Source organism: Dipteris shenzhenensis, chromosome 24 (assembly GCF_047967505.1).
Source record: "Dipteris shenzhenensis isolate YYH24624 ecotype China chromosome 24, Dip_SZ_1.0, whole genome shotgun sequence".
NCBI lineage: Eukaryota > Viridiplantae > Streptophyta > Polypodiopsida > Gleicheniales > Dipteridaceae > Dipteris > Dipteris shenzhenensis.
In genome coordinates this window covers 15,365,485-15,509,663 of record NC_141619.1, presented here as the reverse complement: position 1 = coordinate 15,509,663, position 144,179 = coordinate 15,365,485, and the positions used below count along the sequence as shown (strand labels likewise).

The 144,179-nt window shown below is 42.9% G+C and overlaps 3 protein-coding genes across 4 annotated transcripts in view; 2 read left to right on the top strand and 1 right to left on the bottom strand.

Annotated features, from left to right (window-relative positions):
• Positions 1–20,185: 20,185 nt before the first annotated feature.
• LOC147886270 (very-long-chain aldehyde decarbonylase GL1-5-like) lies at positions 20,186–23,407 on the bottom strand. Its single transcript, XM_087395076.1, has 11 exons — positions 23,348–23,407; positions 22,919–23,142; positions 22,578–22,813; positions 22,223–22,442; positions 21,937–22,058; positions 21,557–21,813; positions 21,245–21,352; positions 20,947–21,147; positions 20,731–20,841; positions 20,460–20,633; positions 20,186–20,347 (listed from the first exon to the last, which is right to left on the bottom strand). Exons 1-11 carry the CDS (start codon positions 23,405–23,407, stop codon positions 20,186–20,188), a joined length of 1,875 nt encoding a protein of 624 aa, XP_087251202.1.
• Positions 23,408–39,509: 16,102 nt separating this feature from the next.
• LOC147886269 (Transducin/WD40 repeat-like superfamily protein) lies at positions 39,510–106,101 on the top strand. 2 transcript variants are annotated; one of them, XM_087395612.1, is made up of 15 exons: positions 39,510–39,552; positions 39,651–39,811; positions 46,913–46,992; positions 71,206–71,394; positions 72,173–72,303; positions 72,430–72,636; positions 72,948–73,126; positions 86,032–86,132; positions 86,256–86,450; positions 86,570–86,652; positions 87,102–87,159; positions 97,119–97,239; positions 104,927–105,037; positions 105,117–105,239; positions 105,479–106,101. In XM_087395612.1, exons 2-15 carry the CDS (start codon positions 39,802–39,804, stop codon positions 105,502–105,504), a joined length of 1,614 nt encoding a protein of 537 aa, XP_087251738.1. In that variant the 5' UTR covers positions 39,510–39,552; positions 39,651–39,801; the 3' UTR covers positions 105,505–106,101. The 2 variants fall into 2 exon arrangements, with proteins under 2 accessions (XP_087251738.1, XP_087251739.1); XM_087395613.1 differs by lacking the exon at positions 39,510–39,552 and having other exon boundaries at positions 39,643–39,811.
• A 35,117-nt stretch (positions 106,102–141,218) lies between these two features.
• The window catches only part of LOC147886268 (uncharacterized), a 9,930-nt gene continuing 6,969 nt past the window's right edge, over positions 141,219–144,179 (top strand). Inside the window, exons 1-4 of the mRNA XM_087395554.1 lie at positions 141,219–141,439; positions 141,832–141,909; positions 142,006–142,122; positions 142,313–142,347. Coding sequence (XP_087251680.1) covers positions 141,369–141,439; positions 141,832–141,909; positions 142,006–142,122; positions 142,313–142,347 — 301 coding nt within the window. The 5' untranslated portion in view covers positions 141,219–141,368. The remainder of the gene's footprint in view (positions 141,440–141,831; positions 141,910–142,005; positions 142,123–142,312; positions 142,348–144,179) is intronic.

Below are 144,179 nucleotides of genomic sequence, written 5' to 3'. Positions count from 1 at the left end.
CTGAAGATCGTTGAAGATCGAGAGAAAATTAGGAGATGGTGAGAATGGGGCGACAGTGGTCGAGATTATGGTGGAGGATGGTTGGGAGGGCGTTAGGAGGAAGGGAAGCGGTGAGGTCGAGGTAGAAGATAAGGTTTTGTGCATAGAGGGCATTGAGCTGCATTTATAGGGTTTGGGGGAGAGTGTGTGGGACAAGGGTATAGGTATGTAGTTGTGCTGAGACCTCCCGATACATCTGAAACTCTTGTTGCTCGTGGTCTTCTAGCATGGATTCCTCTAGGCGGCCAGAGGTACGTAGGCACTCCTTGTCTTCCTACATAAAAATAGTTAGTGCCCATTCTTGGGCCAAGAGATCCTGGAGGTTCTACTCTTTTTTATCATATCCCTCTTGGATTTTGGCTTGATGCGCCTCGACTTACACTCTTGTTCGTCTATGGTGTGGAGGTAGGATTCTGCCTTGTTTACCTGGTCCATGAGGGTTTGGACTAGGGATTCACTGTAGCGAGCTTGTGTTTGAGCTTTGACTCCCGCTCCTCGGCCTTGTTGTGATACTCCTCTGCTCGGTCGAGGGTTTTTTACGATGTAGCTTGGACGGCAACCATCAATGTGTGGCTATCATGCATGGAGAGTTGCACCTAAAGGAGAGTAGAGGAGAGCTGAGAGGCTTGTTCTTGCCATCTCTGTAGAATGGTGCATGCCATCTGTGGGAGTTGGGCCATCGCATTGAATAGTTACAGCTCCATCTGATCGGCGTGGAAGAGCTATTTGGTGGACATGTTGATGTACCCACTCATTGACTGATACTATGGTGCACTGCAAAACCTTAGGGCTTTGGTGAGGCTTGCCCATGGGGACGAGGAGGAGACGGTGATGAAGGAGGTGGTCCCCTATGACAAAACATGTGTGCCTCAGGATCTATGAAGCACTCTAAGGTGGATGAAACCTATGTGGAAACATGATGAAGAGAGTGCTCATGACATGTCCCTCAAGTCAATTAGGTTCCAAGATAGATTAGCTTGGACTCATAAAGAGATTCTTGAGATAGTGCAAAGTGCTAGATTAATATTACTTCAAATGATCCTCCCTTTTATAGGTGAGGGTACTTACATCCATTTGCTTGCTCTGTGGGATATCTCCTCCATGCCATGTGGCAGCTTTCCCTTTACTCATACCTTTGCTCTACAAGTGCTCATGGCACCATATCTCTCAACACCTCCCCTTGGTGCCATGATCCTTTGGCTACTGCAAGGTGGTCAGATGTGAGTTACATTCCATCACCTCCCCTTAGTGCTTGCATTGCTACTTAAGGTGGTCAAGTGTGGCTTTTACATGTCAATACCTCCCCTGGGTGCTTTCATAGCTACTCTCAGGTGGTCAGGTTTGATTACAAACATATAGGCAAGGTTGGCAAGGTTTTGGTTTTCAATACATTCCATTAATGTCACCTTTTGGCTCATGGCTTGATGATGACTCGTTTGCTTCTTTGCTTGGTGTAGCTACTTGCATGATGCTTTGTTCTACCATGTGCCTTAATGCTTTATGTGTGGATGCCATGCTTTCTGCTATGGTCATCTCATGCACTTGTGCTTTTGGCATGCTTTCTGCATTCATGCGTTGCTTTTTCATTTGTTGCAAAGGTCTTACCAATTGATTTCTTTCAATATTGGTAGTATCTAATTGCATACATTGATTCTAACATGACAGGCGCGTGGAGCTCGAAAAGACGATCACTTTTCCTTTTTGGAGCGTGTCCAAATTCTTCTTGGATTGCAAGTTATGGCTTGTCGAAGATTCTGTGAAGAAGAGAGCCTTTGATGATGTGGCACATGGATTCACATGCTGAATTCCATACTGTGCTTAACAACAGGCTATGTGCTTAGAAGGCACTGCTGACTATATGCTGATGTGGCTTAACTAACCCTCACTCTAACTTAACCATGGCATATTGGGTTGACCTGACTGGGGTTAGTTTGACCAACCTTATCTGCCACATGGCCAAAAGATGACCTAGCCTCTGAACCACGGGTTAACCTCACCTAACCTTGGTTAGATGCTATGTGCCACGTGTCTCTTTTGTGAACCTTAGAGAAGAATCAGCTCCGCATTAACGAAGCTCTAATACCATGACAATACATGTGTGCCTCAGGATCTATGAAGCACTCTAAGGTGGATGAAACCTGTGTGGAAACATGATGAAGAGAGTGCTCATGACATGTACCTCAAGTCAATTAGGTTCCAAGATAGATTAGCTTGGACTCATAAAGAGATTCTTGAGATAGTGCAAAGTGCTAGATTGATATTACTTCAAATGATCCTCCCTTTTATAGGTGAGGGTACTTACATCCATTTGCTTGCTCACATGTGGGATATCTCCTCCATGCCATGTGGCAGCTTTCCCTTTACTCATACTTTTGCTCTACAAGTGCTCATGGCACCATATCTCTCAACACCCTAAGGGTGGGCAGTGGCTAAAGCCGAGAATCGGGGCACAGAGGGGGTGGCCTGAACATCTTGAGCTCTTGGGTGGAGGCCAATGTGCACCATCTCATCCCCTGGGAGATCGTCGACATGGATGGGGTCCTAATGGGGAATGGCCTTCCCCTTGGAGCAGGGGATTCGATGTTGTCTGCATAAGAATTCTTGATCCCCGTATTAGGCGAGCAACTGTCTGCAGACTGGTGGTTGAGTAGGGTTGCTCGCCAGAGTGGTGCTGGGCTCGGTTCTTAATCACTTTGGGGCCGCCACTGTCTCCTCTTCATTGGCTGGTAGTGGTCCTATGGCAGCTTTGTTGGCCAACTCGTGGCCAATTGGTGGTTATTGCTATAGCATATGATAAAGAATTGGCATGTACAGTATGGGGTTGCCAAGGGCCTCGCTGTGTGTCTTGAGGTCCTCTCGCATGTGATTACAAAAATAATCCACCCAGTTGGTGACCTGGGGGGCTGCTAGTCTTGCCAATATGCTGGGCATGATAGATTGGTGGTGGTGATCCATATGTTTGCCAAAGGTGGCTCGTACCACATCCACGTTGAGATGGTAGAAGGGGGGAGTGCGTGTCGCATTGCGCAAGATGCCAACATTTGTGTTGGAGTTGTAGGCCTGGAGGAATTCTCCCAGTAGCCTCATGTCTAGGTGACAGGGGAGGCGGTCCACCACCACGGATCCAACATCTATTACTGCGAGAGATGCGTGAACCTCTAGCTCTTTGAGCGCTTGATATGCCGCTGCACTATGGTAATGGAGGGTGTAGTTGTGGCCCTCGTATATGTAGTGGGAGTGGATGGCACATCCATTGAGCTATTGGAGCCATGCCTCTCCAAGCGGTGAGTGCATTTGAGATCACACAATTTTGTGTTCCCCTTGTGTGGGGGCAGGGGTGCGCTTCCTTGATGATCTGGAGGGAGTAGTGCCCATTGATGTAGGCACATCTTGAGTGGCTTGCTGGGTTAAAATTTGTTCCTCCACTTGTAGGTCTTCAGCTAGGAAGTCAGAGGAAATACGGATGGTCCTTGAAGGCTTGCTTTGCGATTCGGAGGGATCGGTGGCTTGCAGAATGGCGGGGTGGAGGCCGATCTCCGTTTTGAACTCAAAGAACTCATTTTCTAGATCCATGAGGAATAAGGAGGGCAATTGACTAATAAGCGAATTGGTGGAAGAGGAGGAGCTTGAGGACATTAACTAGGGGTTGAACTACTGGCTGGAAGAGGGCATAGAGCTTGGGAAATTCTGGCAAAATTTTGGCAGAGTATGGCAATGACCCGGGGGGATAGGGGGTCTTTTTATAGATTTTGGTATCCTTATGGCTGGGGAAATAGAATAAAACGATGAGGTGTGGGGATAGAAGCTATGACAACATGCAGGGGGATGGGAGATAAGGCCATCGTCAGTGGGTTAACGACAATAAGGTGACAGTTGGTGGGTTAAAAGCTAGGGCGATGAGCCTTGGGGTTGGGAGAAAGGCAACGACCAGTGGGATAGTAGTATGGCAACGGCTAGCAGGATAGCAATATGGCAACAGCTAGCAGATAACAGTATGGCAACAGCAGGCGAGATAGAAGCAGTTACCAGAATTTGAGAGAGGAGAAAAGCGAAGAAAAGAAAGAAGGAAGAGGGGGAAAAGGAGAGGGGGTGTGGAAAGGGGAGAATAGGAGGAGAGAGAGCAGGGGGGGGGAGAACGGAGAATAAAGGAAGGAAGAGGAGAAAGGGAAATTAGGAAAAAGGAAAAAAGGAAAAAACAACGAAGGGGGTGGTTGTGGATGTGATGTGTACGCACTAGGTGTCATGTGGACTTGTGAGGTCAGCGTGCGAGAATGCAAATAATGTATAAGGGGCGTACTGACCATAATCACCTACTGCTAACTGTGAATGTGGGTGGGTAAAGGGGCATGGTGGTGACTTGTGAGATGCTGGTGCATGGTGGTGATATGCCTACCATATAGACTCACCTAGACCTAGACTTGATGCTCATGTGGGATGTAGTGGAGATGAATGTCATGTGGCCGCATAGCGCATTATCAACCAAGTAGAGCATGTGTCGAGCTTGTGCATCATTCTGGTTGCCAGAGGTGTATTGGCACGACGGTGATGATCCTTTTGAGGGACGCTCTTCCATCATGGGATAAGTGGGTTCTTGTGTGACTAAAACTGGTGTGGAAACAGGTTCTTGTGGTATTGTACCCCTGATATAGAAGATAGTTTGTGTTTGGGTAGCACCGCGGGTGCTGATGTGAGTGGGACATTTTCTGATGGCTCGCCCTTAGTCTTGGAGGAAGGTTCTTGTGTAGCTCCCCCCATTCTAGGGGTCGGTACTTGTGTTATTTCCTTGTTAGCTTGGGCGATCTTCTCGTTGAGTTGTACAATTCGTGGTATTAGGGCATACTCGGGACTTGGAGGTTTGTCCGTCACGGTAGGTTCAATAGTAGGTTCTTGTGGTACTGTATCCAAGGTTGACACAAATAGGGAGTCATAAGAAATGACAACAAAATCATGAAAACAACAACACAAGTCCTTTTTTAGAAAAAAAACAAAAAAGTACCTTTTTCCAAACTATGGAGACAAAACACACAATTTAATGTCAAATATCTTTTAAAAATAGCTACTTTTATGGAAAAAAAATTACTTACATCTTACTCTAAAACCTAGAAACGTCCAATATTATGAATTGGAAAGAGTGTTCTAACCTATAATTTGGAAAACATGACAAATTACAAAGGAGAAGTAACTATTCTAGTCAACTGGGAAAGTCCTTGGACCTTTTTCTTTAATATATCAATTATTTTTTAGTGCTTAATTGTTCAAAATTTTTATAACTCAAAACCATCCACAAGAATTTCTATAGCTTGCAATTTAAAATTTCTACACATTAGTGAAGTCCACTTTTATTTTATTTTTTTCCTTTTTAAGCATATTTTTAAATCAACTTTCTCTTGAGCACTTTTGTTAAAAGAGTTTTATACCAATTACTTCCATAGAAGTAACAACATTGCCTTCAAGTATAAGTTTTGTACCAATATATGTTTTCAAGCTCCATGTTGTATGTAATGAGCTATCCATAAACCTATAGGAATGGATTTTCTTTTAAAAAATATTTCTTTTTATACAGTGTTTGTTGGCTCTTTCCTATGACTTTCGTAGGAAGAGCAGGGTTTTCTCAGTATGCAAGGTTCCGAGGCTTTTTGTTACCTACAAATATATCGGGGTTGTCGGTTGTAGTATATGTGTAGCTTAGGACCTTGAGTCGTGTTCCAGTGAGAGACGTAGGCTTAAGTGTGGTAAGCAAACAAAGTGCATGCATGTGTAAAAGGAACGTGTATCATCATGACTGAGGTAATGAAGGCTTTCGCCTTCATTGGGGGTTGCAGGGTTTAGGAGGAGTTTAAGGGTTAGAAGGAGGTTCCAGGGTTAGAAGGAGGTTCCAAGGTTTAGAAGGAGTTTCCAGGGTTAGAAGGAGGTTCCAGGGCTAGAAGGAGTTCCAAGGTTTAGAAGGAGGTTCCAAGGTTTAGGGTAGAGTACATGGTGGAGAACTCGTCTCCCGCGTAGATCATGGAGTTTAAGGGTTGAGGAACAAAGGGTTTAGGGGGAGCATAGGAGTGGGAGAGGAAGAAGGTGTAAGAGCATGGGGGAAAGAAGAGAGAGCAGGGAGGAGGAGGAGGAGGAGGAGGAGGGAGGAGGAGAGAGGAGGAGAGAGGAGGAGAGGGAGAGGATGGGTTGCAAGGTTGGAGGAGAGGGAAGGAGGAGTTGCAAGGTTAGGACATGCTTTTGGACGTGGAGTGCAAGGAAGCATGGACACTTGAGACAATTGCTTGGAATACCTTGAGTCGTGTTCCAGTGAGAGACGTAGGCTTAAGTGTGGTAAGCAAACAAAGTGCATGCATGTGTAAAAGGAACGTGTATCATCATGACTGAGGTAATGAAGGCTTTCGCCTTCATTGGGGGTTGCAGGGTTTAGGAGGAGTTTAAGGGTTAGAAGGAGGTTCCAGGGTTAGAAGGAGGTTCCAAGGTTTAGAAGGAGTTTCTAGATGAAGGAGGTTCCAAGGTTTAGGGTAGAGTACATGGTGGAGAACTCGTCTCCCGCATAGATCATGGAGTTTAAGGGTTGAGGAACAAAGGGTTTAGGGGGAGCATAGGAGTGGGAGAGGAAGAAGGTGTAAGAGCATGGGGGAAAGAAGAGAGAGCAGGGAGGAGGAGGAGGAGGAGGAGGAGGGAGGAGGAGAGAGGAGGAGGAGGAGAGAGGAGGAGAGGGAAGGATGGATTGCAAGGTTGGAGGAGAGGGAAGGAGGAGTTGCAAGGTTAGGACATGCTTTTGGACGTGGATTGCAAGGAAGCATGGACACTTGAGACAATTGCTTGGAATACCAAAGTAGAACTCAACACAATGCCCCAAAGAGTGTGGGCTTCATTCCATTATGGGGTATTTATACAAGTTGGAGAGCTTCTCTCTCTACATGTAGGAAGTGTAACACATTCTCTCTCTACATGTAGAACTTGCATTTAGGACTCACATGTAGAATTTGCATGTACAAGTCGTATGTAGGAGTTGCATGTAGAACTTGCATGTACAAGTCACATGTAGGAGTTGCATGTAGAAGTCGTATGTAGAACTTGCATGTAGAACTTGTATGTAGAACTTGGATGTACAAGTCGCATGTAGGAGTTGCATGTAGAAGTCATATGTAGAACTTGCATGTAGAACTCACATGTAGAACTCGCATGTACAACTCTCATGTAGGATTTGCATGTAGAAGTCGTATGTAGAACTTGCATGTACAACTCGCATGTACAACTCGCATGTACAACTCGCATGTAGGAGTTGCATGTAGGAGTTGTATGTAGAGGTCGTATGTAGAACTTGCATGTAGAACATGCAAGTTGGATTTCTAAGAGGGATTATTTCTAGCCTTATGTAAGTACAAGCGGAGCTTTGCCGCTACTCTATACACACATTCTGTTCTACCTAAGTCCATGTTGGCATAGAGACAACAGTGTTAAATCAAATTCTTGAATTTAAGAATATTTTAATATTAGCATCTTACTATATCTTACTATATATTAAGGAGGGTGAACTTCACGAGAGGCTGACACATGGCTACCAATCCATCGTGGCAGGTATGTGGAGGTTTGGGAAGAGTAGGATGGAGGCTCGGAGGATCTTTGGAGGATGCACGGGTGGAGTAAATGGATTGCATGGTGGGACAGTTGCAAATGTGCCACATGGCAGTGCTTGGCTACTCAATGCTGGGAGGGGGCGGGGGAGCAGACGAGTGATAGCCTCGTAGCATTAGATTCACAGGTAGGGGAGGCCATGTTGTAATACTGAAAAGAAAGAGTAGAGTGGACACAAACTCAGAATACTTGCTTATAGAATGAAGAAGAAAGAGGTCCTTAAGTAGGCACCTCATACAAGGTCACTGACATCACTGATGACCTCAAAGCTCCTCAATCATCTCCTCAATCTGCTCCTAGATTCACTCAATCATCCTATGTGGCTTTTCCACCACCTAACTGTGCTTGTGGGCACCTAACTGTGCCTCTAGCACTCACACATAGAAACATAAGGTGTGCCTGAGGCATACACCTTGAGATATCCCAACAAACCCCCCCTCAAGGAGATGCCTCAAGCTATGTCAAGGATACATCTAGTCTCATAGTTTCTCATGCCATCTCATGGTGGTCAAGGATAAATCTATGGCTAGGTTCTCATGCTAGCAAGGGTTTCCTTGGGTGTAAGGTAAACAGAAAGGGATACAAACAGACCTTCCAATGGTTATCTCTCCTACATGTACATGCACACAATGTCTGTAGGAGGTACCATGGAACAAACATACACATGGCCTACATCATAAGGTGACCAGAGGTGTTCACAAAACACAACACACAATAATTTATTTTCATTCATTTTGGAGGACTATCCAGGCTGAGTACCTTGACATAAAAAGAGTGATCTGGAGCATACATAGAGATAATTTAAAATGCATAATCTTCAAAGGATGCCTCATCTTGTGGAGGCTCATTAACTGTAAGTAGATTTGCATTTTCTGTCTTTGCTTTGGCTCTGCAGAACTTCTCACTATGGTTGTTTTTGCCACAGTGCTTACATGGATTAACTTTGAAGCAGTCCTTTGAAAGGTGATTTGTCTTTCCACAGTGATTGCAAGGAGAGTACTTGCCCTTCTGGAATTTCATAACATAAGCAGTGTCATTGCCTTTCCTTAACTCCATGTGTCTTTCTTCTTCTTGGAGAGCTGAGATAATGCCTTCAAGGTTTGGATTGGGAAGATTCTTCAAAGTGCTTACAATGTGATCAAAGCTTTCAGGCATACTCTTAAGTAGTACTGCCATAGCATCATCAGGGGTGATAGGAGAGTTGATAGAAGCTAACTGAGTCATAAGACTCCGCATATAGTTGACATGGGCAGCTAAAGTAGTATCACTTGCCATCTTTAATTCAAAGAAAGAGATTTTAAGTGATAGTTTAGAAATATGAGAGCTTGCACCAAAAATCAAATCTAGCTTCTGCCATGCTTCCGATGGAGACTCCAAGTCAGATATATGATGTATGTAATCATCACCCAAAGCTAAAGCAATTATACCATATGCTTTTTCTTCTCTTGCTGGATCCCTTGCTGGTCGTGTCGGAGCTGAAGATTCCCCAGCATTTGAGGCCGTAGAAGAAGCGGTAGGAGTAGATTTGACAAGTCCCCATAAGTTCTCCCGCATTAATGCAAATTTTACCTTCATTTGCCATGTATGGAACCCCTTTCCATTGAACTTCTCAAGATTATATATGGTAGCCATGAGAGGGTCTAACCCAGATATTGGGCAGTGTCTATCTCTCTTACAAGGCAAAAATAACTGAAAGACTTCCAAAATATGAGCACTTAATGTAGCAAATAGTAGTGACTAGATTTCAAACAATGATGCTTCTTCTTACATGCTTCATAGAAGTGGATGAAATAAACATTTTCCAATCAAAACCAGGTCTAGCAAGTCAAAACAAAACTGAATCCACACTTGTACTGAAGTTATTGAAAGCTTCAAAAAACCAGAAATGCTAGAGTAGCATTTTATGTAGCATCATCTTCAAAAACTTGTCCAAAACTGTCAAAACTGAAAAGCTGAACTTGGAGGGCTTGTAGCTCACTCTTCAAAGCAAGGAAAAGAGGGCTTTCTGAAGCAAAAGAAAGCTCATATACCAGAGAAGGTCCAGCACAGAGGTTGGACGAAATGGTGCGCACTTTTGCCCGGGAGAGTTGCTACAGGCTGAAACTGAGTTTTGACGATTTCTCCCTCGTTACTGAACCAAATGACCTGAAAAATGGCTCAAAATCTTCGTCTTGAGGTCGCCCATCTACTCCTAAGAGGGCTCAGGCAATGGCAGAGTATGCAGGGAGTATTGAGCAACAGAAGAAATTCGCTGTTTGAAGAATGGCAGCCACCACAGACGTTTTTTCTTCAATTGCTTGTAGGTAGAAGTTCGCCCATACTAGAGGAGTTTCCAGCTCAGAGGGTTTGGGCAATGGCTGTTTGTAGATGGAGAACCAAGCTCTCAAAGATTTTGGGAAGAAAGAGGAAAATGGAGAAGAAGAAGATGAAGAAGAAGATGATGATGTGGCAGAAATGGGCTCAAGGGGGATCAAAGGGCTCTGATACCATGTTGTAATACTGAAAAGAAAGAGTAGAGTGGACACAAACTCAGAATACTTGCTTATAGAATGAAGAAGAAAGAGGTCCTTAAGTAGGCACCTCATACAAGGTCACTGACATCACTGATGACCTCAAAGCTCCTCAATCATCTCCTCAATCTGCTCCTAGATTCACTCAATCATCCTATGTGGCTTTTCCACCACCTAACTGTGCTTGTGGGCACCTAACTGTGCCTCTAGCACTCACACATAGAAACATAAGGTGTGCCTGAGGCATACACCTTGAGATATCCCAACAGGCCATCACATGGGACCATCCATGGAGGCGATGCAGTCAAGTGGAGTTTCGGGTTAGCCACATGGTGCAACGAGGGCAAGTGCAAGTTGGCGAGGAGTAGGGACCATTCCCATCGCACGGCGGCGTGTGTGGACTGACTGCACAATGATGAGGTAGAGCTACAGGCATAGAGGGGCGCCACACGACGAATTGCACAGCCTTGTGTCTGTAGTAGATGATGACATGGGCACACATAGATGTAACAACACCCAAAGGAGTAAAGGCTCTGTTGGCCTCCGGCTTAAGCTCCAACTCCAATCATGTGTCAACATGCTGACCCGCTACTGACATGCTGCCACGATGCTGACCCATTGAGACACTACTGCCACCCTACTCTATGTGTGTGTGTGTGTGTGTGTGTGTGTGAGAGAGAGAGAGAGAGAGGAGAGAGATTATATTATATATTGTAAAATATATCATATAGTAATTGAAGTCTCGATGTCACTGGTAGAGGTGAGTTTCTTCTATGCTAGCCTTTCCTTTATGAATGTATATAGGTCTACTTCGAAACGTCGATACCCATGCTGATACAAGAAGGAAAAAGGTCAAGAAGTGATGCCATTGATCATGATGATTGAGGGAGGGAACAGTCCTACCAGCAATGATGCCATTGATCATGACGATGAGGTCTTGAGGAGAGGGTGAGGACAGGAATCATGGGACGGGTTAGGCTCAATGTCACACTCTATGATGAAGGAAGGACATGAGGCCTGAGATTGGCCCAGAGTTATTGTTGTTGCTCCTCCAAAGGAAGGAGAGAATAGACCTACCAACAATGATGCCATTGATCCTTATGACAAGATATCATGGGGAGGAGAGGCGAGTAATTGAGAGAGGGGGGTCAGTAGGCTCAGGGTTAGTGGGTAGAGGGAGGAGATGAGGACTGAGATTGCCTCAATTTTGTTACTATTATTGCTCCTCTTGCTACTGTAGGTGGATGCTTCATTATGATACTATTTCTCGTGCCTCTTCCAGCTATTGCTATGGGAATTAGGAAAAAAGGGAGCTCATTTTGGGGCCATGAGAGAAATTCATGATTTCTTCATTTTTCTTTCCTCTAAAACAATAAAATATGACATAACCCCACTGATATACGGTGCAGAATTTGGTCTTTTTGACATCACTGGTGCATCCGGAGTGGGCCAAAACCCTCCGAAAGGCTTTTGAAACGCCAAAAATGAGCCCTCCGAGGCCCGAAAAAGGCCATAAAGGCCCGGAATCTAACTTATACAACCTCTCAAATCGCTTTCATTTGTACAGGTTGGATTTCGGGCCTTTTTGGCCTTTTTCGGGCCTCCGAGGGCTCGTTTTCAGCATTTCAAAAGCCTTTCTGAGGGTTTTGGCTACTCCAGACGCGCCAGTGATGTCAAAAATACCAAATTTTACATCGTACATCAGATATGATAAAGTCGCTCAAGTGTCCTCATTGAATGCAAAATCAATCGCATTTCTTTTGTTTTCCTTTTTCTAAAATTTTCAACGTTACGTTGGCCCTCCTTTGATTGATGGAGGGTTATTTTCTTTCTTGGCTATAAGGCCCTAAAGCGAGCTCCCTTTTTTCTTAATGGGATGGAGCTATGGAAATGTAGTGGGAGCGATGGAGATTGTGGTTGCAAATGAAGAGGGAGATGGGAATTGAGAAGGTCCAAATGAAGAAGAAAGAGGGAGCTATGGCAATGGTGACACTGGAAAGGCGAGGAAGGAAAATAAGAAGAAAAGGGAGCTATGGCAATGCAAAAGCTTGCAATGAAAGAGACGACCCCTTATCACCATTATGAAAGAATTCAGAAATGATGAGGGTGAATAGGTAAAGACACTCCTAAAATGAACTAGGCTACGTATCCACATTGAAAGTTTCTCTAACTAGATTTTTTAAGAGAAGTCGATTTGGATGCATGAACATCAAAGATTTAGGGGGTTGCAAATATATAGAAAGAGCAATGGTGGATTCTCCTATTTCAGTGAAAAATAAATAGAAAAAGAGTAGGAGGGAAGTATATGATATAAACATAAGTACATGGGTAGAAAGTATGCAATGCACAATTAGATCATAGTAGTGTGTAGGCCACAAAAGGATAAGTCTAACATACAGTTGTCACATACAGATCACAAATGGATAAGGATGACATAAAGTTGTTGACACATGTAAGCATGTGCATGCATATATGTGCAAGCACACACATGTACATACATAAATACATGTACACACAAATAGACACACATGTGCACATTGGTATCACTTGCACACTGAAATTACACATGCACATGCTCAAGTGTCTGTATACATGTCAGGCACACATGTGTATGTGTGTGCATATTTGTGCACATGAGGAGGTGTTTTTATCTACGTATGCATACACATGTGAGGGTGTGTCTATAGGTATATGTTGATTCTCTAAGAATGTGTGAGTGTGTCTCTATGTGTGTGCATTTGCATTTATGTGGGTGAGTAAACACCCAAGATCTCCACAAGATACACACACATGTACATATACATGTGTATATACACATACAAAAGCATAGATCACATGCACATGTAGATAAAGATTCACACACTCAAACATGCCCAAAGAAAATGCAAAGAATAAACACACATACATGTGCATGTTTGTAGACACACCATGACCTGTGTGCACACATAGGCAAACACACACATATGCATGTGTATACACTTAGGAATTCAAATTTACATGAGCATATGTATACACTTGAGCATGTATACACGTGTGATATGTAAGTGTATATGTGTGTGTGTACACACATATACATATATGCACTAAGTTGCATTAATTTGCTCAAATTTTTTTCTCAATTCGAAAAAACGTGAAAAATCGCTAATTTCCCGACTTAAAACGAATCCAATGATTTTTTCTAATTTATTCGTACGAACAACTTATTCGTACAAATACATTAAGTAATGCTTTTTAAATCACATATTGGGCCATTGAATAGATAATGAAAAACCACACACTTTCCCTTTTTAGAGCTCCTCAATCCGAGCTACGGATCTCAAGTTACGGCCATGGGGATCTCCTTGGACATAACATGTGAACTACAACTTGGATCAAGGAACTGCAAAAGGAAAAAGTGTAACTTTTTATGATTTATTCAATGAAGTTATTTTACTTTAACAAAATATTTGAATTTATATTAATATATTTTATATTATAATTACAATGGTATTTATTAAATAGTAATATATTTACTAAGGCATTTACTATAGACTTATACAAATGATGCACTACCAAGTTATTGACATTAATGGTTTATAACTGTATTTCATAGAATTTATTCATTAAAATTTAATTTACATAAGAATAAAATTTACTTTACTCACATAAGAAATAACTTCATTTCACAAAATTCATTCATGTAAACTTTTCACATAAGAAATAAACTAGTGTTTGTTCACATAAGAGAATTACAATTACAACCCAAACAATTTGCTTATATATTTTTTCACAAAAGAAAGAACACAAACAATCACATTTCACACAAATAACTTAAACTAATATAAATAAATACACAATTTACAATTTACACAAGAGATGAAGATCTCAAAGAAGAGATCCTAAGAACTCTAACAAATAAAAACACAAAAATAATTTACTCAAGAGGTTCTAAGAAATTCAACAAACAAAAACACAAAAGCAATTTACATAAGAGATCTTAAGAAATAAAAAACAAGAGATCCTAAGGACTCTAACAAACAAAAGAACAAAAACAATTTACACAAGAGATCCTAAGAACTCTAATAAACAAAAACATAAAAACAATATACACGAGAGATCTTAAGAACTCAAAAAAGAGCATTTAGATACGAGATTTGTAAATAAAAGCTAAACTTTTATTCCATGAAATTAAAGGCACCCTAGGATCCCAACCTTTAGACCTAGTGGAGTGGGTCTCTAACCCATTATAGACGGCTCATGCTACTTACTTATTACTCTTACAGCTTCTTTAAGGAAGGGTTGTCATGTGGCACTCAAATGGGAGTCCTCTTCTTAGCAAAGGAGAGCTCCATGTGGTCGTAGGAGGTGGAGTGGAGGGAGTGCTATTGTGGTGCCATGTGTTATAGAGAAGGAGCTCTGGTTGCCCACGTCGGAGTCGGCCCAAGAGTGATCAGAGACCCATCTTTGATCTTTTCAAGCCACTAGTTACTGCTAAAGTGGGGTTGAGTGCAGAGAATAGCTTCTTGTACTTGATGTTCACGGCATTCCTGGGTGGGCAGCAGCAGGAGTGGTGGAATAACTTGTGATGTTACCCGGTCGCCACCACGGTTGGGTCCCTGTACCTGGGCTTTCTTCTGAGGTTCAAGATCCAAAGTGTTGAAGGTGGCTGGGGCCTTAGACTCACCTTCATTTAGAAATTCCTTTCCCTTGGCAGGTGGTGGTACTGTGACAACAAAAAATGATATTTTCTTTTGAAACTTGTGGGAGGATTTGTGGGACCCGCAAGGTGACAAAAGCTAGCCATGGAGACAAAGAACCAAGAAGCATGACAGAGAAATTGGTGGCAGGAGACGGCTCTTTGCGGTGGCGGCTACTCTCATTGCGACTTGTCAATCTTTTGATGTCGACTACTTTATTTCATGTAATCATTAATGTGGGTTTGGCACTAATTAGAATAATTAGTGAAAATGATTGCAAATGTGATTATGAGTGGAGTGCATCACTGTAAATACCACAGGTATGAATTATAAATACCTTGGTATAGGGATAGAATGGTTTGAGAGATATATTATATGCTTTGTGATTGGGAAAATAGAAATGAGTCATGTATTTTGAGTGGGCCAGATGACTGCATGGCCTCCATAATGTACTAAAATAATATAGAGAGCAGATGCCAAGCACATGGAGGGCATGTGGAGGAGTGTGGAAGACTGTAAAGTCAAGAGGAATCCTTCTAGAATTCCAAGGTGGTATATGGAGGATGTTGACATATGGAAAAGAGAGGGTCCCTATGGGCTCCAAGGGGAAAGACTCTTGACTTTCTCAAATTTTAAAGAGTCATGAGGATCTTGTGATGGGACACTTGTCAAAATGTGGCCAAAAGGACATTTGATGGTGACCCATGTCCTTATGTCACCAGGGGGTGAAGAAATTTACTGGTTAAAAATGTAACAAGGTGAAGGAGGGTGAGAATTGCTCTATAAAAGAGACCTCTCTCCTCCCTCTCCCAGCATTTGGTTCTTCCCTTCGTAGTTATGCCATGACTTGTATCTAGCTTTGCCTATCTTTTCTCTTCTCCCTAGAGCATTAGGCTCTCACTTTGTACCCCTCTTCTTGCTTTTGATGTTTTGAATAAAGTTCATGCTTCCTTTTCCTCATCCTTCTTCCATCTCCTCTCTCCTCACTCTAAAGCTTAGTGTACCCACATGAGTGAGTCATTTCTAGATCTGTGTTAAGGGTATTCTCTACTCCCCTGGGTGACCTCAATTTGCCATGCATCTGGGAAGCTACTTCTCTGTTGAAGGAGATCGTTGCCCTTTCCATAACTGCAGTCGGGTATGGACAGTTTTGATAGTCTTCCATAAAATGGTCATAACTTTCTAGTCCGAGCTCCTTTTGAATGAAACTTATATCAGAATCTTTGTCTTTTCAAGATCTATCTACTGATGTATTTAGATATTTGTTCCATTTAGTAGAATGAAAGTTATTGTTGTCTGAGTAGTCGGGTCTGTTGTTTGGAGTAGTTTTGAGAACCTTTCGTAAAACCGTCATAACTTTCTATTCCAAGCTCCGTTTTGAATGAAACTGATATCAAAATCTTCGTCTTTTTGAGATCTATGTTTCATCCCAACCGTCCCATTCAGCCAAATCAGCCCTATCAATTCACGCCTTTCACATCAGTTCACATTGTGTTGAGTCAAAAGATGTTCTTCCAACAATGGCTCGCCCTTACTTTTGGGGCTGACCGAATAGCTCAAATCAATGCTTCCCCTCAACCTTTCTTATTTCCAATGCTAGAGTACAACCTCACCTTTGACGTCTATATCTTTGTTTTGATTTAAGAAGATAGAAAGTGAGTGTCTCTTTAAGCTTCACCTAATGCCCAAATCTCTTCTCTCTTCTTCAATTTGTGGGTTGAGACGTGACCGAAACCAAACCCCCAGTTTTGTGTCATAGTACTATGGGGGGCGCGGGATAAGGTTCACAAAGTAGAATTACTATAGTCCTTCTTCCATTCGTGAGAGATGATGTTCTGGCCTTCTAGTCAATTTGGTGATTCACGGCGTAGCACCAGGTCCTTCCCAATATCATTTTCTCTTCAGTTGCTTATGTGGGGAGAACATAAAAGCGAATCTCTGCTGCCTGACAAAAAACCATTAGTCTCAAGTCCACATATCCTAATGTACTTAAGAGTGGACCATTGATAGTCATACTGAAGCCACAGTGAGGTTTAGGGGTACCTATATCTTCTCCCATGCTTTGTGGGAGATGAATTTGTGGCTTGCTACCAAATCCACAAGTGCTTGAATGCGTAAGCTCAAACCCTACAATCGGACATTCAATCTAGTTGGTGCTACCATTAGCTCATTAGTTAGGCCTGGATGTTCAAGTGTTGCCTTAAGCAAGGCTAATTGCTTACGTTGTTTGATTTTGGCATTACGTGCCTTGGATTCTTCGATGGCCTGGCCTTTCATCCTAGCTACCTCAGCCTTGAGCTCCGTCTCCCTATGGATGGCGTGAAGGGTCATCTGGGTGAGGGGGCCATAGTATCTTTTCAATCTACTTAGGAATTCTCTTGTCAGGATCGCTATAGTTTCATTGAGGAAATGAGTTCCTGGATCTCACTAACCAGCTCTAATGGACACCCAAACAATGCTATGACTTGCTCATATAAGAACTTAGTGGTGGATCTTGCATCAGATTTTGTGGTGGCTCTCCGTTATACCCTTTTTAATGAACTAATCTGTTCGCCAAAATAATGTATCTGGCCCCTATTCCTTTAGCTGTTGGACTTACCGGTCCAGTAAAAGTTATGACCCATTTCTCAAAGGGTTGATCGGTCAATATTCCTGTTAGGGGCATCATGTCCAACTTGTGTGGGATTTTCACCTGTTGGTTGGGGTCACACCGTTTGACAAATTCAGTTGTATCTCCGAAGAGAGTCAACCACCAAAGGCCAGCTTGTAGCACCTTACATGCCATGACATCAGCGGCGGTGAAATCCCCGCCTGCAATCTCAGAGTGGGATTCTTTGAGCACATCAATATATTAGTGCTTGCACATGCACCTACGCATGATGCCATCCTTGCCCATGGTGTATAGTTGGCCTGCCATTAACTGATATGGCATTGCATCCTTGATGAGTTTGTGGGCTCTATATTTCTTGAGGGCCTTGTCCAGAGGCAATCTATTGGCTAGATAGTGGCCAATTTCGGTGGCCCACTTAAGGATTATGTCAATAAGGAATAGGGAAGCATTTGGAAGATCATCTTTGACCCTCATTGGAGCTTCTCCATTTGGGATCCTCAAGAGGTGGTCAACTAGGACCTCTAGCTTACTTTCAAAAATCACTTTAACACACTCTAAAATTTGTTCTTGTCAAGACATCCCCAAAGGTTCCATAATAGAATAGAGATGCTAGCAATCTTCCCCACTTCCCAATCAACCTTGCAACTGGTACTGTGAGAAAACTTTGTATGCATCCATGAGAAAGTGAAACCTGCATCGTTCCTAGAATCAATATTATTCCTTACAATATCCTTAACTTTTTTTGATGTTCCTTGGAATCATCTTTAGACCCCACATCATACGGTAGACCCTTTCAACCTTTTAACTTATTTCTTATTTTCTTGTTGGTTAGCCTCCTAGGCACTTGATGGAAATGGATGTCCATCATAGATTTCAACCACCGGATTCCCCTTCTTCCCCACCTTTGTCCAAGGGGTCTATCAAGATCACGACCCTCTATATGTGTATTTGTCTACATTTCAATAATAATTACAACATTAAAACACTATTACATCTATGTTCTTTGTAATTTTATGTCATGGTTTTAAGGGTTCTCTAAAATATTCCATGCTTAAACACTAATCATCATGTCTCCTAACAATGAATGATATTCATATCTAGATCTTCAAATTAAGTACTTGGTCTTTGCCTTTATTGGCAAAGAGTTTAGGAGATTGTCATACACAACATAATATAGAACATCAGATTTCTTAATACAAGGCTTCCTCTACCTAAATAATCGTCCCTTGTTTTGTCTAGATGGTAGCATATTATATTCCCTTTCCAAGTGCCAATTCTCCTTGTTACCAAATCTCCAAATACACCCCTTACCAACATCACAATGAGGCCTTCTCTCTCCCTTCTCTATAGTTCTCAAGATTGCTTCTTGAAATTAGATTCTAATAGCCTTGGAAATTGTGTATGACTTGAACATCCACCACGTATATAAAGACAATGTTCTTTATTTGAACCTGACAAGAAGAGATATATATGGTGCAACTTCAAGGACTTATATACCAAGGAGATGAGCAAAAAGTTTGAAGGCTTCTTAATTACATGCATGGCCTAATAGCATGTATGGCCTAATAGCATGTATGGCTTGAAGCAATCATCCAGGTTTATTATGGCATTTTAATGAATATTTGATGCATTAAGGGATACAAATTGATGAAGATGTGCACATTGAAAAAGAAGGAAATCATTTGCCTTGGGTTTAATTGGTCATGAATGACTGCATATTTCATCCATTATTGCCTTGGCATACAATTACTTTGAGACTAAGTACTCATACTATTCAACTAGCTTAGGAGCATTACATTCTCACCTTACTACAAAAGTTCTCCATATGTGATAGCTTGCTAAAGAACAAAGAGTCCTTTCCTAGCTAATCAATGACTTATACATACTAGATCTAACAACATTGTACATTCATATGTTAGACTCCACCTTTAAAAGTAGTTCTACAAAGGATTTTGATGCCTTGGGGGATGCACTACTAAGAATTACTATATATCATGTGCATCCAAGGGGTATTTTAAAAACCGGCCCTCAAATAAAAATTTTGCACCAATAAAACAACCCCTCTTTACTTATGAACTAATAGATTTTTTTATTAAGTTGAATTTAAAAACCTCTCTTGTTATTACTATCCAGCTAAATTTTTCCCAAAGTTAAATTAAAATACCCTTCCTTTTGAATGCAGGTGGTACACTCAACTTTATGAGGTGAATCCCCAAGCATGATGCTTAGTGACATGGACTAAACCGAAAATCTTGGGCTTGCCTAATCTGATGTCTTTGTCTTTGTCTTTATCAAGTTATTTTGGATTTGGAATATCCTCTTCAATAATTTCTCTCTAGAACTCTACACTCCAGGTACAAAGTATGGAAATTGACTTGAAGTACCATTTCTTATGCAACATGGAAAATTGGTAGTTTAGCAGGTACCAACGAGATAGAACCCTCGATATATGCTCATGTAATCCTTGTCAAGTGCTCAACATTTTCGTTGCTTGGTTTTTAACAACATTCTTATTCAAGAATGTATAGGGGGAATCTTAGAGTATTTACAGTAAGGTCACAATAATACTCTAACAAGCATAGCCTAATATCAAATATTTTTATGGCTATATTAACGATTGAGTGAGTCACTCTAGAGAGGCAATCTCTCTTTGGAGATTATTTTCTATTCTCTTAGAATTAAAGAAGAGACCTAGGGAAAAGAAGAGAATCAATAAAAGAAGAGAGCTAAGGAAAAGAAGAGAATCCATGCTTCAAGGCTGCATCCCAAGAAGCTTGCATGGAAGTGATGGAGATGTCTTGGCCTATGTCGTTATGGTGCCAGTCTTCAAGTGCATGCACAATAGCTGCAGCGTACGCAGCCCTTACCACATATCTTGGCAACACATCCTGCAACACAACCATGTCTCCCAATTAATTCATTGCAACATTATGTCGAAATGTTATTGCTCGACTCAATTTCCTTTAAATGGTTCCATGTATTTTTCCTTTCGGTTCTTACCTCACACGCATGCACGTTCTGTATGCTTTTCGGTAGCCTAAGCCCCGGTACATGCCCATACGTGCAATCTCGCCTCCATCTCTTCATTGGAAGTATCGAGCATTGATGGAAATGCGTCCCCCGTGGTGCCCAGCCTTGCTCCTTAGCACTTAGTTGCTTGCCCGCAATCCAGACCTGCAGTTAAAACGCTTAGTCGCAGTATACAACGTCCACTGCTTACCGATAGAAGAAATGTACCTATCACTAAGGCCTGTTTGAGTCTTCGTTGCACCTTGCAGCATTTCCCAGCTTCATACTTGCTCACGTGCATAATGTTTCCTTGAAATCTATCAGGCAACTTTGCTTTCATGCACTCGAACTGATCCTTTGACGGCAACAATGCCTGCATCAAGATCAATGGTTCAATGTGGTATACTCCCAAGTTCATACAAACGACCATTGGGAGCACATCATTAAGAACTCGATTGTCTGGCTCGAGAATTCGTACCAATACTTTTGTTCCGTGCATGCACAAGTAAGTTGCGACGGCACAAGCAACCCTATAATCAGCTCCTATGAAAAACACTTCTGGTGTCTTTTTAGGTACACGGTTCACAACAATTGCTGCGGCTAGAGTTTCCCCCGTAATGATTGGGGTTGCCACGCTTCTGCCATCAGAGAATGTTTTGCATACATCCAACGGGATGTCCTGAACAAATACAGGTATACCTCACATCCAGCATCAATTGGAAACCAAGTTTATGTTCTTGTGAGTGCATTTGAACATTGACACACTTCAAGTATACCTTGTTCATCAAACCAAGTGCTACGACTTTCGCACCCGCTTTCTCGGCTTTGAGGATGCAATCCTCAATCCACCCTCTTATATTTCGTTTCTCAGAACTGATTGCATACTGCAAGAGGTGGTTTGACCAGAACTTAGAGACACATTGTAATCAAGGCACAAAAGAAACGAAGAAATTCTTGAAGAATGCACGAGAATTATATCACACACTGTCACAAGTGCAGGCCGTAACAATTCGTGCCAACTTTCATACGAGAATTATATGACATAGTGTCACAAGTGCTGGCTGTAACAATTCGTGCCATCATAGTACCTGAAAGTTGTATCGAGGAATAACCCAAGTTCGGGCTTCGAAGCTACTGCCAATTTGGTGTCTATCACTAGTGAAGGGTCTCGCAAACATCCAGGTTAGAAGCATTATAGGGAGCGCGACAGGCCATAAAATCCATATGTACCACTTTTTCTTGTAAGATTGAGCAGCGAATGTCTGGATACCAAATTGCAAGTGGAACGAGGATAGCAGTTCTGTTAAATGAGTTAAGTACACACAATCTATATGGTTCTCACGGCCTGTCATATCACACAAACCGAATGAGAAAACGATTCAATTTTTAATCAATCTGCAATTGAAATTTTGACATCTTCGGCCTACTTTTACTCTATATGAGCGACACCAACTTGGGAAGTGCACACCTTCTCGAACAAATTGGTAGAGACTATCTGAATTGCGGTCTGCCGTCCCGTAAAGATAGTCATATAAAGGCATGAATAGACAGAAATTGACGTGCACGCGGCTATGGTGCAGCGAGTGGAACCTGCAAGTATATCACTGCGTGATTGGTTCAGGCAATGAATTTTGTAGGATGCTCTTTGGATGAAGCTGGTGGTAACGCATACTTACGTAAGTGTAGATCAATTAGGTACTTCCAAAGGTGGCAAAAACTTGAAAACCCAAGTAGGAATAAACTCGAAAACTTACGTAGGGCTGTAGATTATGTACTTCAAAGGTGGGAAATTTTTGAAAACCCAAGGAGGAATAAACTCGAAGTTGCAGTGCCCCCAAGCGTTCATAAAGTCGATAAACAAAATGTAGACGTGGAACAAGCCAACGGAGCCGCATCCCACGAGATATGGAGTGACTCCCGCTAGGGAAAATATCATAAGGTACAATACAACCTCCGGGAAAGGATGATTACTAGCTGCAAACGACATATACTTTAAGAACACGAAATTGCTGCGTCGTTGGCGGACTAGGCCGGTCATTGGTTGACAAAGCATTCTAGTAGATTAATTTATAGTGAGATCAAAGGGGATGCAAGAATGTGTGAACTCACACGTTATGGGCTCAGTCACGAATGAAGAATGGTGGTGGGAGTGATAACGATTGAAAAGATGATGATGATGTAGAGCTCGATGAGCCCAGTAATACACCCACTCTACCGGGCCAACGTGAAGAAGGAATGCCAGAGCGATTCCTTTCGCATTCCAAAGGGGAATGTTGGCGAACACGGAAGGAAATAGTGCATGATTGCCCCACATGAAGAGCGCAGTGAGGATGACCATGTTTTCCCTGCACACCACGAAACTTTGCTTATCAATGTTAATTTGTCTTGCCAGCTAGCAAGAGATCCGCAACTGCACATCAAATTTAGTCGAGAAGCGAGCCAACATATACCATTTAGCTTCGTGATCAACTTGCTCGAACGTGATTCCTTTGGTCTGGATTTGATATCGACGTGATATGTAAGGTAAGCGAGATGCGGTGCACCATAGCTGAAACAGAAGATACCGGAGCCCAGAGAGGAGGAGTATGTGACAGTATAAATTGTGGGAGATGGGCTCTCCATGGACGCAGCTTGCTCGAACTGCTTCAACTGCCAGCGGAAGATAGAGCATGTACTGTACACAACAGCCAACATCGTCCATAAGTGGGGAATCCAAGAACCACAAACACCCACTAGATCAATAGATTAGCGAACACCGAATATTTAACGAGGGAAACTCAATTCGAAAGCTCCATTTGGTTTCTGAACACTCTCAAAGACGTATCTGAAACGCTAGACGGACAGCACAAGATGGAACAGTTTAGAACATTACTACATACCTTGGCGTTTCCTAGGCTTTCCCATGGCCAACTGGACAGGACGCCTGGAGTAGTTGCCATCTTTAGCACAAGCAAGGCAGGAATCCAAACAATGCTGGGTGGCGACTCAGTCTGCCTACGACGTATTTATTGAACAACGCTATGACGCCTTGCACGACATGCATGAAATATGGCAAGCGCACGTCCCGACATGAAGATTCCAAGAGCCCTTTACTTCGGCCTTTTGGAAAGCTTCCGATGGTTTGTCCTTTCCTTTCTCTTTACTTTCTGAAGTGGGTTGCTAGTGTACACCCATGGTACTATATTCATTTGTGCACATATTACTTTTCTAGCTCATTTAAATCCCAAAGGTTAGGTGTAGGGGTTCATTGGGTTGTGCCCCCATTTCTTCCCCTCCACACCGTGCCAAAGATGTTAGGTGGGAGGTTGGTTGGGTTCCATGACGTGGGAGGGGAAGAAATGGGGATTCAAATGAACAATTGCATTACACTCCACAATTTTACTTTTGGTATGTTTGTTGTTTGTGTGCATTATTCTACCAAAAGACTGCACATCTCAATTGCTTTCCCTCCATTGCCAAAGGTTAGGTGACAAGCTTTAGTGGGGTGTCCTCTCCCCCCATTCACTATAGCTAGAGGTTAGGTAGAGGCTGCACTTGGTGTGTAGATTAAGAGGGAAAGAACTGGTACAACTTATACACGTATGACCTTGATACTTGTGAGGCCCTAGCTCATGTCCTCTATTCTTCTTCTATGTCTTGTTGTTTACACATTTTAGTAATTTTGTCATCGAAATATTGATATCGTCCATTTTTCAAAGGCAAATATGTAGGAGAAGATGATTCATTTTGGGAAAAGTCTATATGAGATAGTTGTAGACATTTCAACAGGCTACACTTTTGATGCTTTGCAATTTAAAGTATTCAACTATTTGGACGGTGAAATAATGGTCAGAAGACTAGGAAACAACATTGTGTGGTTTGGGTTTTTTGCTTGGATTTTTGTGCAAATTTCTAAAATAGAGATTTCAAGCCTAAGGTGCAGGGTTTTAGACTAACTAGTCCAGCTGAGTTTTGCTATCCTAAGGTTATTTTAACCTTACCTATGTTTAGGTTAAGTGGCCTCGAGCCTAAGGTTATTTTACTTAGGTAGGTTAAGTTAGGCTAAATTAGACTAAACTAGCTATGGCTAATAAATAGGTTAGGTTAGGTGAGGGTTAGTTAAGTTTTTAAGGTTAGTCAAAGGATAGGTTTTCTTTTTGTACTGAGGGGCGGTGGCATTGTGGTGGAACTAGATAGGCAACGGTAATTTTTAAAGGTCGATGATGGTGGCAGAGCTAGGTGCCATAGGTGAGGGTCGAGGGGGAGGGTATGCAGCATCAAAAGCATTTGGGGTACAGGGGCATTGTGATGAAACTAGATAGGCGACAGTAGTTTTTAAAGGTCAATGATGGTGGTAGAGCTAGGTGCCATAGGCGAGGGTCGAGGGGTGAGGGTATGCAGCATCAAAAGCATTTGGTGTATAGGGGCATGCCACTAAGAGGGCAAATAGAGTGCCACTGGGATTTGAATGGGGGTGTTTGGGCAAGAGGCATTTTTGTGGGCTAGGGAGGTATTTGATCAAGTGAGCGATGGCAATCGAGCAAGATCAAAACTAGCGAGCGAGAAAGCGAGCAAAGCAGAAATGGTTGGGCTACCAACACATAATCTCACTATATGTATGTACTCACCATTAATAAAGATTTATAGTGCTTCATCAACATTGAACATGATTATAACATGCTGATAACATAATATTGCAAGTGTACATTGGTGATAGTGTTCTATATTGTCATTAGATAAAGTTGAATAGAAATGGTTTGGCTATCAACAGCTACTATATAGTTGAAGTGCATCATTTGATAAAAACATAACCTCACTATATGTAGGTACTCATTGTTAATAAAGATTTATCTTATCACCACAATTTTGAAGATGATTATACCATAATCTTGCAAGTCTACATTAGTGATAGTATTATTTATTCACATGAGATGAACTTGCATAGAAATGGTTTGGCTACCAACCTTGGGGCACCAACTCCCTTTAGTAAGAAAACCTATCAAAATCTTGAGTATGGAATGAATTTAACAATATGCCATGAGTAGAAATTATTCAAATTAACATGATTGTGTTCTACCTAAAAGAGCTTCAAATATGTCCTTACACCTTGAAATTTGGGTAACACATGAAAAAGTTACATTAATTTGAAAGGAGATGGGTTTTCATATTTTAGTGTATTTTTTGTTTTACCCGAGTTTTACCCCCCTCATCCAAAAGACCCCCCCCCTTGGGCCTCATATATTATGAAAAATATGTACAAATCTTAAAATCTTGCATATTTTTCAAGGTATACATCTTATATTTTGTGGGAGGAAGGACATGAAATTTTCATATTTTTCCCTTGTATATTTAAAATTTATAAAGGAAATCCATGCATATTATATATGGACTTTGTCCCTCCATACCCTAGATTTTGGACGAGGGTAACTAGTAATATATTACATATTGAGTTGGCACCTCAGACTACCAACAACTAGTATATAGATGAAGTGCACCCTATTCAATAAAAACTTCAACATTAAACATGACCATAATATAATATTAAAAGTCTACCTTGGTGAAAGTGTTATATATATTTCAATCAGATGAACTTGCATAGAAAAGATTTGGTTATTTTTTGCCAATATAGATAGAGTTCTAATGTTCTGCCAAACCCCACTATTAACGGGGAGGGGAAGAGGGGAAATGAAAAGGGGGGTGGGAATAGGAGAATAGGGAAGGGGGTGGGGAGGTAAGGGGGGAAAGGGGGGCAATGGGAAGGGAACAAAAAGGGGGCAAAAAAGGAAAGGAAGGGGAAATCAAGAAGGGAAAAGGAATGGAGGAGGGGAAAATGAGGAACGAGAAGATGAGACAAAAAACGGGGGGAAGATGAAAAATGGGGAGAGGAAAAGGAAAATGGAGGGGACTAAGGGTCTCATGTCAGCCGTAACAAGAAATTCCCATGGATTGGTTATGGCATGGCAGGGAACTAGAGGGCTCGATAGTACTTACATTTGAGCAGGTCCGAGCGAACTTGGGTCTAGGGTCACACCTAGGCCTAGGCATTATCAAGGAGGTCCATAATGAAGCCCAAGAAAGGGCTTTAAAGGAAAGATGCCTTATGGCATACATGGCACCAAAATAGATTGCCAAGTTGAAAGTGTTGGGCTAGGAGAGAGGATTCTAGAGGGAGCTCAAGAAAGGAGCTGTGAAGAGAGGTACCTTATGAGAGAAGGAGCAACTCAGATTTTTGGAATCCTCCAAGGCAAGGAGGTGATCTGAATGGGAGCTCTCATAGTTGGTCACATAATAAATGGGGGAAAGGGAAGAGGGAGGCAATGGAACGTGAGGGGGGAGCATGATGGAAAATGGGGGGAAGATGCAAAATGGGCGGAGGAAAAGGGAAATGGAGGGGAGGAGGGGGGAAAGGAGAAGGGGTAGATGATGGAAAGTTAGGGGGGAGACGATGGGAAATAGGGGGATGGACCAAACATGGGGGGAAGGTAGAAAATGGGGAAGGAAAAGAAAAATGGAGGGGAGGAAGGGGGAGGCGACAAAAAAAATTGAGTGGAAGATGACAAAAAATTTGCAAATGGATGAAAAATGGAGGGAAGAAAGAAAATAAAAGGGGAAATGAAGGGGGGGAAGGGAACAAGAAGAAGTGAAAGGTGATACAAAGTGGGTGGGAAGACGAGGAAAAATGGAAAGATGATATGGAAAATGTGGGAAAGAAGGAAAAGGGGGAGGAAACTGGACAATGGAGGAGAGAGAAGGGCCAGGAGAAGAGGGAGGGTGATAGAAAGATGGGGGGAACAAAAAATGAGGGGAGGGACAAAATTGTAAGAGAGGAAAGGAGAAAGAAGATACCTTGAGTGCTTAGTGGAGGTCAAGGTGGTGTAGGGATCTAAGTGGAGAAGAGGTGGACAAAAAGATGGTGGTGGAGTAGAAATGGTGGACAAAAAAGTCAACCGTTGAAGTATATAATCATCTCAAGTATGACCACTACACACATGACTAATCAAAAATATCAAAAATAACTAGACATTCCAACGTCCATTCAAATCATATGCATACATCAACATAGTCAATTCTTCTAAATAATAGATTCAAATCATTAGGGGAGTGGGGGACAATGATAAATATGCTAATATATGTACCATTAGGGGAGTGGGGGACTTCATTAATCATAAATATGCTAATATATGCACGACATTTCCATGTTTCCTACCAATATGGTATTCCTTCTTCAAATTCCAAATAACCCTTTCAATATTCTCTAACCTTATATTCTAAGAATTCATGCAAGAAGAATGTGAACTTCTAAGCACTTTTCATCCTTGGACCATCCCCATCTGAGTTGAGGGTAGACAATTTTGATTTATTGAATACGATGCTATAAAATTACCTAGTACATGATAAATGTGTTTTAAACCTTTTTGATAAAATCATTTTTTAGTAACTAGTTTATTTTATCCCTAATACAAGTGCAGCACGCACATGATTGATGCTTGAAAACCTATGTTTTCAATGCATAGCCGTGTATAGAAATGCATCATACTTAGACCCTTGGAATTCTTTTTTTCTTCTTTTTCTAAAACCAAGGTCTAAGAGCCCAAATAAAAAGAGCATGAAATTTTGAGTATTTTTCCTTCTTGAAATACCTCAGTCTAAGCTATGGATCAAAAGTTATGATCTCATGAAGTTTGAAGATAGTTGAGTTTATGTATGTGTGAAAACCATGTAACCATAAGGTTCATGGATTACTTGGGTAGTTAGAGCTATGAGGTTATAAAACAAGGTAGTCTCAAGTTCAATTCTTGCATAAGTTTCTAAAGGCAAGGTATCCGTTTTACCACATGGTACTCTACCACATCGCTCATGACTGTGCCACATGTCTCTCACAATTGTTACGACATGTGTACTACCACATCATTGTTGATTGCATTCAACTATCATCTACATAGCTGGATGCTCAAGTGACTCTAACTAGATAGACATTCTACCAAACCTACTGTGACTAGATTGAGTTTGTATAGTTTGGGGTTCTAATGCCTAAACTTTGACTCTACATCACCTGAGTTTGGGAGTGTTACGGGATACATTTTCGATGAAGTAGATAATAGACTATTTACTAGAATGCAAACTCACTAGATCCAAGCATCTAAATCGATTGACTTGTAGCCTTGTTGGTCTAACCTACTAATAAAGCGAATACTAAAGCATAATATTATTATTGTCAATCTCTTGTCTATAGCAACTGCTAACTACTTAGCATAATAGTAATGATAAATGTCCACTATGGGGTGGTCACAGATTGGACCCCTATCGATGCGTGAATATGTCTGCACATAAAAGCCAACTCTCTATACGTAAAATTGTTTAGCTGGTTTTATGATTCTTTTTGCAATGTTTTTTGTATATCCTCCTTGACTTTAAAATTTTGTGATGCCATTCCATGTAGATGCTTTGCCTAAATGTCCTTAAGCTCCATTTCACTTCAACCCACTACACCAATGTATAACATAACCCTCAATACCTGCTAATAATTATTTTTTTGGGGAATACTTTTATTGGTCTCGAAGGATCTTGTAGCCCTCGAGATTTATACATGGTGGACATCATTGCAAACAATGATTGAGTTGTATTTCATGCTATGTGTGCAAAATGCTACAGTAAGGATGGGATGCTTGGTGAGTGGGACCAGGAACCTTTCAAGTTAAGAAGTGGGATGTGTGATGGGAAGGACCATGTTAGTATTGTGGATGGGATGGGACCATGGATAGGGTTGGCCCTCTCTTCAACAAGTGACATGTATAAAAGGCCAAGTGGTTGACTTTGGTCTTCATTGTTGGATGCACAAGATTGGAATGTAAGCTCCCTCTTCTCTTCCAAGAGTGTTTTTGGGTGCTCTCTTGTTTCCTTTGTAGTGCCTTTGTGTTTGCCACTCCATCCCCCCTCACTCCCCTCTCTCCTTCCCTTGTCCCTCTCTTCTCCCATATCCTTTTTCCCTCTTTCTCTCATGGAAACACATTGCAACAATCTGGGAGCTACTTGAGTGACACTTGTGGACGGCTTGTTCCCATTTCATTTTATCAACTCTATTATGAATTGGAGCAGAGAAAAGCATTAAAATTTTGAGCCCAAGTAGAAAAGCTTGTGATATTAATGTATCTAATTTTGTATGCTTTTTTCAATGCTAATATCAATGCTTTCTTGGATGCTAATTTCAACACTGTGGGAGCTAAAATCACAGTACCAAATTGCTTTGTTTTCATTCATCTCTCCCAACCCTCCACAATCTTCAACCAACTCCAGACCTTGCAAGCACCTCTCTACAACTTTGGAGCATCTCCAGATTTTGCAAGCACCTCTCCTTTGAATTTGTGTACCGTGTATGTTGTTTTTGTTTTGTTTTGTCAAGGCCCGAGTTGATTGTAAATAATGAAGAAAGAGAGTGGTATAAAGGGAATAGGGTTGGCCCTCTAAAAAAAAGGTGGCATGGATAAAAGATGGTTGACTTTGGTCTGCACTTGTTGGTTGCACACATTGGAATACAAGCTCTCCTTCTCCTCTATGGAGCTGTCTTTGGTTCCCTCATAGTGCCTTTCACGAATACCATGTTCTCTTCTCCTCTTCCCTTCTTCTTCTTCTCCTCCACTCTCCTCTTCCTTCTTCACTCCCCTCTTCCCTTCTTCTTCTTCTCCTCCACTCTCCTCTTCCTTCTTCACTCCCCTTTTCCCTCCCGCTTCTTCTCCTTATGGAGTCACTAGAGTGACACTAGGGGATGGCAGTTGCATGCATTTGCCTCTACCCAGAGTAGCTTGGAAGAGTACTGCATCGGTGTTCCTACAAGAACCCCACGACATTGGAGTCACTTAATTACATTAGTTGGCAATGTCATTTGATGGATAGTGGCAAGTCCATAGATCTAGGATTGTGCCTTGGAGCCAAATAGGCCGCTCTCATACACAAGGAAGACTCTAGTCTCTAGCACAAAGTAGGAGCACCACCCTTCTTCCAATCCTAAGGCACTCACAACCTTCTGTTGCTTAAAAACATAGCTTTTCTATGCCTTTCACATAAAAAATAGGTTGCTTGTTGTATTCTAAAAATTTTGACCCCCTTTCTTGCAAATGTGGGCTTAACTTCTTCTACAAAGTCATAAAGCTCAATCTTACCTTTGCAACAATTAAAAAATCTCCTAAATCTAAGTTATGGATCAAAAGTTATTGCAAAAATAGTGACTACTTATTTTTGGGAAGGTGCGACTTCTTTTTCTATCTACATGCTTTTTCCCATGCCTACACTGGCTTACCTACCACTAGATTCATAGTAAACAATCAATTCCTATCTTCATGCATATAAATATATAGTCCTAGCATGCAAAACATGCCCTAAGATATACAATATTATCAGTTCTACCTAGTTCCTATCACAAGCAATAGACCCTCCCTTCAAAAGGTGGCATATATAAAAGGCCAAATGGTTGACTTTGGTCTTCACGTGGTTGGTTGCACACATTGGAATACAAGCTCTCATTCTCCTCTATGGAGTTGTCTCTTATTCTCTCATAGTGCCTTTCAAGAATACCATGTTTCTTCTCATCTTCCCTTCTTCTTCTCCTCCCCTCACTTCTCCACTTTCCTTTCACCTCCCTCTTCTTCTCCTTATGGATTCATGATTGCAACAAGTTGAGAGTCGCTAGAGTGACACTAGTGGATGGCATTTGCATCCTTACTCTCAACCCAGAGTATCTTTGAGGAGTATTCCATCAGCATTTCTGCAAGATCCTTATGACACATGAGTCACCACCAGACTACACTTGTTTGTGTCATTGCCGAGGAGTTCCAAGTGCGATTTTGCATTGCATTTTCTTCTCTCATTACCCGCCCATTTCCCAACGCTGAGTAAGCTTAGTTGAAAAGCTATTGGTCTTTTGTGTATAGGAAGGTGTGAGTTAAAGAGAGGTGTTGAAAGTCATTTGAAGTGATTTTGAAGTGGGTTTGGTGTTTTCTAGTGTGTAAAGTTTGTAGAAAGGTAGTTTAGGTGATTGCTAATGTGTATGTGATAGCAAATCCCAACAAAAACAGTAAGAAATGATTCTAGAAGTGATTTTCAAAGTGGTTTGAAAGGGAAAAACTGTCACTGTTTGCAAAACACCCCATTTGTTCTTTAAAATTTTATATTTCTTGCTAGTTTTTTCATTGAGTAGGTAGAATAGGAAGATTATCACCCCCCACACACAAAATCCTAAACAAAAATTTCAAAATAATGCCCAAAAACCTATCAGTGAATGTGCATGCATGTGTGTCACTGCATTAAGCTTACTGCAGTGAGACAATTAATCGCTACATTATTAATGTCAATTGCAGCGTTATTAACTCAGTGACTCGCTGCATTAAATGTTGACACCACTGACAGTTCACGTACTACTTGCCATGTGTCATTAAATGAAATAATAGTTATCAGATCAAAAGTCAACTTGTAGCTTTAGGGCGAATGCAATGACATCTAAGTCACTGCTATAACCAAGTCACTACATTATTAAGTCATTGCTTTAGGGCTATCACAACATTATCAAGTCGTTGCTTTAGGGCTATCACTGCATTATCAAGTCACGGCGTTATCAAGTCATTGCATTATCAAATCACTTCTTTATTAACTCGCTACATTAGCATTAACACGGTGACCACTTAGAGATAAGTGAATTTTTAGCACATGAAAATTAGCACCCCGAGCTCCAAGAAATGACAAAATTTGCATATAAATTGCTGTGAAATAGACCCCATTTTTCAAAAAAACCGCTAGGGTGCTACCATCGCACCACCCCACCAGGACACGTAGCACACGCTACCCCTAGACCCTGCCCTATTCTACTGCAGGGAAGCCACAAGGGGCTACAACCCCTTGACCCCGTGTGAAAGCGAAATCAACTTAGAATTGGGGCCTCAATTGCACGGACCAACACATGCACTTGAGATCAAGAAGAGTCATAGGAGCTAATCTTGAGCCTGAGGATAGTGCCTCAAATACCCTCTTATTGACCTACGCACCTAGCTCTGTGTCCTTAGGGTCAACAAGCTCAAAAGTCGGTTCTTATGCCTTACATGAACCACCACAAGGTGACTTGTCTAGCTTAGAAGAGTCCATGAGCCTGGACGGAATTATGGGAGAACCCTCCAATGTTAGAGCCTCAATGGCTCCAAGCACCAACTTTAATGATCCCCACTCTCCTACCCCTTCTATACCAGCTAGCTTAAGGGAGACCTTCTCCAACATGATGGGGAAGCTTGGACTAAGTGGACCAATAGATATGCTATACCCATTTGCTAGGCAGAATAGGGTGCCGGTAGAACCTCAGGTGTCAGTCCAGCCATCGATGTTGAAAGCGATATTTAGAGAACCAAGTCCCATTGTATCTATTGGCAATTACCTACCACTATATCCATCCTTTGATGAAAGCCAGTCATATAGGGGTGAGTTTGTCCCCAGGTGTTTCAAATGCTTAAAAAAAGTGGACAAAGGAGTAATTCAAAAGATCCACAAATAAGACCCCCCACATCAAAGTCCCTTCATTTCCTACTTGGCCACAAAACATGGGAGGTATGCCATACCTAGTGACTGCCTCTTATATGCCTATGCTTGGGGTGAATGTGCCACTTCCCAGAGGACCTTCAGACTAGCCTATTAGGCCCAACCAACCCAAGTCACAATGCAAATGCCCACAGGGTTAGAATACTCAAATCCTACATTTGTACAGTCACCAAATACATGGAACCCTCCATCACGACCACCAATGTATAGATCAGGGTCACCACATCCTCAAGCTCCACCTACTCCACAAACGGTACATAACTATGAAGCACTAAGGATCCTAGTGTAAGCACTAGGAAGGGGGTCCATGCCTCCAATATTTACAAGGAGAGACCAAAATATTTCTAGAAGTGAACCTAACATGATCTCCAAGTTAATCACCAAGTTCTTAGGGGAAGGAGACACAGTCTCCCATGTTGAGAATTTTGAACAGATCTGCAAGACATTTGGTGATCTCGGGGATCTAAACGAGGTCAATGCTTTTAGCTTAAGCCTGGATGATAATGGTTAAGATCAATGCTTAAGCCTTGATGGGGTAAAACTAGACAGTGGTTTAGAGCACTGTATCTAGAGGAGAAAATTAATTGGGACATGCTGTGAAAGTCCTTCATAGTAGGATTTTCCCCCAATGGTCCCAAGTGGAGTCCCATCAACCTACTATGAGGTAAAGCAGAAATACACTAAGTCTCTATGGGATTATATTGCTAGATTTAAACATTTGAACTCCCGCTGCCAGCCTCACAAGAGGATGAGCAATGAGCGGTTACTGTCACGCTTCCTCATCAAACTACAAGATTCAAAGTTTCATGACCACCTTTTTGCTAGAATTAAACATTTGAACTTCCACTGCCAGCCTCACAAGAAGAGGAGCGTCCCACACTTCCTCATCAGACTACAAGATTCAAAGCTTCATGACCATCTTTTTACCATGAATTCCATGTCATTTGAGTTGTGCATTGCACTTAGATGACAACATGAAAGAAAAGCCCAAGGAGGGGAGACTACATCCGCCTCCTTGGACCTTTAAGGTCACTACTTCAAGTGAAGTCAAGGAGACAACTTTGGCCCACCAAGGGTTTGAATATGGAGGAATTGGCTACTAATTTATAAAATTCGTTAAGCCAAAAATTGGAGGGAGGAACGGCCAAGGAAGCCCCTAGTAATCTGAACCTATTCCCAAATTGTGTGAGTGCCCTTGCCTTTGGGCAAGGTCGACACTCTGCTACGTGCATTGTGGGGGAACCATGTTACATCCCAGTGTCGTTATCCCAAGGTCAATACCATCAAAGGCCAACTCTTACCTTACCTACACCACCAAATCCGTCCAACCAGCGACAATTAGTAATACAAGGAGCCACTCCTGGCAACCTAAGGCAATTTCAGGCTCAAATTCTCTCGTTACCCCCACTTATACTGGGACCTCAACCACCTCCATTGCGAATCACTCCTATGAACCAAGTCTTAGTTGGGGAACTACATAGTAATTAGGAAGAACTGGATCATGCCCTTAGTGTGAGTACTCATTCTCAATCTGCTAATACTGGATAATATCAATCCCCTTTCTTGCCTTGAGCCATTGCTCGAATCTTTCTTGGCAGTCATGCACCAACTGTTGTGCCCCATCTACCAAATGGCTTTTGTCTCTCAAAATGCAAGAGATATGAACACCTTGACAAGGAGACCATGGATTCAATACTGTACATGTTGAGGTCTTCATAACACTAATGAGTGCCCATACAACGAAGTGGCTAATCCACCGGTCTCATGCTCTAAATGTCAAGGACCTTATTCCTTAAAAGACTGTCCCTACAAGGACACCCTATCTGCACCATCCACAACCCCTTCAAACACAGAAGCACCATTGTGCACTGGGTGTGGAGTTGACCACCTGTATAAAGATTGTTCAATGCGGAGGCCAACAATGCCAGATACTGCATCAAAGAATGCAACTCTTAATCTTCTTAGCATTGAGAGAGGTCAAGAGTCCTCTATAACCTTAAATGTAATTACAAGGGCCTAGGCTAAGGCACTCAACAAGGATTTTTCATAAGCAGGCCAAAAGAGATAAGGCGAGTACATCCCAACCTGAGAGGTAAACAACAAGGGTGCAGTTAAGGTGGGAAAAGGTTTCGACAAGGTGATTATCCAAAAAGGGTCTAATGAGGACACTGACACTTCTCCACCTCATGCTCTTCTAGTCATACTCCCTTAGCCAATAACCAAAGTCAATCAATCACCAAAGTAAAGGGATGATACTTGCGGGAGGTTGATAATACAAAACCTACAACCCCCAAGGGGTAGGGAGAGTATCCAGACCCTGTCATCAAGAAAAAACATCTTGCCAAGGCTTAACAACTGGTGCATGACTACCAAGAAGATTCAATTAACGACTCAAGCCAAGTAAAGGGGCAGACACCATCCATATTAACTACTAGACAGCTAATAAAGCCCCCAATGTACTTGAAAGAGTGGATGATGAAGGCTCATAAGGCTCCTCAGTAGAACATTCACTCTTGAGGCATAAGATGTTTGAGGAGGACCCTACAGCATGGCACCAAACAAATGAAGAAGACAATATGTCCTTTCATGGATTTGAAGAGCCACAGTTGGTTGGCGATGAACCAATCACCCAACCTCAAGACATTGCTGGATTGGGCTCATTCCTTATCCACCAAGGTAAAGATGCCCATCGTGACACTATTATGGGGAATACCGCTCAATGGAGAGAGCTCTTGGATTGTACACTAATCTTGAGCTAGTTGAACCCCCAAATGACCCCCAACACTTTCCCAAAGTACCCATTAACGAATTGGGCTAGTACTTTGAAAGTGATGACACCAATGCAGTCTTTCCCATCTCCTACCAAGGTAACGAGTGTGACGGCAATCTTGGATGGTTGAGCTAGTGTAAGCATAGTCACTAAAAGCAGTGTTAGGCCAAGTGGGATGACCTAAGATGGATAACACAAACTGCATATTCAATTTGGCTAATAAAGAAATAGCCCAACCAGTAGGAGTTCTAAGAGACACCAAAATTAAAACCTTGTGTCTAACCCATCGAGTGTGGTTTGTTGTAATGGACTTCCCTAACCAGCTGAATAGCTATGACATCATATTGGGTGACCTTTCATGCAAATTGTAGGATTGGTCCAAGGAGCTCAAATAGATTATATTTATGTAATGATGGAGAAAGTCATGAGGGTGGAACTCCGAACTTGGAAGGCTCACCCTATGTTGGAAATCTATTCGCAGTTGAATTGACACCACCAATAGGTCAACATTGGTAAATGTATTCAATGCTTATAAGGAAGAGGAAAACAAAAGAGTGCTAACGACTCTATGTGTGCTCCTTTACTAGAGTTAGAAGACTCAATAAATTGGATACATACATTGGCCATGATAGATCTTCCAGGGATCTTCCAAGCACTAAAGCAACTCAATTTTGCACATTGACAATGATAAACCTACTGCCATTACACCTTTTTCCACCATAAGAGCGGTACTACCTACCCAAATTGCACATTGACAATGATAAATATACCGCCATTACACCTTTTTGCACCATAAGAGCAGCACTACCTACTCGAATTGAGCCTACAATTGATAATGTCATTGATACTAAGGAGATAGATATTACTCCTTCTCGACTTTGGGTAGAGCTAACATCAGTAGGTCCAACATGCCAAATACAGGCCTTGGCAAATGGTCGAGCAAGCAACAATATCATCTTCTGGGAAACATTAAAACATCTCGGCCATGTGCTCCTTTAAGTCTGTTGTTCATTATTATGGTGATTCAATGGAAGTTTGATAAAGGCATGAGAAATTTGCAATCAAGAAGGAACTACTACAAGCTCAAGGATATTATGATCGCAATGTGGATCTCTAAGTGTAATCGACACACTAGCCCAACTTCTCTTGCTTGCCTCAATACATTCAGAGATTGTTATTGAGGTTCAAACTTCAATTTTCAGGACTACAAGCCTATTTCAACTCCCATCATTTGTAAACTATCCCCTTGGGGGGCCAAAGTGTTAACCAGTCTTACCACCCTGACTGGGTAGGTGTTCTCGAACACAGCAGGTTCGATCATCAAAGCCACCCAACCCGAACACACCTCTGATAGGCCTTTAAGGTGAACTCAAGAGGGTGGCTGCTCAGGGGCCGCTCCTTATTCAATGCAGTGGCACCTTGGTCATTTGAAGTAAAGGTCCTTTAGTTTGCAGCTAAGAGAGGTCTGCAAATTCAAATAAGGAGGCAACCATGAATAGCAAGGATCCAATGAGCAGCTCGAATGGCAATGACCACCAAAAGTTGTGTAGAACACTATAAAAGAATAGCTATAGCCTCAATTAGAAGAGGCAACCAAGTAGTAGAGCTTTGACAACCAAACTATTTTGAGAGAGTTTGAGGAGCTCAAGAGGGTCTATGACTGTTTGGCCCTTCTTTCAATATGCTTTTTGTAATGGATTAAATATATGCATGAGATGGATTTTTTTTTTCATCTATGAAAGAAATCATCTTTCAAGCTAATGAGTGGGCTAAAGATCTTCATATATGTTGGGTATGACTAGTTTTAAGAGCCACCGTTTGCATTAAGAAGCTATTTTTGTATTCTTAGTGAAGAATGGATCTTCTTTCTATAAAATAAAGTCACTTTCTATGATACTTGGAAAAAAGATTTATTTTCTAAGTTTGTGTATGTGTTTTTCAATCTCCAATGGGAGATTATTTTACGTGATGTTTAATATTTCGTTGCCATGACTCGCTCTATGCATACTTTGAGATCAAGCTATTGTGTCCATCATTGACTCTCAAGGCATAGCCTTATAGAATAATCATCATAACACACAGTGCGTGTGTTTTAGAGAGCTAGGAAAAAGCACAAAGCCTAGGTAGTTCTCTACCATGAAAGTAGGTGTTGAAGCCTAGTAAGGGCTAAAAAGAATGCATAAGAAAAACTAGCAACTGAGTATGAAGAATAACGCTCAGCCCATAGCCTATGAATAGTGCCAAAGTGCATATAACTAATCACTAAAGAGTGCCTCAAAGCACAAAAGACAAGGAGGCATAGATGCAAAGATGCAAGAGCATTGAAAAGCAACAACAATAAGGCTTTGTGAACCATACCTATGTTATTCATGCAATTTCATAGGCCCAATAGACATACATGCCCGCATCAAGATCATAACCCACACAAGCTCCCTTAACAAAATCTCTCAAGTTTGCATCAAGTTCCTAGATGATTAAAAATCTCCTCATCATGACCTTACCCTCCTCAAATCCAAGAGAAGATATGTTCACCTAATCTTGGACTTGCATATGTCTTTGGTACCAAGGTGGTGGGCATCTCATGGACATTGACACTTTGATGATGATGTCGTATTATTATACTATTACGATGATTGTTTTGGACCAAGTTTTTTTTTAAAAACAATCATAATACACCTAAACTTAAAGGTAATGAAAATCTTTGTGTAGATGTGAGAAGACATGAAAATACCCCAAGGGAAAGGCTTGTCTCTTATTTTAAATTATTAGGAAGGAAGTGTGACACCTACTCACCCCCATTAACATGTATTTTTCAATATGCCCTAATGTATAAACTTGAATACTACTGTAGTGCATATAGATAGTTGGCTAAGATTGTTGGGAAGAACAATAAAAAAGGAGGCACAGAATGAAGAAGAGGATTAGGTTAGAACATTAAAGCTTAGCAACAACAAGACATCTTGAACCATACCCAAAGTTTTACAACCCCAATACCCACACATGCCTGCATCAAGCTCTGAATCATCACCAAGGCCATGGATTGCACAAGTTCCCGTGGCTAAGTCTCTGAAGTTTGCATCAAGTTACTCAATGATTTAGAATCCCCTCAACATAACCCTATTAGAGAAGGTGATATTGAATCTAAAGGAGAAGTTACATTGACCAAACCTTGCATTTGCATCTGGAGATGGATTTTACTTGCATATACCTTTGCTACCAAGGTGCCAGAAATAGAAATGATGTTATATTAAATTTCTATAATGCTGGTTATTTTGAACTTGGTATTGCTTTTGTAGTTAGGTATGCAAATTTTATTCGGATCTTGTTTGCTTAGATTGATATAAAATGCGGGGTAGTCTTGACCTATAATGGTTTTTCTCTTGGAGCAACTTACATAGAGGTATTGCAAGCAATGAGCAAGCACCATCCCAAAACCATGGATGAGGGAAGCATGGCAAAATTTGAGGAGCTCCCCGCACTCTTGCCAAGGTTGAAACTCTAGTAGGGGGATGTAACCTAGCATTGCAAAAAGAATGAAGGCTTGTGTGATTCCAGATCGTGATTAATGAGAGGCCCTGACAAGGATTTTGCAGGTTGTTCCAGCCAACCGTAAAGAAGATCCATGTTGAAGGGCCAGTCACAGAGCTGCTGGGCTAGCATTGCAGTGCGGAGGAGAAACAAGCTCGGCACGTGCCCTAAAATCGTCGACCTCTGATATGGGCATGACATGTGGCATGTCCAGAGTGACATGCATACACTGAGGTCTGGAGTGTGCCATGTCACCATGTGATGATGATGATGATCTACACGGCTCTAAAATCGTCAACCTCTGATACAGGCATGACATGTGTCATGTGCAGAGTGACATGCATACACTAGGGTCTGGGCTGGTGTGTCATGTCACCATCTGAAGTGCGTTGTGGATTCTTCTTGAAGCATTGACAAAAATTAGCTGACGAAAGGATTAGCTCACATAGCATCGAAGAGGACAGCCGATGGATCGACGCAGCGATGGCGCAAGGTGAAATAGCAACTGCACATCAATCTGTTTGTCTTCCTTGACGTGTTCTTGTCCTTCTCCTTGGGATGTGCTCCTGTGTGTGGATCATACTTTGAGACCCGTTTTGAGAAAGCTTAATTGCATGCAGTCAAAAGACCTCGTCTTCCATTCCCATGCATTCGATTGCTTTCAATGGGTTCACAAAGTAGTATGAACTGTGGGGAACTGAGAATAGTTTGGGAATTTAGGAACGGCTTTGCACTTGGGAAGTGTACGAATATTAAATACTGTGGCATTACTTTATTGATATTCCCAATGGTTTGGTTTGGGTCTACAAGTCACGGTGCCTCCTTCATGAATCCTCCTACTCCTAGGTTGGTGACAGTAAACATTCGCCTTTCCATCGTTCCACCAAGGCATATCTAGACATCTACGGCTGCACGTGTGCTAATGGGATGCTGGTTATGAATAAAAACCATTTGTGCTTTGATTACTTTCTTGGTCTAGACAGCATCGACCGAATCCTTTATTTTCCCCAGAAAAGAAAAGAATTATTGTGTCCTCCGATTTGTGCGAGGACTTTTGACTACCTCACTAGGATAGAACTCGTTGCTTTGATTGGGGAGGAGTCGTCATCGTACTGGGAACAATGCCAAACTAAATTGGAAGCTTTGACTACTATGACCCCAAGATCATAGCATGAGCTGGCATTAACGGTGGGCTTAGGTCCAAGCACTTTTTAAAGGGGTCAGTTAATACTTTAGGATTATTCCTAGTATATGGGTGTTCTTGGATTAGGGCCCGTGACAGAGTCTATATATATGAGCGGAGTGCCATAAACCTGAAAAGGTGTGATACTCAAAGGTTGTGGTAGATAGGGTTGATAACCTAAATGACCTGAATACTCACGTAACACGAGCTGAAGGTAGTCTGCAATAAGTGTGTGAACATCTCATCGAGGTAGCAGTGCGATTGTGGAGCTGACTGTAAGAATTCCTAACAGCCTTGGTAGCAAAGTAGAATGCATGATATGCCCCAAAAGCATGATCTGGTGGCCAACGTCGGGGTAGTAACCCGCTCACATGTTTATAATTGGCTCCATCAAAGATCAGGATTCTAAGGAATCAAATTACCTCACTAGATGAGGCACTTTGCTCTGAACGCTCAAATGATGATACGATAAGAATGGGCAAACTGCAATGTCGTTTCAAGAAACGTCCATTCAGTAGACTTGAGTGCTTATGTTCCATATGAACCAGCAGTGGTTATTGATGATTAAGGAGCTTGTTAGCAGAAATTTAGTTAGAAATATAAACTAGTCCCTGCTATGCGTGATGGAGTCTATGGTTTTCAATCTTATGAGTGACTATCATGAGATTGAAACTGCACTATGTTGTGTTGTTAGAGGATGAGTTTGGGCATGGTATATGAATATAAACTAGATAGGAAGTCAGATCGATAGGTGATGATAGTTGGGAAAGTATGTTAGAAATCAACCAACAGAGGGTATGCACAGCGGAAGACTGATAGAATAGCCCAGGAGCTCACATAGTGTGTGTGGGGTGTGGAATCATAAACTTTTAAACTTATGTGCTTCAAATAGATGTGCAAACTCATCAATAGACAATGATCCAGCCAGATATAGAAGCTACGAAAAGAATACATATTTCCGTCCAAAGCTATGGACACAATACAAAGAGAGAGAGATCCGAAGTCCCACTAGAGTGTGGTCCTTTGATCTTACCACCACGTACTTCTACTATCTGCCGGATATCTCTAGAACTTGAGCCCGCGTGCTCCACCTCGAGCGTATGTAGACTCTGTCCGTGATCCTTGCACCTTGCTGTCCAAGATGACAGCCAAGGGTGAAGCCTCTTCCAAGCTCTCTCTCTGCAGGTCTTGGACACCTTCTTGGGGCTTGTGAAAGCGTGTCTGGCTGGCCTTCTCGTGCTGCAATCTGCTGCCGAATTGCTGCTCCTGCTGGATACTATTATGAGGCCCAAATGCCTCTTTTTATAGGGGCAAAGCCCCTTTCAAACTGACTGACCAGCCAACCCTAAATGGGCCGACTGGCCTGGTTGGTTGCAGCCCTAACCAACCGACCAGATGGTCAGCTGGTTGGCTGCCTTCTTAGCCCTATACAAGGGCCAATGCCAGGCCCTTTGGGCTGCTGCCTGGCCCCATTACTTTGTGCAGGGCTCAGCGCTTGGTCCAGCCTTCAACCAGGCCTGGTTGGCTGGCTATAACCAGCCCAACCAGCCTGTCTACCGAGGCCAATCCTCCTGCTGTACTCCCGCCATCATTGCGCCATTTCTTAGGCATGTTGCAGGCCTGCCCACAAAGCCTCGCCAAAAAGCTCGCGTGGAGCCCATGATACCCCACCATTTTGTTCTGCTCTAGATCTGCCTCTTCCAGGCCAGATCCATGCCACGTATCTGCCACGGTCTTGATGCCATGTGTTGCAGCCACTTTGATGCATCCAGGTACGTTCATTTTTCTTTTCTGGGCAGATCTTGCCCTAGGTCTCCCTCCCCCATGCTCTCCTCATTTGGGGTCTTACAGATGGGGAGGACCTTTCCAACACCCCCTTTCACTGATACATATAGGCCTAATGGCAAGACATCGATAACGGTGCTCCATCAGCTCCCATGATGGAACTCTTTGGAACAATTCGGTGTCGATTCCAGTTCTTGGCTTTTCAACCAACCAATGGCTCCTGCTCCTCCAGGTCTGGTTTTACACAAGCAAATCATCCTGGTACACAGGTCCATCCATGGTAGGACGAGATGGCACCACCACCTTCAGTCACGTTCCTGCCTTTGAACTCGAGCAATCCAGATGCCACGATCTTCCAGTTGTCCCCTCACAATGAATGAACAACCTGGAGTCTTCCAGGCACCATGCTCTGAGGGTCTGTTTCAACCCGTCCTTCCTTTGGCAAGGTCCGCAACAAAAGAACCATCTCAAGAAATGAAATCCCAAGAATATTTCTTGATAACTTGGACCATGGACTCTCGCCGAGCTCTCAAGCAAGTACTCTTTGTCCATCACCTTCTAGCAATCTGTGTCCGAGATTTGAAGAAGCACCCACTCTTCCCCTTCTGATTCGAAGAAGGCCCATTCCTTCCAATCTTGCATTACCTGAGACATAGAAAGAGCGGATTCTCTCCACAACATGCTATAAAGGCTTAAATTAAGAATCTCAAGTACATACCAGATCATCGTACTGCCTGTGTGCTCGCTCGGAAAGCAAACCATGCACCTCATCGAGGCACATACCAATAACTAGTGAATCCTACGTCAGTTTCCACAGTTTCCGAGCCACTAAATGACTCCGGATCTTCACCTTCCAGATAGGATAGTTAGTCCCATCCAGTTTCCCGGACTCTCCAAAGTTAGGGATGGTGAAAGAAAGAACTCGACTGGGGGAGGAGGAAGGGAGAGAAGGCTGAAGAGGCTTATGAAATTGACATCTTTGCTGCTAAACCACGCAGCAAATTTGAAAAGCAAACTCAACTTCTGTAGACCAGAACTCTGTACGCACCTGACGGAACCTGCATCACGCTCCTTTTCGCAAGGGCACTGTCCTATGGTTGCGGAGTTGATTCCCAAGAGCCTCTGAATCAGGGTCGTCCTTCAGCAAGGTCCCTGTCTTCAGTCTTCCAATCTTGTGAGTCTCATAGTTGTGCTCTGATACCATGTTAGAAATCAACCAACAGAGGGTACGCACAACGGAAGACTGATAGAATAGCCCAGGAGCTCACATAGTGTGTGTGGGGTGTGGAATCACAAACTTCTTAAACTTATGTGCTTCAAATAGATGTGTAAACTCATCAATAGACGATGATCCAGCCAGATATAGAAGCTACCAAAAGAATATATATTTCTGTCCAAAGCTACGGACACAATACAACTAGAGCATGGTCCTTTGATCTTACCACCACGTACTTCTACTATCTGCCGGATATCTCTAGAACTTGAGTCCGCGTGCTCCACCTTGAGTGTATATAGACTCTCCATCCGTGATCCTTGCACCTTGCTGTCCAAGATGGCAGCCAAGGGTGAAGCCTCTTCCAAGCTCTTTGTCTGCAGGTCCTGGACACCTTCCTGGGGCTTGTGAAAGCCTGTCTCCTGCTGCAATCTGCTGCTGAATTTCTGCTCCTGCTGGATACTTTGATGAGGCCCAAATGCCTCTTTTTATAGGGGCAAAGCCCCCTTTCAAACTGACTGACAAGCCAGCCCTAAATGGACCGACTGGCCTGGTTGGTTACAGCCCTAACCAACCGACCAGATGGTCAGCTGGTTGGCTGCCTTCCCAGCCCTATATAAGGGCCAATGCCAGGCCTTTGGGCTGCTGCCTGGCCCCATTACTTTGTGCAGGGCTCAGCCTTCAACCAGGCCTGGTTGGCTGGCTATAACAAGCCCAACCAGCCTGTCTACCCAGGCCAATCTTCCTGCTGTACTCCCGCCATCATTGTGCCATTTCTTAGGCATGTTGGAGGCCATGTGCCTGCCCACAAAGCTTCCCAAACAGCTCGCCTCGTGCGCCTGTACCCCGGGATACCCCGCTATCTTGTGCTGCTCTCTAGATCTGCCTCTTCCAGCCCAAATTCATGCCACGTGTACATCGCCATCTACCATGGTCTTGACGCCATGTGTTGCAGCCACTTGATGCATCCAAGTACTTTCCTTTTTCTTTTCTGGGCAGATCTTGCCCTAGGTCTCCCTCCACCATGCTTATGGATGGGGAGGTGGCCTTTCCAACAAAGTATTGATAGCCTTCAAAAACGATTTCCTACCTCTCATTTATGAGGTTATGGGGGGAAAAAGCTACATCCCAAGCTAACTATGTTTAATTTGTATTAACCTATCTAAGGAAGCTCCTTGGGGCAGAAGGTGCCAGCAACGGGTTAGACCCTGATGAACCAAGGAAAGGGGTTAATAGGTGTTTAATAAGGGTTATGGTTAAGTAAGTGTTTGGATATGATATTGTCTAAGGACTAGGATTATGTGAGCAATCCCTCGCACTTTGTTTGGAGCGTTGATCACCATTAGCCTGGATCTCTTGGCAAGGCCCAAGGAGTTAGTTTGGGTGGAAAATACCTCTTGGGGTATGTCCTAGTGGTACAAGACGCTAGGGCTTACAGACTTACGTGAACATTAAAGTTAGACGTCACAGAACAGCATACCAAAGCTAGTTGTTTAGCGGTATTTAGTGAGGATGAGGCTCGAATGAAGATTCAACTTAGGGGTGGTCTAAGGTGACAGCCTATGGTTGGGAGAGGTGGTTAACCGAAGGCTAAGAACCTTACACATATGCATGAAGCACATCTTCTAAAATTAAAAACAGTTGTTAAAATAATATACATCTTCATAAGAGTAGAATATTTTTATGAAGTAAGAGGTCCATTGTCCCATTGGTGTGGGAATGGGGGCAAGAGAGTCTGTTATGTGGTCTGAGAAGAAGATGCCATATGGGCAGATCTGGGTGGAGAATGACATCCAGATGGCAGCCAAGTGGGCAGCACTGGACACTGGCACATCGGCTGCTGCGCAGTCCAGTGTCAGAGGTGGGCAGGAGCTTTGAAAGAGGGCTGGTACGGCAGGGCTGTTATGGTAGGTACAGCAGGCAGTATGGCAGGTACAACAGTGGGAATCTCCAGAAGTGGGCTGCAATAGCAGAGGACATGGAGGTCCTGCAGGGTCTGTAGCAGGCCACAATGTTGGCGGACTGTTCCCCAGTTGAGGGGCTGTCTGTGCACAGGCTGGGGCATTTATGGGCCCCAGATACAGGTTGGTCGGTCAGTAGCAGGTTGGCCATACAACAGCCCGCCCGGTGGGCACAGTCAACAGACTGGGTTGGTCAGTCCTTGGAAGGGCTTGGCTTTCCAGCCCTATAAAAGGCCCCATCCGGGGGCATTTCCTCAGTTTAGTTTGGAGGCAGCCGACGGGCATCACCTTGTGCATACCTACAGCCTATGAGAGCACATGTGCGCAGGAGGGCGCTGTTGAAGGAACTTGCACTATGCATGGTCACTGAAGCTCACTGAGGAGAGGAGTGCAAAAAGCAGCAGTAGGAGCTGTGCATGTGCTCATCCAGGGCAGCAGTGGGAGAGCTGTGTAAGAAGTGTTTGGCTCAGTTTTGTGCGGTATACTTTGAAATCTTTTGCACTGTTCTTGTTGTCTCTTCTCCAGAATTGGTGCCTGTGATCTCTGTTGTGGACACACAAAAGTTTGAAGGTGAGACCTCAAGAGGTTTTCGAAACCCAACTTACAGACTAGAGTAAGCCTTCAGCATGAGGCTCTTCCATCTATATCAGCACAGACTGCTTTTTGTGATGCACAATTATCACATGTCTTTATCGACCATTTTGCGCAGCTTGGAACAGGGGTATATGTAGCCTGCTGAAAAGTCTACCACTTTCTTATACAAACTTTCTTCAAATCAAATGTCTTCCCATGCATATTTGGGGCTAACATAAATATTTTGGTGGCAAAATACCCAAAAATGATGATTAACACATAACATAGAAAAGAAATATATTGCAGTGAGCTGAGGTCTCACAATTTCTAACAACATGCAAAGTTGTGGGAGCATAGATGATCCAATAGAGAGAGTTTCCAAAGAGAGAGCCACAAGCATGAGCATATTGACGGAGTAAACCAATGTTCTAGGATAGTATATTTAACTGATTGCATGTGAATAAAAGCAAAATCGTTATGTGGCCAATCAAAGAGAGTCACAAGCTTAAGCTTAGAGATGGTAAATCAATGCTTGAAACTACTACATTGTCAGTTTGACTGCATCCATATCTCTGTCCATTAATGAAAAAGAAGCCATGATTAGTCATTCGATGATGAAGAATGCATTAGTTTAATTTGATAATGTCTAGGCTGTTTTGAGAGTTTTGAAAATATCATTCCATGAATCAGTACAGTTCTATTTCGGAACATGGCTGAAAGTCTCCATTGCCCAATATTGTATTGTGTAAAGTGGGTCGTTACAGCTTAACATGATGCAGATAGGTACTGTACGGAGGTGTGCATGATGCAAATTCTTAACCTTCCATTCTTTTTTAAATTACAGGTGTAATTTTTACTGAATTGGTTTTCATACTTCAGATCTTCCTGGATATTACTTTGATGCTGAGAGAAATAGATATTTCCCAACGTCTTTTCGAAATCAGCTAAGGCTAGAGGAGGTAATTCCTTAATTCCCACATTCCAATCGTGCAAAGTTAATCTACACTTTTTGATTGTGACATAGAATAATGCTTAGTCTAGCAAGCTGTTTTAGAAAGTTCCAGGTGCTTACTCCCTGTGGTGGTCATAATTATCTTCATTCTAATAGTTGCAAAATTGTGCATTCATGGCAATTGATTGTGTTTTAATATGGATATTGAACTTCCATTCCCACAATGGAGACATGCAAAACTTGGTGATGCAATGTGAAGCCCTTTCAATTGGGAAAGAAAAGATTTGAAGCTTTACGATACAGATAGTGCTATTGGGGAGGAGGAAGTGATGTAGAAAATACCAGTATGCACCTTGTTATAGGAGAGCTGGAGAGAGGAAGAACCAATAAAAACCGGGCCACACTACTTGTCATTAAGATATAAAGGTGCATGACATCACAAATCCAAAAGAGTGGTATTTGATTAGCACAAAAAAGCATGGTATTGACAGAAAAATAAAAATGTCATATGTAAAACACACATCCAATGCCATGGTTCAGCAATGTTTCACAAGGATGAGATAAAATCTGCCCTTTTACAATAGAACATGTTGGATGTGGGGAGGAAGCTAGCATGCAGGAGAGGAGACAACAAGCTAAAAGCAATGGAGTGTACCTGCAAATGGGAAACTACGATTGTGGCCACTATATGGCCCGAACTGTGGAGGACATCTCTTGATGTCACCTAGAGAGAGAGGGCCTTGCTTGTGGCTGTACCCGCACTGTGAGTGAGGCTAGGGTAGATGAGTGAGGTCCAGTGTTGTGGGTGTGCCCGCCCCCCGAGAGGGTAGAGTAGGATAGGCTCTTTTGGAGGCCCATGTTAGGGCAGCAGGTGTTGGCTCTTGGAGATGGGCAGACTAGCCATGTGAGGGCTCACATGGGGCTGTGCTGCTGCAGCCTTTTAGACCAGAGAGGGTCGGCTCCCTAGGCTGTGAGGGGTGCCCCCTATAGAGCTGTGTGCAGCCCCTATATAGGCTGGAGTAGGGGTCGGCCAGGAGGTCCTCTGGTCGGCCCTTGAGGCAGCCTTCTAGGGCTGAGTGCCAGCCCCTTTATAGGGGGCAGAGTGGGGTCGGTTCCCCTAGGGCTGAGTCGGCCACTTACAGCAGGGGTTGGCCTTGCTAGACCAGCTGACTAGAGGAGGGTGAGGGGCTATATATAGCCCCCCCCCTCACTCCTTGGTTGTCATCTTAGTTTGGTGCCTTGTGGAGCCTTGTGGAGCAGTCTTGTGAGTCCCTTGGCTGTCCATTTCAGTAGAGGTTTTCCCCCGCTGGCTGTGGGGTTTTGGCCTGAGATCAATTGCAGTTTCTCTGATCTCTCTCTCCTTTCTTGTTTTGTGTGTGCACAGTTGTCTCTCTCTCTCTCTCTCTTTCTCTCTCTCTCTCTCTCTCTCTACCGTGACCATCTCTAGAATATCTCAGAGAGGGGATTCATCGTCAAACCCCTATATCTCGAGGACAGAAGAGTCACACATGCACTGAGGATTGCCATTGGGTAGATGCGGGCTTGATCCCATCAGCTGAGGATTGAGATAGGGAGAGCAGCACGTATACCTAGAGAGCAATGGACCTGCACGCTATGCACACAGGGAGTGGTTGAGACAGAGGAACACTTTCTTCGCACCTGCCCAGCCTACTACGAGATCCGGGGAGGATACCACTCTGTCTATCAGGATGGGAGTGGCTTTGGCCCACTATCATGATTGATCCAATTCCATGACCAGGTTGTTGAGATATGGTGCCATGAGCACATATTAGAGGCTAAGGTATGGTAAAGGAATGTATTTAAGTAGCCACCCTAGGATGTGGACTACATGATGTGAGGATGTGGATCAAGGACATAAACAAGGAGAGATTTGGATCAGAGGACCCACAAGTGTTGACTATTCTAAGGACTCTCTCTATATAAGAAGCCTATCGTGTATTGTTGATTATATACATTGCAATAGATTCAGTGTTTCCTACCTTATGTCTCTCTCATGGTGTTATGATCCTCCTTGATCCCTGACTTTTACATGGTATCAGAGCATGGTTGTATCTTTCACTGAGGGGCCATCTTTGTGAGCGATTGAGTGATCATCGTGAGTTCATTTCATTCTTTCATTCTGTGAGAGAGATTTCCCTTGAGAGAGACTTCCTTCCAATGAGAGAAATTTTTTGTGTGTGTTTTCGAGAGTTTGAGTGTTTTTTCGATTCATCGAGAGAGAGGGCCAAGTACTCTCCTAGTGCTTGTAGTGAGGCTGCTGTCTATGTGAGTGTCACGGGGGGGTGAAATTCTAAGTACTTTAATGTACTACAAGACCGTGACAACTTCGGTTTTAAAAGTCCAAGCATGGGCTTAATAAATGTGTAATTAAACGCGGCATGGTGCCTAGCACATAAGCGTAATTAATCCCTAGGCCCAAAGGCATTCCAAGGAATTAAAAGAGTGGTTGTTGGGAAATGATGATGTGGCATTTTTAATGGGCCCCCTAGAGGGCCATGTACCTTCAGTGACCCCCCCTAGAGTTCGAGGTGGCTCTAGTGCCTTCTACATGCTTCTTTGCCATTCCTGGGCCTTCCTGGGCCTTCTAAACTTCACATGTGTGGTTTTCTCTCTCATCTTCTCCCTTTGTTGAGATTTTGGACTGGTTTTTCGGCCTCCTTCAGCTAAATTCCGTTTTCCTTCATAACTCCTCACCCGTTTGGATTCCTCGACTTCCGTTTGGCCCGATGGCTTTCCCTCTGCCTCCCCTTCGTAGTGATATGCTTTTCCCTCCGTGCGTTTGGTAGTACGGGCAGAGCTGAGCACTTCTTTTGCTGGTCGAATTTGCAAAAGTGGCTTTTTCTGAACCTTTTTGCTTCTACCGCCTCGTGGGCCTCTCCTCTTGCATAGCTACAACTTTCTGTTGAATTTCGAGTGGTCCCACGTGCTGGTTGACTGGTTTTTCTCAGTTTTGGAGGACTTTCCGGCGATGAAACTTCTCCAAAACCTTCTCAATGTATTCCTCTCTGAAGCATGCTTCTTTTGAGCCCAAGAACTCCCATTTCTTCGCGACAGAAGTGCTTCTTTTCACATTTTTCAGTGGAATTCTTACTGGTCGGCTCTTGTAAATGCTCTTTCTTCATGCCGTTGCACTCCTCTTTGGTTGAGAATGCAATTGGGCATTGGCTACTATGTCCTCTTGGCGATTGAGGACTTGGTTCGAGTTTTCAAGGCTTGGTGAGTTGTGATTTTGCTGCTGCAATTTCTTTTTGCCATAAGCTATTGGTTGGCCTCGTGTGCCGCCTCTTTCTTGGCTCACAGGTGCCCAGGCAGTGCTACATGAGTCATTCTTTGGTTGGGTACTTTGCTGATTTTATTTTGGAGCTTTGAAAAGCTCTGTGAATGCCATCTGGAAACCACTCAAAGAGAGTGCAGTTGGGGTGCAGTGTGATTGCATCTGGACAGCCAATGGAATTGCACTCGGAAAAGAGAATGCCTTTGGGTTGAACCTATGATGGTGTTCTATGCTTGAAAGCCTTGCGAAGGCTTAGTGAATTGGGGCTGCGTGCTCAGTTGCAGGGAAGGTCTCCTAGATGCAACTTGTAATCATTTCACTGTGAAATATAAAGAAATACCGAAAGGGGCGCCACGGTGTTTGGGGCCAATTGAGCAGGGGCATTCTAGCCTCCATCCCTTTTTCAGTGGTTTTGTTTGTGAACAATTGGGTAAATGCCAAATGGTGATCATGCAATGGTTAATGGTTGTCATATATGCTTTGTGAGCTGTAAATAAGTGCTGAAGTGATTAAAGGTTTAGTTCCACTGCCCTCTGAGTGATTAGAGGCCAGTTTCATTGGTTCCATTGCCGGGATACCACACACTCTTTCTCAAGAGGTGGGCCTCGGTAGTTTGGTGGAAGGATATCTTTGCTGCACTTTTTGACAGCTGAATCTTACAACCATAAACATGGTGAGTACTCATGAGCAAGAGAGCTCCACAACTCCTCAAAGGAGAAGGTAGGAAAGCCTTAATGATCGAGCTAGTGTACAGCTGCAGGTACAGCTGCAGGGAGCACAACAAATGCCTTTTGAGCAGGTCACACATGAAGCTACAACTGAGCTCAACGGTGATACTAGTTCTAGCAGTGAGTCAGATGATGCTACTATGTTGAATGCACAGCTTGCAAGTGCAGTGACTGCTTTGACTTAGCTGGCTCAAAATTTGGCTCAGATTGTTCAAAAAAATGCCAAGAAGAAGAAGAAATCAACAAAGCACAAGCACGGAAAGAGTGAGTACACACATGCATCAGCTTCTCATGGCGGACCGCACACTCATGCATCAGTTTCCCATGAGGGACAGCCATCAAAAATGACTCAGAAAGTGACTTCCAAGAGAGAGGGATCACCCAAAAGAGCACTTAAGAAAGAGGTACAAAAAGTACAGCCAGTGCAACAGTATGAGCAGCCAGCACAAGGCCTTGGTTTGGGTACTTCTACTCCTCAAAATAATAATGTGCAGTCCATAAATGTGGCTCAACCACCTCAACCATATTTGAGCAAGCAACCTGAATATTTTGGTACAGATTCTATCTTTGATGCTATGTTGATTTCACCGCCAATTGGGCATAGAAAGCAAGCCATGTATGACAATGTGGGAATGCAGCCAGGCATGCAAGCCACAGCATATGCTTCCATGCCTAATGTTCAGCCAAGCATGGCTTTTCCTAGTGAAGGGAATGCTGCAAAAATACAGCCATCTTTGGGACAGCCAATATCAAATGTATATAAAGAATTTAAGGATGGTGGTTCTCATGTCAAGTTTGATACATATAATGGAGTACAGGACAGGTACAAAGCCCTCACATTCCTTCAACAGTTTGATGCTGCATTTCTTGGGGGTTTGTTTACAGAAGCATCCAAGATGAGGAAGGTCGCCACATTTTTGAAAGGCAATGCACTTCAGTGGTACACCAACCTTATGCTTCATGGAGATGCACCTGAATGGAATTGCACTCGGAAAAGAGAATGCCTTTGGGTTGAACCTATGATGGTGTTCTATGCTTGAAAGCCTTGCGAAGGCTTAGTGAATTGGGGCTGCGTGCTCAGTTGCAGGGAAGGTCTCCCAGATGCAACTTGTAATCATTTCACGTGAAATATAAAGAAATACTGAAAGGGGCGCCACGGTGTTTGGGGCCAATTGAGCAGGGGCATTCTAGCCTCCATCCCTTTTTCAGTGGTTTTGTTTGTGAACAATTGGGTAAATGCCAAATGGTGATCATGCAATGGTTAATGGTTGTCATATATGCTTTGTGAGCTGTAAATAAGTGCTGAAGTGATTAAAGGTTTAGTTCCACTGCCCTCTGAGTGATTAGAGGCTAGTTTCATTGGTTCCATTGCCGGGATACCACACACTCTTTCTCAAGAGGTGGGCCTCGGTAGTTTGGTGGAAGGATATCTTTGCTGCACTTTTTGACAGCTGAATATTACAACCATAAACATGGTGAGTACCTATGAGCAAGAGAGCTCCACAACTCCTCAAAGGAGAAGGTAGGAAAGCCTTAATGATTGAGCTAGTGTACAACTGCAGGGAGCACAACTAATGCCTTTTGAGCAGGTCACACATGAAGCTACAACTGAGCTCAACGGTGATACTAGTTCTAGCAGTGAGTCAGATGATGCTACTATGTTGAATGCACAGCTTGCAAGTGCAGTGACTGCTTTGACTTAGCTTGCTCAAAATTTGGCTCAGATTGTGCAAACAAATGCCAAGAAGAAGAAGAAATCAACAAAGCACAAGCACGGAAATACTCACTCATGCATCAGCTTCTCATGGCGGACCGCACACTTATGCATCAGTTTCCCATGAGGGACAGCCATAAAAAATGAGTCAGAAAGTGACTTCCAAGAGAGAGGGATCACCCAAAAGAGCACTTGAGAAAGAGGTACAAAAAGTACAGCCAGTACAACAGTATGAGCAGCCGGCACAAGGCCTTGGTTTGGGTACTTCTACTCCTCAAAATAATAATGTGCAGTCCATAAATGTGGCTCAACCACCTCAGCCATATTTGAGGCAACAACCTGAATATTTTGGTACAGATTCTATCTTTGATGCTATGTTGATTTCACCGCCAATTGGGCATAGAAAGCAAGCCATGTATGACAATGTGGGAATGCAGCCAGGCATGCAAGCCACAGCATATGCTCCCATGCCTAATGTTCAGCCAAGCATGGCTTTCCCTAGTGAAGGGAATGCTGAAAAAATACACCCATCTTTGGGACAGCCAATATCAAATGTATATAAAGAATTTAAGGATGGTGGTTCTCATGTCAAGTTTGATACATATAATGGAGTACAGGACAGGTACAAAGCCCTCACATTCCTTCAACAGTTTGATGCTGCATTTCTTGGGGGTTTGTTTACAGAATCATCCAAGATGAGGAAGGTCGCCAAATTTTTGAAAGGCAATGCACTTAAGTGGTACACCAACCTTATGCTTCATGGAGATGCACCTGCTACTTGGCTGGAATTTAAGCAAGTGTTCTCTTCTACTTGGCTTACTCCAACTTTTGAAGTTGAAGTACTTTCACATTGGCATGACTTGTCATACAAACTTTGCAAGAATCTTGATGATTACACCCAGAAGTTTTGGGATGTTTTGCTGCCATTGAGCTCTTACAGGCATGTTTCTTTGAAAGAGCAAATAGAGAGGTACTGTTGTGGATTGCCTAGTGAGCTACGTGATTATTGCATCAAAACCAAGGTGGGTTCTATGACTCATTCAATTGAGAATGCAAGGACAGCATATGCATGGATACAGGAGAAGAATTTGGGCTTAATGGACAGCAAGAAAGAAGACAACAAACGGGCTGCCAAACACCAGGATAAGGACATCAAATCTGAAAATAAAAATTATGGCAAACGACCGTTTCAAAAGGGAGGAAAAGCCCAATTCAAAGCTGGTCAAAGGCGTGGACAGCCTAATAAACAGCCTCGTACCAAGTTATCTGATGAAGAGAAAAAGTCACTCATGGAGCAAAACAAATGTTTTATATGCAAAGGAGAGGGACACCGCTCTTATGATTGCCCATTCAAGAAAAGAGATAGGTTAGATGATGATAAGAATGGTGATAAACAGGCTGATCGGAAGGGCAAAAGGCCTAAACCTTCCGCAAGACTTCTTTTAGATGTGATTGGGAGTTTGCCACTTGCACATGATGAAGAAGAAACGAAAAAGATTGAGATGTGCAGAGCATGGGGAAAAATCAGAAATTAGAATTGTTTGTTTTTCTTTGATTTTGGGGCAAAGGCGAATTTCATAACTCCTGATATGGCAGGAAGGCTTGGCATCAAGCCTGAGGAAATGGGGCCATCCGGCATGTGTGATATGGCCAACCCTGAACTCAACACACGTGTCACTCCTATCATTGGCAAGTTGAGGATGCATATCCAGGGATATCAGGATGCAGAGGACTTCTACATTATGCCTTTGCCAGAGTGTGATGCTTTGCTTGGGATGCCTTGGATGTACAGGGTGGGGGCTGATGTGCAGATGAGAAACAAGAAGATTTCTTTAACTCATAGAGGCAAAAATCATGTACTTGATGTAAAGTTGAAAGTGGAGTCCATCCCTGTAGTTTCAGCTTCTTGTATTTCCAATGTAATAAAGCGTCATATTTCAGTGTACTTGATTTTTGTCAAAGAGGACAGCCAACTAGTTCAGGAAGGCTCTACTCTTTCTGCTTTAGATAGAGAAAGGGCTGCTTTTATTTCAGATTTTCAGGATTGTTTCTTAGAGGCACTTCCTCAAGAATTACCTTCCAAGAGGCCCGAGGATCATCAAATTGATATAATTCCAGGAAGCTCACCGCCTAATATACCTCCCTATCGTGTCAGTAAGGCACAACAGGAAGAGATAATGTCACAAGTGAAGGAACTCTTGGAAAAGGAATTAATACAGCCAAGCAATTCTCCTTACTGTTCCCCTGTGTTGCTTGTGCAAAAGAAGGATGGCAGTTGGAGAATGTGTATTGATTATAGGGCTTTGAATAAAGTCACAATTAAGAACCGTTTTCCAATTCCACACATTGATGATATATTGGATCGGTTGGAAGGTTCCTCAATGTTCAGTCGTATTGACCGTAAAAGTGGATACCATCAGATAAGGATACGGCCTGAAGATGTCTACAAGACTGCCTTCCGCACTTCATTTGTCTTATATGAGTTCCTTGTGATGCCTTTTGGTTTGACTAATGCACCTGCCACTTTCAATAGAATGATGGACATAATTTTTAGAGCACACAGAAAGTTTGTGGGCACTTTTGACATCATTGTGTTCTCTAAAAATGAGCAGGAGCACAGGAAACATCTCACTATTGTGTTTCAAGAGTTGAAAAGACACAAGCTATTAATAAACACCAAGAAAAGTGAGTTCTTTATGCATGAGATTCATTTTCTCGGTCATATAGTGTCAAAGGATGGAGTCAAGATGGATCCTTCAAAAGTTGAGGCCATAAGGAGTTGGCCAATTTTAAAAAATCTGCATGAAGTCAGAAGCTTTCTTGGGTTGTGTTCATACTATCGGAGGTTTATAAAGTACTTTGCAGAAATTGCTTCTCCCTTGCATGCTTTACAAAAGAAAGCTGTACCGTTTCGGTGGGGACCAAAGGAAAATGCAACTTTTGAAGAGCTGAAGCAAAAGTTGTGTTCTGAACCCGTTATTATCTTGCCAGATCTTGCAAAACCCTTTGCTGTAACTTGTGATGCATGTGGGAACAGCATAGGAGGCACTTTGATGCAGGATGGCAGAAACATATGAGAGTAGAGTTCTCAAAGATGCTGAATTGTCCTTGCAGACATACGAGAAGGAAATGTTAGCAATGATACATGCTTTGACCACATGGAAACATTACCTTCTTGGAGCTGATTTTTATGTGCAGACAGATCATCAGTCACTTAGATATTTTCTCACGCAGAGAAAATTATCTGAAAAGCACATGAGATGGGCTAACTTCCTCTCAATGTTTCATTTTCAAATTGTACATGTGCAAGGTAACAAAAATGTCGTGGCTGACGCATTTTCGAGGAAACCACAGCTTGAAGCAGTCTCCAAGAAACCCAGTGTTTCAGCAGTGAGCATTGCTTACAACAATTTGTTAGATGTGATGAAAGATCAATATGTTAATGATGCTGATTTTTCAACTATTTATGATCAGCTTTCTGATGGTCAAAGGCATGATCACTATATGTTGAAAGAGGGTTTCATTTTGATGCATGGACGACTCTGTGTCACTGATCAGATGCGACAGAAAGTCATAATGGAAAGTCATGCTCCTCCATATGCAGGACATAGGGGAATTACAGCAACAATTACAGCAGTGGAGCAATACTTTTATTGGCCATCTTTGAGGAAAGATGTGGAAGAATATGTGAGAACATGCATGGTTTGTCAGAAAGTAAAGTTTGACAGGCAGAAGGCACCTGGGTTGTTACACCCTTTGCCAATTCCGGATAGACCGTGGCAAAGCATAGCTATGGATTTTGTGTTTGATTTTGCACGTACTCCTACTGGACATAATGGATTGTGGACAATAATTTGCAGGTTTAGCAAACAAGCCCACTTTGTGCCAGTAAGAAAGAAAATTACAGCAGATCAAATGGCCAAATTGTTTCTGCAGCATGTCTTCAAGTATCATGGGATGCCTGAATCCATAATTAGTGATAGAGATCCAAGGATGACCAGCCTCTTTTGGAGAGGGCTGTTTGAAAATATGGGCACTCCGCTGAATTTTTCGTCATCTTTTCACCCTCAGTCTGATGGACAGTCGGAGCAGGAAAACTCTACCATCTTAGATACATTTAAATGCTATGTCTCAGACCACAAAAGCAAATGGGAGCATTATTTGCCTTTGCTGGAATATGCTTACAATAATACGGTGCACACATCCACAGGTAAAGCACCTTTTGAAATAGTGGAAGGTGCCAGGAAGATACCTCCCATTTTGCATACAAAAGAGAAAATCTTCGAAGCTGATCGTTTTGTGGAAAGCCTTGAAGAGGCTTACAAGAAGATCAAATATGCCTCGCAAAGAAGTCAGGACAAGCAGAAAAGAGTAGCAGATAAGCACCGCAGGGAATTGATATTCACAGAAGGTGATTGGGTTTTGCTGCATTTTCACAAGGCAAGGCTGAAAAATAAGAAAGGCAAGGAAAGGTTGTACACAAAGCTGAACATGCGTTACTATGGTCCTTTCCAGGTTTCTGAAAAGATAAACGAGGTAGCTTACAGGCTGAAGTTGCCTCCGCATTGGAAGATACATAATGCCTTTCATGTGAGCTTGTTAAAGCAATATCATGGAGATATTCTCGAGGATTTACCTGATGAGGTGCAGCCTAAAGTGGAAGAACAGGATGAACTTCTGGTCCCAGAGCAGATTCTGGCACACAGAGATAGGAAGCTCAAGGGTAAAGTTATCCGTCGCTACTCGGTAAAATTTCAAAATTACCCATCACTTGATGCGAAATGGATGGAGGAAGGTGAACTGACAGATTCACCTAGGATATTGCAGCTTTACCTTGATGCTTTCCAATTAGAGCCGACTGCAGTTCGGGCTCCTACAGGTAGTTCAGCAGAGCGAGCGTCTGGAGCATTACCTGGTGTTTGAGAGGGGGGTAGCACCTCCACTCCCTCAGTACAGACGGGCTCACCGTGATTTCATGAGGTCGCTTGATGACACTGTATGTTTCATCCGAGATACTGAGCTAACAGTATTTCTGTTGTGAGACTTCATGATATTGATGCATCTTGACTATTGATCGCCGAGGATCACATAGATTTTGAGCAGTGTACATGGATGGATGCATGCCTCTCCTAGCCATATTTTCACTTTCTCTGTATACTATAGCTGCGGCTTTCTTGTATACTCTTTTATGCTATATTTCATGCTTACTCCTATGTTTTGGGGCAGCAAATTGTGATTTGCTGTTTCAAGAGAGGGGTATGTCACGGGGGTGTGAAATTCTAAGTACTTTATTGTACTACAAGACCGTGACAACTTTGGTTTTAAAAGTCCAAGCGTGGGCTTAATAATGTGTAATTAAACGCGGCATGGTGCCTAGCACATAAGCGTAATTAATCCCTAGGCCCAAAGGCATTCCAAGGAATTAAAAGAGTGGTTGTTAGGAAATGATGATGTGGCATTTTTAATGGGCTCCCTAGAGGGCCATGTACCTTCAGTGACCCCCCCTAGAGTTCGAGGTGGCTCTAGTACCTTCTACATGCTCCTTTGCCATTCCTGGACCTTCCTGGGCCTTCTAAACTTGACATGTGTGGTTTTCTCTCTCATCTTCTCCCTTTGTTGAGATTTTGGACTGGTTTTTCAGCCTCCTTCAGCTGAATTCCGTTTTCCTTCATAACTCCTCACCCGTTTGGATTCCTCGACTTCCGTTTGGCCCGATGGCTTTTCCTCTGCCTCCCCTTCGTAGTGATATGCTTTTCCCTCCGTGCGTTTGGTAAGTATGGGCAGAGCTGAGCACTTCTTTTGCTGGTCGAATTTGCAAAAGTGGCTTTTTCTGGACCTTTTTGCTTCTACCGCCTCGTGGGCCTCTCCTCTTGCAAAGCTACAGCTTTCTGTTGAATTTCGAGTGGTCCCACGTGCTGGTTGACTGGTTTTTCTCAGTTTTGGAGGACTTTCCGGCGATGAAACTTCTCTAAAACCTTCTCAATGCATTCCTCTTTGAAGCACGCTTCTTTTGAGTCCAAGAACTCCCATTTCTTCGCGACAGAAGTGCTTCTTTTCACATTTTTCAGTGGAATTCTTGCTGGTCGGCTCTTGTAAATGCTCTTTCTTCATGCCTTTGCACGCCTCTTTGGTTGAGAATGCAATTGGGCATAGGCTACTATGTCCTCTTGGCGATTGAGGACTTGGTTCGAGTTTTCAAGGCTTGGTGAGTTGTGATTTTGTTGCTGCAATTTCTTTTTGCCATAAGCTATTGGTTGGCCTCGTGTGCCGCCTCTTTCTTGGCTCACAGGTGCCCAGGCAGTGCTACATGAGCCATTCTTTGGTTGGGTACTTTGCTGATTTTATTTTGGAGCTTTGAAAAGCTTTGTCAATGCCATCTGGAAACCACTCAAAAAGAGTGCAGCTGGGGTGCAGTGTGATTGCATCTGGACAGCCAATGGAATTGCACTCGGAAAAGAGAATGCCTATGGGTTGAACCTATGGGTTAAGTGCACTTATGTGATGGTGTTCTATGCTTGAAAGCCTTGCGAAGGCTTAGTGAATTGGGGCTGCGTGCTCAGTTGCAGGGAAGGTCTCCCAGATGCAACTTATAATCATTTCACTGTGAAATATAAAGAAATACCGAAAGGGGCGCCACGGTGTTTGGGGCCAATTGAGCAGGGGCATTCCAGTCTCCATCCCTTTTTCAGTGGTTTTGTTTGTGAACAATTGGGTAAATGCCAAATGGTGATCATGCAATGGTTAATGGTTGTGATATATGCTTTGTGAGCTGTAAATAAGTGCTGAAGTGATTAAAGGTTTAGTTCCACTGCCCTCTGAGTGATTAGAGGCCAGTTTCAGTGAGGCTTCTTTCTATGCTTTCTATGTGACAGAGAGTGTGTGTGTGAGAGAGAGAAGGCTTTCTACACACCCATTGGGCAAGGGAGACTAAAGAAATCTGATTTGGGAAACAAGTTGAACATTGTGGTAAGGAGGAGCTTGGGAGCGCTAGTCCTTGCTTAGCAAACCCTAGAACATCGAGGAAATACTTCACTAGCATCACAAGCATGAGCGGAGTGCACTTCTCCCCTCCGAAATGCTCATGCACCAGTGTAAGCAACCCACAAAAGTTACCAGCTCCAACCGTGACAACAGACCAGCAGTGGCTCTCCAATGGCTTCTGCATCGGCGGCCAGCTCCAAAGTGTATGCACGAGGCGCCAATAAACATCGACGAGCCTCTACAACTCCAAGTCATAGTCAACGGGTGCCTGACTGTGAGATGATTTCTCCAACCAGCACCTCAGAAGCAAGCGCCGACCAACGTGTGCTTCATTAGCATCGGCTGCTCCTTAGCTAATAGCAGCCCACAAGCGAGGGCGACAAGGGAGAGGTAGCCGCCAACAACTCCAACAACCAGCTGAGCAGCAACAGTAGCATGTAATGGCCTCCCACTCCAACTCTACGCCCAGTCGACAGTAGCCTCGATTGCCTTCTAGCAATGGCAGCTTTTCAACGCCACCAATGACCAGCAGAAGAGCAAGCTCTAGCGACTCCTTCCCATCGACATACTCTGTGATAGTGAGACGGAGGGTGTTCTCTCTCCACAAAGATTTCCTCCACAAAACCTTAAGACAGGTGGTAGATAAGGAAGGCTAGTCAACATGACCTTGGTTAAGTATGACCTTGGGTTAAGTTTCTTGTCAGACTAAATTTACCATGGTTAGGTTATTGAGGTTTGGTTAAGTTTCCACCACGTGGCATAGTGCCACCTAAGCACATAACCCCTGCTAGGCACACTTTGTGTTCAGCATGTGAATCCTTGTGCCACATCATCAAGGGCCATTTCTTTATTAAAACTTCAACAAGCCGCAACTTTCAATCCAAAAACAATTTGCATGTGCTCCAAAAAGGAAAAGTGATCGCCTTTTCGAGCTCTATGCACCTATCAAGTCAATTTTGTTGTATGCAATTAGACACATCCTAGATTTGAAAGTTTTTTCAACTGGTAAGATCTTTGTAATGGCAATACGCACCCCAATTGTTGAGAAGTTCACAGGGGAAGGAATTTACACCTAGTCTACATAAATGAGGTATCTCTTGATGCATCAAAAGGTTTGGAAGATTGTGAAAGAAGACATACCCTTTGCACAAAATGATGCGTGGAAGGAAAAAGACGAAGTAGCACTATCACTCATTTGTTCGCACTTGGGTCCAAACATAATTCATTATATAGACTCCAAGGATCATGCCAAACATGCATGGGATGAGTTGAGCACAGTGTTTGGTGCAAAAGCCAAAAACCTAGAAATTCATATTAAAATTGAATTCTATGGTTTGCACATGAGCTTCGATAAATCCATGGCACAATTTATCAACAAAATCAAAAGCATTATGACCCAACTAGAAGGCATAAATGCAAAAGTAGGAGAAAAGGATGCCCTTGCAATCCTCCTTAAAAGCATGCCTGCAGAGTACAGCTCACTGACAACCACTTTGAAGAATCTCCCAGGTCCAAAGTTTGAGGAATGTGTATCCTCTCTTCTTGAAAAAAAAAGACAGTTGAAGGCATTGACATCGACATCTACATCTACATCAACACACAACATCTCTATCAAAGTGATTGCAAACTGAAGAACAAACCAAAGTGTCACCATTGCAAGAAGCTGGGACACAAGGAAGAAGATTGCAGATTGAAGAACCAACAGGGCAACTACGTGGAGTCATCATCAAGCCATAAGCAGAATGACAAGAACAACATGTATTGAGAAGCAAAAGCCTTTCCACCTTTAGCCTATATTCTTATAAATCAAACCTGACCACCTGAGAGTGACTATGTAAGCACCCAGGGGAGGATTTGATCTTGTAACTCACATCTGACCACCTTGCAGTAGCCAATGGATCATGGCACCAAGGGGAGGTATTGAGATATGGTGCCATGAGCACATATTAGAGGCGAAGGTATGGTATATGAAGGTATTAAAGTAGCCACCCTAGGATGTGGACTACATGATGTGAGGATGTGGATCAAGGACATCCACAAGGAGAGATGTGGATCAGAGGATCTCACAAGTGTTGACTATTCTAAGGGCTCTCTCTATATAAGAAGCCTATCATGTATTGTTGATTATATACATTGCAATAGATTGAGTGTTTCCTACTTTATGTCTCTCTCATGGTGTTACGATCCTCCTTGATCCCTTACTTTTACACAGGTTTGCGTTGGGCTCTCTCTGCTTGAGATGCGCCGACATTGGGAGACTTTGCTACGACAGATTAGAGAACAGCAGGAGGTGATCACACCACAGGATGCAGAGGCTGACCACACACAGCGGCACATCACAGATTTTTATGCATTCGAGTTAGCTCCAGGACACAGTGGGGTGGAGGAGGAGGAGCTAGTTGCTATGCGGGCAGTCTAGAACGGGCAGTCTGGATTACCGAGAGAGGATTGCAGAGGTCACCCACGACACATAGAGCGCCTAGAGCACACTCGATCAAGGTTTGCCCTATCACAGCTTTCCTCAGAGGGGACCGCCCGAGACAAGCGGTCACTCTAAACATAGCTTAGCGGGTTCAGGGATCGAGGAGATCATGCGCGCCTTCGGCACTGCAGCATGAGACAGCCAGATAGACTCAGATTCAAGACATTTTCACCGCTCATAGACGAGCCACCACAATGCCGGGCTTTGGTTTCTGAGTTTCCAGTTCCAGTTCCAGTTCTCAGTCTGCTCTAGATAGTAGATAGCACATGATATGATGATGTTATGATATGATATATTTTTTGTACTTGATTTTGCTTGCGCCATTGAGCTCTCTATATTTCAGCACAGTACTCAGCAAAGGGTCTTAACGCGCCTTTTGCATCAGCCCTTTGTGGCTTGTATGAGTTTTTCCCTTCGCTGTCACTTTGTCCTATAGGCCCGTGGGGCCTCGTGTGGACGTTAATATTTCTTTCTCTCTCTCTCTCTCTCTCTCTCTCTTCTGTTCATTTTCGCTGCACTTCTCACATGGTATCAGAGCTACGGTTGGCTTGAGACCCGAGGAGCGGATGGAGTGTTGAGCCAGCACACAGAGAGGAGGTTTAGGGTGCTGTTCGTAGGTGTCTTTGCGTAGGAAAGTGTGCGAGGAGTGGACTGTTTGGGTGCCCAGAAAAGGGTGACTTGGAAGGGTGTTTTCAGATAAGAAAGGAGGTGTTCGAGGAGTGAAGGTACATTGGGCTGTCAGCGCCTTCATCTTCTTCTCCAGCCCTCTCCTTTCTTCAACCTTTTGTTCCCTTCTATCCCATTGATCTTCTTTTAGTTCAGCTTCCTCTTCACTCCGATCCGACATGGCGATTTTGTCCGAGATGGCCAAGAACAAGATAAAAATCCTAGTGTTACCCTCGTTCCCGGTTGACAAGGCAATTGGATGGGCTCAATTATGGCATCTAGCAGGTGATGATGGAGTTTGTGTTACAGTCATACGACTTGAAAGATTTCATCTTGGTAAGTGTTGCCAGACGAGATCCCCTTGTAAGGGACATTGGCATCCTAGCGCAGAAGGAGGCCGAGACCCTGTCTCAACTCTGGGACCATGTCAATGCAAGGGTAAGGTCATGCATTTTCCTTAACTGTGCTCCCAAGGTGATTAATCACATGAAGCACATGACAGTGGCCAAGCGTATATGGGAGCATTTGCCGTCCATGTATAATTGAACCTCTCCCATGAAGAGGGTTTCCCTGGAAGTCCAAATGTCTTCATCGATGCGGGACCACATCAACAAGTTACATGAACTTCAGCAGGAGATCCTCCAGGCGGGGAAGCAGATTTCGTCCAAGGACGGGCCATAACTCTATTGTCGCAGTTATCCCCTCAGTATGGGGCCTTCTATTCGTCCTTGATCACCAGTGGTTGGATGAATGAGTTGACCTGGAGAAATTGGTCAACGATGGTGCTTTACCAGGAGAAGCGCTTTGTAGATCGCACCTATGAGAGTCAGCCTGAGGCTTTGGCAGCTGAGCAGAAAGGTAGAAAGCACTTGATGGCTGAGGAACGCGAAGCACTTGAGGCCTCCTGTACGTGTAACCGATGTGGCCAGAAAGGTCATTATTGGTAGCAGTGTCCCCAAAGGAATGGTGAAGGGCCTAGTAACCAGTTGACCAATAGTGTTACTGCTGCGATGACGTATACTCTAGCCTTCTAGTAGCACGGGGCAGGCGCTGCCAGTAGGCTTTCCGGCTCCACATGGAGGATTGCTTGCTTGTTTGTGGCAGCGGCACCTACCGATCAGGTGCAACTGGAAGGAAGTCATTTATCGAGGCAGGCTTTCAGGCAGGACCTCAAGCCACGACGAGTTGTTCCCACTGACTCAGGTGACTATATGCTACCGGTATGTCTTTTGTTTGAACGTTATGACTTGGCAGATCCAGAGGGGTCCTCCTAGTGTTCTGTTGTAGCTATTGTCTAATGCTACTAGGGATCCGGATGGGTCAGTAGATCACCAATGCGGGAATCTAGACTCAATTGATTGATCCTTGTGAGCTGTTATATGCCCGTTGTCATTGGAGCAATGAAGTTTATTGATTTGGTGATCGTGTACTAGTTTGGACTTGAGAGGGGGCTTCAGAGGGGGCTATCTAGCTCTGAGATACATGTGCTCATGTAGGGAAGCAGACCTTGCACCGGTGGCAGTATTAGTTGGATTATTATTTGAGTATATTTTGTCGGAGTGATGTACCATTACTAGTAGTTGGATTATTGTAGCAGATGACCCAGTGTACCAAAACTAGACCAAGGAGTATACCTAGCACCTCTGGCCTAGGAGCAATGGTTCCAGGTTTTTAGTGATTGTGCTGAGGCAGTTCATCTAAGAGGGGGCTTCTTGTGGCGGTCAAGTATCACGTGATGGATTCCTCCAGGGGCACACCTAGCTCCCTAGTGTCTCTAGTCCATTTGAGTGCTGAGAGGGGGTGTTAGAGGACATCTCTTGATGCCACCTAGAGAGAGAGGGCCTTGCTTGTGGGTGTGCCCGCCCATTGAGTGAGGCTAGGGTAGATGAGTGAGGGCCTGGGTTGTTGGTGTGCCCGCCCCCCGAGAGGGTAGAGTGGGATAGGCTCTCTTGGAGGTCCATGTTAGGGTAGCAGGTGTTGGCTCTTGGAGAGGGGCAGACTAGCCATGTGGCAGGGACTACAACCCTCACATGGAGGCTGGAGTAGGGGTCACCCAGGAGGTCCTTTGGTTGGCCCTTGAGGCAGCCTTCTAGGGCTGAGTGCCAGCACCCTTTTTAAGGGGAAGAAGGGGGTGGTTCACGTAGGGCTGAGAAGGCCACCTACAGCAGGGGTCGGTCCTGCTAGACCAGCCGACTAGAGGAGGATGAGGGGCTATATATAGGCCCCCCCCTCACTCCTTGGTTGTCATCTCAGTTTGGTGCCTTGTGGAGCAGCCTTGTAAAGCAGTCTTTTGAGCAGTCTTGTGAGTTCCTTGGCTGTCCATTTCAGTAGAGGTTTTCCCTAGCTAGCTGTGGGGTTTTGGCCTGAGATCACTTGCTGTTTCTCTCATCTCTCCCTTCTTTCTTGTTTTGTGTGTGCACGGTTGGCTCTCTCTCTCACTCTTCCATTCATTTCCACTGCACTTCTCACACAAACAACTTAGGACTAAATGTGTCAAGTGACTTAGGACTAAATGTCCTGATTAGCGTAACTAGGACCAAATGGTCCTAACTAGCCTACAAGGCCATGCCAGGGCTAAAGTGGCAACAAACCCTCCCTTTGTGGTATGGTTGAAGTATCCTGGATACATCTCAGGAATACTTGGAAACTAAATCATGGTTGCACATGCGCATCCATGATGGATATGGCGCTCTATGTAGTACATGGAAAGTGGAATCATGTGACAAATGGTACCAAGTGTAAAGCTTGTCGAAAGGCTTCAAACTCGCGTCGCGTTAGAGGCTTCATGAAGAGGGGGAATGTAGGACAACTGTATGTCTCCAGCTGACATGCACTCTCAAACAGTGATAGTGTACCTCAATGTAAGTGGTTCATGCATGAAAGTCAAGATTACGCGCAATGGCCAAAGCGCTCTGGCTGTCACTATAGATCATGATAGAAGATGCGTGGCTGACATCAAGATCTACAAGTAACTTGCCGAGCTCTATAATAGCTGTGAAGGCTACCCTGTACTTCGATTCACAATTTGAAGTCGCAACTGTAGGCTGCTCCTTGCTGAACCAAGAAATGCATGAACAGTTAAGCATGAAACAACTGTCCCAATGAGACACCCTATGTGTCGTAACAACCAGCTCAGTCACTGTCCATGAAAGAATGCACAACCAGTGAAAACTTCTCATCATATAATAGTCCCAAATGCTGTGTGACTTTCAAGTATTGGAAGACATGTTTCATTACCTGCTTTCGAGTATGGGAAGACATGTTTCATTACGTGCCAATGCTGTGTACTAGGCTTCTGCATGAACCTGCTTAACTAGGAGACCACATACTGTAGATCAGGCCTAGTGTGACATAAATAGATAAGGAGCCAACAGCCTGCTGATAAAGAGTGGCATCAAATGAGTCACTTGTGGATGAACCTGCTTAACTGGGAGACCGCGTATTGTAGATCAGGCCTAGTGTGACATAAATAGATAAGGCAGCCAAGAGCTTGTTGATGAATAGTGGCATCGAATGGCTTACTGCAATACTTGGAGGAGAAATGGAAGCCAAGCTCAATGGTGTTGAAACCGGCTTAAATCCTCGAAGTGGAAGCGGTGTTGGAGCTGTCCTATAGATTTGGGCTGACTCATCATTATGCCCCCCTCAGCCAATGAATATGCATTTGACTGCCTTGTCTTCCAGCTTGTGCCTCAACTGAGAGGAAACATGTGCATATGCCAAGCACTAAAAAACCCACATGTGTGAAATCATAGGCTTTCGACCTGTCCATGCTTCATAAGTAGGGATTGTCTTTAATGCTTGTGTGGGTGCTCTATTGAGCACGTAGTTGGCACACGTTATTGCAGTTAAAAAAAGATGCTATGCAAAGACTTCCCTTAAGCATGCATCCGGTCATTTCCATCAATGTCCAATTCTTGCCTTGTGACTCCATTTTGCTGTGGAGTGTATGGCACTGTGCACTGCTGTATAATGCCTCGGGCTGCTAAAAAAACAGAAAATTCATGGGACATGTATTCACCCCCATGTCATCCGCTGTCATTTTCAGCCATGGCAAGAAAGTGCCTGAAAAGCGATAGATTGGACTTCGCTTTCAAGGGATAAACCCATGTATGTCTGGGGAAGTTATCCATAAAGGTGAGAAAGTTACCCCCAAGTGATGCTGTCCTCATACATCACTATGTACGAAGTGCAACTTCTGTTCTACTAACAGTCCCATCTTTTTTGCATGAGAACCGATGTATTTTACCCAACAAGCGGTCCTCGACATGTTTTGTAAGTGCATGAAGGTCCACAGCCATGTCCATTTTCACCAGATTACCATAATTGAGACGTCCCGATCTGTCATGCCATAAATCTGTGTCTGAAATTACAGATTCAGCTGCTGCATGTGTTTCTGTAACAGGTGTCATTCATAGCACAATGATAACCATAAAAAATAACTTTGAAGCCATTGTTAGAGAGAGCTGAGATGGAAGCAAGTTCCTTTTATACCTGGAACAGATAACACTTCCAAAAGAGTCACTGCATCCCCTGACACTGAAGTGACCTGCACTTGACCAATCCCTCTGATGGGATAAGTTGCATTGTTGGCACATGTGACAATGCCTCGCTTAGGACTGAAATAACTTTTCACAAGGTGTAATGTGCTTGGAAGTACCACTTTCAAAGTACCAATCGGACATAGAATGTGAAACTGACAAAGCTGCATCATGCTTCGACGCATTGTACTGGCAAGTGGCAACAAATGCCCACTCATCATGAACTATAGTTGCTGCCTCATGGCTGTGCTCATGATAAAGGGTATCAGCTTAAATCACAAAGTTCCAGCTTAATCCATGACAATATAAGGTACCAGCATAAGTCTAAAAGTTCACCATGCATGACATATAAGTTCCAAGCTTAAATCACAAAATTCTCCCTGCATGGAGACTTGGTGCATGGGGTGAGCAGTGGTGCCATGTGCCATGAGTGGCCTTGCCACATGTACTCGTGTTGCCACATGTACTATGTGATTTGTCAAGGCTATGCTGCCATAATATGACTGCCACATCATCATAGATACCACATCAGCATGGTTTGCCATGTCATAATGGCTGCCACATCATCATGGGATGCATGCCACATCAGCATACTGTTGGAATATGGAAGAAAGAACTAGAACTAGAAACTAGAAATGAGATGACAAGACTGAAAAATAAGAAATACCTTGAGAAGAGTGTAGACAAGACACAAGCTAGACTGATAGATTACAATGATGTGACCCATTGAATATATGGGCCAAAGTACAAGACATAAAGGAAGAGTGCTTATGGGATAATTGTAGAAGTGCCACATGGCACACACTCAGGACATAAAGACTAGACTTAGACTTAGACTTATGTAGACTAGGAAATAGTACTTAGTGTGCACGTATCTCCAACACATACTACTGCGTGTCATGCCACCTTTGCATGTTGCCACATGATATTCCACGTGTCATAAGCTGATCTTTGACACGTGCTTCAAATAAGCATGATTTAACTGTTGAATACTACTCTGATTTGACTTTGTTTTCACCATGAAATTCTTAGTGATTCTTTAGTTTGGTCAGCCTTCTCACATATCCTATTAGGCCTATTTAGTTTGTCATCTTGTCTTGTATCTCCTTGTCTCTTTCATGGTTAGAGGCCCACACCCAAGGCAACTACAAACATTCTCCTTAATGGGTGCTGGGTTATTCCATAGTCTGTGCATTCAATTGGTCCCGTATATACGGGTACTTGGGTGGGGTGTGATCTTTCCCTCATAGTGGCACTTCTCAATTGTGGGACACTAATGTGGGGGTCCAGAGAATTTGAAATTGTAGAAAATAAAAATATGCAATAAATAAATTACCAATCAAATGGATACAATTTGTGAAGAGAAGTTAATCGCAGCGGAAATGCTTCTTTGTATGCATCAAGAATGTTAGGAAAATCGTTAAACTTTCTCTATCATCCTACGCTCTCGAAAGAGTTTAATAATATCAGGGGTCGCATTGTAGGTCGTAATGCCTCGAGATGTTCCACAGCATTGAGTTTTTCATGCACGACCTCCGAATAATGTGGGTAACATCCATTTAGCTTGTTTAGATGGAAATCTTTTGAACTTTAGGAGATACTTTTAGGAAACTTTTCCACATTTTCCTGTTATAAGCTGGTGGAACTCAGTGTTCTAGAGCAAAAAATCCTTCACTTTTGGTGGACCTTCATAGGCTGAATCTTGTGCATACATGTCTTTAAGAGCTGTCAATTCATCATGATATGAGACTGAGTTGTGCTGAATTCTTGGCCTACGAGAGAGTGCATCTGCTATTGCATTTTCTTTTTCTAGATTATATTGTATCTGGGAAATGAAAAGTTTGCAAATAAATGGACCATCTCATGTGCCTCTCTCCTAAAAGAGGTTGCCTTAAGAAATATTGTAGGCTTTGATGACCGGTCTTAAAAGCAAAGGTATTTTAAATGGATGGCGTTTCTAGATTTTTACAGCATGTGTTGCTGCTAGGTGTTCTTTCTCATAGACATCATAGTGGAGTTTGGCATCTTGTAGCCTTCAACTTTCTTTGGCTACTGCATGTGAGTTAAATTAGCTCTGATGCAGTCACCACTTGTTAGTTTCCCTATAGACCATCTCACAACTCCACTTAATAGGAGATTTTGCTACCTAGCCTCTGCAAATCATCTAGAGGCACACTATGAGAAGCCTCTGTATGCACCATTGCCACCCCTAAGCCTAGTTGTCACTTACCATTTTGGGTATCCGTCCACTTAGGACCTACGACGTATGAATTTCCCTAGCTCTCCTAATCAGGTACTAATACCTTTAAGGCCACCAGGGCCCATTTAAACGTAACTGTCAATGACCACTGTTTTAATCCTGTCTTCCTAACCTAAGGCATCCTTCTCTCAAGGTCACTCTATCATTGATGTAGCATTTCCTCCCTCTGAAGAAGAATTGACATCCTAGGAAACCGTTTTCTGGAAAATGTTTTGATTTTTATCTGAAGTCAATAAAATGGGAGTGCATGTTTTTTTCATGGACCCATGTTAACTTCTCAGCCTTTTGTTTTAATAGGACATATTCTTGATACTTGTAAACTTATAGCTTTAGTGTATTACAACAGTTGGAATGTTTTGATGTTGATCTGAAGTCAATAAAATGGGAGTGCATGTTCTTTTTATGGACCCATGTAACTTTTCAGCCTTTTATTGATCCTTCTAAACTTACAAATTTAGTGTCTGCCCTTCACCTCCGGAGTGCCGACAGAAACTCAGTACGAAGACTTTGTATAAATGGATGCTCAAGTATGTGTGGGTGTGTGGATTTGTATGTGTGAGAGCATATTTTTATACTATGGTCTACACCCACTGTTGGGCGCTGATGACGTCAGTGGGGATGTCATAGTAGCTAGTCCCTACTATGCATGATGGAGTTTATGGTTTTAAACCTTGTGAGTGACTATCATGAGATTGAAACTGCACTATGTTGTGTTTTTAGAGGATGAGTTTGGGAATGTTCCTGGATTCATCTAGGTATATTACAAATTTAGTGTATTGTAAGAGTTTGAATTGAATATATATACTTCATCCTTGCTCTATAAGGACAAAAGAAACGAAGGTGAAACATTTAGCATGGTCTGCTCTCTTGTTTGGAAAGGTAAACGATCTTCGAAATGCATCCTTTTCCTCTCCGTTTGATATGATGCAGAGAAATGACCATTGGAGTAAAGGAACACTTTAACAGAAGAGGAAGCCATTGATGTGATCTAGACTGCCTCATATTTCTGGCTGGCTTGCTGAAAAAACAGTGTGCTGTTTTAGTTCAAATATCAGAGAGAGCCCCAGCAAAGTGTTTTAAGAAAATAACTTCCTCATCCGTTCTTCAATACAAGAGGAGATGGACAAAATCAGATAAGAGTTTACCATTAGAAATGCAAGTACTATGTTCTAAATCGACTCCAGAAATCCTTGAAATGTGGATGCTCGGCCTTCTGAAAGGTAAATCAATCCCAAAGCAAACATCATCCCGTGTAAAGAAGCGTGTTCCCTAGCAAGACAATCTTCAAGTCAGAGTTTGACATAAGAAAGTATTCTGACCTTCCTAAATGGAAACATGCCATATGTTGTAGATGTTGGTGGTTTATGGTGTACTCATTTAGATTTATAATGGAATTATGATAAATTTAGGCTATGCCAATTCTGGTCTGCTCACGCAAAGAGAGCCTTCCTTTTTTTGGCCAGTTCTAAGTATTTGCTTATTGTTATATCTGTTGTGTCAGAACAGGATAGTAAAGTTTTGATGGCACTAGGCATTGCGTGTTGTCACTGCAGGGTAGAAGTTTGGTGCAAGAGAAGGCCTTGCAAAATAAAGTTGGATGTGGACCCAGTCCAGATATTGAGACGGGTGTGCTGGAGCTCCTTCACAGGCGGGAAGTTGGTGTTGGCTCAGGTCTAGCGAACTCGTGGTGTTCCAGTGCTTTTAAACAGCAGTATTTGGAAACTCAAGCCTCTCAGCCATGGGTAAGCCTGAGATAGGGTACTCTGTGTAAGAACACCATGCATCTTGTATAAGATTGATTAGGTCGAGGGTTGCAAAAAAACACATTTGGTTCCTATTGAAACGTTTTAAATTCCAAATGTGATCCCAAACCCCCCCGCCCCCCCCCCCCCCCCCAAAAAAAAAGAAAAAAAGAAAGAAAAAATCACGCACACACACATGACCCTTTTTTTTTTGGGCAGGGTGGCAGAACAAGGATTGGAGCCTAACTTTTCACCATATAAGTGTTTTTAAAATCATGAATGTTAAAGCTACTAAAATTTATGCTTTTTAGTTTTAAGTGTCATTTAGTCTAAATTTGTATGATTAGAATAAGTTAAATTTGTATGATTGGACTTATTCTAGTCATACAAAGGTATATAAAATTTATGCTTTTTAAGTGTCATTTAGTGTCTATTTTGACATATATATGCAACGAATATATTTTATAAAGAAAATCGGAAATGTGATTTTGTTCCAAACATATGAAAACATGTTTGAAATGCCAGCATTTGAAAATGCCTGGCAGCACTGAAATTTTAGGTTCGTAGTGAGCTCTTGTACCAATCCAATTGATGTTTACAGTGTTACACTGTGTGATGTAGCTTCTAGAGAGCTTTTGCATACAGAGTTAAATCCAGGATACACATCACTAATCTTTTTTCCTGCATCTGGATATACCTAAAATATCCCTTTGTGAAGCCTATGCAGCATTGAGTCAATCGTAAGTTACATCAAATCACCAATGGGTATTGTTTGTAGGTTTGGTCATACAGAGGGTTAACTGGGAGTGCAGATAGCGCAGTGGAAGAATTTCATGCAAATATTCAAACATGTGAGGGGCTACGAGGAGCTAATGTTCTGACCTGGGGTGGCAGCAATGCATTCTTTGGGTATGCTTCCTATTCGTACAATGTCTTGGATATGTGAACTGTTTCAATGTTTTTGGAAAAGGGAGGTGCCCAGTTTCTAGCTCAATGCTATATGATTCAGCTCATGGAGATTGTTTTCTACCCCAGAATCTGTGAGATCGTGCAGCCTCATGTCGCAAAGGATAGAAATTATGCTTATTCTCCTCAGCGGCTTTTTCCATCTGATGAATCACGCGTTGGCACTGGAAGGCCTCCTCATCTTTTGTTAACTAGTAGCTTGCCAATTTCAACTTCAAAGGTTACAGCTATCAAGAGGCTGGGGAAAGCTGTAGATTTGCACCATGGTGGTGTGTTGTATCCATGTGGCCGTTTCCCAATTCGCCTAGAAGATGTTAAGTCTAATTTTTCATGTCTGCTTGTCATGCTCTATTTATATCTCGAATAATGTCTGGAAGTGGAAATCGAGTGAGTGTTTTGCTATCAAAATTTCGCTGATGTATCACAACTTTTGCCATTATAGTGACTCCAGAGATTCTGATTAGGCTGTTAATGTCAATTTGATACACAATTTTCAAAATATGTGCTACAGTAACCTACTGCTGGAAGTTATATTTGGTGAAGATTGTTGCTACCTCGAGGTTTTTTCTTCACCTTAGGACTGGCAGATTTACTACTCTTGGTTCAGCAGGAGAGGGAGGAGCAGTCTATCTTTTGAAACAAAGTCAACATCAAGATGGATGCTGGGAAAATGGCCAGCATCTACCCTTCAATGTTGTGAGGTCTGCTGTCACAGATTGCAGTGTCTGGACGACATCATGTAGTGGGCCCTCAAAAGCAACACTGGGTAATTTCACACTAAAGCTGTGGTTTCTGACTTTCACAAACCAGGGTTATGTTGTATAGAATGTTGATCAATCTCTTTCAAACCATTCACAAGTGTTAATGGCATGTGAATTATTTGTGAACTGAGTCTAAGCATACTTCATTTTTTTCAGCAGTCTTCGATGGTAGACGCTAAAATGCCAAGGGCAAACCAAACCTGGAAAACGGAATGGAATTTAAATACAGATTATATACCAATCATGCAGTAATTTGTCTATCTGTAGACGCTAAAATGCCAAGGGCAATACCAAACCTGGAAAACGGAATGGAATTTAAATACAGATTATATGCCAAACTTGTCTGATAATTATTAGAAAATTGAATATAATTTTTTTTCACTGTTATCATCTTGATGGGCCATGGCAAAAGGTTTGTTCTCTGAAGTATTCTGCCCATAGGAAAAAAAGTTTATCTAGCTTAGTTGTGTGGCAAGAGTTGTATATTTATATGCAATACAATATCAAGTGATGTAGACATGGCTGAAAATGTGCCTGACAATTCTGAAGACCAACAAGTTTCAAGGGGGAATTCTCATATTTTGTAACTTCTAGCACGCTATTCTAATCATACTGTATGCTCTTGAGGGCAAGCTTCAGCTACACCAGTAAACAAGTTTACCATTAGATTGTAGCAAGTCAAGTGGAACTCTGAAGCTGTCAGGGGAATGCAAAAGCAATGCTTGTCATCAAGCTGCCAACTGTTGGAGATAAGTGCACACTAGGTGTACTATTTCCCTAGTCTACATTTGTCTAGTCTCAGTTGAGTCTTTGTGTCTTGAGTGTGTGCCATGTGGCACTTCTACAATTATCCCATAAGCACTCTTGCTTTATGTCTTGTACTTTGGCCCATATATTCAATGGGTCACATCATTGTAAAACATCAGTCTAGCTTGTGTCTTGTCTACACTCTTCTCAAGGTATTTCTAGTCTTTCAGTCTTGTTATTTCATTTCCAGTTTCTATTTCTACTTAAATCCATATGACCTCCAAAAATAGTAGTTCTTACTTCCATATTCCAACATGGTATCAGAGCTAGGTTGATCCCTCTTCTCCCTCTTTTCTCCCCTCAGTCTGTCTCTTCTCAGATGTAGATCTGCCCCTCGCTCAGATCTGCCTCTTCTCTCCCCCGCTGCAGATCTGCCCTCTTTCTGCCCCGCCATTCCGCTCCAATCTCTGCGCCAGATCTGCGCTTCAGATCTGTGCAGCTCAGCCACAGATCTGAGCGCCAGATCTGCTGTCACGCCAGATCTGCGCAACCCTCTGCTGTAGCGCCAGATCTGCGTAAATCTGCTGTCACTTCTGCACCTGCTGTCGTACCTGCTATCCGTACGCCGCACGTCATCCGTACGTCGGCCGTACACCGTACTCCGCTCGCCGTCCGTACATCGTCAGCAGCCCGTACAGCCCGTACGACTGTACGGAATCCGTACCTGCACAGGCTGACTTCTTCGACTTCTCCGTACCTGCACAGGCTGACTTCTCCAGCTCCATCTTCACGAAGATCTGCATCCCTTTTTTCACCTCTCCTCTGCCCGGGATTAAGGTACTAAGCTTTGCCTCTTTCAGTTTGCTGAACAGTCTCTCCTTTTTTTTGTTGGTTCCTCTTGCTTCGATGGGCTATCATATGCTATGGCCGTGACAAAGTGGTGAGAGAACCGGCTTCTGGGATCTCTTCATCTCATTTATTTCTGCAATATTGTAAGGGAATATTGTAAGGGAATAGACACTGCCCTTGCATCCTAGCAAGAGGTAAGACCTTCCCACATGGCATCTTCCTCTCACTCTCTCATATCTATCGACAAATTCAATGGGTCCAACTTTCATACTTGGCAGATCAAAATTAAGTGCCATCTTATGAAAGAAGGCCTTTGGGACATTGTTCACCGTGATGCTCTCGAAGGTCCATCTGAGCAAGTTGTCGCTGCCAAGAACGACAAAGCCTATGCTATCATATTGCTCGGCCTTGGAGATGATTACATTCATCACATCTCCGACATACAGTCTGCTCCTCAAGCATGGATCACTTTGGATACTCTTTTTGGAGCCCGATCTAAAAACTCTAAGATTGCACTTGTGATCTCATTCTTTGATCTACATATGCAGGAAGGAGCTACTATAGCCTCCCATGTCAATTATCTTCGCAGTCTTATGGTTCAGCTTGCATCAGTCAAGTCTCCCATCTCCGAAGATATTGCTATTGCTGTGCTTCTCAAAAGCTTACCTGACTCCTATGCTACTCTTGTTACTACCTTCAAGTATCATAATAATCCTTCTCTTGAGGGTATCATCAATGCTCTCCAAGAGGAAGAAAGAACTCAACAACAAAAGGTAACTGACACTGCTTTTTTAGCAAAGAAAGGAAGTTCTAAGGTAAGAAAGCCTTGCACCCATTGTGGCAAAACTAATCATGTGGAGAAGGACTGTTTCAAGGCTCATCCATGCACCATTTGTGGCCGTGATAATCACCGGGAGAGGGACTGCTACTTCTACATCAGCTCCTGCATCTACCTCAGCCCATGTTGCTGCAACATCTCCATCAGCTGATCGTGCTGTTCCTTCCTCACATGATGAGAAGTGGGCTTTCTGATTACTTCTATGTCTTGTCTACCACCTTGACCACCGATGATGTAGGTCAAGGGGTTCTAGTGTCTTGGTCTTTCTATTTGTCTACAATCAGTCTTCTGTCTATCTAGTCTTGTCTGTCTGTCTATTTGTCTATCAATCTGACTGTGTTTTAGATCCATCTCGTCCCTACCCTTGTGGACCCATATGAGGATATCACTTGAGGAGGGGTGTCTCAGGATCTTTTGTCTGTCATGTTTTCTATCTTGTCTCTCAGTCTATCAGTTTGTCTTCTAGTCTTGTCTTTCTGTCTTACTCCTAGTGTCCACTTAAGGAGGGTGTTGGAGATAAGTGCACACTAGGTGTACTATTTCCCTAGTCTACATTTGTCTAGTCTCAGTTGAGTCTTTGTGTCTTGAGTGTGTGCCATGTGGCACTTCTACAATTATCCCATAAGCACTCTTGCTTTATGTCTTGTACTTTGGCCCATATATTCAATGGGTCACATCATTGTAAAACATCAATCTAGCTTGTGTCTTGTCTACACTCTTCTCAAGGTATTTCTAGTCTTTCAGTCTTGTTATTTCATTTCCAGTTTCTATTTCTAGTTCTTACTTCCATATTCCAACACCAACTGTATGATTACCAGGCTTCCGAACTCATCTAGAATGCCCTATCATCTTCATTCAATGGATATTGCCAAAGATTTATTTAACTTGCATGAATTTACTGAAAGTACAGTATTAGTGCACTTCAAGATTATAAGCTTACATCAGCAGGGACACACAAAACTAGAGGATCAGGAGTGGATTAAGTTTTTGACCTCACATGAGAGGTAGTGAATTATTTTGTCATTCAGCTTCTATGACACCATTTTTCATATACCGTTAGTGAGGGAGGCTGGTTACAATTTATCCTGAAAAAGATAAGCATTCCCTTGAAAAAGTTACGCAAAGGAACCATTAAAAACTTACAGATTGCATTAGAGGAGCCCGTGCAATTTTGACATTGACTGCAAATCCCACCCACAAAAGAAGGCATCATATGCTCCAAAAGGGTGATAGTAGAGGTATCAAGGGGTCGTACTAGATTGAAGAGCCTTGGGTGACACTTATACTACAAGTGTGATGGTCTAGTCTAGGGTGGAAGTAAAGCCGAACTGCTAGCTCCCTCCCCTGCTGTACCCGCCTCCCCCTTCCCGCCCCCTTCGCCTCTTGCTCCACCGCCTCTTCCACCCCTTCCGCCTCCTCTTCCGCCTTCTTCCCGGTCTCTCCCCTCCCCCTTCTTCGCTTCTGTCGCTTCCTTTGCGACCCCCAACCCCGGCTGTGCGTGGGCCTCCCCCCCACTTTTTGTGCCCGCCCCTGGCTGTTTGGGCAGCCCTTGGATGGCGCCTTGGCCAGGCCTATAGTCAGCGGGTACACATGGGAGTCTACCTACAGAGATGAGACGAGAGAGACAGGGGGGTTCGAGGGTCAGGTGGAGTAGCAGTCCTTTACAGATCCACACTCTTGGGGACCATTTTAGTAGAGTAGAGCGATGCACATTTCAGGTTTCTTTGGATCTGGATCCGACACCTGGACAGTTGGGATCTCTTTGTTGTAGTTTGCTACTCCCCCCCTGAGACCTCCCATTTGCTAGAGATACTCGAGGTGAGGATGAGACATCTCCATTTGTTGCTCTTTATCATTATTGACTTTTCTAGCCGCGGAGAAGTCCTCCCAGTTGGGGACTTCAACGCGAGGACAGGCGCCCGTGGTACCCCTCCTCAACTTCAGGGATGATTCCACTCTACTGCCAGACATTGACCTTGAGGATGTAGGTATACTAAGGGTTTTGGCTGACAGACGAGGTCCGATCACATCTTATGGGCAAGCCCTATTAGACCTCGGTAGGATGCATGATCTCATTATTTATAATGATCTTGACAGATGGCCCACCTCAGGTGGTTTCACATGCTTTCCACATGGGGGAGGCTCTAGCATTGTTGATTACATCATGGGATCCCCCGCCTTCACATCTTGCATCACTGATTTTACCGTAGCACCTATCCCTCCAGGGGTTGATCATACCTATCTTTTCTTTAGCATTTCCGCTCCCCGTCGCACAGCACCCTCCACCCCATTGAGTTCCTACTCCACCTATCATGATATATGCTTTGACCGCGATCACTCACCTACTTACTCTGGCCGTTTGTACATACTTCTCGTCTAAATTGACTTCATACCCCTATTAGAGGATTGTGCTGCCTTGGTCACCCGCTCCCTACATGAGGATGCCCTTCACGCTTTCCCTCACACCACCCACTTCACCCGCCCACCACCCCTTGGGACCATACCCTGTAATAGTTGGTACGATGATGAATGTAAGGCTTTACATCATCAGCTCAAATTCGAAACCAAAAATAGTCTTCTGAGCGAACCAGAGACGCTACGCGAGTATTGTCAAGTGGTACGTAGAAAGAAACTAGACTTCGTTTGCCGGAACGAGAAGCTACTGAACATTTTGTTAGTAACAACTCTAAGGACTTTTGGTAGAGATTTCTAGAGGGACGGTCCCCGTCACCACTCAATGACACTCAGGTCTGGTATGATTATGCACGCACACTTTATGACATCCCAAATCAGCCAGTCCCTAACCTCTCACATATGCCACGCTCCACATCCTGCACCCTCTTCAATTAGGGAGGGGTAAAAGGCTGCCGTAATGAAACTTCATAATGGCCGAGCGAAAGATCATGAGGGACTATGCATTGAGCATGGAACCATGGACCACATTCTCACGCTCAGATATATCATCGAGGAGCCGAGGGCACGGAAATAGAGGGTTTATTGTTGCTTTGTGGATTTCCGCAAGGCATTCGACACGGTTCCGAGAGCCCGCCGCCTCATACAGGTCAGCAGATTTGCGGAGTGTCGAGGAGTTAGAGTAGCAGGACAAGCCGGATTCCAGCGTGATCATGGAACCATGGACCACATTCTCACGCTCAGATGTATCATCGAGGAGGTGAGGGCATGGAAATAGAGGGTTTATTGTTGCTTTGTGGATTTCCGCAAGGCATTTGACACGGTTTAGAGAGCCCGCCTCATACGGCGCCTACAAGATTTGGGTTATGACCAAGAGATCATTTGGGTTGTCATGGCACTTTACGAGAGAGTTTCAGGTAGAGTCCGGGCAAGATCGGGGTGGACAGACGAGATCATGAACACTATTGGGGTCAAACAAGGGTGTCCATTATCACCTATCTTGTTTGGTCTCTACATTGACGAGTTTGAGATAGTGATGCAGACACAGGGGGGGCTGGTTGCTCTCTTGCGGGCACGCTGATCCGGATATTGATTTACGCAGAGGACGTGGCTCTTTTGTCTTCCTCAGTAGAGGGGCTCTAGAGACACCTTGATGCACTACAGTCCTTTTGTGAGTCTCATGATTTGAAGGTCAACCCGAGTAAAACCAAGGTTATGATCTTCAATACATCTTGAGCCGTCATGTGCCAGGAGCAGTTCACACCTGTTGAGATAGTTTCATCATACACTTATCTTGGGTTTGTCTTTTCCGAACCCATCTTCACTATGAGACCCGCGATGCAGGCACGCTTGGGTAGAGGATATGCTTCATTGGCCAGACTAGAGAGGCAGTGCTTTTGATCGCACTTTCGGGATTCACGGACCAAGGGGTTGCTTTTGACTCCTTGGTCCGTCCAGCGGGGATGTACGACAGCCCATGCTGGGGGTTTAACTTGTTAGATACAGAGTAGGCCCGTGTGGAGCGGCTACAGGTTCTCATGTTATCACGGATGATTCATGGTAAGCCATACGTTCCTCACCAGATCGTTCAGGCTGATTTTGGGTCACCCCCATTACACCTAGATGCTGCATTTTAGGTCATCACGTATGTGTACCGAGTTAGGGAGTATGGGGATTACACCTCTGGGTGTAGCAGGCTACCATGGCTAACATTGTTCTCTTCTATGGCAATTGCAACAGGAGGGGACGAGAGGTGTTGGTATGCACACATAGAGAGATGGTTTGAGCGACTGGGGCTCCACATGGATAGACTAACTCCCTTCCAGTACATCATGGACGCTCCGTTTTCTCCCCTCCTATCACACAAGGTCAATCAGGTTATCCGTGAGAATCTCTTACAGCTACACACATTTCGGATGTGGTTGGGACCGAGTGAACTCCCAGTGAAGCTTAGTTTCTATAGAGATCATTGTTTACATATCAGAGAGGAGGGTTTCATTGACTCCCCATGATACATACAAATCTACTTACCCCACTCACTGAGGATCTCTATTGGGTAGTTCTGGGTCTCTTCACATAGACTTTGTATTGAGAGCGGCAGACCAGAGCGACTACCTAGGGTCCAGGGAGAGGCGCATTTGCACATTATGTGACATGCAAGAGGTTGAGACAGAAGAGCACTTCATCTTCAAGTGTCCTGTCTATGTTGTACTTAGAACACAGTACTACCATTCTGCATTTTTTGCATTTTGCATTGGTGTGGATGCTCGTTTAGTAGCTCCACCACCATAGCTCGTTTGTACCAGGTTTTTCACAGTCTAATAGACCCATCGGTCTTCCAAAGACTTTAATAAATTTTCTTTCTCCAAAGTTTCCTTTCTTCAGAAGCCCGTTTCATACACCCTCCTAGGGTTTGGAAAAGCTTTGAGCCTCTTGGTAGTTCCTCCCAACGCAGTGGTGATTGCCTCTTCTACCCTCTTTCCCTGCGCTTCCTTTCTTGCAGCAGGCGGTTTTCTTGCCTTATTTTGGAGTAGAAGTTTCTTGGTGGTGACCCTGGTCTGGCCAAAGGTGCTTTCATGGCAGCACCGTCAAGTTCCTTCTCTCTTCGGAAGATAAGCAACAGGTTGAAGAAGAAGTTCAATCATTACAAGATAAAGCAGTGGTAGGCAGGATCGCCGGCCTTACTCCTACGAGGCGACAAGTTCGTGATTGGATCCAAACGAGCTTAGCACCATCTATGCTAGGAGAGCCTTTCTCCTATAGTAGCTCTTTCTATTATAGCAGCCCCTTCCCCTTCCGCCCCGAGCTCCTCCTCCAGACCGGAGTGGCCCTTTAGCCCGCGAGCGAGGAAAAGCCAGGGCCTCTCTCCCCACCTTGCCTCCTCAGGCGGAACTCCCCATCCCCAGGACACAGCCTCTGCAATCACGTATGGAACGAGTGGCCGCTTCTTTCAATCACCGGGTTTGAGGCTGCACCCCAGACAACCATTGTCGAGGGAGTTCTGGACTCTAGAGACTGGGACTGTGGAACTATCTTGAGGTCCCTGACGCGTTTTGTCCCTGGAGATGACCATGTTGATTCTACAGCCCCTCAAAAGGGTCTCTGTCGGCGTGGTTGGCTCTCGTACGCATCCATTTGGGGACTCCACTTCGCACCCAGTGGAGAGCAGTGGACCCCGTCTTTGTTCGACTACATTATGAGTGCAAATGTATCGATGATGGAGTAGTGGAAGAGCCCACTTGTGGCTCAACCATGGGAACTCTATCATTTATCAGGCTTTTTCGCATCGCGGTCGGGACAAGGCTTGGCAATAGCTGTTATCTATCTACCTAATCAATGCTTGTTTGGGGTAGTTGTTTCCTTCATGATGCAGTGGGCACAAAAGGTAGGCATCGAACCAGTCATGCCCCTAGTGTGCAAACGCACGGACACAAACTACTCCCCTTCCAAGCCCCCCCCCCCCCGGAAATCACAGTAGTTCAAGACTGTGGTGCAGGCTCCCACACATAGACGAGCCTTGTTCACTATGTCATCTTTCCCATGAGCTGGACCATGGTCAGTTGGAATGTGCACGGTCTCCATAATTGCACAAGGAGCCAACCGTAGTACTTACTACTCTGGCAGGAGCTGCAGAGGACAGTGGTAGGAAGAGCTGTGGATTTTCTTTTGGTTCAGGAGCATATGCTTTCACAGCAGCAGATATTAGCCATCTCATCACTTGCTTCGAGGGAGAGGCCTAGAGGTGTGGTCCCCCGCATTAGGCTGCAGCGGAGGGGTTTGCATTTCAGCGTCCTAGGCAGTAGTGCCTGAGGTGCATGATCAAGGGGAACTTATCACGGGTCAAGCAGTTTGGATGGGCCTCCGCATGGGCGAGTCCAGGATTGGCATCTAGAACATCTATGCACTAGCTTGCCGACAACACCGCCCAACCTTTTGGAGACGCTTGACGGAGTGTCTCCCAAATGTAGACTCTTGGATTGTTGGGAGCGACAACAACAATCTAGAGTTTGCGGAGGACAAACACAGAGGCGCTTCTTACGCTGCGAGGAACACCTAGGAGCAATTCATCTTTGCGGTCAGTGGTGGGGACCTGTGGAGGGAGGCGGAATTCACTAGGATCCCAAGTAGCCTCCTCTTTTCCTTCAAATAGAGGAGACACGATGGGCTGTTGGAGCTCTAGACCGATTCTATGTTGGGGATTGGGCGCTGCATGGAGGGGTTTCTATAGGGATTTTGGTAGGCACCACTTTATTAGACCATTCCCCCGCTGAGCTACTTCAACACGAGGAGGTGCAGAGATGTGGCAGCAACCAGGAGGGCCTGGTGAGGGTTGGGCCACCTGGGTGGCTGATGCTATTCAGAGGAGCAGCACAGAGCTATAGTCACAAGCACTTAGACGGAGATAGGCTCTTCAGAAGCAGGAGAGAGCACTTAGCTTCCATCGAGAGACTCAGAGATCTCCCTTAATCATGAGTCTCTTTACACCCAGACTAATGCATACTTTCAAACCTTCGAAGAGGGCTGCATATTCAGCTTCATTATTACTGCTGGCTTTGAGCTGAATTCCCATTTTCCGAATCTCCTTTTCTCTAGGATCATAAATGACAATTCCTCCTGTACTTTTATTTAAACCCCCAAGGCACATTAAATGCACATTTTGGACCTTTGGTCACACAATTCCCACACACATTAGCATGCACATTAAGACTTGCATGTACCCTCGTACACACACATGAAAAGCCCCTTGACATGGACACCAAAACATATCAAATTCCCGCAACATGCAAGTGCACATTGACTCAGGAAAATAAAATAAAAAAACCCTTCATGACTTGATTTTCATGACCCCAAAAACATTTCACTTGACCACACACTGGACACCCTTGCTCTGGAAGTCTGGTACAACCACATTGCATTTCATCATTTCCCATGAAGTCCCTGCAAAACATACTTTATTATCTTAAAAAACTGTACATTAGTCCACCATGCTTGTGAAAGAAAAATCCACAAATGCCAAAAGCCCACACCTACCCTAGATGTGTACAACTATGTGCCTACCCACAGCTATATACAGTGCTCAAAAACTTGATACAAGTTTTGTCCTATCAACAGATTCCTAGGTTGCCTCGGATAGAGGTAGACCATGCCATGCAACCAACACCGTGGGTATCTTCCAATTGGACACCCTCGATTAGTGAGTCACCTGGGTGCAAAAACTTCTTTAAATGAGAAACGTGAAACGCTGGGTGCACCTTACAACCTTGTGGTAATTCCAATGTATAGGCTACCTTGCCTATTCTTTTAAGAATTACTTACGGCCCACAATATCGGGGTGATAACTTAGCACTCTCTCTAGAGAAACACTTTTTTCTCCTTCCTTAATTTCTCTAACAAATCTATTTTCATCCGTAAGTGGTTGGATTTGCTAGTCTATAACCATAGTTTAGCTAGAACATACTTATTCCTATGGAGGATTGGTTTCTATCGTTGTAGGCGAATTCCAATAGGGGCAACCACTTGTCCCACGTATGTTGCCTCAATGGATAGAATGCTCGAGGTGAAGCACGCGGGCTAAGAGATCTAGAAGTGCTTGACATCTAGTAGGAGAACCTTTTGGTATTGTATCCTGTCCTACTTTGTGGACGGACGGAAATATAAAGAGTTGCTTCTATATTTGCCTCTAAGAATTGTCTATTTACTGGCTTGCACATCTATGCACATAAATTTAAGAAGTTTGTGATTCCACACCCCACACCACACTGTGCGAGCTCCTGAGCAATTCTATCAGTCTTCCGTTGTGCATATCCTCTGTTGGGTCATTTCTAACAAGCACTACTCATAATTGAGAAGTCCATGGAGCTTAATATGCTCAAGTATTGGTACAAGTAATCAGTGGCCAAGTGTTTCCGAGATTTTTTGGTTTTCTTTGATTCGGATTTGAAGATGGAGTTGCAGATAAAGGAGCCGAGGGGAACACAAAGCCCTTGAAAGAAACAGCTAGGCTTATTGCGAAACTGCTAGAGGATATTCGCAAGGAAGATGTTAAGCCAGAATTGAAAATTAATGGATTTCTACCATTTTTATCTTGGTTCCACCAGGTAGAAGTAAACTCCACAAGAAAGAGGGCATGGATTTGCCAAGAAAAAGGGCATGGATTGCCAAGAAAGAAGGGCCCATGGCTGCTCTTAAAGGGTAGGAAACGCCAGAGATTCTCCACAAGGAAAGCAAGCGCTTTAGATATGGGAAAGAGGGACATGTGGCTGTCCAATGCCTTGGAAGGCCCATAAGGGAGCAGAGAATGCCACAAGACCGATCTAAGTCAATGATCGGAAGTTACCAAAAGCCATCAGAGGTAGAAGAGATGGAGGGGAACCTCCCAAGAAAAGAAAGGACTCGAGTCAGGATTACCGCAAGTAACTTGGCAAGTTCAAAAACTATTCGGCACTTGATGCCAAGTAGGTAGATGAGGAATTCTTCTCGAAATATCCTTAATTTTTACAGTTGTACCAAGAAGCTTTTTAGTTGAGGACAACTGCTTAGAAGCCGAGGGGATGTCACGAAATCATATTTATCCCAAGACATAATGAGAAATCTTTCTTAGATTGACTTTGGTTAACTAGTAGGAGTTTTATTTTTCTTTGGTTAAGAGGACTGTGGGGACACCCGCAAAGGGACTTTGAATAGTCCAAGAATGAGGATGCATGCATTTGTCTAACCTCTAGCGGGTTAAAGTGTTGGATATTTTTTATTGAATGTGTTGGACCTAGAAGAGTGCAAAAACGCCCAAATTTTAAGGGGCAATTGCCAAAAAGCAGGTCCCACAAGAGCAAAGGCACCAAGAAGTGGCGCCCAGCTTTAAAAAGGGCCTACTAGAGTCAAAAACGAAATTCAGCTCCAAAATTGGGGTAAGAAAGCCCAAAAGACAACTTTATAAAGAAAAGCAGTCCCCAGCTTTCTAGAGCCCATGCATTTGGGCTGGTAGCCTAGTCTATAAATAGAGAGGCCTTGTGCACTAAAGAACAAGCACTCTCATGGATTGAGACTCAACACGACTTAACGGCTCACGTCTCAGCATGGCTACATGACCAACTCATAGTTCTAGGAATACACCAACATCCTGAAACTCGGCCAGGCCTGATAAAGAGACCCAAGACCTTCTAGGGGGTCCAGCCCTTGTTTCTGGGCCCTAGTGTGTGTGTTATCTGTTCTTTCTCCCCCCCTCTTATTTTGTTTTGCTTCCCAGAAGAAATCTGCTGCTATTCCCCGTCAGATGAAGCTATCCTTTGGGAGGTGATCTTGTAATTGTTATCTATCTTTCATTCTTATCCTTCTAACTCTGAGATGGCTGAAGGGCACTTAATCTTGCCCAGTCAAGGTAGTCATAATTAAGATTTGATTTACAACAGGAAAAGGGATTAATAAGACTTTGATCTGCGAGAAATAATATGGAGCAATGGCAGGAGCAAATTATGTTTTTTTGGCATGTTCCTACGACCTGGGTATCCAGAAAAGTAGACTAAGAAAAGAGAGCGAGAGCAAAAAAGTTCTGGGTGTCAGGATGTGTGAACAAGATCAGACTAAGCAAGGGGAGCAAGCTTGATCCAATTTATTCTTTTCGATGTCATTTCTCTGGTGATGGGGACGCTGGATAGGTTTAGAATCTTAGGGACAAGTTCAAGCAGAAGCGAAATAAAACATATGCAGCTAGGTCCCCCTTGTCAGACGTATACAATATTTGTGGACTTTTGTTGAGCATTATCTACCGTTAGAATGAATGTATCTCATTAAGGATCTTCTAGGTCCATTTGAAGGAAGATTTAATTTATTTTTAAAATGGTTTGTATAAAGCTAAACCTTGAACTTCCGTAAACTGCTATAGGTTTGAAGATTCAGTCACATTCTTTATGAAATGGATCTTTATTTGTCAAAGTTCTGGAATTGCTGAATATAAGACATTGAAGATCCATTCTTTTTATATGGTCGATTGCTTACTGGCCTGAATAGAATGATTGTTCATTAGTTTAGGCTTGGTTTTCGGAATTGATTTAGGTTGGTTGTGACCAGGTACTTCAAAAGGTGCTGCAATGGTTGATCTGGAAAGGTCCTCACTGACGTGGCTATTTCATAGCAGAAGTGATATCTTATCTCAACAGTGTGATTCTTCTGTAAGATAAGCTTTAGCTAATTATCGTAGAGTATAGTGTTTGGTTAATTTTTGTTTAAGTTCTTTTGAAATTAACGTTTGCAATCAACATTGTAAAAACTTGATACTGTAAAACGTTGTGCAGGGTAATATTGTTCTTTGTGGATTCCGAAATGGGCGTATTTCAAGTGTTGACATAAGGGTTCCATTACCCAGACCACGGAGAATGCCAATTAACCAAAGTCCAAGCAAATTTCCCTTGTATTCTTGGAGAAAGCGAAATGCTTTGATGCCTCTGAGGATACAGAAGGGTTCAAGTTTCAATCCAGGGCATGGTTTGGTGAGATTTCTGCCTTAAGTTTCTGGATCACCTGCATTTAGTTTCTGGATCACAATTGTAGCTATTGCCATTCCCCCACTTTATGCTATTTACTTAAATGGCTGGGTTTTATGAGCCAGGCAAAGGGGAATCCCAGGACAAAAGCAGAAGATGAAACTTTGAGTCACTTTAAATCAATGCACATGGGATCAGCAATCTGCAGGTGATACTAATGTCATCCTTTTGTCTAAGACAATCTAAAATATACACTTTTGGGATATTTTCTCAGTCTTTTGGGATTAAGTTGTCTTTATAGGCCAAATCTGTGCAGATGCTGTCTGGTAAGCTGCATGCATATTCATATCAGCCTTTCTGGAAATTCCTTGATATGTAAATTGTTATTGGATTTTCTCAAGCTAAAATGGTATAGGACAGGATATGTCATAGTATGACCTCCCACTTTACATTGTTTTGATCCATCAATTGCATTTTTCAAGTTACTTTGAAATTCCCTTTGTTGAATGCAGTAGGTTGCTCAGAAGAGACCTGATTGAGAGAATGTCAAGTTTATTCTTTTGTTGCTTGAATTTCATTTTGAAAATGCGATTCTATGTCTGCCACACGTTTGCATGTTCTCACTGCTTGAAACCTTTTGGTCTGTCAATGTGTTAGTATGGTGCTGCTTCAATCTGATGAGAACTATCTCTTGGCAAGTTCCATGAATGGAAATGTAAGTTCCTTAATCTTCTATTTTGATATAAATCAAAAAATTTCCTAGGAAATCTTTTTGTGGGTTAGGAAAAGGTCTAAACCACTAAAGCAATATTTTCAAATCTATCACACTGTAACATTCAATTTACAAGTAATAATAAAGCATAAACCATGACTTGTGTGGATTATTATTTTCGTTCATTTGTTTGGTAAAATAGGATATGCAATTCAAGATAATGAGTGACATGAAGATATAGTGATGCTTCAGGAAGTACATTATTAATGAACGTTAGGAAATGTGCTTCATGGTCATTACGAGTAATACAAAGGGGAACTTTCTGGTTTGTTGTTCTATTAAATGAAAGAAATAGTTACTCATGGAAGTTTGAAGAATGAATGCTTTGACTATTGAGATATAAGAATGTAGAGATTGATGGTTTGGTCATCAGGCCTTGCTCTCAGCAAATATGGAAACCTGCATACGTGCTGCAGTTTATTACCCTATCTAGGAGTCGTACTGCCCTCGGTAGGTTGGTCCTAGTTTCGGTTTTTGGCTAGGTGGGCTTCTTTTGTGTAGGGACTCTCCTAAGTGGGCTTGTTTGCATGTAAAGAATCCTCAGTTTGGGCAGCCCGTGGAATTATTGAAGTATTCAATTTTGGTTTTGCAAATATTGGGCTAAGGCAAGTAGTGGCATTTCACTTATTTGGTTTCAAAGCCAATTTGATCTGTGGACTGGTGGTTTTCCACATGGGGGAGGCTTAAGCGTAGTTGACTAACTCATGGGATCACCGATTTTTCTGCTTCTCTGCCACCTCTTGGAGCTGATCATATTTAGCCTATTCATCCCCACCATGCACCACACACCACGACACAGTTCATACACCACATCCCATGGCATCAACTTCTCCCAAGCACGGTGCTCCTGAGGACATCCCACGTCTGGAGCATCAAGCTGTTCTAATCACCCAGTTCCTTCATGATGCCGCCGTCCACACCTTTCCATACACTAGACACTTGATTCACCTTGTCACCCATTGGCTCAATCCCCCGCAATATTGGTATGATAATGAGTGTATGGCCTTATGCTGCCAACTCAGATTTGAAACTAAGCACCATCGTTTTAGCTTAACTGAGACTACACACGCGTATCACTGTCTGGTCCACTGAAACAAGTAGGCTTTCATTTGCAAGAACAAGGAATTACTAAATATCCTGTTTAGCAGCAATTCCAAAGACTTATGGCGGAAGTTTCTCAAGCAACAAGCCTCTTCTCCTCTCACTGAAGTTGGAGATATGTAGGTCACCTCCTCACTTGTGAGGCCCCAAATGAGGAGAGCATGAGAGGGACTCAAAGATGCCACGGGCAAAACTGAGAAGGAATGCAGGACCGCCACATGGGCAGCACAGGCAGCATTACCATTGGAAGGCTGGAAAAGTTCTGAACAATGGTAGTCTATGAGTCAGAGGAGCTAGGAACCTTGGTGAAGGTGAAGGACAACCATGCGTGCTCAGATTGCTCTGTGTGAGGGAGGTTTCTTTAAGCGGACCTCAAGAGTCAGAGCTGGATGGAGGGAGACCAAAGATGGCACTAAAGGATTAACTTGGAAGCTGTGAGTGCCTTCATGAGCTACATTGCTGGTTTTCAAAGCAAGCACACAAATAGATAGGATGTATTGGTATGTATATTCTTTGTGTGTACAATCATACCTTAGTACCATGCTATGGGCAGATTTTTTGATTTATGTTTCTCAAGTGATGAGAGATTGGAGGATGAAAGCTTTCGTGGAAGGCAAAGGGGGAATTCTTAGTGCTTCTTCGAAGCTCGGCTACAGGTTGTTGGAGGGTAAACTTGATGAATCTATTTAAGCTTTGGTGATTGAGACAGGGACATCTACACGTGAAAAGAGTATGTTGACACTGGAGGATTACCCACATGAGAGCTCATCTAGAGCTCATGGTCTAGGACTATGTGATTTGTCGGTGCGTAGTACTAGGAGATCTAGTATTAGTTCATGTGTGAGTGCCACATGTCACTATAGGCCTTATCCCATATGCGCTTGGTGCAAGTGTGTGAGTGTGTAGCCTATATAAGGCTTGTTGGTGTGTAGTAGTACTAGTTCATGTGTGAGTGCCACATGTCACTATAGGACTTATCCCATATGCACTTGGTGCAAGTGTGTTAAGGCTTATACTTCACTTGTCATGTCATACTTGATGAATGAATGAACGCCTTCATGGATTCTACATTTGTGTACCACTTTTTCACTCCCTAGCCTCTCTCTCTCTCTCTCTCTCTCTCTCTCTCACACACACACACACACACACACACACCATGTTTCTAACATGGTATTAGAGCAGGTCAGCCCTGCCCTAATCCGTCCTGCCAAATCATCTCTGCCTTAACCCTAACCCTAACCCTAATTTTGCTCATTCTCTTCCCTCTTGCAGCCGCCTCAGCTCTGCTTCATTCTACCTCCTCCTTTCAGCCTTCTCAACCCGTTTAGGTCTTCTACCATAGCCGTCTCATTTCGCCTCTCTTTCTTGCAGCCTTTTTGTGTTCATTCTTGCCCATCTAGCTTCTCCATAGCCTGCCACCATCATTCGGATCTCTTGGAGCAGTACCTAGGCCATTGATAGCCTCTCGGATTGCTGGTCGATACCTTGCAACCACAAGCGCATGCACGTGTGGATCCTCGAAGCCATTTTTTGGAGCCTTTTCATCGCCGATTTTAGGGTTTTCAAGACTACCTATGGGCATTGGTTGCAGAATTTCGAGGCTTTTGGAGGCTGTTTCAACCTAGTTTGGAGCTGTTCTTGCATTTTCGAGCCATTTTAGGGTTGACTGCTGCAGTACTGCCTATACCAGAAGCATTTTTGGGGCTGCTCCTAGCCTCTAGCTCATCTAGAACAACTGATCCTTGGGAGTTCTCAGACATGCACCTTTCATAGTCAACATCCCTTACTTAATCTTGTGTTTGCTTCACCTCACTATAGCATGAAATTTATAACTTGAATGAAGGACAAAAATTGTAAGCCATACATGGGCACCCAATCTACATGAAGGACAAAAATTGTAAGCCATACATGGGCACCCAATCTACATGAAGTGAGTCTAAGAAGTTCACCTGCAACTCAGCTGTCATCCGAGTGAGTCCCCATTCTAGGATAGCCTAGTTGATTGAAAAGCTTACCCGAATGACATAGCCATGCCATTAGGTGAAGGTCACAGTCTTTGTTAACACAGCGCAATGACATCCCATAGATTTCTTGAACAGTGGGTTAGCCAACCACAACTGTTCTAGTCATCATCACTAAAGTGATGTGAGCTGCCATTTCATGGAGTCAAGTCAAATCATGAGTAATCATTCACACTCTTGGCCTCAATTCTTGCATCCCATACCATGGGAGTACACCCATCGGGTGATTGACCGAGATGTGAATACCAGGGGATATTCAAACAGTAGCGAGATAAGATTTGACCAAATAAAGAATCAAAATACACGTCTTAAATTCGTCATAGAACACAAAGTAGTCTCAAAGCAAGCCCTTCCAAACATATGCTTTAAATATATAAAATATCAAAACCTTTTGCTTAGAAGAAATTCAGATATTGGACATGAATTCAAGAAGACATTGCATGGTAGCAAATAACATAATGGACAGCCAGCATTAATTATCATTAGAGTGGCAAAAGTTGCTAATTACTTGCATATCACTCCACCCAAAAAGACAAAGTGGTGGTGTGTTACAATAAGACCTCATTAATTAATCTTTGGCTTGGGTTTAGCTGGTTTCTCCTCCATTTTTAACCCCTTATCAAACTCATCCTTAGTATCATCATCACTATTACTCATCCAACCGGGAGTAGGAACACTGCGGCCCTGACGTGCTAAGAAGGTTTTCAGCTCTTTGTGTAGGCGCTTTAGCTCCTTCTGTAGGCGCGCTTTATCTTCCAAGTCAACATCTTGGGAGATCAAGGCCAAAGGTGTGAGGTGACCTCGTCCTCAAGTTCAATGAGAGAGTAATCTAAAGTTGGCATACGATTACTTTCTTGTCCTTCTCGCAAAGGATGAAATTAAGGAGCGATACTAGGAGGAATAACAAGGTTGATACAACTATCACTGGCTATACTACCACAGGAATCCTTAGAAAAGATAGCCTTCAACACACAAGCGGGGAAAATACATGTGATGAACGAAGTGTGTGTGGTAGAACATGCCGACTGCTCAATTCATCATCAGCTCCACATGCTAGTAATTCACTAAAGGGAGATGAGTCTGTATGCAACCCATACTTGCTTGTACAAGACAAGCCTTTCTTGCCTAAACTTTTGGCTAATGCATAGCCCTTTTGCAAAATTCCCTAGCCAATCATCATGACACAGACAAAAAGGTGTGTTGCGGAATTATTCCGCTACTCACCTTCTCTGCGATACAAAGCTCAATCCAAGCTGTCCCAAAACCATGAAATCAGCTTTACGTCATGCATAGAGATAGTTCAGCCAGGATTTCCTCAATTTTCTTCTGGCTGCTACTACAAGGGGCATGTGCATCCTTTCACTAGGATGAACACATCCAGGGACTTTACGTTTTCCCTCATAGCATGAGGACTCCACACAGCTCTCGAAGCTAGCTTTGATACCATATGAAATAACCCCTAACTAGGTTTGGTAAACAACAAACCCTGTTTAGGTACAACTTCGAACCAAAGTCCAACAAATCCATGGGATGTACCACAGACAACCCATCAGGGTTGGAGCTAGTAGCTCACCTCCCAGCTGTAGGCTCAGTATGTCGAGCCCCCCCCCTATCTTGAGGTCAAATCATTGCAGAGAGCCAACCAGCCTCGAAGCCTAGACATGCATCCCATACCACATGCCGTTTCCTCTCATTGTTGCTCCTAGGCTAGTGGGTCTACGTCCTAAGAAGTGCAATTCTCGAACCCCTGATAATGAGGCGCTGGCCTATACTTATAGGCAAGGCCCCGGTTAGTTTTAGCAGTGAGCCTTAACTTTAGCATGCATGCCCTAAAGTGACTTTACTTTACTTGGGGGCCATGCTTTGCCATGTCTAGGTCAGCCATGCCTCACGTGTAGCAGGTCACTAGTCAGGTCAATCTACGGGATCTAAACATCATCCATGCTAGCTCTCGTCACAACCCTAGGTTATTCCTAACCCCGGGCTAGACCATGCTCTAACCTTAGATCTAATCCTAGATCCCAAGTTAGTCTGACCTTGGCTTTGGTTAAGCCTAGCCCCTTGTTAGTCTAGTCACGGACGTGACATATTGGTGACACAAACACTGGATACAATGGATAAATGCAACAAGGGCTTAGGCCTTGTATATAGGGCTGGAGGATCTTGTGCTTTTCCCCTTATAATTTAGCACTCTCCAAAGTCCTACACCTTGCACAAAAAATATCCGACACTTTAACCCATTAGAGGTTAGCCAAATGCATGCATTCTAGTTCTTGGACTAATCCTTGTCCCTTGTGGGTGTCCCCATAGTGTTATCCAACCAATGCAACATAAAGGAAAATAAAACTTGTTCTAGTTAACCGAAGTCAACTTTCTTTGACTGAAGTCAATCTTAAATATTTCTCTTTATTTCTTGGGAGAAGTTACAATGAACCCCATGTGCCACACAAAAGGTGGAGACGAACGAGCATGCGCTAAGGAGATGCCCTCGTTACTAGATTTGAGGCGGATACCATTGCCTATTTGTCCAAGGTTTTATAGACATGAATGGGCATAAGGAAAAGAGTCTCACTCACTAAACTAAGACCATTGTGGCTGAGTGCCGAAGCGTGGTAATGCTAACTGAAAGAGAAAGAGAGAGAGAAATTGAAGCATGTTGAATAGACCTGAACTCCAGAGTTTATGCTAAGCTACTATCATTCTTCATGATTTGGGCCTGGCAAACACCAGATATCCATTCAGAACTAGTGATCCTCATTGAAGAGGTCTGAAGCTACATGATGGAATCCCACTATAACTGTAGGGCTGAGGCTGAGCTAACTGCTGCGAGGCTGAGGCTAACTAATGGGAGCTATGTCCATGGAACGACCAGGTAGGGAGCTGCTAAGGCTACATGGGGAGCCGCTGCATCTGCTGGATCTGCCACTATGCAGCTGTGGATGAAGATGGACCTGCTGTTGTTGCTGGGGCTGATGCTGCTGGTCCAAGGGCTCCAAGGGCTAGAGTTGAGGCATCATTTGTTACTGTTGGAGCCAAGTGGGGGAATTGTTGCTACACCAAGAGATTAAAGAATGAGAAAGGAGTGGTGGATTTAATAGAACTGTTGACTGGATGAGCCTAGTCAGCTGGTCAGCGCCGACCATTGACCCAGTGTTTTGAAATGCTGAATGGATGGCCTGATGGATAGCCTCTGCCCCATTCATAAGAACCAAGGGGTCACTCAATCGTAGTGTTCCGACTCGCGAGTGGAAGGGTCTGGCTTGTGTAGGGGCTGCTTATCATCACAGTTAAGACTATGAACATCTAGCAAAGCAACAGTCTGCCCAATCACTGCTCTTCAAAATTGTCATAGCAGCCATCTTCCATTTCGCTGCCCATCGTCTTTATCATTTTGGCTATCATTTTCAGGTTCCACGGGGGGCTTTTGCAGCTATGATGAAAAAATAAAGACCGGCTACTGGGCTTTTCCATGAAATTTATTCCTAAAATTGCATGCTTGATCTGGGTTCCATCCCCCAAGTTGAGCTCTAGATAAGGCATCGCTGTGACCATGGCATGTGTGCTAGGCATCTCACAGTTTGATTGCTCTTTGACAAAGGTTTGCCTTTTTAGGGTCTACAAGATTATTTGGGTAGATTAATTTCTTGGGCATACGTCTGAACCCACCAAGACTAGTCAATGCATCGTGCATTCCAAAAAATAATTGGGGAGGTGCTTTTTGTAGAAACTTGAAAGATATATTGGCTGCCCAAAGTTCCACTCGCATCATGCGTGATTGAAGTGCAAGCTTCACGTGCCAAGAAATCAGCAACTATATTTTGAGCTCAAGGGATATGCTGAATTTTTACCTCTTCAAATTGTTGGCACAGTTCCAATGCTTGTTGATGTCATGGAACCAAGCCTTTACTCCGCACCTTCCACCTTCCACTAACTTGTTCACACACGAGTTTAGAATCTCCTTGCACCTCAAGTTGCTTGATGCGATGTTCTTGCGCCTTTTGTAGCCCAAAAATGAGTGCCAAGTACTCAGCTTGGTTGCAAGTACTTGCAGGTGTAGACTTGCTATAACAATACACCTCACCCCCCGGTGAAGTGAGCTTCACATCCACACCAGCAGCCTTGGTCAAAGGTTTGTATGCTCCATCAAATTGAAGTAGCCAAGATTGGAAGAACATTTCATCTTTTTTAACAAACGGATGAGAGGGCAAGATCCTTTGCACTTGCATGCATTGGAGAATTATGCCCACGCTAGGTGGAGGAATGGCTGTAATAAGGCCAATTCAGCCAAGTTAGTGGGAGTTAAGACTAATTTGGCTAGGGGTTATTTGGCTTAGAGAGGGTTTAAAGGGAATATAGTGGAAGGGGACTGTGTAAGTCTATTTGCCAATTGTTATATCTCACTTTTTGATGTAGCGTCTCTACTTACTCCTTGTTCTACACAGTTCCCTCTTGCTTTCTTCTTCTTGGAATCGGTTGAGTCCTTTTGGTTGGACAGACGCCAGAGGCTAACATGGAGGGCTCTCTCATCGTCCATGCAGGGAGACGAGCAATGCTCGTATTCGTGAGTCACTAGATGGTTTGATTGCAAGGCATGTCTATTGACCATCTACTGCCTTATACTAGACACTCCTTTCTTATGTCTGATAGAACAAGATAATTTATGGCACGTGTACACCCATAGGACATGATATCTACCACAAACTATATGGGACCAAGCTAGCCTTCTATAGCATTGCACTCCTCCATACACGAGGTCACCCAACTTAGGTCTAGATTCATGAGACCTACCTTGGACATGGCCCTAGATAGCAAGATATCAGAGACTTCTCATTCACAAGAGAAGTGGACGTTAGGACCAAGACCTTCTTTTAGGCACGCTAGGTTAGTAGAAGAATGGACGCATGCCACACACCTTTCCCATCCAAGGTATCATCATTGCGGCATTCTGACGAGAGGATGCCTCACTTGCCCACAAGTTTATTCTACAGAGACAAGTAGAGGATGCCACCGTTGGATCTCATATGCGTTCCATAGGGAGTCCGACTCTAGATGGGACCCTAGTTAGCTCACATAGAGCTCAGATTACTCATGCTAGATACACGAACATACGACACATGATAGGAACTCCCTCTTCTTTCTTACATTTCCTAGGTTCATCCATAGTTTTTTTTCTTGGAGGTGTGATAAACACCTATATGACCCCCATGGGCGGTGTAGTCCCATGATGATGTCCATTTTCATAGTCTTATATGCTTTTTTGGCCTTCCATAGGTGTTAATAAATTTTTTGTTCTTTCTGTCACTCGCTCTTCCCCATTGTCTCTCCTAGGTACCCATTTCCCCTTATGTTTGGTATTCTTGCTATTTTATTCCTTTAGATCACTCACTGAGAGACATCCTATTAGACCTTCTTATACAACACATACGTGATACTTGGGTGTTGTCGACAAAGGACTTGGGTATCAACTTGACCTCCTGTGGGGATAATGTTTTCATGCTCACAAAGGACGGCTTCATTCGCCGACCTGGATAATGGAGGTCCGCATGACCTTATTTCATGAGGATTGCGATTGGATAGGTCTGGGTATCATCATACCGACTCCACATTGAGACTGGAAGACTCGAGGGGGGATAGATTGGTAGACGGGATTTGCAAGCTTTAGGGGGGGGATTTTGTCCGTTATCCCAAGCTGTGGACTTCTCCGACCAGAGATGCCTTGTACTTGAGATACATCAATGTGCAAGGAGATTCTTCTCAAAGCACGACCTTAGATAGCACCACCCTAGGCCAGACCACTATCACCTTCTTCAAAGTTGGAGGGGACCTAGATGTGAGGATGACCCTACAGACAAGGTTGGCTCCATACAAGGTGTCACACTTGAGTGAGCTTTTGCCATTTAGTGCGCCCCGCGATCCCAACACCCATGACAAAGGACACCCTTTAGACTACAGGTCCAAATCCCAGATATCTTGCAGTGACATGAGGCTATTTTGTCACAAACAGCCGACCAGGAGGCCTCCTCACGGCTTGATTAGTAGTTTCAGTTCCTAGTTTGTATCTAGCTCAGTCTAGTTTCAGTTTTTTCTTTATTTGGTTCTTTTCATAATGAGACATACCATGGGGTACAATATTGTATTATTCTAGGCTTTAGTTGTCTAGGTACCTTATGTGAGTTTCCCTTTCAGATGCAACTGTTAATGGAAACCGATCTCAACAGGTTCTGGCTTCTGGTGGATGCAACAAGTCTCTGCCTGCTGAGGATTGTATTTATTTTTGAGAGGGATATTGTTATTCTAGTTGCACTATCTTTCACTATGGTTTAGAATTGTGCAGTCCTTTGCTTGTCATGATCATATTCCATCCTTTTTGAAGCACCTTGGTGTATTCTGTCAGGACACCTTGTTTGGTTCCTATGTGCATATTTGTACAAAGCATTCATAGCCTGTGTAAAGGTTGGCCTCTGCGACTAACCTTAGGAGATGGAAGAGTACATATTGTGCATTGGAATTGCTGCAACATATTTCTGATGAAAAAACTTGTTTAGTTCTCTTTTCTTTAAAAGTTATTTAACCTGATGTGAGTGATATTATCAATGGTTTGCACGGTTGATCTCCTATGATTTTCCCTGTAACCTGTAGTCTACTAGTTGTAGGTCCCTCATTGGAAATGCAGTATTGTGATCGTCCTCTTGAGGCTTGCATGGTAGATTCTGAAGGTCTGGATTCCCTTAATAATTTTTAAATATATTTATTTTCTAAATCCGTCATTGATATATGTAGATTCAACTTTGGGACCGCCGCCTGGTTGACAAAGGGCCCGTGCTGTCATATGAAGGAAATTACAACACACATTCTATGCTGCAACTGGGACTTGATCCATCTGAGTCCCTCCTTGCTTCAGGTCTAATATACTGGAGTTTCCACTGAGAACGAAGAAATAAGTGTGCTTTAATCTACAGGCTTGAAAGCTTTATGTGTGTACAATGTCATACCCATCGAAATTTTAAGGCTGTGTACCTAAAATAATCTGTAAAAGTAAGTTGGAAGGATTCGAATTGTTTTATGGAAATTTCTTTCTTGTTACTATGATCAATGTTAGCCACAGGCAAGGGCATGTAGACAACCTTTCCTTGTGCCACAACATAAGAAAGATTCAAAATTAGTTTTTGTTAGAATTCTAGGTTGTAGGTTTAAGTCCTGATTTTTAGCTCTCACGACTGTCTCTAGCATCTCCTTCTCCATGTTATAGACTAGTCTAAAACTTCGCAGGCTTGATAATTCTTTTTTATATCATAGTAACTTGCACTTTTACATACTCTTTTATTGATTGACAGGAACTTGTTTGTTCTGATAAAAAATATATATAGAGTATGACTGTGCAGGGTGAGTAGATTGATAGAATGCTGAATTGACACTGGCCATGCTCTTATGGTTGAGTTTTGAAAGTTGTCGGTGTGCTACCTGAAGATTTTAGAAAGCCATGCCTGAATTTACACATATGAAGATCTGAAGCATGACTTGGACCTTTGAATCCTGTTGAAAAGTGATATGGACTCTCCATTGTGTGGCTTAGCTACTGCATCTTTCTTTGCATCAGCTCAGGAATGGAAGGACTCAATCTATGAGACGAGGAACTGAAGAAGCAATCATCGAGAGAGTGGAGTTGATTCCGAAGCATGTCCAGCTGATATTCAGTCAACAAACATGCTTTGCTACTGCACTGGAGCCACAGTGCCTACTTTTGTAAATATATTCTGAACAATCCTAGATATAGTTGTCTGGCCCCTCTCTGGTCACCTCTAATTTATAAAGCTTTCAGTAATTCCCTACGGACAATTTATAAGGCTCCTTAATATGACAAGTTGGTTTTTAGCAATGGATACAACACCAATGACATGTCATGTGCATGCTAAGATCAGCATGTAGGACCACAAAGTCTGGGTGCGGCTAGGGTGGTTTGTGCTTTATTTTCTGAAGAGCATCCATGGGTGAAGCGTTTTCATTGACCTACTTTATGAGAATGGGATATACTGTCCCATGCATTCTGGAGGGTAGAGCACACCATTAGCAGGGACTCTCCGATGTCTCATTCCCTCTAGATGATAAGGTGTATATGCGATGCCTTGTCTGCCAATATGCTTGTTTAGAGACAAGGACCTTTCCTTAGCTGATGTAGATCATATATGTGGCCTCCTCCATACAAGAGTTTTGCAAGCACATGAAACTACTCACATTGACAAAGATGGACATGGATGATTGGTGACAGATAAATACCACATTTTTTTCTCCTGTCAATGAAATTGTGTATTTAGGAGCACAATAACGGCTTGTGAAAGAAGATTAGGATAGGATATCCACATTCACCACAGATTAGGCCTGTAGATGTTAGGATCACGTATTTCACCTTATATTTTCTGTGTAGATTTTTGGTCTTTAGAACAACATTTGTATGATCGGACATATTCTAGTCTTACAAAGGTATATTATATTTTCTGTGTAATATGTTTGGCCTAGAGATAATAGGGGCTCTGTGGTGAAATTGAAGTCCCATTTTCTTCCATTCTTCATTCCTAGGCTTCAAGAAGTAACTATTTCTAGGCAGGTTATCAGTAAGCATGTAACAGACTAATACACTTCCATATATCATGTGATTTTTCTGCATCCCATTTTTTAATTTCTGTTATTTTGTGCACATTACTGATATCATATTAATCTTGCATCTTGTACCATCACACCAAGGCGTAGTGTTAAAGCATACTGTGAACGATCATTATAGGGAAGCCTTGTAGAGTTTCACATGTCTAAGCAGGTTTAAGAGCCTAGACATGGACACAAATAGGGTATAAGGGATAGCCTTGGCTTTCTGCATAATAGGCATGGAGCTATTGCACCAAAGGGACTGATGATGATTCTATTAAGGGGATTTTATTAAGGGTTACACAATGGTTCCTAAGGTGGCTTTCCAAGATGGCACATTACCACCCTCGATTACGGAATGGCTGTATCAACCATAAACATGATTAATTAGACTAGTTGGAGTTGTACTTGTGGAGGTATATAGATACATGTCTCAAATAGGTAGATTCTAGATCTTATCCCACCAACCAAAAGACTAAGATAGCACGAGGAGACACCGGATGCTCAAACATTGTGCTTGTTGTGTGACCTACATGGAGTGTCGTTGGATCTTCTGATGGAATGCCTGCCATGAAAGGGCTACTTCCATTGCCTTTTCTGGGAGGTTTCTGGGCCCACATCTCATCTCATGTGATACATATGCTGGAGGTGTTTAGCCTCGCTTAGTTTTGAGAAGCCGGGCCACATGGATCAATTGATGTAGTCGGAGAGTGCACATCAGTAAGATCCTAGCCAGAGTGATCAAACCCCTCTTCCAAGAGAATGGCTGAAAAGTTTCAGTTGAGACATTGCATCACTTTTCCCGTCATATAGTCGGTTGAGATTTCTTTCTCAAATGATCGTCACATTTGACTAGATGAGAAGGTGGCCACGGCAAGGCTTCAGAGGCTGCAGTTTCCTCTTTAGGGAGTGTTCCGAGCCCATATCTCATGTGATGAGATAATTGACTAGAGGACTCTTCATGTGATCTTTCAATCTTCCATATGTGGACGTGGTCTCTTCTGTGCAGCCTTCTGGTCCACAAAGTTCTGGATGTGGTATTCTAGTCATGAGGATTGCCCATTAACTTGTGGCATTGCAAGAAGGGTTTCCTCCCTATTTGGATGTACTGACCTCAAGGTCATAGCATGAGGTGACATTATGATGGGATAAAGGTCCAACCACGGGGTCCTTCAAAGGAGGTCTACTGTGACTTTCAGTCTATACCTAGTGTACATCTGCCTTTAGGGTAGGGACACCCTTGGGTAGGTCTATAATGGGATAAAGGTCCAACCAGGGGGTCCTTCAAAAGAGGTATATGGTGACTTTCAGTCTATACCTAGTGTACAGGTGCCCTTAGGGTAGGGACACCCGTAGGTAGGTTTATATATTTGAGCTGAGGGCTCACTTGTGGGGATACCATGAGTTGGACTCCTGTTGGAGGTCAACATCTCCTGATGTCACTATAGAGAGAGAGTGCCAGTGCTTGTGGGTGTGCCCGCCCAGAGAGAGGGTAGGTTAGGCTGCAGAGAGAGGGCCTGTGTTGTTGTGGGTGTGCCGCCCCCGTGAGGATATGACAGGCAGAGGGAGTTGAGGAGCATGGTTGCCCTCCCTTCAAATCACACCCCTGGATACCACGACCTCGCCACGTATGCCTTGGACCTGCCATCTATCCATGCTCCTGTACGGAGGCTCTGTATGGCTGTACGGCTGCTCCCGTGAGGCTGTATGGCTGCTGGTACCCCAGGACACATCATGGACCAGGCGCCCTGGTTTGGGGGGGTCTTTATAGCCCCCAACCAGGTCGGCTACCCCACCCCCTTCTCGGGTATGGAGCAGACCCCAGGGTCGGCTCTGGTGGTCGGTTGGTTAGGGCAGGGGGTGGGCCATAGGCCTCCCTGCTGGTTGGTTGGTTAGGGCAGGGGGGTGCACCCCTGCTGGTTGGTTGGTTGGGGCAGGGGGTGACCCTATATATAGGGGCCCCTCCCTCACTTGTTCCCATCTCATTCTTGGGGCAGTTCTCCCATTGTATAGCAGAGGTTTTCCCCAGCAGGCTGTGGGGTTTTGGCCAGGGATCACTTGCAGTTATTTTGTTTCTTTCTCTTCCTCTCAGTGTGGTGTGTCTGAGTCTCTCTCTCTCTCTCTCTCTCTCTCTCTCTCTCTTGCGCGAGGAGTGGACTGGGTGCCCAGCAAGGGGTGACTTTGAAGGGTGTTTGAGGAGGTGTTCCCGAGGGACAGATAGCGAGGAGTGAAGGTAAATTGGGCTGTCAGCCACTTCATCCTCTTCTCCAGCCCTCTTCTTTCTTCAACCTTCTGTCCCCTTCTATCCCATCCACCTTCTCTTTCAGTTCAGCTCTCTCTTCACTCCAACATGGCGACTTTGTCCGAGATGGCAGAGAACAAGACCTGATCCCATTGCGTCCAATCTAGGCATCCTCGAGCAGTAGGAGGTCGAGTCCATGTCGCAGCTTTGGGACTGAGTCAATGCAAGGGTAAGGCTGTTTATTTTCCTTAACTGTACTCCTTAGGTGATTAATCACGTGAAGCACATGACGGTGGCCAAGAGTATATGGGAGCACTTGGCGTCCCTGTATAATCGAACGTCTCCCATGAAGAGGGTTTCCTTGGAAGTCTAGATGCGATTGTTGGATCCCAAGAAGTCTTCATCGATGTGGGAGCACATCAACAAGTTACAGGAACTTCAGCAGGAGATCCTCCAGGCGGGGAAGTAGATATCTTCGAGGACATGGCCATAACTCTCTTGTCCTAGTTATCCTCTCAGTATGGGGCCTTCTATTCGTCCTTGATAACAAGGGGAAAGATGAATGTGTTGACCTGGTGCTCGACCAAGTGGAGAGATTTGTAGATCGTACCTATGAGAGTCAGCCGGAGGCTTTGGCTGTTGAGCAGAAAGGACGGAAGCAATTGACAGCTCAAGAAAGTGAAGCATTCAAGGTGTCACGTACTTGTAATCGATGTGGCCAGAAAGGTCATTATTGGCATCACGTACTTGTAATCGATGTGTCTTGAAAGGAACAGTGAGGGGACCAATATCCAGCTGGACAATGTTACCGCCGCGACAACGTATACTCCAGCCTTCTAGTAGCTCGACCGGATCCAGATGGAGGATTGCTTGCTTGTTTGTGGCAGCGGACCCACCAAACAAGTGCAGTAGGAAGGGAGTCTTTCACTGAGGCAGGCTTTCAGGCAGGACCTTGAGCCACGAGTTGTTCCCGTTGACTCAAGTGGTAGTATGTTACCAGTCTGTTGTTTTTTTTGGACGTTATGACATGGCAGATCCAGAGGGGGTCTCCTAGTGTTCTTCTGTAGCTATTGTCTGATGAGCTACTGGAGAGCCAGATGGGTAGATTGCCAATGCGGGAATCCAGACACAGTTGATTGATCCTTATGAGCTTTTATATGCCCATTGTCATTGGAGCACTGAGGTTCATTGATTTGGCGCCAGTGTACCAGTTTGGACTTGAGAGGGGCCTATCTAGCTCTGAGAGACAAGTGCCCATGTAGGAAATAAGACCTTGCACCGGGTGCAGTATCAGTCGGATTATTTTTGTTGGAGTGATATACCACTACCAACAATTAGATTGTTGTACCAAATGATGTATTGTACCAGTACCGGACCAGGGGAGTGCATCTAGCACATGTGGCCTGGGAGCAACAGTACCAGGTTTCCACCAGTGATCATGCTGAGGCGGTTCTTGCCAAGAGGGGGCCTCCTCGACAATACCTGTGGCGGTCTTCAGCGATGGAGTATCACACAATGGATTCCTCCAGTTGTTCCAGTGGCACACCTAGCTCCCTAGCGTCTCTGTTCCATCCAGGAGCTGAGAGGGGGTCTTGGAGGTCAACATCTCCTGATGTCACTATAGAGAGAGGGCCAGTGCTTGTGGGTGTGCCTGCCCAGAGAGAGGGTAGGTTAGGCTACAGAGAGAGGGTCTGTGTTTGTAGGTGTGCCCGCCCCTGTGAGGATATGACAGGCAGAGGGAGTTGAGGAGCATGGTTGGTCTCCCCCAGATCACACCCTGGATACCACGACCCCGCCACGTATGCATTGGACCAGCCATCTGTCCACATGACTGTACAGCAGCTCCACGTGGCTGTACGAAGACTCTTCATAGCTGTATGACTGCTCCCGCAAGGCTGTTAATGGCTGCTGGTACCCCAGGACACGTCACAGACCATGCGCCCTGGTTTGGAGGGGTCTTTATAACCCCAAACCAGGTCGGTTACCCCACCCCCTGCTCGGGTATGGAGCAGACCCTAGGGCGGGCCCTGGGGTTCGGTTGGTCAGGGTACGGGGTCGGCTGCCATAGGCCTCCCTGCTGGTCGGTTGGTTAGGGCAAGTGGTCGGCCATGTGCCCCTCTGCTGGTCGGTTGGTTGGGGCAGGTGATGACCCTATATACACTATATACAGGGCCTCCTCCCTCACTTTGTTTGCATCTCATTCTTGGGGCAGTTCTCCATTTGTATAGCAGAGGTTTTCCCCAGCAGGCTGTGGGGTTTTGGCCAGAGATCACTTGCAGTTTTCTCTTCCTCTCAGTGTGGTGTGTGTGAGGTTCTCTCTCTCTCTCTCTCTCTCTCTCTCTCTCTCTCTCTCTCCATTTTCATTGCACTCCTCACAATTCCCTAGGGGCCAAAGATGCTGACTGATATTGAATGCTACGTTTGAGAATGTCAGCAATGACAAGTCAATAAGACGGAATGCGTGTGACAAGATAGCTTGCCAAATCCACTGGATTTCCCAAATAAGAAATGTGAGAGTATTTCCATGGACTTTATTCCACGAACCAGCTGTGGGCATGATGCCATTTGGGTGGTGGTGGATAGACTGGCCAAGATGGCCAGATTCATTCCAACAAAGACTAATTTCTGCTCCACAACTATCACAAGTGTTTGTGGATTGCCATGCCAGGCATAAAAGCAACACCAGAAATATGACTGCCAAAATTAGCATGGACAATATAGAGGCCAAACAAAAGTAAGTTATTGGATATAGGCAACATTGGGGTAGCAACAAATGACCTGGGAAATGTGTGCAGAGGCTTTGAACAAAACTTCAGTAGAAGCGTGCTTGATGGACAAACTTGTGAGTGTGTGGGAAGCCAAACCAGAAAGACAAATCCAGGTATTGCAAGCAACACAGACTCAAAACATAAGATCAGTTTTCTGGAGAGAGCACATATGACAGCCTTTGTGGATGAGATGCTGTTGGACAAAGTAACATGGATAGTCAGCTAGGTTCTCATAAGTTAGCATGTGAATTGAGAAGAGGGGACAAGATTCTGGAAGAAAAATGTGCACGCAGCAAGAGAAAGAACAGCATGCTCTGCCTACTTCCACATTAGGAGAGGCTTAGTATCATGTGAACATCCCAAGCGAGTTTAACATCCCAAACAAGTTTCTCAGATCTCACAGTGAGGAATAATGAGGACATCGGTACCTATTTTCTAAAGATCCTCTAGGTCAGAGTCCAGACAGCTAGAAATGGAGCAAGAAGTACAAGGGCTATTTGCATGGGGTCTCTGGATGGGTAGCCTTCTCCTGCAGATTGCCCTGTAGAATATTCATTGTATGGCATGTTCTCTTTGTATTATCAATTTATCTTACTCACCAGATTCATCTCAGACAAAGATAAGACCTTTCGATGGTTCTTGTATTGATGTTTTGTTCGCATCACTTTGCTCAACTCCATGGTTCATAGAGACTCTATATATATCTGTTTCTCTCTCCTTCTAGAAAGTGTGGTTTTGATTTAGTCAATATCAGTATGCAAGTGTGTATGATATCCATTGCAGCAGTGAAGGAACATGATGCATCTTTCCATGCCTGTCTTTTTTATAATTTTAATAACGATTTTATTCAGCTCTTAGCATCTTGAATTCTGGGTGCTGTCTCTATTCCCATTTGAACATCTCTCCTTTTTAATCACCCATCATAACTTTGTTAACATTAGGCGGTGAGGACCATACCATTCGTATATGGAGCTTACGATCTGGGCATCTCTTGCAAACCATCTCTGGTCTACCATCACTGGCTCACACATTCAGCTCGCCAGTGGAGCTAGGTAAGACATTTAAACAATGATTTTTAAAAATTGTTTGGAATTTCAAGCTCTTCATCCTAAATTTAAGGATGCTTACCAGGAAACAGAAATACACATGGATGGAGTAGTTCCTTAGATGAGTCTTCAGTTGACAATGATCATGCATGGGGAATGTGGCTTGGGTCACCTTCTGAACTGCTGTACATGCATGGTGCTGCTACAGGTGGGTTGTAAATTGGTATTTCTAGGTAACATTCATTAATGATAGAACTAGAACATGTAGTGTAAGAGCAGCCAAATATGTGTCAAGCCAGATCGAATTGTTAAAAAAGGCAGAAACTTTAAGTTTCGTCAATCTCAGTAAAATTTCTGCAAAAAAGTTAAAAAATAGCTTAAATGTACAGTTCACTTTGATTGTTGCATAGGGATTCATAGAAATTATATTGTCATGTTACATTGCAGGTCTCAATACTACCTTTGCAAGCTAAGAACAAATCAGGCAACAATCACTTAAGACCCCCCCCCACACCTTCTTTTGAAATAGAATCCTATTTAGTATGAAAGAATTAGCTGAGAGAAGGAACTCAAGGCATATATACATCATATGGAGCATGAAAAACCCATGGTCATATACCACTGAAAAAGTTTGAGCAAAGGAAAAACCTGACAGAACCAAGAGTGTGGCTGGAAATCCATATATGCCTGTGATGGTTTTAGAAAAGAAAGGACAACCCCTCAACTCTTTGAGAAAAACCAACCACTTGGTTGAAGCAAACCTAGAAGATCCTTGCATCCTCAACCAAAGAGCTATCAAAGTGTGTACAATATTTGTCCAACTACTGGCCATGGTATGATCTGGGTGGACTTAGGTGCTATCAATAGCCTCTGTGCCTCTAGATCGCTATATGTGCCATATGGTTATGCTTGCTCCAATTTACCAGCAAGTGTCCATTGATGCATGTGCAGGTCTGTACTGAGCGGCGGGGTTGGTATGAAGTCGACAGAATTGACACAAGGTGCCGAACCGTGGTAGTCCAAGAGGGTTCCTGACTCTTATAAAATACATGATGCCCAATAAGTGAAAGCCAGGCCATTGAACCCCAAGTAATGAACAAAGTGGAGGGGAAAAATGTACCCGAAGTTTTGCGGGGAAAAATGTACCCGAAGTTGTGCTATTGAGGTTCTAATGATCTTTACTTGTCTGCATTAGTGCTAAATAGACTTATTAGTTGATAAACACCATGATCAAGAGGGATCAACTTCAAAAACTGCATCTCTCCATGAACAGAGGCTAGAAAAGAGAGTAACTTTTCAATTCTTGAGGGTTATCTAGAGCCTCCTCCAAAATAATCTCTGTACTTCCAAGGTGATGTGAAGTCTCTCCAAATGGTTAGCAATAGAAGGTCTCCACAACTTCTAGTAGTAATGTGAAATTTTCTAGCATCACCTATTTTGAAGTTAAAGAAAGGAAGACCCTTTGAGTGGTGGTTTGCTACAATCCACTCCCACTCACCTGGATGCCAATGAAGATATTTTATGGGGAGAGGCCCAAAAGTGAAAGTCTCCAAAGTACGGAGTGGGATATCCTTCGTACGACAATCTATGTACCAGCCAGAAGCAAAATAACACTACTCAGTAAGGTGCGCTACTTTGACTAGCTCTAGGTGCACATATAAAACTAGATCAGAATGGCCAACCTTCCTCCATACTGTACATTGAAGATAAAAGTATCCTCACCTTTGTCCCACGAGACCTATGACTTGAAGAGGACACCTGCGCCTAAGGAAGCACCTATCCACCGATCCACTTTAGAATCATTAATGGTGACCAACGGCAACTTAAGATAGCAATCCTTTGAGCTATGCTAGGTGGCTTTACTCATCATCAAGGCTGAATCCTCCCAAATGAGGCATTCCATTCATATCTTGTTGAGTTATTCGCTTGTAAGACTGAATCAGTTAATTAATTAGTGTCTAATTACACGATCCCGAATTAACCTAAGCTGAATCACATGTATTAATTCGATTAACCTGTAAATATATTGATTAATTAACCTTCACTTATTCAACCACTGATACGAATTACAAACGTAAATTTTTGTCTCTGCCTACATCGAAATGACGTGCAACATTCTGCTTGCCGACATTTCATTAACATATTTGTGCAATCTAAATGGTGCGTCGTATTTACTCCACATCTCTCTTAATTTTAAAACAATAGAAATAAGGGCTTGCTCCTTGCCAAGTCTATGTTTCTCAACAGAGCCCATGCCAATAGAAAGTTGGAATCCGAGACATCAATACACTCTCCCAGTTGTTGTTGAACACTCCTTGCCTCGGTTGGAATAACAATCAGTTTAGATGGGGTTATGCCAAAGTCGAAATACCAAGGTGCATCCATAAGGCCCCTAATTTGCTAGTTTGCTCTTGCAACAAAAGAAGATACTACTAACATTGCTTGTAATCAATGCATTGGGTGAGATAATTGAATTTCAGAGGCACCGAGCTCTCTTGGCATCCATCCCTTTGCCAAAGGAAGGAATTACTCACGCAGCAGATGGGTAGTATTGGCCTGAACGCAACATCTTCACTAAGCATTTACTCAGTGGCATTCCCAATCTGTAGCTTAGTTTGAACTTTTAATACATAAAGAAGCGATTGAACAAATTAGCGTTGCTCAAACAAACATGATTTTTTATCTCGCCAGCATCGTAACACATGTAGAGCTCCATCCTAAATCCAAATTTGAGGACTGACATTCTTGACCACCCTCTTAAAGTGAGGCCCACTAGTCTTTTAGTCAAAAACCCAACGTATCGTGAAAAGTATGCAAGTTGCGTTGCCTCAAAGTGCGACACATTATGCTAGCTTTATGAATCATAAGGGCATACTTGAAAGTCACAGCTTGGCATGTCCAAGCCTCGATAAAATTATCCATAGTAATATTGTGCTTCCTTTTTTTTGTGCCAGAGAAAAAGATTCAATCAATGTCCTGCGAGAATACGTTGTTGTCTCTAGGAGGAAAAGCTTGGCAACCTTAAACTAGAAAATAAAACTCACTCTTGATCTCCATTAATTCATTGATCTAAAGAACCACTTGTCTCCAGTAATCCTTACAATCCAATAAATGTTTAAGATATCCCTGTGAGGATGGGTGAGAGAGATTACATATGCAGCATTACTGTGCCTTTGATCCACAAGGCATATAATGAAGTCCAAGCCATAGTAGATGAAAAAGAGATAAGGGGCGATCCTAACAATTTTGACATATTAAAAGTATCTATGGTTTGCTTGTTGATAGTAACACTAGAGTTTTTACATTTGGATTGGAATGTAATGTGACCTTGGATGGATCCGTGGGTACTAAGTCCTTAGAGAGATGAAAAATGTATATAAATGTTTTGTGCGGTCATTTTAAAGTGTGGTCAAGGGCTTAATTGTCAAGGTCTTTGATGTTGATGACAAATGACTTAATAGCCCAATGTGCATAATACGAGCCAAGAGTTGGCCAAATAGAGTAATTCCAAGCATAGCCCACAATGAGAAAACTTGGTGAACTCCAAAGTTGCCACACAATGTTTTCCATCACCACCTTGCATTACAATTCATAGACCAAATATGATTTGCATGGTGTGAAATCCAAGGTGGAGGCATCAAAATTTTATATAATCTGAAAATCGTGATATCAACCAACAACACTGGTGGATGAAATCCTGAACCCTACTAGTGAAGGGCCCAATATATGAGCATGAGATTCGGCAACGGTAAGAGACAGTGAAGCATTAATGCCAAAGTGGTTGGTAATGTAGTCCCAATCCATACTTTCTTAGTGTTGAAGGAAACGGTAGCAGAGTACCATTAGCATCTAGTACATATCATATGACATGAATCTCTTTACGTGCAAGGCCAACAGATGACCTTAAACCAATGCAAACTCTTAGCACACAAGGAATTTGCATCATGAAAGTCGCGACCATGCCATTTAAGATGAGAAAGTATTTCTTTCTAGTCCGAAAACATTCGTGAAACAAAAAGGGAAGCCTTAACTTTGCCATCAATATATTCCAAAAGGAAATCCCAATGAGTGGGTTGCTAGTACCAAAGGCATGAATGGTCAAATGTGAAAAGTGACACCATAACATTCCAAGGCTAATCACCTTGCAGAAATTCCAGCATCATTTTCCCTTTTTGTGCCAAAATGTGTAAAAAATATTCAGGATATTTAGACCGCCATGCATCTTTAGCGAAGATAGGTGCTCCTTAATTAAAATCCCAAGCATGTTGTCTCCAGGGATATTGTGCACCTTCCAAATCAATTCTCTACAGTGAGAGGATTGAGGTTGATACACTCGGGCAAACTCAAATATTTCTCCCTGGAAAAAACACTTCATAACGATCCATTTTCCTCCCTTATCATTTAAAGCCACAACAAGCCAAAGAGCATAGTTTACTAGAAAAAGCATGCCAAAAAATGAATGCTTTCATGCATAAAAAATGTCAAAATTAGCAAAGTGTCCTTACTAGCCTGCATATGCATGTTGATTGTGCTCTTGCAGAGCTACTATATCACGTTGCAATTTATTGACATAGGCCCATATATTTCCATCCTTGATTTTATTCTCAATAGTGTACAGATGTAAAGGCTTAGGCAGTCTTTTTAACCTTCTCTATATATGTAGGGATGGTTGTCTTTTATATATTGTACTGGCATATGAGGTAGGAATGTGCATTTTAGACCCATAAGAAAAATTTATAACCCTGATCAACTTTTCTTAGCAACCATATGGTCTGTAGCTCTTCTTTTTTAATTAGTCACTCCTCATTTAGGGGGACAAAAGGAATTCCCTCAAATGAGTACTTGTCGATCAAAAGCAAACGTGTCTTCACATTAGAGTACACCATCTTCATCACATTATCACCTCTTGTTTTTATATGCCTACAATAGGCCCAGAGCACTAGTAAGTGATCCATATGTATCATTGCACCAAATTGGGGATCGGAGCCATAGGCTGCTTCAATCCTCAATATGGTTCAATCTGGGTGGATGTCTTCTTTTAGTATTGGTTGTTACACTAGAAAGTGCAAGGAATAAAGATGACATTATCATCAGAGGATGCAAAGATGATCGTTAGTAGAGGTCACAAAAACAATCGTCATCACATGCCACCAAAACAACAACCATAAAGGGTCATGCAGACAAGTTCATATGAGGACTAACAAGTTTAGTTAGACAATCGAGGAGTTTGGGATCCCACGAGCTCACTAATATCATCAAAAACCAAGGAGCCGTGAAGTCAAACATGGAGACCACTAGTTCCAGCACAAGGTGAAGCCGACTAGAGTATCTTGGAGCCATGAAAGATATTGCACAGGGAGCAGTTATAAGAGAAGGCTAGAATACTGCTTGAGGACTGTTGGCACATCTAGGGGATCAAAGGTCATCAATGTGTGATCAGTGGAAAAATGAAATTTGGAGGGGAGGTGATTGTCACTGATAGGAATGGGATGAGGATGGTAGACACCAATATGAGTTGAGGAAGGGTGTGAAGGGCCAATAGGATAAGGGAGAGAGAGACAAGAGGATGTGAAAAAGACAAGGAGAGGGGACAAGGGGATTGTACTAGGAGAATCAATAAAAGTTGAGGAAGGGTATGCAAGATCACTAGTTTAAGGGAGAGAACCACAAGGGGATGTGAAGAAGACAAGAAGAGGGAAGAAGGGGATCATTTTACTTAGGAGAGTGTTAGAGAGAGAGGATTTAATTTAATCTATGAGCTTGCCAAAGTGACTTATTTAATGAGAAGTCAATGATCCATGTACCGTTTGAAAGTTTATCTTGATGTACAGTGTCCATCGTCTATCTTATGTTCCTGATTGCTTTAAAATCATCGTTATTAGCATGTTGCAGGTTCTCATTAGACTCATGAACATTTGCTTGTGGCTTCCTTTATGTTATGTTCATAGTTTTCTTTTAATTCTTTTGTATAGTAGGAATGAGGCTTAAGCAAGTGTAAACTATTTGGCACAAGTTGTGGTGGTCTACGATCATATCATCTCAAGGTTGCGGTTAATGATTGTTCACAAAATTTACACTCCTTATTACCCTCAAGAAAATGGTTTGGTAAAGGTTAGCAACAAAACCATATGCGATGTTCTAAGTTGCATCTCAGTTGGGTAGTGGAGTGGGCTGTGTTGCTACCAACTACCTTGTTTGCTTACGAAATGGCATACAAAGCTAGTATAGAATATTCATTTCTTCAAGTGGTATATGGGCTAGGACCTAACTTTAGGCCATTGTGTATACTCAATGACACTCACCTAGGATGGGCTAGTAAAATTTTGTTGTGATGTGCCTCATTGCCCATTTTCAACACTCATTCAAAGATCGAGTAACAAATTTAGGCATGAATAGTTATTAGTGTTACCCTAGTAGGGATTGGAGAACAAATTATTAGCATTTTTTTATCATGATTGGTGAGTTGTCTCACTAACAATAAGCATGTACTCTGTTTGAAAGTGTCTTGATGTGTGATGTATATTAATACATTGAAGAGAAGTACTTACCCCAATTTGCAACATTCTCTTGATGCATTTCTTTATCTCCTTTATTGGTCTCCTCATGTTGCAATTTCTCCCGGTTTCTACTTGATGCAATTTCTCTAATCTTGTCGTCTCCATTCCAAGCTTACCTAATGACCTGGTCAATCACCACTCTAATATACTTTTTGCTAATGCTAAAATCATTCCAATAAAACTTTAAAACAACGCTTGAATCATGTAAAGTCATAATAGAATCCAATCCAATCAAAATCAAAGAACATGCGAAAACGGTCTTTCTTAACTCTTTAAAAGAATTCATGAATCATTGATAAAAATCACTTCTCCAACATAGATTGCAAATACGGGATACATTTACCTCTCCCCCTCATTTACTCTCTCTCTCTCTCTCTCTCTCTCTCTCTCTCTCTCCTTCCCCCTCTTCCCCCCCCCCTTTCTCCCTCTGTGTGTGTGTGTGTGTGTGTGTGTGTGTGTGTGTGTGTGTGTGTGTGTGTCCCTCCCTCACTCCCCCCCTCTCTCTCCCTCCCTCTCTCTCTCTCTCTCTCTCTCTCTCTCTCTCCTCTTGCATTTTGGATGGCCACATCAATTGAGGGGATTTTTTTTTTGCATGCTTTGATTCGGATGGGGACAAAGAAAGTAAGATGTTGAGAATGGTGTGTAAATTGCACCATAAGGGTTATGGGACAAGCCCTAACCCTAAGGTGTCCATGTATATATTTTCAGTTTTCATGGAATACAACTTAGTGTACAGTTAGTCTATCTTGTGTGCACTCCTCTCTCTCCCTATCTCTCACTTCCACTATCATGGTATCAGAGCCAATGGTACTCACAAGCCCTTGCATGTTGTCAAGGCAATAAGCCCTCCCTTGAGGCATCCTCCACCTCCTCTTTATGAGTTTGAGAAATTGTGAGAAATCTTCTTCCAAGAGAGAGAGTTCATTGAGAGCAATAGTATTCCTTTGAGATTTTCATCATTCTTGAGAGATTGAGTGTTCTCTTTGAGCGATCTTCATTAAGAGAGACATGAGAAGGTTTAGGGACGGAGAGTTCCTTCCATCCAAGTTTTCTTGAGAGACATGAGAGTTCTTTTTCATTTGTTGTAGAGCTTTGAGGTTCATTCTTATGAGAGGTTCTTTCCATTGAAAGAGAGTAAGAAATTCATTCCTTCCTTGTCCATTGAGAGTTTTTTAGAGTTTTTTTTTTTGTTGGGGAGAGATTAAGCAAAGATTTTTTTTTGGTTCCAGGGCCTCTTCAACAATGACTGGCTTCTCAACTTCTTCAAAGAACTAGAGACGAGTAGGCAGCAGTGAACGGTGTCAGGCTGGGTGGGCAGAATCTTGTTCCAAGGCACTAGTGCCTACCTAACAAGAAAGGAAGGAGAGAAACTAGACCCGGGGAGGCAATATCTAGCAACATCAAATATAGGATTTCCTCATGTGCCACGTGGCTCAACGAGAGGGCAGCCAACTATGCTGCCTGCCTAACAAGCTAGTACTACAAACTAACGGGCTAGAAGCAAGGACCTTAGAGACTCGGGCTACCCCTACGCAAAGCAATAAAACCTTGGCTCTATAAGCTACAGTCCACATAGCGGCTCACAAGCAAGAACCACTTATTCATGCACTCATGTGCGGCAACCTGGAATGCAGAAACGAACCTACCCCCAGCGGATATCAATGCCTCATGAGCCACTCGCAGTAACTCTTAGCAGTCACACGGCACTGTAGCCTAGTTTCAGCGCACCTAGCAGTGTCGGACCTCTCGTCTCTTATTACAGCAAGGCTTACCCGACCCAATACCCGCCATCTCTGCAATCTTTGTCAATTGATCCAACCATGGCTCCTAAGGCTAACAAAGGCTCAACTCATGAGAGGCAGCGCGAACAACTTGCTAGATCTATCCAACCGAGCCTCGTTTACATAGTTTCACATATGTGCGCAGACTGCAAGATTGTGACAAAAGACAAAATGAACGAGCGTACAAATAATGCTAGGCGTTGCTGTAACGGCGACCTCCAAACGACCTTCATCACAGCCAAGCCTACACACAACGACAACTCTGCTCATAGGCCGCCTTCAACATCTTCACGCCCCCTTCACTTCACCGACTGGCTATCAGCACCACCTCTCCTTGCCTTCACGAGCCCAACATTTGGACCGACGCCTCCAACAGCCTCACGACATAACGAGCTACTGCTCACGTCTCCAACAATGGTTATGGCTCCTCGACGCCCATGCAACGAACAACAGCGCCTCCAAAAATGTCTTCAAAGCAAGGCCGTCGCCATCGCTATACATGCACAGAGCTTCAATCACCTTCTCTCTCTCTAAAGTCTCTCTCTACCTTATCTCTCTGCCTAGGTGGAAGATAAGCCCATACCTTTCCTAGGTCTAGCTCACCTTGGGTTTGGGGAGTGGTCAACTTATGGCCACATGTCAACCCCATCCAATTATCTAACACGTCACCCTTGGTCATCCAACCATGGTTATATCTCAGGTCTAATCAGCCACTCATCTGCCACCTCACCCAACACGTGGCAATGCCAACTCCTAGCTCACTGTGCCACCGCAGCATCTGTGCTTCACAGGCATGCTGTGCTTTGCCATATGCACCCACTATTCACATCATTAGTGCATTTTTTTCTGCAGATAGCATTGTGCCATGAAAAAGAAATCTGCCTTCTCGTGAAGCCACGTGTCATGATTAGAATTCATGAAAAAGAAATCTACCCTCTCGTGAAGCCACATGTCATGGTTAAGATTCCATTTTAAAGATAAATATTGATTATAATGACAAGAAACTCGCTCCAAATCAAGGGGTGGCATCCCTCTTCTTGGCCGGCGAGCCTGGTTCTCCATCCCTTCAAGCCTTTTCTACTTCTGCTTCTTTTGCCTCCCAACCTCAGCAACTATGGAGGTGGCTTGTGGATGTGAATTCAAGAACCAGTGAATTGACCGAATCTTGCTCGTCTTCTGCTCCCTCCCTTGTAATTCTCATCTCATCGCTTCCATGCTCATAACCAAACCTTGTTGTTCTGGTGTACATTGGCATCTTCGTCCCGCCATCGCCATAGCAGCAGTTGCTGCTCCTGCTCCTGCTTCGCCATCACCATCGCCTGGTAAGTCTTTGAAGCCCTGTCCATTCATCCTCCATTTGGTTTCCTTCTTGTCCATTTGGGTTCCTTCAAATTTGTTCCCCTGATTATGGCCAATGCCCCTCTGGAAGCTTTGATTGCAACATCTTCCTTGAACTCGCCCAAGATCCCGTTGTAACGCTCTGCAGACACCTGTTCGCTGGCCTTGCCTCTACCGTTGGCTGCGTGGTCACGCCACTTACCAAGAATGCCCTGTGTGCAAGGGGCACCCTTGTTCGTATCTATGACCAACATAACTGTCGAGTCCTTGTCGCTTCATTGCTTCCTCACATTCCTTATTGTTTCTTGCTTTTCTCATCAATTCCTTGCTACGAGGATGTTCCTACTGTCTACAGGATTCAGGTTTTTCTTAGAGGCTCAACTGCAATAGCATGGTGCAATTCTACTCAGAGGTTTTCACACATCCTCATTAGTAGAGGATTTCAATGTACTCGCAAAGGCACCAGAATCCATGAACCCAAACGGTGAGGTGATTCCGCACAGCCAACAAGGTGCCCCCAATAAATATGGCTTCACCATTAAATGTCACAAATGTGTTGTCATTCGCACAGGGTCTTAGTTCTTCGAGAACTTGCACTCTATCGACTTCACGAGAATGATTTCATCTTTTAGTTAAAACACATGTGTGGAAAGAAGGCAAGCAATATGTTACATGCGGCTAGGCCCTTGGGCTAGCATTAGAAAAGTAGATACACAATTCCTTGCAAGTCCTATGTATGATACACAAATTAAATGCATACCACCAATGCCTAGCAAGGGTTAGGGATGCGGAAATACACTTTGGTAAGCACAAAGGGGAACCTTTGTCTATCATGTGGATGGCCTTTGAGCTATAGGGTGGTTGTGGGTTCAATTGGTTGAAGCTTGCAAAAGACATGCTACATGAACTAGGCATCTACACATCTATGGATGCACCCTAGACAAGGTGTTGTGTGACGGTGAGCTTGTGCATGAGCACATGTTTGGACCTAGATACATAGAGAATAGATTTTTGAGTAACCTTCTTCTTCAAACTTATAGCAAGTGTGGGAGCCTGAGGGCTACATGTGTTGTATTCGAGAAAATACTCCATTGGATGCGTACTCTTGGATGCTACATGTGCTCAAAACTAGGCCGATTGCCTCTATTGTTGGTTTCGCGGTCACGTCATGCCTTGTGTGCAAGGGGCACCCTTGTTTGTATCTACGACCAACGTAACTGTCGCTCCTCATCGCTTCATTACTTACTTGCACTCCTTATTGTTTCTTTCTTTTCTCATCAATTCCTTGCTCTGAGGATGTTTCTACTGTCTATAGGATTCTAGGTTTTGTTAGAGGCTCAACTGCAATAGCATGGTACAATTCTACTTAGAGGTTTTCACACATCCTTCAATATATATATCAAGTGTGGGAGATTACATGATGGGAGTGTATTCAGTAGAATGCGTTGTCAAGATGTTCTTTGTTGGAATGTTCTACTTGCAACATTTGCTGGCAATGGTAATTGCAAGGAGGCTTTAGACCTTTTTTGTCAGGTCCCTTGCCCTCTCCCACTCCCTTCGTAACTCCTCACTCCATAAGCGCTCGCAGTAGCACCCCTCGCTCTAGATTTTTGGTGCATAGGCTTAGTGTTGGGCTGAGTAGCCGTTACCGTATTCACCAAAATTAGATATGTCTTCTCACATTTTCTAATTACTCTTTTGGCTTGTGTGTGGTTGAGTAAAGGACTAACCTCAGATTTCATTGAGCTTTTCAGACATATTTCTTGTCTGTCCTTCTCAATCCACATCTGATGTGAATCGTAATCTATCTTAGGATTGTATTGATGCCTCCATGGCATTCCTAAGATGATGTCCACTCCCTGTAGGAGTGCCACTAGAAAGTCTCGTGTATCCTTGTAAGATTTGATTGAGATTTCAAGATTCTTGACTTCTCTAGAGTACAATTGTACTTTGTTTTGGTAAAAGTAGCTTTGACCTTATAGTTAGATGGGAAAGACTCTAGGTTTAGCTTTGCTAAGGTTCTTTCCGAAATGAAATCATGAGTACTACCATCATCATGCGAATAATAACTTCTTTGCCATTAATGAAACCTTTCATCTTTAGAAGAGCATGATAATTATACTTACCTCCCTCTTGCTTGGCTGCACTTTCGCCGTCGGGGTCTTCTTTCTTTTGGGACACTCAGTGGCTATGTGTCCCAGCTTGTTGCATTTGAAACACCTTATTTCTTTCTTTGGAAAATTCCCACCTTTGGCTTCAAAGAAGAATCTGTCTTCTGTGGTACAAAACCATTTTTAGATTTAAAGAAGGGCTTTTTATTAAATCTCTTTTTCTTATGGAAGGGTACATGCCGTTCCGGATCTTTTCCTTCTTTTGGGATCCCATTCTTCCTTTCACAATTCATTGCAAGAGAGATTGTTGAGCTCAGTGAGCGAGGATGAAACATGTTAATCTCGGCTCTCAACTTAGACTTTAGACCTGCCACATACTTCCTTCGTTGATCGCGCTCATTAATTTTCTCTAAAGATTGTAATTGGATCAACGTTTGCCAAAATCTATCAGTGTATGTGGAGATCGTTTCCTTATTGAACTGCCTGAAAGTGTCCCATTGTTGTCTAGCTTTTGCTTTGAAATGTGAGGGAAGGAAATCTCTCTTAATGAGCTTTTGAAAAGACTTCCAATATTTTGGTCGCCTTTTACTGTGCTTAGTGATGTTCCACCAAAGTGCAGCACTCTCTACTAAATGATTTACAGCACATTTAATCTTATCTTTTTCAGAGAATTTCTCCCCCAAAAAATAATCATCTAGCTGACTGATCCAAGACAAGATAGTGCGTGCTTCTTTCTTTCCATCAAAATTTTGAAATGAGAAAGCTTTTCTACTTAGCTTACTCTTCTTCCTCGAATTTTGTGCTCTCAGTGTGCTTTGACTATCCTGATAATAGTATCATCGTCAGAATCATCGTTGGATGACTCATCGTTAGATGAATGTCTCTTCTTTTTCTTACCATTGATTTTCTTTTGCAATCTCTCCCTATGCTCACGCTCATCGGCCAACTGTGCTTGAAGTGCATCTAACTGCTCTTGGAGCATGGGTGGTTGTGGTTGATGTGCCATGATAATGCAATAAGTACAAAATAAAGCACAGCAGAGAAAGATAAGGGTACTAAGTGTATGAGATTTAAACAGATGGAAAAGTGTGTTTCGAGTGTATGGTAAGAAATGGATGGCGGAAAATACTAAGTGTATGAAATATAAAGCAAAAGAAATCACTTATTTTGCTCTTTGATCGGAGGTAGAAAGGACTAGAGTGGGAGATATGTGACCGATGATGTCGCTCATAGTTGTCTTTGCACTCGACAGATCTCCCAAAACAGTGATTTCGTGGTTCCAATTTGCCTTCTTGATTCAAGCTTCCTCAGATTTTGCTTTGCTCTTCTCTTTTTTTTAAAAATACGTCTTCGCTGGTCGATGGAGTGGCCTCGTACTTTGTGTTGCAGATCGTCAAAAAGAAAAAATGTCTTCTTTTTTTTTTTCTCTCTCTTTGAACTTTAAAGCGCTTTCTTTTTCTTTTTCTCTTTTTTTTTTCTTCTTGAAATTAACCTTAGATGACTAAGGTGTTTTGGAGGTCAAAGAAAAACTTTGACTTTGGTCTTCCAATAGAGAATTCGTCGCGGGCAGAGACATAGTCGGTCGAGAGTTTACGGTTGGGTACACGCTTCGAAGGAGCTCATGATAGAATGACGATCACTGGGTAATGGGCTACAGTGGCTGCTAGTCCTGTAAGCAGAGATTTTGATTGGCGCAACTGCCAGTTCTGCATTGATCAATCGACTATCGAAAACTGTAGGTCTGCGATCTACAAACAAACATGCACAGTCTAAAGGCAGATGTCTTCAATTACTGCTAATGTGGTGCTGTGCAGTGCGTAGTCTGAAAGAGGGAAGAGCCGTAGCCTCTAGAGGGCTCTAGGCTCCTCTTAACTATTGCTGGGCGCACGGAGGTGCTAATGGAAGCACAGGTGCTGGATCTCAGAGCTGGCGCTATCACGCTCACTGTTGAACTGCTGCAGGTAGTGCAGACTATGTAAATGCATAGTGAGAGTCAAGTGTGCAGCAAGGCTCTTGAGATGTTGACGTCGGCATTTTTGCTTGGTGCACACTTCAAAGCCCAAGACTAAAGAGAGCTTTTAGCCCTTTTAGCAAGGGATACGAGTAACCTGACCCGTCTACGATGGGCTAGCGACCCGCTCCACCGGGTCTCAAGATGCTAAAATCTCTGAAACCAGCAACATATTCTAACCAAAAAAAATGTCTACGACATAGTACTTCAAAATATTACATCCGAAAGTGACATCAAAGAACTCATTGATATGTCCAAATACACATCCACATACAACGTCATAACTGAACATACAAAATCTACAATAGACACACAAACATCCCTAAAGGGAAAAGTCTGCGGCCATGTACTATAGGGAAAAGCTTGCGTCAGTCATGTACTCCACATCCGCCATGTCCAAAAAAAAATTCTGTATGACAGAGTAATTCAAAATATCACATCCAAAAGTGCAGTCACATGTCTAAACATGCAATAGCTACATCAAAGAACTGACTAATATATCCAAATACACAGCCACAAATAAAGTCATAACTGAACATACAAAATCTACAATAGACACACAAACATCTCTAAGGGAAAAGTCTGCGGCCATGTACTGCACGGAAAAGCTTGCGACGGCCATTCACTCCACGTCCACCACGTCCGCTGCGTCCACCACGGCTACGAACAGACAACGGAGTATCAGCAATCGTATCTAGACCAGCATCACATAGAAAGATAATTGAGGAACTATACTTATTGAGCCATAAAACTTTTATACATGTATGTTGGTAAAACCCAACTCATTCTTTAGAGTACTTACTCAGACGCAAAGGGCTGTCAACAATGCTCACATAGGTGTACATGTAGTCCCCATTTTGCCCTTGATAGAAAATTCGTGTCCCCACACATTCTTCCGTATCCCAGCTAGCGAACAGTGATGGTCTGTGGTCCATCATCCCTATGAACCCAGCAAGCCAGGACAGCGTAATATCCCAAATGGACTCGTTCATCCAAAGAATTGTGGATGTGGAGATTCATTAGAAACCTTGAATCAAGAACAGTCCTAAAAGACAAACAATAGCATGTTTTCCCACTCACATATAATCGAAAAAAAAACCTTTTGTTTTAACAAAAAAATAAAGCAACAAACAATGTACACGATTCTTACCCAAGGTAGCTCTCCAACTCAAGCAAATCCAACAACAGTTGCACGCTCTCCAGAGATCCCCAGCCCACAGGATCTGCAATTTTCTAAAAGTGAGTGACTATACTATTAAACATGTCAACATAAAATGTGGTTGTCAAGCAGCTATGTACCTTGCACCTGCGCTCCTGTTTCGATGACAAACGTGAACTGCCTAGACATCCTATCGCATTGCAAAAAAAGAATGCACGTGTCGATCTACATATACTGGAAAAAACAATAGGCTTGAAGAGAAAATAGGTTGTAGTATATTGCAAACCCATGACTCAAATGAAAAATGAAATCCAAACATTATCAAGGACAAAGTCATGAAATATTATGTCTCAGTTCATATTTCTGTAAATAGCCAACATTCCCGAAGACCTATGACAGTTGGAATATTGAAAGAAGTTTAAACAAAGGTATACAAAGATTACCGAAATGAAGATTTGCCACCCAAGAAAGTCTCAAGAGGGCTTGAAAGAGCAATGTCATACTCGTAGGCTCTTGCTATTGCCAATTGCAAAACTTCCTTGTACACAACATTTGTGGTAGAAGTATTATCCATCTCCTCGCCCCTAGCATCAGACGCACTCTGCAAAATGAAAACCTTATGTAACAGCGTTTGATGCTCGGATATGTGAAAATGCCACGTATAGTTGGCCATGATTGAATATCGGTGTCACCAAGTACAGCCCCAATACAAACAATGTTTGGCCCTGTGGCTTATTGATTATCATGCCAAATGCCAATCGGATAGGAAATTGCCATCTCCTCATGTCGAATGGGAGTTTAAGGTTGGTCGGAATGAATGTTATCCTTCGAATAAACGTTCTATCACCAGCTGGCATTGGTACCAGTAATGATTTTAGCTTCTAACTTTCGTGTGAAACTCTTTCCAAATACACATCCGCAAACAAAGTCATAACTGAACATACAAAATCTAAAATAGACACACAAACATCCCTAAAAGGGAAAAAGTCTACGGCCATGTACTATAGGGAAAAAGCCTGCGCTGACCATGTACTCCACATCCACCATGTCCAAAAAAAAATTTCTCTATGACAAAGTACTTCAAAAATATCACATCCAAAAGTGCAATCACATGTATGAACATGCAATAGCTACATCAAACAACTGATTGATATATCCAAATACACAGCCGCAAATAAAGTCATAACTAAACATACAAAATCTACAATAGACACACAAACATCCCTAAGGGAAAAGTCTACGGCCATGTACTGCACGGAAAAGCCTGTGATGGCCATTCACTCCACGTCCACCGCATCCGCCACGTCCACCATGGCTATGAACATACAAGGAGTACCAACAATCGTATCTGGACCAGTATCACATAGAAAGATAATTGAGGAACTATAATTATTGAGCCATAAAACTTTTATACATGTATGTTGGTAAAACCCAACTCATTCTTTAGAGTGCTTACTCAGATGCAAAGGGCTGTCAACAATGCTCACATAGGTGTACGTGTAGTCCCCATTTTGCCCTCGATAGAAAATTCGTGTCCCCACACATTCATAGTATCCCAGCCAGCGAACAGTGATGGTCTATGGTCCATCATCCCTATGAAGCCAGCAAGCCAAGACAGTGTAATATCCCAAATGGACTCGTCCATCCAAAGGATTGTGGATGTGGAGATTCATGAGAAACCTTGAATCACGAACAGTCCTAAAAGACAAACAATAGCATGTTTTCCCACTCACATATAATCAGAAAAAAACCTTTTATTTTAACAAAAAAATAAAGCAACAAACAATGTACACGATTCTTACCCAAGGTAGCTCTCCAGCTCAAGCAAATCCAACAACAGTTGCGCGCTCTCCAGAGATCCCCAGCCCATAGGATCTGCAATTTTCTAAAAGTGAGTGACTATACTATTAAACATGTCAACATAAAACGTGGTTGTCAAGCAACTATGTACCTTGCACCTGCGCTCCTGTCATCTCCTCATGTCGAATGGAAGTTTAAGGTTGGTCGGAATGAATGTTATCCTTCGAATAAACGTTCTATCACCAGCATTGGTACCAATAATGATTTTAGCTTCTAACACTTTCGTGTGAAACTTTTTCAAGTAACCTGACCCGTCTGCGACGGGCTAGCGACTCGCTCCGCCGGGTCTCAAGATGCTAAAATGTCTGAAACCAGCAACATATTCTAACCAAAAAAAATGTCTACGACATAGTACTTCAAAATATTGCATCCGAAAGTGAAACCAGAGAACTCATTGATATGTCCAAATACACATCTGCATACAAAGTCATAACTGAACATACAAAATGTACAATAGACACACAAACATCCCTAAAGGGAAAAGTCTGCGGCCATGTACTATAGGGAAAAGCCTGTGCCGGCCATGTACTCCACATCCGCCATGTCCAAAAAAGAAATTCTCTATGACAGAGTACTTCAAAAAATATCACATCCAAAAGTGCAGTCACATGTCTGAACATGCAATAGCTACCTCAAAGAACTGATTGATATATCCAAATACACAGCCGCAAAATAAAGTCATAACTGAACATACAAAATCTACAATACACAACAAACATCCCTAAGGGAAAAGTCTGCAGCCATGTACTGCAGGGAAAAGCCTGCGACGGCCATTCAGTCTACGTCCACCACGTCCGCCGCGTCCACCGCGGCTACGAACATACAACGGAGTACCAACAATTGTATCTGGACCAGCATCACATAGAAAGATAATTTAGAAACTATAATTATTGAGCCATAAAACTTTTATACATGTATGTTGGTAAAACCCAACTCATTCTTTAGAGTACTTACTCAGACGCAAAGGGCTGTCAACAACACTGAAAAAGGTGTATGTGTAGTCCCCATTTTGCCCTCGATAGAAAATTCATGTCCACACACATTCATAGTATCCCAGCCAACGAACAGTGATGGTCTGTGGTCCATCATCCCTATGAAGCCGACAAGCCAGGACAGCGTAATATCCCAAATGGACTCGTCCATCCAAAGGATTGTGGACGTGGAGATTCATTAGAAACCTTGAATCAGGAACAGTCCTAAAAGACAAACCATAGCATGTCTTCCCACTCAAATATAATCCAAAAAAACTTTTGTTTTAACAAAAATAAAGCATTAAACAATGCACACACTTCTTACCCAAGGTAGCTCTCCAGCTCAAGCAAATCCAATAATAGTTGTGCGCTCTCCAGAGATCCCCAGCCCGCAGGATCTACAATTTTCTAAAAGTGAGTGACTATACTAATAAACGTGTCAACATAAAACGTGGTTGTCAAGCAACTATATACCTTGCACCTGTGCTCTTGTTTCGGTGACAAACGTGAACTGCCTAGACATCCTATCACATTGCAAAAAAAGAATGCACGTGTCAATCTACATATACTGGAAAAAAACAATAGGCTTTGAAGAGAAAATAGCCTGTAGTGTATTGCAAACCCATAATTCAAATGAAAAATGAAATCCAAACATTATCAAGGACAAAGTCATGAAATATTACGTCTCACTTCATCTTTGTATAAATAGCTAACATTCCCCAAGACCTATGATAGTTGGAATATTGAAAGAACTTAAAAAAAGCTATACAAAGATTACCGAAATGAAGATTTTCCACCCAAGAAAGTCTGAGGAGGGCTTGAAAGAGCAATGTCATACTCCTAGGCTCTTGCTGTTGCCAATTGCAAAACTTCCTTGTACACAACATTTGTGGTAGAAGTATTATCCATCTCCTTGCCCCTGGCATCAGACGCACTCTGCGAAATGAAAACCTTAACAGTGTTTGATGCTCGGATACGTGAAAATGCCACATATAATTGGCCATGACTGAATACCGGTGTCGCCAAGTACAGCCCCAAAATTGACAATGTTTGGCCCTGTGACTTATTGATTGTCATGCCAAATGCCAATCGGATAGGAAATTGCTGTCTCCTCTTGTTGAATGGAAGTTTAAGGTTGGTCGGAATGAATGTTATCCTTGGAATAAACGTTCTATCACCAGCATTGTTACCAGTAATGATTTCAGCTTCTAACACTTTTGTGTGAAACTCTTTGCATATCAACCCTATCCCATTGCACAAACCCTGGCGAGGATTCAAATTACACAACAAAATTATAGGAGCATTCCTTTTCAAAACCAACCGATGCGGGGGATATCCACCACCAAGATCAAGACTGTTCAAATACTCGACTGCAAACAAAAAGGAATCTCCCCCTAAGTTGTCCATTGAGTCTGCACTTAGGTACTCCCTTTCCTCACCGGGCATTGCCTTCAATGCCCGTAGCATTAATTGCATCAACCTTGATGTTTCGAGGTGCAAGAATAGCGCGCTCTCATAAGTATGGTGCATAGTCCAAAACAATTGCAAGCCCTCGATACACCCATCTAATGAGGCCTTCCATGGACTTTGTCTCTAAAAGCATATGCGATGGAATCACAACAATATCTTCTTTTGTACATCTATTTATTCCATTGCCAATGTCCAGAACCCATTGCATGAACTCTTACTCAGCACAATTATCACCATTCCGAAGGACCCGCATATTCTGCGTCAACTTCAATACTGTAGTGCGACCCCAAATCCTTGAGTGGCATAAGGTAGCATTGACAATGTCCTCTCGTCCTGCCTTTGGAAGAACTGGCAAGACTTGCCTAAAATCCCCCCCCCAACAAGACCACCTTCCCACCAAAAATTTGCTCATTGGACATGATATCTCGCAAAGTTCTGTCTAGTGCCTCGAAAGCAAACCGGTGAGTCATGGGTGCCTCATCCCATATTATCAGCCTAGCCATCTTCAAAACATCTGCGAGTTGACTATTAACCTTAATATTGCAACTGCTAGTACCATCCAGCTCCAACGGTATCTTGAATTGTGAGTGTGCCGTGCGTCCATTGGCTAGTAGCAATGCAGCAATCCCAGAAGATGCACATGCCAAAGCAATAAGCCCCTCCCCACGCAATCGAGAGAGCAAGCAATTGTAGAGAAAGGTCTTTCCAGACCCTCCTATACCATCGAGAAAAAAGACCTCACCACCATCTCCATAGACCCTTGCCAAATTCCGATCGAATGCAGCACGTTGACAGTGATTCAAGGACATTTCCATTTGCTGGGCAGTCTGTGCTTCTTTCACACAATCAAACATTCTTTCTTCTTGCAATAAGTCATTTCCAGCTTCTGACAAAGATGTTCTATCTACAACAGGCATTCCGTCAAACTCAGCCAACCTTCGCCCATGTTGTTGAAGAATGTGCTCCGAGTGCAATACAGCCTTCTTTATTGCTAGTTCACGACGACCAATTAAATTCCCCATACTTGATTCCAACATATTAAAAAAATCATCCGAAAGCTCGAGGGAAAATTTTTCCCACAAAAGTTGAGGAGACGTTGGCTCACAAAAAACCAATATTGTGACAAATAGGTGTCTTAGTTGTGCACTATTTTGATAAAACACAGCCTCTTGCATACACACAAACCATTCATCATCACTCTCCAACAATCCCCGTGCTATGCATGCTGCCTTGAAAGTAGGGTACACTTGGCTGTCAAAAGTACGTAGGTCATCAAAGGACTTGCATCCCGTGCACACATTAAGAAGCACACGCATGAAGTAGAGCTCACCAGGTGAGGGGGAAATATTGTACATCCGACCTATGGTATTCCCCTTTTGTCTTCTAGTCCACCGCTTACTGGTTTTGTTCCAAACCAACTCGTCTGGCAAGTCACCATACAGCAAGTTGCTTGCGTCATATTGCAACTGATTATAAGTGAACCATTCTGTGAGGGTGGTCTTTTGATTTTGTTCCCTGCCTACAACATTTTGCAAATCATCATCATCTCGAAAGATGACGTTATTGCACATCGGAAGATGAACTTGCAATCTTTGCACATCAGGTTTTTCATCATGTGTGGCATACTCATAAATCCGCCAACATGCTTCTGATGCTGACATGTAATGTGCATCTAAGTAACTACTAATCTCATCAATGTCACTATCAACTATGTTGTGCAAATGCCCTTGCTCTCCTGCATTATTTAGCTGCATCTTGATAATGGCTCTGTCATGACCTTTGTACACATATTTATACAAATACTTAACTGCAGTGATTGTGGAGCATATTTCAACATTTATGTGTGCCTTGTACTTCATGGAGAGGAAAGGATTAAATGGCACAATCCAACGATTATCAATCACACCCCCTTTCACTTGTATCTTTCTACCATCATCACGACGCATGTAAATTGGATAGCCATCGTTGCCAACGATAGTCGTCTGTGAGAATCCACGTGGATAATGACGAATGCATTTTCCATCAACCATGCAAGCTGCAGATGGATTTAGTGCACCACACGGACCATGGACATTACATTGCCCAATAATATCATGCAACTCTGGGAACATAGCCTTATCTGGCAACTCCGCACACACTAATCGGTCATAGTATCGATCTCCACGGGTTTGAAACCACTTTCTAATATCAACAATATGTGTGAGTGTGGCAGGCCTCTCTTTTGAAACTTTATGACACTCACATATCCAGCCACCTTCCCAAACAAATTATGTTTTGTAATTGACTGCATCATGTCCTTATGCTTTTGGAAAAACACACGGGCTGTCAAATCTGGACGGTCTTGTGCAGTTTGCCTCGGCAACAAAGCTATAGATATTTCAGGCCATTTGGGATTACAGGTGAATGTTATGAATAAATCCGGTTTGCCCCTTTTTCTGACAATTGCCATAGCATCTTGGTATAGCTGGCACATATACCGAGGCCCTCTCGTAAAAGAAGAAGGCAACACCACCCTATGCCCTGCAGCATTGCCAAGCACAGTACGTGTCCCATCAACTGTATTCACCATGTCCATCAACCCTTGATAGACTTCAGCGCGTAGGGAAGCTTGGTTGTTTCGTATCCACACCAACCTGGACTCTTCCATGCTACTGTAGGCATCAACCATGTATTGCTACAGCAATCTACCCCCACGCAAAAGACATGCATTTGTATCATATCTCACTTGCAAAAGATATGCGTAGTATTGTCTCTGGGTGACACAACTCTGTCCACGTATCTCATGCAATGGTGTGTGATTAGGAACATCACTATATGGGATATATGGATGCCAACCATCTTCCCCCCGAGGGAACAAAAGAACATACATGAGAGGCATGTATGATCGGTGCAAATTAGATATTCTACGCACAAACCCATTGCGGCTAAAAATCTGAATGTCCCGATTTCCAATATCGAAGTCATCCCCTTGTCCTGGCATGGTTGCAGCAACCTCGCTAGCCATAGGAGCCAAGTACTGCCTTGAGGTGGAGCGGCTCTCACAAATAACCATCCTCAGGTTTGTATGTGGATTTGTTCTTAGCACTTGCCCAATAGCCATCAATGCACTGGCATATGGATTGCACTCGTGCATCATCCTCTGCAACAACTCCAAAATGCCTGGATCCAAACCAGGCATCCCATGTAAACGGTGTTCTAGTTCATGATCAGTGTCATACACGTACAACTGTGCAAAACGTGGCATCTCTTGCCTAGCCTCATCAGGCAACAAATTTCCAACCTGATGATACACACTACCATGGACTCGAAAGTTTTGTATACCCCCATTCCCACGGAACATTTGATCAACATGGGCTCCCAATGAAACAAATGCCATGGCACTATTATAAGCCCTAATGTTTTTCTTAAACAGTCTGCTTCTAGCATCATGTCCGTGCAGTAGAACTCTCAAAATCTCTAGTGGTTCTTCTAACGGCAACAATGACACACGACCAACTTTGCAACAGTGCTTGCCCACAACTTGATGCATATGCATTCGCGTCTCTTGTTTCCACAGTTGAGCCTGGCAAAAGCTGCATGTATGATCCATGGATCCGAGTGCATGAACAGAAGGAGCATTGAAGTCCAGTGGATACAAAGATGGATGCTCTACATTTTCCCTTAACGGAAAAGTATACAAGATAGAGAGGCTCCCCCCTGCACCCAAAATCACAGCCCTATTGTGAACAACACGCCTCCGGGCTCTTAAATGAGTAGCATCCCTGGTTCCATCCATTTGAGTAGTTGTACATACTACTGGAGCAGGTTCATGCTCATTACGTACGATTGGTGCAGTATGGAGGTCCATTGTATTTTCAACAGTGCATGCTACATTACTGTGCCCATGCATTTGATTCTGTTCTCTACATAGGCCAACTTCTACATCCATAGATTCCATTGCCACCCTCACACTTCTAGCAACTTGTGTTCTCGACCTTGTTCTTTGTATCACATAAATGCGACGGGCCGACCGCGTTGAATCCATTTGAGTACTTGTACCTATTACTGGAGCATGTTCATGCTCATTATCTACAGTTGGTAAAGTATTGACATCCATTGTATTTTTAGCAATGCACGCTACATTACTGTGCCCATACATTTGGTCCTGTTGTCTGCGAAGGCCGTATTCTACATCCATAGATTCCACGGCCACCCTCACGCTTCTAACTCCTTGTGTTTTCGACCTTGTTCTTTGTATAGCATAACTACGACGGGCCGCCCGCGTTGAATCCATTTGAGTAGGTGTACCTATCACTGAAGCATGTTGATGCACTCTACCTACTGTTACTGAAGTATTGAGGTCCATTATATTTTCAGCCACAATGCACGCTACATTACTGCATCCATGTATCTGATTGTGTTGACTGCAAACTCCTACTTCTACACCCATAGATTCCACAGCCACCCTCATGCTTCTAGCACCTTGTGTTTTAGACCTTGTTCTTTGTATAGCATAAGCACGACGGGCCGCCCGCGTTGAATCCAACAATCTTCTCCTATGAGAACGTATTGAATGTAGCCTCTCTTCTATTTGTCTTGCCATCTTCTGTATCCACTCAACCAACTACATAAATATCTATTTTTCAAAGGGAAAAATAGATTAATCAAATAACTTATGCATCATCCCTAACCATGACAAAATTGATGGATCTCAACAAATGTGCCCTAGAAAGAAAATAATTTAGAAAAGCAAGAAGCAAGGTTAATTAGCAAAGCCATCCCTTTCCCATCTATCTAAAATTGAGAGCGGACCATCTATGCATTGAACTCATAGTGTCCCATGACCAAGTTTCAGTGTCTCACTATCTTTGGTAAGAGTAATGCTCATGTTTTTTTCAACATGTGAGCAAAATACAATACCATATGTGCAACCATCATTTGAAACATAAAAACCAAAGCTAACATATCTAAAAAAACTCAAAGTTGACCATCTCAAAAAAAGTATAAGCATTGCATCAGCATTTATGCGAATACATGATGCAAAAAAATTACAAATATTTGAGTATATCTTAAATAAAACGTAAATGGGAAGGAACAATAGGCAATTCAAATATCGAATTAAATTAGCTTCCATTGCCATATATATGTCAAATGAAAGTAAATATAATCATTTGCAAAAAACTTGTCTTGCCAAATAACATAAGGGCAACCCAACTACATGAATCCCATAGAAGCATTTGGGATTCCAGTACAAAAAGTGACATAAAAGTCTCAGGAGTCAAACTTGTCTTGCCAAATAACATAAGGGCAACCCAAGTACATGAATCCCATAGAAGCATTTGGGATTCCAGTACAAAAAGTGACGTAAAAGTCTTAGGAGTCTCTTAATTATCACGGGTTGTGACCTGCTCTAGTTTACGGCTCATCCTGGTCATCAAAGCAATTAGCCTATTTAAACCAACTTTGAACATTGACACCTCAGTGGACAGTAGCTAAACTTGTTCTTTCAACTTATCAACTTGTAGTCTACACCCATTCTCACATACAACTGCCCCTTCTCCACCTCTCCCCAAAATCTGCTGCATCCATTGATTAGATTCCTTAACGCTATTCTCAATTTGAGAAATCCTTGCAATGAGAGTTCCAGGGAATTCTGTCATGCCCTGTGCTATTACTGCAGCACCATCTGAATGGATTTCTCCCCACAAAGAGCCCAAATATTGTGTGTTCATGGCACATGCATCCTTATTATTCTCGCACATGGCTTGAATGGACTTTAAAAGATTGTAATGACTTGAATGCTTAGTTGCATGGGTTGAAGCTCTCCCCCTTGTAAGTCGTTTCATTATATTAGCAGTGCAATGTTCGCGGCTAGACTTAAAATGCTTTGAAGGCAACTTGGGACTGTGATTTGCTCCATGGGTTGAAGTCTCGGCCCTTGCAAAAACTTGATTTATCACATGAAGGCTATCTGGCTCAGGAAAAGATGACAACACAATGTCAGAAATTGCAGAGGCCTCCAACCTTGCAGCTCGCTTCATTGCCCGAAGGCTTTGTCGCCCATGGAAACCCGCACGAAGGTTAGATTAGATCACTTAGGGTAGAGGGTGCAAGCTTATCTGTAGACATATTGCCAGGTCATCAAGATGCTCCTACGAAAGATACAATCACATTTAATGATTACTGGTCCAACCACATCATGGCCTTGTCTTATTTCACTTCTGCCCTACCATTATATCCTTTCGTCCTCTCTCTCTCTCTCTCTCTCTCTCTCTCTCTCTCTCTCTCTCTCTCTGTAGCCCCACCTATCATCCAATCGCCTCACGTCTCGAGCTTAGTTCTCATGCCTATAGTCCACATGAGATGAAACATATTTGATGCTTTACTCTCATTGAGAAGCAAGGCTAGCTTCACAAAACGAAGGTTAGATTAGATCACTTAGGGTAGAGGGTGCAAGCTTATCTGTAGACATATTGCCAGGTCATCAAGATGCTCCTAGGAAAGATACAATTACATTTAATGATTACTGATATCCAATCGCCTCACCTCTGGAGGTTACTTCTCATGGCCATAATGCACATGACATGAAACATACATAATCCTTTACTCTCCTTGAGAGGTTGATTAGATCACTTAGGGTCCAACCACATCATCGCCTTGTCTCTAACTAATACACTAACTTAATTCACTTTTGTCCATCAATATATTTTTCCTCTCTCTCTCTCTCCCTCTCTCTCTCTCTCTCACCTCTATTATCTTTTAGTTCTTCTGTCTCAATAATATAATCATCTAGAAACTATAAGATCATAATGGTTTGGATGATTTTAAAAATGTAGCTTACATTTAATGATTACTGGTCCAACCACATCATCGCCTCCATTATCCTTTAGTTCTTCCGTCTCAATAATATAATCATCTACAAACTTAATTCATTTCTGTCCACCATTATATTTTCCCTCTCTCTCTCTCTCTCCCTCTCTCTCTCTCTCTCTCTCTCTCTCTCTCTCTCTCTCTCTCTCGCCTCTCCTAAGAGATATGCACAGACAAAGTAGGCATTGAGGTATGAGACTCTACACACAGAGCAGCACAGCAAGGTCCACAATAGAAGAGATCATGCTGAGCCAATAGAAAACGATTGTAGGAAAGGCTGGTAGTTTAGCATGCAACTGTGTTGTAGGTTGGGCGAGAGAGAGAGAGAGAGAGAGAGAGAGAGAGAGAGAGAGAGAGAGAGATGTACCATGTTTTTGAAAAAACATGGTTCTTAGTTCAGTTTTCCCCTCCCAAGAATCTAAGCGTCCACAAATTATAAGATCAGAATGGTTTCAATGAATGTAGCTTGTCTCAAACGATGCAAACTCACACACACACACACAGTGTGTCCTAAGGAAGCAAAGAATTCATGAATTATCAGATCCGAATGGTTTCAATGATTTTGAAAATGTAGCTTGTCTCCAACGATGCAAATTGACACACACACACACAACGTGTCCTAAGGAAGCAAGGAATTCCAAATAGAAAGCAAAGTCAATTGAAAAGCAAGGCTAGCTTCTCAAAATGAAGGTTAGATTAGATCACTTAGGGTACACAGTGCAAGCTTATCTCTAGACATATTGCCAGGACATCAAGATGCCCCTACGAAAGATACAATTACATTTAATGATTACTGGTCCAACCCCATCATCGCCTTGTCTCTAACTAATACACTAACTTAATTCACTTCTGTCCACCATTATATTTTCCCTCTCTCTCTCTCTCCCTCTCTCTCTCTCTCTCTCTCGCCTCCATTATCTTTTAGTTCTTCCGTCTCAATAATATAATCATCTAGAAACTATAAGATCATAATGGTTTGGATGATTTTAAAAATGTAGCTTCTAAATCTCTCTCTCTCTCTCTCTCTCTCTCTCTCTCTCTCTCTCTCTCTCTCTCTCTCTCTCTCTCTCTCTCTCGCCTCCATTATCTTTTTGAAAAAAGATGGTTCTTAGTTCAGTTTTCCCCTCCCAAGAATCTAAGCGTCCACGAATTACGATCAGAACGGTTTCATGAATGTAACAGAGAATTCATGAATTATGAGATCAGAATGGTTTCAATGATTTTGAAAATGTTTAAGATGCAAACACACACACACACACACACACACACAATGTCAATTGGAAAAAAAGTGATCACCTACCTGGATAAACAAAAGTTGTGGAGAGAAGCTAGTGCTAGTCCAACAATAAAATGAAGCACCTGCAAGAAAAACAACCCCAAAAAAAAGTAAAGCTAAGCGAACTGTACATCTCTCTCTCTCTCTCTCTCTCTCTCTCTCTCTCTCTCATAGAAATACGTAATGACATACACCCCCACGTATAAATTAAGCTAATGCCTTACACCTTTTTATTTGATTTAATCCATATTCTTTTGTTTTCGACCCATGCAATGAAATAGTCATTGCACCCCTTCGCCTCACTACATGGGCCCTCCATGGTCTAGATTCCATAAACTGAATCACACTCCCTCACCTTTTTCTTTATGCCGCAAACCTCCAATGTACCTCCATGAGTGACGGGATACTTTTCCTTCACTTTTGGGCCGATGATGCTCAGTTACGTCTCAAAGTGGATGTTTGTGCTGGAGGAGCATGGGATGAGGCAAGGAAGGGAAGTCAATAGATAGAAGATAGATGCTCAAGGGTGCTCGTATGTCTGCACTCTGTATGCCTTTGCCCCCTCGAGATTTGCTGCAGACCGTAGTAGCAAGCTGCAAAGGCAAGGAGAAGGCAGAGGGTAGGGCATTGAGAGAAGGAGGGTGGTGGAGTTGCAGGAGACGAAGGGTGGTGGAGGGTGGTGGAGGTGCAGGAGATGGAGCTCGAGCAACGGAGGGTGGTGGAGCTGCAGGAGACGAAGAGAGCTCGAAGCTAACTCTTTCAGGGTACCAAGCCATTGTGTGTTGCTACAGGAAGCTATCTTAGAGGATGTAGTAGTTGGCAATGTTGTGCTCGAGGAGGACAAAAACCCTTGATCTGTTTGGCTATGGCACTTACAGAGGCATCAAACCTCAGAGCGGCAAGGAGCTCAGGCGTATGGCGACAGGCGCTCACAGAGGCGTCAAACCTCAGAGTGGCAAGGGGAATAGATACATGGCGACGGTGAAGCGTAGGGTGGTGGAGCTGCAGGTGACGGAGGGTGGCATCGAAGGAGCGAGCTGCAATAGACGAAGGGTGGCATTGAAGGAGCTGCAGGTAGACGGCGACGACGACGATGACGAAGGCTGAGGTGCAATGGTGACGACGACGACGAAGGACATGGAGGGTGTGATTCAATGCGACGGCATCGGCGTGATTCAATGCAGGGTGATGAAGGTGATGACGGCGCTGCTCGCCAACACACCACCACGTGGCTCTCGCTGACATGCTACCACATGGCTCTCTATCCTCCCTCCTCCCTCCCGCCACGTGGCTCTCCCTCCTCCTTCCTTAATAGAATAGATAGAAGATAGAAGATCAAAATCGTTTCGATGATCATCACAAAGCAATATGTTTAATGGCTTTAGATTCTTGTGAGTCAAGCTAAACCAACCTATTAAAACACAATGCTTAGATGCCTTCTCAAGTTCACAAACGGTAGGTTCATCATCATCCAATTGGCTTAGAGTTCCTAAGGATGTGGCAGAAGGAGGTAGACATCATGGGGTGTGTCAGAATGAAAAATCCAATTGCAAAACAAATGGCTGTAGCCCTTGATTTAAAAGTAGAGGAAACCCTCTCGAGATGTAGCTTCACCTAATATCCAATCGCCTCACCTCTAGAGGTTAGTTCTCATGGCTATAGTGCACATGACATGAAACATACATAATCCTTTACTCTCGTTAAGAGGTTGATTAGATCTACAATTAACTTTGGAGTTTACTTATCCAACCACATCATGGACTTGTCTCTAACTAATACACTAACTTATTTCAATCTCTCTCTCTCTCTCTCTCTCTCTCTCTCTCTCTCTCTCTCTCTCTCTCTGTGTGTGTAGCCCCACCTATCATCCAATCGCCTCACGTCTCGAGCTTAGTTCTCATGGCTATAGTCTCATTGAGAAGCAAGGCTAGCTTCTCAAAAATCAGTTTAGATTAGATCACTTAGGGTAGAGGGTGCAAGCTTGTCTCTAGACATACTGCCAGGTCATCAAGATGCTCCTAGCAAAGATACAATTAACTTCGGTGATTACTGGTCCAACCAGATCATGGCCTTGTCTCAAACTAATACACTAACTTAATTCACTTTTGTTCACCTCTCTCTCTCTCTCTCTCTCTCTCTCTCTCTCTCTCTCTCTCTCTCCCCATAGCGAGAGAGAGAGAGAGAGAGAGAGAGAGGGAGGGGGGGGGAGGGGGATGGTTTAAATGACTAATGAGAGAGAGAGAGAGAGAGAGAGAGAGAGGGGGGGGGGGGGGGAGGGGGAGGGTTTAAATGACTAATGACACTATCTCTCAAAATGCACATCTTAACACACACACACACACAAAAAAAACCCATAGCGACGTGATGCAAGTGACTTCTCCTTAGTTCAATTTCCCCTCCCAATAATCTAAGCATCCACGAATTATAAGATCAGAATGCTTTCGATTATTTTGAAACATGGTGCTTGTCGTAACTAACGCAAATGTAACTTCATAATATAAATAGAAAATCCATTGCTTCTCTCTCTCTCTCTCTCTCTCTCTCTCTCTCTCCTCCTTTACCTTTTTTGAAAAATGGTTCTTGCTTCTATTATTCCCTCTCAACAATCTAAGTGTCCAAAGAATAAGAAAACAATATTCAAGGGTTCTTAGTTCGGTTTTCCCCTCCCAAAATCCAAGCGTCCACGAATTTTAGGATCACAATCGTTTCAATGATTTTGAAAATGTAGCTTGTCTCTAACTAATAGAATAACGTATTTCACTTCCGACCACCATTATATTTTTCCCATCTCTCTCTCTCTCTCTCTCTCTCTCTCTCTCTCTCTCTCTCCCCCCCCCTCCATTACCTTTTTTTTAAAATGGTTCTGGCTTCAGTTTTTCCCTCTCAAGAATGTAAGTGTCCATAAAATAAGAAAACAATATTCAAGGGTTCTTAGTTCAGTTTCCCCTTCCCAAGAAGGTATTTCAATGATTTTGAGGTCCATGAATTAAAGGATCAAAATGGTTTCAATGATTTTTGGAAACATATTTCAATTCAGGCCACCATTATATTTTTTCATCTTTCTCTTTCTCTCTCTCTCTCTCTCTCTCTCTCTCTCTCTCTCTCGCTCTCTCCTCCATTATCTTTTTCAAAAAATGGTTCTTAGTTCAGTTTCCCCTCCCAATAATCTAAGCATCCACAAATTATAAGATTATAATGGTTTCGATTATTTTGGAAAATGTACCTTGTCTTAAACAATACAAATGTAGCTGCGTAATATAGATAGAACATCCATTGCTTCTCTCTCTCTCTCTCTCTCTCTCTCTCTCTCTCTCTCTCTCTCTCTCTCTCTCTCTCTCTCTCTCTCTCTCTCGCTCGCACAAAACATAAGATCGGAATGGTTTCCATGCAAACACACACACACACGCACGCACAAAAATAGCTTCAACATATGGATAGATAATAGGAAGATAGATATATAGCTGGATGAGTAGGTAGATAAATTGAATTTCTCTAGGTAGATAAACATATGCGAGAGCAAAAGAGAGTGCTAGCGAGCGAGCGACCGAGAGAGAGAGAGAGAGAGAGAGAGAGAGAGAGAGAGAGAGAGAGAGAGAGAGAGAGAGAGAGAGAGTGTGTGTGTGTGTGTGTGTGAGAGAGAGAGAGAGAGAGAGAGAGAGAGAGTGTGTGTGTGTGTGTGTGTGTGCATTTTATATACCCCCTTGCCTCTCTCTTTAAGCTTCCACGAATTATAAGATCAGAATGGTTTCGATTATTTTGAAAATGTAGTTGGTGTATAACTAATAGACTAACTTATTTCACTTTCGGCCACCATTATTTCATCTCTCTGTCTCTCTCTCCTCCATTATCTTTCTTAAAAAATGGTTCATTTAAAAAAAATAGTTCTTAGTTCAATTTTCCCCTCCCAATAATCTAACACTTGTTTCAATTATTTCGGAAAATGTAGTTTGTCTTAAACGATGCAAATGTATCTCTCTCTCTCTTTTTCTCTCTCTCTCTCCCTCTTTCCCCCTCTCCTCCATTATCTTTTTTAAAAAATGGTCATTTCTTCAGTTTTTCCCTCTTAAGAATCTAAGCATCCAAAGAATAAGAAAACTCCATCTTTAAGATTGTGTGTGTGTATAACTAATAGACTAACTTATTTCACTTTCGGCCACCATTATTTCATCTCTCTCTCTCTGTCTCTCTCTCTCCTCCATTATCTTTCTTAAAAAATGGTTCATTGAAAAAAAATAGTTCTTAGTTCAATTTTCCCCTCCCAATAATCTAACACTGGTTTCAATTATTTCAAAAAATGTAGCTTGTCTTAAATGATGCAAATGTATCTCTCTCTCTCTCTCCCTCTTTCCCCCCTCTCCTCCATTATCTTTTTTAAAAAATGGTCATTTCTTCAGTTTTTCCCTCTTAAGAATCCAAGCATCCAAAGAATAAGAAAACTCCATCCTTAAGATTTTGTGTGTGTGTGTGTGTGTGTGTGTGTGTGTGTGTGTGTATGTGTGTGTATACCCCCTAACCTCGCTCTCTCTCTCTCTCTCTCTCTCTCTCTCTCTCTCTCTATCTAACCTTCATATTTCCCCTTCCATGAATTTTGATAATTTTTCTATGCACCTTTCTACACAAATAAATATACAATATAAAAGGAGAGCCAATTGACTATGCATAAAGAGGCGCTCAAGTACTTTAGGCGGGATAGGACAACCACACACACACACACATAATCTCTCTATCTCTCACTCTCTCAAATGTGGAGATATAGCTATTAGAACCACATACAAAATCAATCTCTCTCTCTCTCTCTCTCTCTCTCTCTCTCTCTCTCCATCATTCAAAATTAACCACAATAAACTTTCTCTCTCTCTCTCTCTCTCTCTCTCTCTCTCTCTCTCTCTCTCTCTCTCTCTCTCTCTCCATCATTCAAAATTAACCACAATAAACTTTTCTCTTTCTGTGTTATAAAAGGTAGAGCGATTGACACAATAAACCTTTGAACATAAAAAATTGCCATACAAAAGCTTTATCTAACACATTGAGCGCTCCCCTTGAGGCATTATCCCGAAGGATAACCGACCTGGCAACGACAGTTAGGAGGGACTTGAGTCGAGGGAGTTGCTGCGTTGCTGAAGATGGTTCACTCGAGTGAGAGTCAGACTTGTGAGTCGTGAAGGGCTCGCTGAAGTAGGCACACCACAGTCTCGTTGAGCACCGAACTTCCACTTCCCCGTCTGCTGTGTACACCTGCACAGTCTCTGTACACGCTGCTCTGCATCTATCTGCCCATGTAGGTGTGCCACGTGGCACTTTCTCCGAGCCCCGCACGACTGGTCATCAATGGACTGAACAGCTGAAATGCGTGCCCATCTATTCGCCACGTGTCAGTTGAGCATGCCCATTTGTTCGCCACGTGTCCCCGCTCCACTGCTCCACGTGGCGGCCTCTCGTCTGTCTCACCCTCCTTAATATATAGTATAGATGTGCAGGGACTTTGAGAACGGTGTGGCCTTGAACGGGGTTCCAAAAAAAAACACACTCATGGGCACATCCCTCGATGCAAGCTTTCTCTCCCCATGAACTCTGATTCTACATGCGAGTCAGGTGGTCCTCATGAATCCTCCACGCTCCACATGACTTCTCTCCCTTTTAATTTTCACACAAAAGAGGTTCTCTTTTCTTCCTCCACAAGAGCATCACCAAAGCTCTAATACCATTGAAACCAAAAGGTAATCTTTTCACACAAATTCACCACATAATCAATTGGAGAATAAGAAACACAATCACACCATGAAAGCGACAGCAGAATGGGTACAATCTCCCCCCCTAGATGAGTGGCTCACGCTTCCTCATCTAGAGTATTTATGATATTTCATAAAAGCATCAAGGAGCCAAAATTATTCCTCTCATCCAAAAATGAGGGATTTGCTTTACATAGCCATCTTAGGGCCCAAAATGAATTATGTCCTCAACAAAATATATTTCTTAACTTGCAATAATAAAACAAATACAAAATTGGCCCATGGCCATATATAATGTGCTGTGCGACACCTCAATCGGTACCCTCGCACTAACTCCAATCCTCGCTATGAGTTCCATCACCTGTACTCAAGTCGCCAATTACATTAGTTATTAACAATCGATTGAATGAATCTAATCAACCGATCCCAACATAACCGCGCTCAAAGCACAATAATCAAGCACAACACCAATAACACTAGCAACATCAGTATTAACATGGAATCACCCACAATACCGACCATCTAGCATGGCAATACACAAGCTAGTAAGGTGTCCCTAACTAACCACACAAAGTATCCACTTGGACCCCCGCCGCGTGCGGTGCACTCCTATGGAGTACTTTGCCATAGTCACGCTTAACTAAAATAATAATATCCAAAGCAAGATATATCAGAAAATATAATTTCCATAACATTTATTGTCCTTTTAAAAAACATTAGCTCAGCTCGCTCAAAACATTCGGTTCATGGAAAGATGCATATAAAGCAAATGAAGTCATTATACAAAAAAATTGCAACATCTTTAACTTTAACTACAACAATATACTAGAAGAGGGACTTACTATTGAGGATCTAAGACAAGTTCACAACTTAGAAATAACAACAAGCAATGAGGTAGTGCATGAAATACACAACAATTATGATATTCGCTTAGATATGCCACCACAAAGAAAAAAACAACACGTAGATAATTTCATAATACCCACAAAACAAATCATTCTTCTACAAAATGAGGAATGCCACATACGTATTAGAAGCCTTAACAAAGAACAACTTGAAATATTTGATGACATCCTTCTACGAAAATGAATCAAACCTCGAGAAAAAATAAATTTGTTTCTTATGGGTGGGGCTGGCACTAGGAAAACATATCTTCTACTATTGATCATTCAAGGATTACTTAGGCACTATAATCAAATCATTATATCAAATGACATCAATTTACCCAAGGCACTTTTACTTGCATACACCGGCAAGGCGGCACAACACATCAATGGTATAACAATACACTCTGCATTAAACCTTCTGGTCCATAGCAAAGATTTAACATCTCTCTCTAGGGAAAAACTAGACATATTATCAAACCTTTACAAGCAAGTTCAACTCCTTGTATTTGATGAAATTTCTCTCATGGGAAGACGTACAATGAATTTTGTAGATCTAAGAATGAGAGCCTTAAAGCACAATTACGAGGACTATTTTGGGGATGTGGACATCATTACATGTGGAGATTTTTACCAAGCCAAACCAGTGAAAGATGCTTGGGTTTTCAAGGACAATAAGGATACCCTTGAAAGCTTAGCTAACACATATTGGACAACCAAAATAAAATGCTATGAATTGAAAAAAACAATGAGGCAAAATGACAACAATTTCTTAAATACTTTGAATTCATTTCGTAATTGCACACACAATCAAAATCAAATAGACTATATAAATGAAAAATGTTTTCGACAACCACCACAAGACCACACATTCCCACACTTGTTCTACACAAACCTACAAATGAATGCACACAATGACTCAATACTCCACATAGCACAAGGAACATTATACAACCTAACATCAATCAATCATTTTAGAGAGTCACCATGCAAAAGCAAAAAAATTCTAGAGGATCCTAGGGCAATTGACGGCCTCAGAACAAATATGCAAATTAAAAAAGGAATGCTTGTAGAGCTATGTTCAGGAAACCTAGATCAACATGATGGCCTTGTTAATGGAGCAGATGGAGTCTTCCATTGAATGACTACATTCAATAAAAAAGACATAGTTTGGATTAAGTTTGAATGTGACAAAATAGGAAAAAAAGCAAGAACCAAGAACACAAAAGCTTACACAAAGGATATAGACCCCAGTTGGACACCAATACATCGAATTGCAAAGGAAGTGCAATTAGGTCCATAAAAAACAAGTATTTTAACAAGAGAGCAATTTCCAATTCAACCGGTTGCAAATCACACTATACATAGATCACAAGGTCTCACAATGGATCGTTTGGCATTCTCACCTCAAAAAGTAAGAGGCCACGGATTAGCTTACACGGCTATATCCAGAGTAAAAAAAAAAGAAAACCTTTACTTGCTAGAACCAATTAAACATGAAAAATTTCATGTGGACAAAGATGTTCAACAAGAAATGGAAAGACTTCATACATAAAAAAGATGGCACATATTAAAAGAAGAGAACAAACCCAAATTTGATTTCAACATGAACATCCAATCCTTCAACATGAGATCACTCCAAAAATACAAACTTGACATACAAAACACAGAGCAACTTATGAAATGTGACATCCTATGCTTACAAGAAACTAGAACTAAACAATTTGACAAACTAACATTCAACACATTCAAAGCATTACACATATTGTCATCGTGTGGATCATGCATACTATTAAACAAAACTAATCATTTGAAAGAACAATTAATACAACAAAACAATGGAATAGAAATCATAGAAGCTCTTATTAACAAATCAAATCAAGAATACTTGATTGTAGCAATTTACAGACCACCAAACTCAACAATAAACACATTTTTTAGCATGTTGGAAGATATACTAGATCGTTACAAATACAATACAATAGATCAAATAATAATCGGTGACTTTAACATCGATATGAAGAGTACAACCTCACACTCCACAAAACTAAATAACATAATGCAACAATACAATTTCACAATGCCTATACAAGACCCAACAACAATATACGGAAGTACATTGGATCACATATGGACAAACATTTTGATCGAAAATACAAACTATGAACATCATTTGCTTATTGGAGAGACCACTCTATTACATATATTTCATCATAAAATAGCAAGGAAATACAACTTCAATTTCCCAAAACTTCCATAGGCAGGGCCTGTGTCATTGACACCATGTTTCTTTGTACACTGGGCGTTTACCTTCGTGACTGCTCTCAATAGGGTTTCAGAGATGAACAGAGTTGCAGGTATCGTCCGCCATGCCCTAACTGTCCCTCCTTCAAGGGCTTCGGCTTCTTGCAGGTCAGCCAATCTCTCCATTCATGCATGATTTTCTGCCGAGGTTTTCTAATTGTAGCTTAACACTTTTCAATATCATAGAGAACGGAGTTGTTATGGCATCGGATATCAAACTGAGAAGGACAGGTTGTAACAGAGAGCTTTAACAGACTCGTCTTGGTAGTTAAAATGTTTTCCTCTAGAGTGATAATCAGATAATCGTAAATCATGGCACACATATGAGCGAACATAGTCTTTGCTAGTTGCATCCGGTTGGTTTGGCAGAATTGTGTATACGTATCAATGAACAAAGTCGTGTAGAATAGAGAATATGGAATGGATTGCTTTGCCTCTTTGCGAATGGAGTCTGAAAGACGTGTTAACTTTATTGGAATAGCGGACTTTCGTTCTTGCAGGCGAGCATTTAGTCTCTATGATCAAATAAACCTTTTGGATAAAGTGGCGGACGATACTCGGCGGGTGCGTGTTACCGGGTCTGGTATCGTGCCATTTTTACTTGTTTTCTAATTCGGTGTGTCTTTTTTTTTGGTATTGAAAGGCGCCTATAACTTTGAAACGTTTTTTTACAGGTACGGTGACGATGGTTTCGATGTGAATGGAGTGTCTCATGAAGGCGCGGTGATCTGCCTTAGCAGCTTGACACTAACGTGGCGGCCCAGGACATTGGAAGAGGTTACTCCTGAGAGGTATTTCTGAGCTTGTTATCAAAGGATCTGAAAATGAAGGCTACGTGAGGGGTTGGTTCTATTACTTAACACCGAGAATGACTAGGGTGAAATTTTTAAAAGAAGCTGATATAGTTTTCCTGTCTTCCTCTTTTTTTTTTGGGGGGGGTTCTTTTTTCATTGTTTTTTTTTGGGGGGGGAGGGGGGACAGTCTCTCGCTTTTCCAGCTGTTACGACCTGCACCAGGTATGTAAAGATACTCTTTTGGAAGAGAACTTAACACAACTTAATTATTAAAGTCTTTACTTGTGAAATTAATCTTCCCCCCCCCCCCCCCCCACCAACCCCCCCACACACACACACACACACAACCCCCACAACACACACATGTGCCCGCCCGTGCGCACACACATTAACTTTGGATTATTAGAATGCTAAACTCTCATCTGCCTGCCCGCAACGGTTCAAGTGTAGACTCGAGGAGTGGACACGCTCGCTCACGTGTCAGCCCATCATTCTAATGAATGGAGGTAATCGACTCTCCAGCGTATCATAGGTCGCTCATAGATCTTGTTCTATGACATGCCTATTTAGGGGAGTTGCTCCATGCAAGTAAGATATCTCTTGTGATCTTGAAAAGCATGGATCTCATCTCCGTCTTCACCCTCTACTTACTCCATCATGTTGCACTATCTTGTTTCCTCTTTGCACACTTGTACTTGTACGTGTATGTATGTATGTGTACTCTATATAGACCGATGGTCTCTGGAACCCACGATGCGCTCTGGAAGATAGAGGATGTGGCCCTTCTCATCCATAGGTGGCAACTCAGGAAGAACGTGGACATGCTGTCCCACATGTGGTTTCAGCAAAGACACATGGAAAACATCATGGATCTTGGAGGTACTGGGTAGCTCCAACTGATATGCTACCTCTCCAACCTTGCGGATGATCCTGTAAGGACCGTAATACCTATGAGCAAGCTTTGTGTTAGTATTACCTTTCAGCGAGGCATAACGGTTCTTATGGAAACGCAAATGCACATAATCTCCCTCTTTGAAAGACAAATATCTCCTGCGTTCATCCGCATATTTCTTCTGCTTGGCTCGGGCATCGTGCATATTCTTTTTTGCCAACTGCAGAAGGGTCTCCAAGTCAGTCCGTGCTTGCTGATTTTTCACAGCCATGTCAGCAATTGAAGAAGGCATCCTTACCTTGCATCTGTACATTGCCTCAAAGGGGCTCATGCCAATATAGAGATGCTTGGTACCGTTGTAGCAAAATTCAGCAAGTGCTAACCATTTATCCCAAGACTTCTGTGTATCGTGACAAAAGGGCCTCAAATATTCCTCCACCCATTTGTTCACCCTTTTAGATTGTCCATTAGTCTCAGGATGGTAAGCAGTGCTAACGTACCCGCTGCTGTAAATAACTCCTCCCAAAAGTGACCCATAAATTTTGCATCTCTGTCACTGATAATTTCTTGAGGGAAACCATGCTGCTTAAAGACATGCTGAATGAATTGCCAAGCAACCTGTGATGCTGAATATACCGGGTCTTAGTGGGTATGAAATGGGCTTGTTTTGTCATCCTATCCACCACAACAAAGATGCTGTCCCATCGCCTCAGGCAATCTTGTGATGAAATCCATTGCTATGTGCGTCCATTTGTCCTCTGGAATGGGTAATGGCTGCAAGAGACCTGCGGGTAACTTGCTGTCCACTTTATTCTGTTGGCAAGGCAAGCATTCAGTGACGTATTTAACCACATGCCTTCCCAGGTAAAGCTCTGCTTGATTCTTTCGTATGTTTTAGTGACACCCGTATGTCCAGCCATGGGAGAGGAGTGCATTTCTTGCAAAACCAGCTGTCTATATTTTGAGTCTGGCACTAAATAAATTCTGTCCTGGCACCACAACAGCCCATTATGTAGTTTGTATTCCGGATGACCCTGAGTAGAAGGCCTTTGCAAATTTGAAAATATGGGAGCTGCCTTAGAATTCTGCATATACTCTTCTTGAATGCCATGAATCCACCCCTGATATGTGGTAGAGATATTAGATAAATTGAAAGCCCACA

Bases quoted from the DNA above. Each gene is read 5' to 3' on its own strand.
- LOC147886270 (XM_087395076.1), bottom strand. From the start codon at position 23,407: ATGGCAACTACTCCAGGCGTCCTGTCCAGTTGGCCATGGGAAAGCCTA. The intron at 21,814-21,936 runs GTGTGCACTTCC...GTGATATGACAG, and splicing joins CTACCAATTTGTTCGAGAAG to GCCGTGAGAACCATATAGAT. The intron at 20,348-20,459 runs GTAAGAACCGAA...GTTGTGTTGCAG, and splicing joins AGAACGTGCATGCGTGTGAG to GATGTGTTGCCAAGATATGT.
- LOC147886269 (XM_087395612.1), top strand. The intron at 71,395-72,172 runs GTAAGCCTGAGA...TATTGTTTGTAG, and splicing joins CTCAAGCCTCTCAGCCATGG to GTTTGGTCATACAGAGGGTT. The intron at 87,160-97,118 runs GTAAGTTCCTTA...TGATATATGTAG, and splicing joins CAAGTTCCATGAATGGAAAT to ATTCAACTTTGGGACCGCCG.